The sequence below is a fragment of the Staurois parvus genome, unplaced genomic scaffold (genome assembly GCF_062004578.1).
Source record: "Staurois parvus isolate SC_StPar_1 unplaced genomic scaffold, SC_StPar_1.0 ptg000819l, whole genome shotgun sequence".
NCBI classification, from domain to species: domain Eukaryota; kingdom Metazoa; phylum Chordata; class Amphibia; order Anura; family Ranidae; genus Staurois; species Staurois parvus.
In genome coordinates this window covers 1,018,918-1,163,096 of record NW_028318615.1, presented here as the reverse complement: position 1 = coordinate 1,163,096, position 144,179 = coordinate 1,018,918, and the positions used below count along the sequence as shown (strand labels likewise).

Here is a 144,179-nt window from a genome sequence, read left to right as displayed (position 1 = left end):
GGGGGGAGTAGTTCTTCAATGTCCAGCAACCCTCCTATTCCCCCTCACATCCACATCCTATTATTGTGTGACCAATACCATCCAAATCATTCTTACTTTCATTTCCCAAAGTTATCCGTCTACAAGGAGACCTGTATAGATCACATGATGGCACCAATGAGGATGGAGGAGGACCGGAGTCACATGACTGAGAAGATACTAAACCTCACCCTGGAGATCATCTACCTGCTGACCGGAGAGGTGAGGAGGATTCTGGGAGGTCACATGACATCACTCTTATCTCTATTAATAATACACAAACCTGACCGGAGAGGTGAGGAGGATTCTGGGAGGTCACATGACATCACTCTCATCTCTGATAATAAAACACAGACCTGACCGGAGAGGTGAGGAGGATTCTGGGAGGTCACATGACATCACTCTCATCTCTGATAATAAAACACAGACCTGACCGGAGAGGTGAGGAGGATTCTGGGAGGTCACATGACATCACTCTTATCTCTATTAATAAAACACAGACCTGACCGGAGAGGTGAGGAGGATTCTGGGAGGTCACATGACATCACTCTTATCTCTATTAATAAAACACAGACCTGACCGGAGAGGTGAGGAGGATTCTGGGAGGTCACATGACATCACTCTCATCTCTATTAACCACTTGAGCACCTGAGGATTTACCCCCCTTAATGACCACGCCTCTTTTTGCTACTCGGCGCTGCACTAATTCAACTGATAATTGCGCGGTCATGCAATGCTGCACCCAAACGAAATTTACATCCTTTTTTTCACACAAATAGAGCTTTCTTTTGGTGGTATTTGATCATCTGTGCGCTTTTTATTTTTCACGCTATAAACAAAAAAAGGCCAAAAATTTTGAAGAAAAACAATATTTTTTACTTTCAGCTATTAAAAATATATAGTAAACTCAAAGTTGGTTATAAATTTAGGTCAAAATGTATTCTGCTCCATGTTTTTGGTAAAAAAATCCCAATAAGTGTATATTGATTGCTTTGTGTGAAGTTATAGCGTCTACAAACTATGGGATAGATACTGCAATTTACGCCATTTTTCTGCTATACAGCCCTGCGCTAGTTTAATGGACAATTGCGCGGTCATGCAATACGGCACATAAATGAAATTTACATCCTTTTTTTCCCCACAAATTGAGCTTTCTTTCGGTGGTATTTGATCGCCTGTGCGGTTTTTATTTTTTGCGCTATAAAAAAAAAAGGCTGACAATTTTGAGGAAAAAAAAAACAATATTTTGGACTTTTTGCTATAAAACATGTCCAGTAAAAAAAAAATGCAAAAATCAAATTTAGTTATAAATTTCTACCAAAATGCATTCTGCGACATGTCTTTGCTAAAAAAAACCCCAATACGTGTAAATTAATTGGTTTATGTGAAAGTTATAGCGTTTACAAATGGCGGGAAAGATACTGTGATTTTTAGGTTTTTTTTTATACTAATAGTGGCGGCGATCAGCGACTTATGGCGGCGATCAGCGACTTATGGCGGGACTGCGGCAGACATTCTGACATTGGGGGGTACTGACTTGGGGTCACTGACATCCCCAAAAACACTAATACAGTGATCAGTGCAAAAAAAAAAAACTGACACTGTACTAATGGCACTGGGGAGGAAGGGGTTAACTTTATTTAGCAGGGAAGGGTTATAGGAGTGAGGGGAGTGTTTTACTAGGGGGCGGGGTGTGTACTGGGCGGGACAAGGCTGATCGAGAAAGAGAAACTGTTCTTTCTCGATCAGCTCATCCTCGAGCTGACAGGGAAGTGACAGACAGCACAGCTACTGCAGCTGTGCTCTCTGTCACTGTTTACCGCCGATCGCCGGGACATAGCCGCTAAGGAGCGGCTGTGACCCGGCGACTGACATCTGCGGCGGTGATCCGTGGGACAAATAGGGCGGCAGCGCGCCTCGCGCGCGCCCCTTATTTGTTTACAAAACACACATTTTAAAACGTGGTTTTGCCTGTGAGTGCCGCCCTGCCACCTTATATGTACAGTGGTTGGGCGGCATGCGGTTAATAAAACACAGACCTGACCGGAGAGGTGAGGAGGATTCTGGGAGGTCACATGACATCACTCTCATCTCTATTAATAAAACACAGACCTGACCGGAGAGGTGAGGAGGATTCTGGGAGGTCACATGACATCACTCTTTTCTATTCAGGTCAATAGACCATTTTATTTTTGCACACATTTAGATGATGTCAGGTGGTTGATATTGTTTTATTTGTCTCCTGATCTGTAGGATTATGTTGTAAAGAAGAAGTCTAGTGGGGAGCCAATCTCAGGAGGATGGAGCAGAACCCAGAGCCTCACCATGGTGCCTCCATCTCATTCTCTGATACCTGAGAGGGAGAAAGAGCAGAAGATTCTGGAACTGACCACCATGATGGTCCATCAGCTGACAGGAGAGGTGAGCGGTGCCGGGAATTCTGGGACATTCTCCAGTAACAGACAAGGGATGTGTCTGGATGGTGACTGTATCATTGTGTGTGTCAGGTTCCTATAAGGTGTCAGGGTGTCACTGTCTATTTCTCCATGGAGGAGTGGGAGTATTTAGAAGGACACAAGGATCTCTACAAGGACGTCATGATGGACAATCAGCCGCCCCTCACATCACCGGGTAAGAGGAGACTTTATTGTAAAGGAGAGAGCAGTACGGAGGATCCACCTAGATCCCCCATCATCTGATAAACACATAGAAACAATGGATTCAGTCAGTGTGTGTGTTTCCTACAGATGGATCCAGTCATGGGAACCCACCAGAGAGATGTCCCCGTCCTCTGTATTCCCGGGATTCCACACAGGAAGGTCACACCATCCCTCACCATCATCAGGTAGATGATGACAATTATTGGTAGTTGTGATTTATACACAGCATGTTTGTTACAATGAATGTTTTATTATATCTTTCAGAGTGGAATCCTCGGGGATGATAATATTGATGTTAAAGAAGAGTATAAAGAGGAGGATGAGGAGTATGGAGTGATGGAGGAGTTTTCAGAAGGACACAAGGATATGATGGAGCCACCTAATACCAGGAACCCCCCAGAGGGATGTCCCCGTCCTCTGTATTCCCGGGATTCCACACAGGAAGGTCACACCATCCCTCACTATTACAAGGTTGGTGGGATGGAGAATCTAGAACATGGACTTGTAGAGACTATGGGCTCCAATCACAAAGCGGTATCTTCCCGTATCCCAGTATGTAGTAAGATGCTGCATTCTGTTTTTTAGTAGTGAATCCTGCGGGGAATTTACCACTGGTGTCCATAGCAACACTTGTAAGTAGCTTGTTGTTAAGGAGAGGGCAGCCGCCAGTGTCCCCAACAACCAGTAAACAAGGAGCAGACGGCCACCAAGTTCCCCGCTGACAGCTGTGACAGGTCTGGTATGGATTTTGAGGGGAACCCTGATGCCAAAATAATACAAAAAGTGTGGGTTCCCCTCCAAAATCAATACCAGACCCTTAGTGAGTGCCCACCTTCCTCCTGAACCATACCAGGCCACATACCCTCAACATTGGGTGGGTGCTTCAGGGTAGGGGCACTCTGCCCCCCCAAAAGCACCTTGCCGTCATGTTGATGGGGACAAGGGTCCCTTCTTCACAACCCTGGGCAGTGGTTGTGGGGGTCTGTGGGTGGGGGACTTATTGGAATCTAGAAGCCACCTTTAACAAGGAGGCCCCCAGATCCCACCCCCCCCCCCCCCCACAATGGTAATGAGTATAGAGTACATAGTACCCCTATTCATTCACCAAATAGTGTAGTGTAAAAAAACACTGGAAGATATTTTTGACAAAACAAAAATAAAGAACAATATCCCCCTGATGTAGATCCATCGATGATCCAATCACAATACTCGCTGTCATGAAGAAAAAACAAAGCTCCACTCCTGACATCTGACAGCTCCGCCGCCTCCCACTTCTAAATAAACTAAGGAACAATACCACCCTGTGACATCACTGGGTGGCCTTGCCCTCTTGTGACATCACCAATACAACATGCCCCGGTCAGTGATGTCACCAATACAACATGCCCCAGTCAGTGACATCACCAATACAACATGCCCCGGTCAGTGATGTCACCAATACAGCATGCCCCGATCAGTGACGTCACCGAGTGGCACCGTCCCTTAGTATATTTAGTGGCAGGAGGCAGCAGAGCTGTCAGACAGAGGGGAGTCTTCATTGGGAGCGGAGATTTTCTTTCCGAGTCAGCGGTGACAGCAATCATCGTGATTGGTGATGGATCTACACCGGGGGGGACACTTTGCTTTAGTTTTGTTTTTTTAATAAAGGATTTGTCAAAAACTGCCTGCTGTCTATTTAACAGAATACTTTTTTGGGGTGAATAATTAGGGGTACCATGTACCCCATACTCATTCACATGGGGTGAGAGATCTGAGGGCCCCCTTGTTACATTTTGTAAGTCCTCTGCCTGCAAACCCCCACAGCCACTAGCCTGGGTTGTGGGGAAGAGTCCCTTGTCCTCATCAACATGGACAAGGTGCTCTGGGGGAGCAAAGCCCCCCCTGCCCCAGAGCATCCACTCCATGTTAAGGGCATGTGACCTGGTATGTTTCAGGAGGGAGGTCACTTGCTTGACCCCCCTTTCCTGACCTGCTGAGCAGCATGCTCAGATAGGGGTCTGGTATGTATTTCTTTCATTTTGACAAGGGGTTCCCATCAAAATCCATACCAGACCCCAGGGGGGAACCCCACACCATTTTCTTAATATTTTGTTGCCGGTAAATCTTTTTTTTTTTTAGATTTATCGGTTGGTTAGGACACGGCGGCCGCTCGCTCCCTAACAACCATGTTGTTTACTGGTTGTTAAGGATGCCAGCGGCCGCCCACTCTTTACCAAGCAGTACACATTTCCTGAATGCCGCATGTCTCCACCACTAATTAATGACCGCATGCATTTCATTCTTTATTTCCTTCTGTGAATGTAACGCCTGTTCATGCGGTATTTACTGAGCGTGTTCAGTGTTTGTGGTCAATACCGCAACACGGGATAGGAAATGGACAGTTTCAGGATGGCATGCGGTATTTAGGGGAAATGTACCCACATATCACATGTGATCTGCTTCTGTGAAGGGAGACAATGTGTGGATTTTGTGTGTGATGTCACAATCATAAATCTTACATTTTACAGATGATATTTTCTCTCATTTCCTTGATTTAGAGTGGAGATCCAATCGATATAGAATTTGAGGTGAAAGCAGAAGAAGAAGAGGCGTATGTGAGGGATGATCAGCAGTCTATGGAGGAGGATGGAATAACGGGGACATTTATAGAGGAGGACACTCCTACAGAGATCAGCACAGGTGGGTCATGAACACTAAATCCATTCCTCCACCCATACTGCTCACTGATTGGTCCAGAGTAGGGCGGGGACTGGGTGATATCAGCCTGTAATCCCCTGGTCACTTTCCTGAGCTGTGTTCCCCGTCCTGTATTCCTGGATTTCTCTCGGATAATCTTCCTTCTCTGTGCTGCAGACACAATTTATGTCTCTAGACTGGATTTATGGAGGTTCTGGGGTTCAGCTGGCAGCAAAATGTTGATTTTTACTATAAGCATTGCATAATGTAGGCACCCAGGACAGGTGACTGGGGTCTCCTGCCTTGTGCCTGACTCTTCCAGGGGACCTTCTCTCATCTGCTGGCTGTGCCGGGTGGAGGGATATGTCTGTAGTGTCTCAGACCCAAGTCACTGAGTGCAGTCTCAGGAGATGGGAGGCAAGCAACACTTTAAGGACCTTTAATTACTGAATAACAATATTATCAGTCCTGACCATTACACTATATAATTTATATTGTACATTACATACACCTGACCCCTGCACTATATACACTCTATGTTGTACATTCCATACTCCTGACCCCTGCACTATATACTCTGTTGTACATTACATACTCCTGACCCCTGCACTATATACTCTATGTTGTACATTACATACTCCTGACCCCTGCACTATATACTCTATGTTGTACATTACATCCTCCTGACCCCTGCACTATATACTCTATGTTGTACATTACATACTCCTGACCCCTGCACTATATACTCTATTTTGTACATTACATACTCCTGACTTCTTTTCTCCCCCCTCCCCCCACTGCTATATGTACACATAATATGGATTCTCTTTTGTTCTCCCCATTTCCTCCCAGCTGGACATTTTATATCGGATGATGTGATTGGAGCACAGACTTTTACATGGTGATAATAATGTGATAACATCCTCCAACTTTGGACCCTTAAACAGAAAGTGATAATGAGGGAGGAGTCAATACCCCAATGATGGTGGTCTTCAGGATCAGTCCAGTCTTCATCTTGGTTGTTCTCCCCCCATCCTCACTCTCTGACCTCTGGTGGGGCTCAGCCCCGCTGTTCTTCATGACTAAATCATGGACTAAATAAGGAAGTGCAGTACTTCTTGTGTTGGGAAGATGGCGATGAGTGATAGAGGGGGTGGGGACCCTCGTCCTATAATCCCCTCATCACTGTCCCTCCTATAAAAGACAGTTCTGGTTGTTTCCTCACTCTCTGACTAAGGTCCATGAATAAAGAAATGACCTGGTAGGAGATCAGAGGAGCCATTTCCTAGTTCCCTTGAGGGTGGAATTGTAAGCTCCTCAGAGACCAAGCTGCCTGATGTGGGCGGAGTCCTGGTTTGGGGGGACCAATCAGCTCCTGTCTAGTAATCCTCTTTGTCTTTGTATTTTAGTCCATGGCCGGGAGATGAGGAAAACCTCCGAGGATTGTCTCACTTTGTCTCCAGACTGGAAAGTAGAAGATGAGGACATCACACAGTATAGTCCAGGAGAAAACCCGGCTCCCTCCAATGTCCATCCGGCACCACCCAGTGTAGATGGACCATCGGATTCCTCGTATCCTGAGGAACCTCAGACTGTGCGGGACCGGGCCGGCCTTCCAACAGGGAAGAGCTTCTCCTGTATTGAGTGCGGGAAATGTTTCAGTTATAAATCCCATCTTAATGTGCATAAAAGATCTCACAGGTGGGAGAAGCCATATTCTTGTCCTGAGTGCTGGAAATGTTTTACAAGGAAGTCCGATCTTTCCAGACATCAGAGAACTCACACAGGGGAGAAGCCGTATTCCTGTCCTGAGTGTGGGAAATGTTTTACAAGGAAGTCTGATCTTTACAAACATCAGATATCTCACACAGGGGAGAAGCCGTATTCCTGTCCTGAGTGCGGGAAATGTTTTTCACTGAAGTCTCAACTTTACAGACATCAGAGATCTCACATGGGGGAGAAGCCATATTCCTGTTCTGAGTGTGGGAAATGTTTTTTAATGAAGTCCGAACTTTACAGACATCAGAGATCTCACACAGGGGAGAAGGCATTTTCCTGTCCTGAGTGCGGGAAATGTTTTTCACAGAAGTCCAATCTTTACAAGCACCAGAGATCTCACACGGGGGAGAAGCCATATTTCTGTCCTGAGTGCAGGAAATGTTTTTCACAGAAGTCCCATCTTTACACACATCAGAGATCTCACACAGGGGAGAAGGCATATTCCTGTTCTGAGTGCGGGAAATTTTTTTCAGTGAAGTCCCATCTGTGCAGACATCAGAGATCTCACACGGGGAAGAAGCCAGTTTCCTGTTCTGAGTGTGGAAAATGTTTTTCAGAGCTGTCCGGTCTTCATAAACATCAGAGATCTCACACGGGGGAGAAGCCGTATTCCTGTCCTGAGTGCGGGAAATGTTTTACAAGGAAGTCCGTTCTTTCCAGACATCAGAGATCTCACATGAGGGAGAAGACATATTCCTGTCCTGAGTGCAGGAAATGTTTTTCGCAGAAGTCTCATCTTTCCACACATCAGAGATCTCACACGGGGAAGAATCCACCTTCCTGTCCTGAGTGAGGAAAATGTTCCTCACTGCAGTCGTCTTCCTGTACATCAGGGGTCCCACACATCCCTGGAGGTGTATTAGTGTCCTGAGTGCGGGAAATGTCTTCTAGATGAATGTTGCTGGACATCCCAGCTCTCATGTGGGGAAGAAGCACACCCTGATATACACCTCAGATATACTCCATGGCTGATCTTCATCATGGAAGAAACAGTTGATAAGGAGATGAGAGGCCCCCAAAGACATGGATGAAGTGCAGTAAATGTCGGGGTGCAGAGTGGTCAGTAGATCCTGGAAATGAAGGACACAACTTCAGCCCTTCTTGGGTGTCGGAGTTGCGTTTCCTGATAATGATATAGCGGGTTACAGAGCTAGAAGCCGGGAGAGCCCAGATCTCGTTATCGGGGAACTTTACACAGACAACAAGAACTTCTGAAGTTGATGTCCTTCATTTCAAGGCTCTACAGAACAGTGGTGACCCCGAAGCGTCTCTCTGTCTTCAGTCCATCCTTCTCTCATCCCCCAACAGGAGGGAAGGAGAACTCCGCCCCAAACTAGGGGGGAACTTTCCTCTCATTATTTCCCTTGGCTTCTGTGTGGGTTTGGGTGGTTGGAGGAGTGCGGCACGAGAGGGAACACAGCTTGTTGTTCTATGTCTACATATGGGGTCTGGGTAGAGGGGATCCACCGGAAAATATTTCTACTCTTTGATTTTGTGCAAATCGTTTCAGTTTGAAGGGCGATATTATGTGTGGTTTGTAAAAGGGATTGGCCCAATAGTTACCACCCCACTTAGAGAATAGATGAACTAAAATGACCAGCATTCATTCAGCCATGTCACAATGTGGGATCTTTTCATACAGTGATTTCCTATGATCATTGGCTCCATCTAGTGGCCATAATGTGGTATTGAATTGTTTTTCCTGATTGAGGCATTTTGGAACTAATACCTCCATTATGGCCACTAGAGGGAGCTGATGATTATAGGAAGTTACTGAGTTTAATACCGGAGATCACAACCCCCAACATATTATTAGTGTACTATGTGAGGGGCGGTGTCATACAAATACCGGAGATCACCCCCCCAACATATTAGTGTACTATGTGAGGGGCGGTGTCATACAAATACCGGAGATCACACTCCCCCCAACATATTATTAGTGTACTATGTGAGGGGCGGTGTCATACAAATACCGGAGATCACAGCCCCCAACATATTATTAGTGTACTATGTGAGGGGCGGTGTCATACAAATACCGGAGATCACACTCCCCCCAACATATTATTAGTGTACTATGTGAGGGGCGGTGTCATACAAATACCGGAGATCACACCCCCCCAACATATTATTAGTGTACTATGTGAGGGGCGGTGTCATACAAATACCGGAGATCACACCCCCCAACATATTATTAGTGTGCTATGTGAGGGGCGGTGTCATACAAACACCGGAGATCACACCCCCCAACGAGCTCGCTCCAGTTCATGGATGTCATCATTATGTTTGGAGGATCTCACCAGTCAGGAGCCTTTCCTGTCATCCTACATGTTCCCTTCTGAGGATTGTTCTATCCTTCCAAACAAATGTATGAAATCATGGATGAGTCCTCCTTCTATGTGATCTAGAAGATCTTCAATCACAATGTCTTTATGGATGAAGTGGATGGCCCAGTTTATATATTATTTATTGCTTTACAGCTTTATTCCCTCCAGGATTCATTCTTTATTTATAGAACCATTCAAGGAAGTGTTCTTACTGTGAGAGATCTCCACCACCATTCCTCTGTGACCATTACATCCTTGTCATTTATATCTAACATCTTCATTATGGGTGGATCAATATATATTTTTATACTTTAAAGTATAATTTTTACATTTTCTTCACCAAAAAGATTGATTTCAGAAGGAATCTGTTTTAATTTGTTTTCTATATGTAATAAAATATCTTTGTTAAAGTGTTGGTTCCATAAGAACTAGAATGATTTGTTCTTCCTTATCTTGTGTTATATTTGAATTTCCCTGGTAGCCGTGTAAGGCAGATATTTTACAGGAATGATTATTTGGGCTCCATTCACACCAACATGTATGTTAGTACTTTCTGTTTTTAGAAACACACAACAGTCCACTTAACATGGTTTCCTATGGGCCATGTTCACTTCTAGGCTTTTTTGAACTGCTGTGTTTTTGGAAAGGGTCAGGGACTTTTTAAAAAGCAAAATGCAATAGAATTCAATGGAGAATCTGCTGAAATGCATGGTAGTGTGTTTTTGCATTTTTCTACCCAGCAAAAAAAAAATTCCACTTTGAAAAAGACAAAAAAAAAAGAGCTGAACAAAACGCGGTAAAAACGCATCACAAACGTATCAACATGCAAGTGCACAATCCAAACGCACACGTTCCTATGTTACAAATGGCTGCAGCGACCGTCAGCTGGAACCAAATAGAATCAGCGAGGGAGAATGTCACCAGCACACCGAGGATCACCAAAATGGGTCCAAAAGTTTTAATGAACGATCACATAGTTACAGCAAGGCAATGTTTTGGAGACACGCAGGACCCTTTGTCACATGCCTGATGAAGGGATCCTATGAGACTCCGAAACGTTGCCTTGCTGTAACTATGTGATCGTTCATTAAAACTTTTGGCCCCGTATTGGTGATCCTCGGTGTGCTGGTGACATTCTCCCTTACAAACATATCAAAAACACAACAAAAACGCAAAATGAACTGCAAAAAGAACAAAAAGCAAACCGCAAAGGTGTGAACAGAGCCTTACAGATGTTTCTCTGGGCTGCAGTTCCTCTGAGCTCCACAAGGTGGGGATCTCACTTCTTCCCAGACAGGACTTCTCTATGGAAGACAGACAGGAAGTGATGTCAGGCAGGAAGTTTGAAGTGGCTTTGAAATAGAGAAGAGACGTTACCAGAAGTGACAGCAGAGGAGGTAATAAGATATTATTTCCTATTTACACCCAGTAACCCCTATCATGTCTGTCCTCTTCCTCCATAGTCATGTCTGTCCTCTTCCTCCATAGTCATGTCTGTCCTCTTCCTCCGTAGTCACGTCCGTCCTCTTCCTCCGTAGTCACGTCCGTCCTCTTCCTCCGTAGTCACGTCCGTCCTCTCCACATCCGTCCTCTCCCTCCATAGTCACGTCCGTCCTCTTCCTCCATAGTCACGTCCGTCCTCTTCCTCCATAGTCACGTCCGTCCTCTTCCTCCACAGTCACGTCCGTCCTCTCCCTCCATAGTCACGTCCGTCCTCTTCCTCCATGGTCACGTCCGTCCTCTCCCTCCATAGTCACGTCCGTCCTCTCCCTCCATAGTCACGTCCGTCCTCTCCCTCCATAGTCACGTCCGTCCTCTTCCTCCATAGTCACGTCCGTCCTCTTCCTCCATAGTCATGTCCGTCCTCTTCCTCCATAGTCACTGTGACGTCTTTTATCTCCAGCAGATGATGATACACACATATATAGTGTGGGAACCCAGATGAACCCCTTCAGGGGCAGAACATTCCCCCACTTCCGGGGCCGGAACATTCTCCTCATTGTGGAGATAAATTCTAGTAATATGGTCCTCTAAACAAACAGCACTGACAATAAATAGACAAGACAAGGACCATCCTGACCATACATGGCCTACAAAGGGCAATGATGACACTACACAGGCAGCCAATGGGCAATCATTACACTATGCAGCCAACACAATGATGGAGTGCCGGGGTCAGGAGTATGGAGCATAGAGCCCCTTACATTGCTGGGCAGGAGGAAGGAAACATTCCCCAGCCGGCCATGAAGAATATGTTCCATCATTGGTGTCAGAGGGAGGGAAATACTGAGGGGTCTGAGGGAAGTAGAGGAGCTGAGGGGTCTCTGAGGAGGTAGTGGGACTAAAGAACTCTGGATCCTCTGAGGGTTTCCTGCATCTGAAGGACTCTGGGACCTCTGAGGTGGAGGAGTAGCTGAAGAACTTTGGGATCCTGTTAGGAGGTAATAGAGCTGAACAACTCTGAGAGGTTAGTGGGGCTGAAGGACTGTGGGGCCTCTGAGGGGGTATTCAGGCTGCAAGGCTCTGAGGTAAGAGGGGGCTTTAGGGCTCATAGGAACTCTTGGTCTCTGATGGTCCTCCCACCCCACCTTCACTTACTTTTCTGACCTCCTTAAAGAACTCCTGCCAGCACGTGTAGGGAGTCTTCACCTCTCCATCTCACTGGTCAAGACACAAAATAGAACAAAGAAGGACACTTGGTCCTTGGGGAGGTCTGTTTGCATAGCATTGCTTAATGGGCGGACAGTCCAATACCTTCCCATACCACAGAATCTGGCAGTGCCCGGTGCTGGAATTCAGAGCCAGAAAAATCCACTGCCACTGTACAATGTCCTGGAAATCTCAGAATACTTGTCAACTAAGAGATCAAACCCTCCCCCTGCTGTCCTCCTCCTACCCACACATAGAAGAGATGAGAACAGTCTCCTCCCCCACAGCTCTTTGCTCCACCAGCACCATCCTCCTGCTACCCAATCCAATCTCTTCTCTTACTGCAGAGAGAGACAGTGACATCACTCCTGTCAGTCAGCAGGCTGCTGGAGATTGGAGCCTTGCAGCCGGAGTTCTGCCAATTATCCTGATTATCCAGCAACTCCGGCCAGAAAGTTCCCCTTCCTGGACCTCATGATGAGCCGACATTGACCTCACAGCACTGCCTCAGAGCAAACAAGTCATAGGAAGGATCAGATTTATCATTCCTTGTCTGCAGATCTAAAACTCATCAAAACCAGTTCAGAGACCAAACAAACCCAACAGAGAAAAGGGGATTTCTGATGCAGCAGGTCAAGAGGGTCCCGGGACCTTGAAAATTGTAGTAAACACTAAACAGTCCAAACAAAATGTCTTCCCATGGGGGGAGTAGTCCTTCAATGTCCAGCAACCCTCCTATTCCCCCCTCACATCCACATCCTATTATTGTGTGACCAATACCATCCAAATCATTCTTACTTTCATTTCCCAAAGTTATCCGTCTACAAGGAGACCTGTATAGATCACATGATGGCACCAATGAGGATGGAGGAGGACCGGAGTCACATGACTGAGAAGATACTAAACCTCACCCTGGAGATCATCTACCTGCTGACCGGAGAGGTGAGGAGGATTCTGGGAGGTCACATGACATCACTCTTATCTCTATTAATAAACACAGACCTGACCAGAGAGGTGAGGAGGATTCTGGGAGGTCACATGACATCACTCTTATCTCTATTAATAAAACACAGACCTGACCGGAGAGGTGAGGAGGATTCTGGGAGGTCACATGACATAACTCTTATCTCTATTAATAAACACAGACCTGACAGGAGAGGTGAGGAGGATTCTGGGAGGTCACATGACATCACTCTCATCTCTATTAATCAAACACAGACCTGACCGGAGAGGTGAGGAGGATTCTGGGAGGTCACATGACATCACTCTCATCTCTATTAATAAAACACAGACCTGACCGAAGAGGTGAGGAGGATTCTGGGAGTCTAACATGATATTCCTATTGGTTCCTCAATACAGAGATTTCCTCTTCTGAAGTCAGGTGATCATATGACCATCACAGTGCCTCCATGTGACTCCCTAAACCCTGAGAGACACAACATGCAGAAGATTCTAGAAGTCACCAAGAAGATGATGGAGCTGCTGACAGGAGAGGTGAGCGGTGCCGGGAATTCTGGGACATTCTCCAGTAACAGACAAGGGATGTGTCTGGATGGTGACTGTATCATTGTGTGTGTCAGGTTCCTATAAGGTGTCAGGGTGTCACTGTCTATTTCTCCATGGAGGAGTGGGAGTATTTAGAAGGACACAAGGACCTCTACAAGGACGTCATGATGGACAATCAGCCGCCCCTCACATCACCGGGTAAGAGGAGACTTTATTGTAAAGGAGAGAGCAGTACGGAGGATCCACCTAGATCCCCCATCATCTGATAAACACATAGAAACAATGGATTCAGTCAGTGTGTGTGTTTCCTACAGATGGATCCAGTCATGGGAACCCACCAGAGAGATGTCCCCGTCCTCTGTATTCCCGGGATTCCACACAGGAAGGTCACACCATCCCTCACCATCATCAGGTAGATGAGGAACAATCACTGATAGTATCATTAGGATCTGTACATTATCTGCATTGTTACCATTGATGGCATTTTATTATATATTCAGAGTGGAAACCTGAGAGATCCTAAAGTTGAGGTTAAAGAAGAGATAAAAGAGGAGGAGGAGGAGGATGGGGGGATGGAGGAGACAGAGCTTCTAAGAGAACACAAAGATCTGTACCAGGACACCATGGTGGAGTCATCCAGCTACAGGAACCCACCAGAGAGATGTCCCCGTCCTCTGTATTCCCGGGATTCCACACAGGAAGGTCACACCATCCCTCATTGTTACAAGGTTGGTGGGATGGAGAATCTAGAACATACATTTGAGGAGAAAATATGTGGATTTTTCATGTGAGCTTATATTTATATATTTTTGGTGAAATTTCTAATTTTCTTGGTTTAGGGTGAAGATCTGATAAATATAAAAGTTGAGGTGAAAGCAGAAGAAGAAGAGGCGTATGTGAGGGATGATCAGCAGTCTATGGAGGAGGATGGAATAACGGGGACATTTATAGAGGAGGACACTCCTACAGAGATCAGCACAGGTGGGTCATGAACACTAAATCCATTCCTCCACCCATACTGCTCACTGATTGGTCCAGAGTAGGGCGGGGACTGGGTGATATCAGCCTGTAATCCCCTGGTCACTTTCCTGAGCTGTGTTCCCCGTCCTGTATTCCTGGATTTCTCTCGGATAATCTTCCTTCTCTGTGCTGCAGACACAATTTATGTCTCTAGACTGGATTTATGGAGGTTCTGGGGTTCAGCTGGAAGCAAAATGTTCATTTTCACCATAGACATTACTAGACCTAGGCACCTGGACATGTGCTTTGGTTCTCCTTCCCCATGTCCGGGTCTAGCAGGATCTCTGTCAGAACATTTCTCCCAGGGTTCCTTGCTCTGTGGTCTGCTGGCTGTGCCGGGTGGAGGGATATGTCTGTATAGTGTCAGACCCAAGTCACTGAGTGCAGTCTCAGGAGATGGGAGGCAGCGGTGTGGGATCTCTGCAACTTGTCTACAGTAAACATTTAACCCCTTGCCCTCCTGAGGATTTACCCCCCTTAATGACCAGACCTCTTTTTGCTACTCCGCGCTGCACTAATTCAACTGATAATTGCGCGGTCATGCAATGCTGCACCCAAACAAAATTATGTCTTTTTTGACACAAATAGAGCTTTATTTTGGTGGTATTTTATCACCTGTGTGCTTTTTTTATGTGCAATATACAAAAAAAGACCAAACATTTTGAAGAAAAATAATATTTTTTACTTTCGGCTATAAAAAATATATAGTAAACTCAAAGTTAGTTATAGATTTAGGCCAAAATGTATTCTGCTCCATGTTTTTGTAAAAAAAATCCCAATAAGTGTATATTGATTGCTTTGTGTGAAAGTTATAGCGTCTAAAAACTATGCAATTTGCACCATTTTTTTGCTATACAGCACTGCACTAGTTTAACTGACAATTGCGCAGTCATGCAATAAGGTACATAGATGAAATTGATGTCCTTTTTTTCACACAAATAGAGCTTTTGGTGGTATTTGATCACCTGTGCACTTTTTATTTTTGACACTATAAACAAAGAAAGTTTTGAGAAAAAAAATTTTTTTTTAAAAAACCAATATTTTCTCATTTCTGTCATCAATATCCCAAAAAACTAACATTTCATCATAAATTTAGGCCAAAATGTATTCTGCTCCATGTTTTTGGTTAAAATAATCCCAATAAGTGTATATTGATTGCTTTGTGTGATAGTTATAGCGTCTACAAACTATGGGAGAGATAATGGAATTTACAGCTTTTACTTTCTGACTCCTCATCACATCTCTTGAGGTGCTAAAATACCAGGATAGTACAAACACCCCAAATGACCCCTTTTCAGAAAGTAGACACCCTAAGCTATCTGCTGAGAGGCATATTGAGTCCATGGAAGATTTTTTTTTTCCCACAAGTTTCTAGAAAATTACAAAAAGTTGTCATTTAAATTATATATTTCTTGCATAAGCCATGGGTATATGTGGAATTACACCCTAATATACATTCTGCTACTTCTACTGAGTATGGGGGTACCACATGTGTGAGACTTTTTGTGAGTCTAGCCACATACAGGAGCCTGAAATCCAATGACCACTTTGAAAGCCTGAAGGTGTGTAACTTCCTCATTACACTTCCTCACTACCTATCACAGTTTCGAAGGCCCAAACATGCCAGGATAGCACCAACCCCCCAAAGGACCCCTTTTTGGAAAGTAGACACCCCAAGAAATTTAAAAAGAGGCATGGTGAGTATTTTTTCTCACAAGCTTTTGAAATATAAAAAAAAGAAAAGAAAAAAAATGTTTTTGTTTTTTTTCTTCATTTTCCAAAAACTTGTGGCAACAAACGAGATCTGAAAAATACTCATCATGCTTCTTATCAAATTCCTTGGGGTGTCTACTTTCCATAAAGTGGTCATTTGAGGGGGGGGTGTTGCTATCCTGGCATTTCAGGTCCTCTGAATCTGTGATAGGTAGTCAGGAAGTGTAAGGTGGTCTTTGGATTTTGGGGTCCTGTACTTGGCTGGACTGCCAAAATGTCTCTCACATGTGGTACCCCCATACTCGGGAGAAGTAGCAGAATGTATTTTGGGGTGTAATTCCACATATACCCATGGCTTGTGTGAGCAATAAATCATTTAAGTGACAATTTTGTGTAAACTTTTTTTTTGTCATTTTCCAAAAACTTGTGGTAAAAAAATAAATTCTTCTATTGATTCAACATTCCTCTCAGCAAATAGTTTGGGGTGTCTACTTTCCAAAAAGGGGTCATTTTGGGGGGTGGGGGCATTCTATGCCCAGCATTAGAAGTTTATGCCACACATCACTCACTCTTCTAACCACCTGAAGACCAAGCCTTTTCTGACACTTTTTGTTCACATGAAAAAAAATCAATATTTTTTGCTAGGAAATTAATTTAAACCCCCAAACATTATATATTTTTTAAAGCAAACACCCTAGTGAATAAAATGGTGGGTGCTGTAATTTTTTTCTGTCACATAGTACTTGCGCAGCGATGTTTCAAACGCAATTTTTTATTTTTAAAAATACACTTTTTACTTTTAATGCACAAAAATACAATATATTCGCCAATTATTTGGTAAAATATAAAAGATGATGGTGTGCCGAGTAAATAGATACCAAACCTGACCTGCTTTAAAACTGCACATGCCCTGTGCAATGGCGACAAACTGCATATGTTTTTAATATCTATAGGTAACGTTTTAAAGCCTTTACAAGCTACCATTGTAGATTTACAGAGGAGGTCTAGTGTTAGAATTACTGCCCTTCATCTGACGTTCGTGGCGATACCTCACATGCATGGTGCAACCGCTGTTTACATACCGGCACAGGATCAACGCTCACAAACTCAGGTGTGTGTGTGCGCATGGGGGTGAGGGTACTTTTTTTTTCTTTTCTTTTTTTAAGTTATTTTGATTTTTTTTTATTATTTTTACACCGTTTTTTTTTTTTATCACTTTTAATGCTATCACAGGGAATGCAAATATCCCCTATAACTTCAATGTGCATTGTCATATATTCTTTTTTGAGAAATCTGGGGTCTATCAGACTCTGGATCTCTCCTCTGCCCTTACATTATCTAATCAAACCAACATCGGTGATCAGATGCTTTCCCAATTTACAAATGGCGCTGTTTATATTCTGCGAAACTGAAGTGATGAAATGCTCGTAGCTTCTGATTTCTTAGACTATAGAGATGATTGGCACCATTCTGGTCTCCAATCAGCTCTATGGTCAGCTGGCAGAAACACTGGCTACATTCTCAGGTTCCCCCAATGGCACGGGACTGCCCAAGAAAGCCTTGGAAGGCAGTGGGGGAGGGGGGCATCATATCCTGCTGCTTGTAAAAGCAATCCTGCAGCTAATTATCTACTAGGATTGCTTTTGCATAAAAGCCGATCACCAGCTGAAAAAAATTATACCAGGATGATGCCTGCAGCTGTAGGCATTATTCTGGTATAACCATTCAAAGTCCAGGGATGTAGCAGTACGTCTCTGGTCCTTGTTGGGTATATATGCTATGTTCTTTTTTTTGTATTCAGCCTGTGTACTGAATGAAAAAAAGAGAAGGAATCTCTGCCCCCCCATAAAAGTGTGGTATGCCCACCATTAGAATATACCACCCTGCATCCACCCACTTCTAATGGTGGGCACACATTAGGTCACACGGTGCCACATGCGCCAGTTCCAAGATTGTACAAATGTCTAAATAGTGGCACGCTTGAATAAAAATTGTCCTCGCATAAGTGGTACCCCATATGGAGAAATGATGACACCAAGTCCCAAACTATCTTGTCACTGCTCCCCATGTAGTCTGGGCATCCAGGGGGCTCCACGTGACTATCTTTTCCCTCGTAAATCTAAAACTTATAAGTATAGCCTGTTGCCCTCTCACAGGTCTTCTACATCTTGACCCCATATCTGGCACGCTTGCTGGGGAGAATTGTTTGAATGCAAGGCGGCCAGAAAAATGAATGAGGGATTCATCAACGCAGATGTTTTGCTGGGGAGTATAGACATCTGCAATTTTTTGGTTAAGTTGATTTTAGAGGGGCTGAATTTTGTGGAGCCGGTCAAATTCAGGGTCACCACAAGGACGACAGAGTGTATTGTCGCTGAAATGCATAAAACACATTATATTCTCATATCTATGCCTGGCCATGGCAGCAGAGAACACGGCATATGATGAATCGGGTCTGCGGACCAATACAACCGCAATTCATTTCTTTTAGTATTGCCCATGTTGAGGGTTAGGCCCCCAAAAAATATAAATTCAAAAACCGTAATGGGTTTCCATGCGAATGGTCTGGCAAGGTTTGAATTTGGGTTGGTGGCGATAAATTGTTGTGCATATAAATTGCTTTGATCCACAATCAATGCATACAGATATTCCGTGAAAAACAGCTCCAAAAAATCAAGGGGAGGAGTTAAATTTGCTATTTCCACCTGAATTCTGGGTTGGGCAGCTCTATGGGCCTGTGTGCGAATTCTTGGTGGTTGCGTGACAATACTTGTGCTGGCCACCTCACCAGCTTGTACTGCAATTATGGGACTCCCCACGTCACCAACTCATACTGCAGTGCTGGTATTATTATTATTATAGAGGATTTATGGCGCCAACAGTTTGCTCAGCACTTTACAATATAACGGGAGACAATACAGCAACAATACAGTCCAATACAAGATGGTTAGGAGGGCCTGATCCTGGGAGCTTACAATCTAAGAGAAATGTGAAAGGATGTACTAGGCCACTGGTGCTCGCCAGTTCACCAAAAGGTAGCGCGGCACTAGTACTGGCACTCTGCTGCATATGTGGGCGGCTTAGTGGTTATGTTATGATCCGCCAGGTGGTGCCTCAGGCTGCCAACTGACAGACCTACTCAGAGCGTGGGGTCTAAGCCCGGGCTGTGCTTTCACCAGAGCCCCTGATGGTGGGGATGGACTTGAAACAGTCCCGGGCCAGGTCACGACCTCCGAGCAGGCCCGCCAGTGGCTGAGGAGGCCCTTGGGGACAGGTACCGGGAGAGCCAGATATGAAGAGGATGGCGGCCCCAGCAGGGTAGTAACGGATTGTGGGCCCGTGGGGATAAGCGGGGTACAGAATCGGTAGGCGAGAGTAGTCGGGTCACACGCAGGGTCAGCAGGGAAGTCAAATCGTAGAATGGTCAGGGTAATCCGGGTCAAACGCAGGAGCAGGCAGAATAGTCAGGACAATCCGGGTCAAAACGCAGGAACAGGCAGAGTAGTCAGGACAATCCGGGTCAAACGCAGGAGCAGGCAGAATAGTCAGGGTCAATCAGGGTCACAGGATAGTTGCAGGAACTCAGGATCACAGAAGACCTTGCGGCAATCTGTGACAGTGCAGGGCATCTTTAAATAGTGCGCCCTGCACTGTCATTGGCCGACTAGGACGCGCCCCCGGCTGTCATTGGACGCCTGAGGCGCGCCCGCGGCTCCTACTGCGCATGCGCGGCGTCCTGTCATCTGCGGCTCGCCGGGACCTAGTGCCCGTGTCCCGGCGCGAGCCGCCGCCACTGCGCATGCGCGAGGGACGGAGCCGCGATCGCGGACCCTGGAGCCGTGGTCCCTGACAGGTTAGCACTTCTGCCTTGCAGTAAATGGGTCATGGGTTCGATTCCTGACCATGGCGCTCCTGCATGGAGTTTGCATGTTCTCCCTGTGCTTGCGTGGGTTTACTCCGGGTACTCCGGTTTCCTCCCATACTCCAAAGACATGCTGGTAGGTTAATTGGCTCCTGTATAAATTGTCCTAGTTTCTATGTGTATGTATGAATGTGAGTTAGGGACCTTAGATTTGTACACCCCATGAGGGTTAGGGACCTTAGATTTGTACACCCCATGAGGGTTAGGGACCTTAGATTTGTACACCCCATGAGGGTTAGGGACTGATGTGAATGTACAATATATATGTGTAAAGTGCTGTGTAAATTGACAGCGCTATATAAGTACCTGAAATAAATAAATATGAGAGTCATCAAAATTTACCAGCAAGTGCTAACAGAGATCAGGCCTGATTCTGCCAACACTGCGGTTTTGTGTGCAATGTATCAAGTGACAGTGACCTACTGACACTGCACTTGCTGGGGGAGAAGGGGGGTAAGTGTACGGGCTAAACACAGGTGCTGGCAGGTGCCGGGGCTGATCTTGCTAACGCTGCATTTTTGGGGACACTAATACTAATGTTTTAAAAAAAACAATATTGGTGAAGCGCTTCACATGAAAAACTAAATAAGTATTTACAATGATATAAAATACATATAAAGTGACCGCACTGTATTGAAAGGTATTGATAACTATTGCTAAATAATCCCCTCCAAAAAATGAATAAGTGCCAAGTGTTGAAAGTGCAAAACAGGTCATCCGTCTGCTGACTAAATCGTGCCAAAATACAATATATGCACAATAAACATAATACACAATAACATTGCACACTCTGACTGAAAGTGACAGGTGCTCAGTATGAGGATGAATATTGATTGAAAGTAAAATCCACAATAAAGTGCAAAACAAGTCATGTGTTTGTTGACTAGATCGCGCCAAAATCTAATATATGCACAGTATACATAATACACCATAACATTGCACGCTAACTGAAAGTGACAGGTGCTCAGTATGAGGATGAATATTCATTGAAAGTGACAGGTGCTCAGTATGAGGAGGAATATTCATTGAAAGTGACAGGTGCTCAGTATGAGGATGAATATTCATTGAAAGTGAAATCCACAATAAAGTGCAATAACAAAGTGCTTGACATTTCATGTGCAAACAAACACCGCAATGTCAGTGCTTCAATTCTTCACTCCAAACATGATGCGTGTTAGCATGCCACACCTGTATATCGTAATCCAAAAGTGGCTAAAGTGCCTCCTCACCTTAACCATGCGACCCCTAAGGGCCACAATGCTTTAGGTATTATAACTCCACCAGACTGGGGATCTCTGTAATAATACTCCTGTAGTAGCACTCCATCTCCTCTGCCAGGTCACTTATGCCCTCAGATGGTAGTACCCCCGGGATAATCACAAGGCTATAGAGAGGCAGACAAAGAGCCTCCATAGTGAGATGCCGTTTATTCCATATAGCAGATGAAGACAAACCAAAAGAGAACACTCCCAGTATAGCAGATCTCATCCAGCTGGTCTCCCATGTGCTGTGGGTGTACTGCAAGGTGCTGGGTGTCCAAAGATGGCGTCTGCTGGAAGTGCATAACCGGAAGTACGTCACCGCGCTCTACACGTTACTCCATGATGTCACGTGGCTTCATCAGGATCCTGACACCCACAGCACATGGGAGACCAGCTGGATGAGATCTGCTATACTGTGAGTGTTCTCTTTTGGTTTGTTATCATCTGCTATATGGAATAAACGGCATCTCACTATGGAGGCTCTTTGTCTACCTCTCTATAGCCTTGTGATTATCCCGGGGGTACTACCATCTGAGGGCATGAGTGACCTGGCAGAGGAGATGGAGTGCTACTACAGGAGTATTATTACAGAGATCCCCAGTCTGGTGGAGTTATAATACCTTAAACATTGTGGCCCTTAGGGGGTCTCATGGTTAAGGTGAGGAGGCACTTTAGCCACGTTTGGATTACGATATACAGGTGTGGCATGCTAACACGCATCATGTTTGGAGTGAAGAATTGAAGCACTGACATCGCGGTGTTTGTTTGCACATGAAATGTCAAGCACTTTGTTATTGCACTTTATTGTAGATTTCACTTTCAATGAATATTCATCCTCATACTGAGCACCTGTCACTTTCACTCAATATTCATCCTCATACTGAGCACCTGTCACTTTCAATGAATATTCCTCCTCATACTGAGCTCCTGTCACTTTCAATGAATATTCATCCTCATACTGAGCTCCTGTCACTTTCAATGAATATTCATCCTCATACTGAGCTCCTGTCACTTTCAATGAATATTCCTCCTCATACTGAGCACCTGTCACTTTCACTCAATATTCATCCTCATACTGAGCTCCTGTCACTTTCAATGAATATTCCTCCTCATACTGAGCACCTGTCACTTTCACTCAATATTCATCCTCATACTGAGCACCTGTCACTTTCAATGAATATTCCTCCTCATACTGAGCACCTGTCACTTTCACTCAATATTCATCCTCATACTGAGCACCTGTCACTTTCAATGAATATTCATCCTCATACTGAGCTCCTGTCACTTTCAATGAATATTCATCCTCATACTGAGCTCCTGTCACTTTCAATGAATATTCCTCCTCATACTGAGCTCCTGTCATTTTCACTCAATATTCATCCTCATACTGAGCACCTGTCACTTTCACTCAATATTCATCCTCATACTGAGCACCTGTCACTTTCACTCAATATTCATCCTCATACTGAGCACCTGTCACTTTCAATGAATATTCATCCTCATACTGAGCTCCTGTCACTTTCAATGAATATTCCTCCTCATACTGAGCTCCTGTCACTTTCAATGAATATTCCTCCTCATACTGAGCTCCTGTCACTTTCAATGAATATTCCTCCTCATACTGAGCTCCTGTCACTTTCAATGAATATTCATCCTCATACTGAGCTCCTGTCACTTTCAATGAATATTCCTCCTCATACTGAGCTCCTGTCATTTTCAATGAATATTCATCCTCATACTGAGCTCCTGTCACTTTCAATGAATATTCCTCCTCATACTGAGCTCCTGTCACTTTCAATGAATATTCCTCCTCATACTGAGCTCCTGTCACTTTCAATGAATATTCCTCCTCATACTGAGCTCCTGTCACTTTCAATGAATATTCATCCTCATACTGAGCTCCTGTCACTTTCAATGAATATTCCTCCTCATACTGAGCTCCTGTCACTTTCAATGAATATTCCTCCTCATACTGAGCTCCTGTCACTTTCAATGAATATTCCTCCTCATACTGAGCTCCTGTCACTTTCAATGAATATTCATCCTCATACTGAGCTCCTGTCACTTTCAATGAATATTCATCCTCATACTGAGCTCCTGTCACTTCCAGTTAGTGTGCAATGTTATGGTGTATTATGTATATTGTGCATATATTGTATTTTGTCACCATCTAGTCAGCAGACGGATGACCTGTTTTGCACTTTCAACACTTGGCACTTATATATTTTTTGGGGGGGATTATTTAGCACTAGTTATACCTTTCAATACAGTGCGGTCACTTTATATGTATTTTATATCATTGCACCGACTTATTTAGTTTTTCATGTGAAGCTCTTCACCAATATTGTTTTTTATGTCATCCATCCTGTGGTACTGGGAATAGGTGGTAGCAGCTGCATATATTTGGGGTTGTGTTTGTTCATACCAGTGGAGCGCAGGGGATTATTTGTTTATTTACTATACTAATGTGAACGCTGGTATAGTGCTGATCTGATCAAAGATATTGATCCGTTTAGACACCATACTAGCAATGGAGGTTTCTTGTGTATGAGAGTCTTCCTGGCAATCGAGGGGTTAAATGTGATGACTGGTGTACTGAGGGCAATCTGACACCATCTGGGAGGGGCGTGAAAACCACGGAGCGCCAATCACTTATATATATGTGATTTTGTGCACCCATGCCGCCCTGTAGCAGTATTTCTGCTATAGGGCGGTCAGGAAGCGGTTACAGAAGCTGTTTGTGATATGGCGATGTGTTACTTTACCTGACAATTGCGCGGTCATGCAACGCTGAACTAAAATTAAATTTACATATCTTTTTCTCCACGAATTGGGCTTTCTTTTGGTGGTATTTGATCGACTGTGCATTTTTTATTTTTTTGCGCTATAAAAACCGACTAACAATTTTGAGAAAAAAACAATATTTTGGACTTTTTGCTATAAAACATGTCCAGTAAAAAAAGTAAAAATCAAATTTAGTCATAAATTTTGTCCAAAATGTATTCTGCTCCGTGTCTTTGCTAAAAAAATCCCAATTTGTGTAAATTAATTGGTTTACATGACAGTTATAGCGTTTATAAATGGCGGTATATATACTGGATTTTTTAAAATATACTAATAATAGTGGAAATCAGCGATTTATAACGGCGATCAGCGATTTATGACGGCGATCAGCGACTCATGGCGGGACTGCGGGACTGAGGTGGACATTCTGACACTGGGGGGGAACTGACTTGGGGTCACTGACATCCACAATGACACTAATATAGTGATCAGAGCAAAAAAAAACACTGACACTGTACTAATAGCACTGGGGAGGAAGGGGTTAACCTCTGGAGACAAAGGGTTAACTGTGTGAGGGGAGTGTTTTACTAGGGGGCGGGGTGTGTGTACCTCTCTGTTACACACTATCCCAGAAGGCTGATCTCAGTGATCCTGGAACAGTGTGCTGAAAGCTGACAGGGAGGAGAGCATCATTGAATACAATACACCCTTCCTCTCTGGCAATCGCCAGGCTTCAGCGGGTAATCACCGGCCGGGACCCAGTGATTGACATCCGCAGTCATGATCAGTGCCGCGGGTACGGCGGTCACACACCTCACGCGCGCTCCCTACCCCGGAATGCAGGATTATGTATATACACATGATCCTGCACACAGGGGCCGCCTTGTAGCAGTATATTTACTGTGGGTGGTCCCCTAGTGGTTAAGCTTCCACTGATTACTGAATACCAATATTATGAGTCCTGACCCTTACACTGTATAATTTATATTGTACATTACATTCTCCTGACCCCTGCACTATATACTCTATTTTGTACATTACATACTCCTGACCCCTGCACTATATACTCTATGTTGTTCATTACATACTCCTGTCCCCTGCACTATATACTCTGTTGTACATTACATACTCCTGACCCCTGCACTATATACTCCATGTTGTACATTCCATACTCCTGTCCCCTGCACTACATACTCCATGTTGTACATTACATACTCCTGACCCCTGCACTATATACTCCATGTTGTACATTACGTACTCCTGACCCCTGCACTATATACTCTATGTTGTACATTACATCCTCCTGACCCCTGCATTATATACTCTATGTTGTACATTATATACTCCTGACCCCTGCAGTATATACTCTGTTGTATATTACATACTCCTGACCCTTGCACTATATACTCTATGTTGTACATTACATACTCCTGACCCCTGCACTATATACTCTTTTGTACATTACATAATCCTTACCCCTGCACTAAATACTCTATGCTGCACATTACATACTCCTGACCCCTGCACTATATACTCTATGTTGTACATTACATACTCCTGACCCCTGCACTATTTACTCTCTGTTGTACATTCCATACTCCTGACCCCTGCACTATATACTCTATGTTGTACATTACATACTCCTGACACCTGCACTATATATTCTCTGTTGTACATTACATACTCCTGACCCCTGCACTATATACTCTATGTTGTACATTACATCCTCCTGACCCCTGCACTATATACTCTGTAGTACATTACATACTCCTGACCCCTGCACTATATACTCCATGTTGTACATTCCATACTTCTGGCCCCTGCACCATATACTCTGTTGTACATTACAAACTCCTGACCCCTGCACTATATTTTTTTTGTACATTACATACACCTTACCCTTGCACTATATACTCTATGTTGTACATTACATACTCCTGACCCCTGCACTATATACTCTGTGTTGTACATAACATACTCCTGACCCCTGCAGTATATACTCTTTGTTGTTCATTACATACTACTAAATCCCTGCACTATATACTCTATGTTGTACATTACATACTCCTTACCCCTGCACTATATACTCTATGCTGTACATTACATACTCCTGACCCCTGCACTAGATACTCTATGTTGTACATTCCATACTCCTGACCCCTGCACTAGATACTCTATGTTGTACATTACATACTCTTGACCCCTGTACTATATACTCTGTAGTACATTACATACTCCTGACCCCTGCACTATATACTCGTTAGTACATTACATACTCCTGACCACTGCACTATATACTCTTTTGTACATTACATACTCCTGACCCCTGCACTATATACTCTGTTGTACATTACATACTCCTGACCACTGCACTATATACTCTGTGTTGTACATTACATATTCCTGACCCCATGCACTATGTACTCTATGTTGTACATTACATACTCCTGATCCCTGCACTATATACTCTATGTTGTACATTCCATAGTCCTGACCCCTTCACTATATACTCTATGTTGTACATTGCATACTCCTGACCCCTGCACTATATACTCTATTTTGTACATTACATACTCCTGTCCCTTGCACTATATACTTTATTTTGTACATTACATACTCCTGACCGCTGCACTTTATACTCTATGCTTTACATTACATACTCCTGACTCCTGCACTATATACTCTATGTTGTACATTACATACTCCTGACCCCTGCAATATAAACTCTATGCTGTACATTACATACTCCTGACCCCTGCACTATATACTCTATGTTATACATTACATACTCCTGACCCCTGCACTATATACTCTATGTTGTACATTACATCCTCCTGACCCCTGCACTATATACTCTGTTGTACATTACATACTCCTGACCCCTGCACTATATGCTCTATGTTGTACATTACATCCTCCTGATCCCTGCACTATATACTCTGTGTTGTACATTACATCCTCCTGACCCCTGCACTATATACTCTATGTTGTACATTACATACTCCTGACCCCTGCACTATATACTCTATGTTGTACATTACATACTCCTGACCCCTGCACTATATACTCTGTGTTGTACATTACATACTCCTGACCCCTGCACTATATACTCTGTAGTACATTACATACTCCTGACCCCTGCACTATATACTCTGTTGTACATTACATCCTCCTGATCCCTGCACTATATACTCTGTGTTGTACATTACATACTCCTGACCCCTGCACTATATTCTCTATGTTGTACATTACATACTCCTGACCCCTGCACTATATGCTCTATGTTGTACATTACATCCTCCTGATCCCTGCACTATATACTCTGTGTTGTACATTACATACTCCTGACCCCTGCACTATATACTCTATGTTGTACATTACATACTCCTGACCTCTGCACTATATACTCTATGTTGTACATTACATACTCCTGACCCCTGCACTATATACTCTATGTTGTACATTCCATAGTCCTGACTTCTGCTCTCCCCCCTCCCCCCACTGCTATATATTCACATAATATAGATTCTCTTTTATTCCCCCCATTTCCTCCCAGCTGGACATTTTATATCAGATGATGTGATTGGAGCACAGACTTTTACATGGTGATAATAATGTGATAACATCCTCCAACTTTGGACCCTTAAACAGAAAGTGATAATGAGGGAGGAGTCAATACCCGAATGATGGCGGTCTTCAGGATCAGTCCAGTCTTCATCTTGGTTGTTCTCCCCCCATCCTCACTCTCTGACCTCTGGTGGGGCTCAGCCCCGCTGTTCTTCATGACTAAATCATGGACTAAATAAGGAAGTGCAGTACTTCTTGTGTTGGGAAGATGGCGATGAGTGATAGAGGGGGTGGGGACCCTCGTCCTATAATCCCCTCATCACTGTCCCTCCTATAAAAGACAGTTCTGGTTGTTTCCTCACTCTCTGACTAAGGTCCATGAATAAAGAAATGACCTGGTAGGAGATCAGAGGAGCCATTTCCTAGTTCCCTTGAGGGTGGAATTGTAAGCTCCTCAGAGACCAAGCTGCCTGATGTGGGCGGAGTCCAGGTTTGGGGGAACCAATCAGCTCCTGTCTAGTAATCCTCTTTGTCTTTGTATTTTAGTCCATGGCCGGGAGATGAGGAAAACCTCCGAGGATTGTCTCACTTTGTCTCCAGACTGGAAAGTAGAAGATGAGGACATCACACAGTATAGTCCAGGAGAAAACCCGGCTCCCTCCAATGTCCATCCGGCACCACCCAGTGTAGATGGACCATCGGATTCCTTGTATCCTGAGGAACCTCAGACTGTGCGGGACCGGGCCGACCCTCCAACAGGGAAGAGCTTCTCCTGTACTGAGTGCGGGAAGGGTTTCAGTTCTAAATCCAAATTTAATGTGCATAAAAGATCTCACACGGGGGAGAAGCCATATTCCTGTCTTAAGTGCGGGAAATGTTTTTCAGTGAAGTCCAGTCTTTACACACATCAAAGATCTCACTCGGGGGAGAAGCCATATTCCTGTCCTGAGTGCGGGAAATTTTTTTCAGTGAAGTTCAATCTTTCCATTCATCAGAGATCTCACACAGGGGAGAAGCCATATTCCTGTCTTGAGTGTGGGAAATGTTTTTCAGTTAAGTCCAATTTTTATAGACATAATAGATCTCATACGAGGGAGAAGCCGTATTCCTGTCCTGAGTGCGGGAACTGCTTTTCAGAGAAGTCCATTCTTCATAAACATCAGAAATGTCACACGGGGGGGAAATCATTTTCCTGTCCTGAGTGTGGAAAATATTTTTCAGCTAAGGCCAATCTTTATAGACATAAGAGATCTCACACGGGGGAGAAGCCGTATTCCTGTCCTGAGTGCGGGAAATGTTTTTCACAGAAGTCCCATCTTTCTAAACATCAGAGATCTCACACGGGGGAAAAGCCACTTTCCTGTCCTGAGTGAGGGAAATGTTCCTCACTGAAGTCCTGTCTTCCTGTACATCAGGGGTCCCACACAACCCTGGAGGTGTATTAGTGCCTTGAGTGCGGGAAATGTCTTCTAGATGAATGTTGCTGGACATCCCAGCTCTCATGTGGGGAAGAAGCACACCCTGATATACACCTCAGATATACTCCATGGCTGATCTTCATCATGGAAGTAACAGTTCATAAGGAGATCAGAGGTCCCCAAAGACATGGATGAAGTGTGGGACCGGGTCAGCCATTGATGGCAGGAGAAGAATAACAATGGAGTCCTGACTTAGAGCACTGAATAAAAATGATGGTTTTTCTTTTACTATTTCCATATGTTTGGAATTTAATATTTTATTTTTTAATTGGCTCTGAATATTACACATTTTTATTGTCTTTTCTATACACACACTTCATCTTTTATATTTGTAATAATAAAGTATATATTTATCAGACATGTTTAATATTATAATGGCTCTGTAATCCAATAGTTTTGTTGTTATGACATTATGGCAGTTGAGGTCCTCCAGGTGAATGGCAATACGCTATATCTAGTTTGAGGACATCATGTTGTTATGTATACATTGTATATTATAATCCCAGTTGTCACACTCCCTATAATTGGCAGAGTATTATTATTCATTTTATACACAGTTGTGTTGAAAATACTAGCCATCAGACATCACTAACCGGATCAATCACTGTTTTTGGTGGAAATGATATTTCTACATGGCAAATAATTTCCTAGCAGGTGTAGTAGAGTCATAGAAATCCAACAGACTCGACAGTCATGACATGCATGCTGCTGATTCTGTGTCATTGAATCACTCATTGAAAGGGGCGTGTTCACAATAATAGCAGTGTGGAGTTCTATTAGTGAGGTCATTCATTCTTTGATATTCTCAGCTAAAATGATCGCAAATGCTTTAAAATGGCAACCAAAACCTGAAAGACGTGGAAGAAAGCAAAAAACTACCATTGGAATGGATAGAAGAATAGCCAAAATGGGGCGGACTCAGCCAACAATCAGCTCCAGGAAGATGAAAGAAGGTGTGACGTCCCCTGTGAGGACTCAGCCAACAATCAGCTCCAGGAAGATGAAAGAAGGTGTGACGTTCCCTGTGAGGACTGTTACAATTAGAAGACGCCGATGTGAAGCCAAGCTATCTGCAAGAAGTCCCCGCAAAGTCCCACTGTTGGGAAAAAGACATGTGCTGAAGAGGTTACAATCTGCCAAAGAGCACATTGACCGGCCTAAAGAGAAATGGCGCAACATTTTGTGGACGGATGGAAGTAAGATTGTTCTTTTTGGGTCTAGTGGGCGGAGACAGTTTGTCAGACGACCCCCAAACACTGAATTCAAGCCACAGTACACTGTGAAGACCGTGAAGCATGGTGGTGCAAGCATCATGATATGGGGTGTTTCTCATACTAGGGTGTTGGGCCTGATCACAGGGGCCAGAAGTTGGGTGACTCCATGCAACACAGATGTACAGCAGTTCTCAGAAACAGTGCGACTACAACCAAATATTCATGAAGTCATTCAAAGGAAAGCAAAATCTTCCAACATTTCTCAGTTTATATAGTGAATGTTTGAGTTTGTAAAGAAGAATACAAACACTGCAATTTTTTTTGAACCATCTAATATTCACTTTTCTTCCATTTTTTTAGAGGAACAACACAAATTTGATGTATTTTTCTTCATGTTGTGATTTGGAATAGAATGTGTCGTGTTCCCAATGCATTTGTGTGGATGGAAATAAAAGCTATTAGAAGGATTTTCAGCTTTAGTCACTTTTTTCAACACACTGCTATTATTTTGAACACAACTGTATAAATGCATCAGGATTCTTTTTGTCCTTTATGTACCTGTATAGGTACATCATGTGGTACTAATATGTTTCCTGCATATGGCACTATCTGGGATGATTTAAGGGCTTCATGTTCATCTATACATTTACATAGATCCCCTTTAATCTGGTCCACAATGTGGAATTCACCAGATCCGTGTGTATGGCAAAGCGATGCACTAGATCGTTGCCAATGTAAATCTGATACCGGGGCTCATTGATTACCAGGAATAAATGATTGGCCGTTTTACCCCCAACTGAAATGGATAACATGCATTTGGCAATAATATTCTGACTTTTGGAGTCATTATCCAGATCATGGATCCAGTTATCCTGAGGGTTGGGATACCTGACTACTTTAGGATTAGACATTTGTTTTAGTAGATCTCTACTAATGTAACTATTTCCCGGCGTAAAGCCAGTTTAGCCTTTTTAGGTCTTCCCAGGTCATTGACTTTGAAGGGAAAGAACACATCCTCATTCACCTTTCCAATCCTTGCTAGGAATTGTGTATGATTACTGAACCCAGTAGAGTCAGTATCTTCTCTATGGAGGTGAATAGAACGTCCCCTTCCAGGCAGACATCTCTGACTCTTTCAGGGGACACACATATGGTGTTCTCCTCCTGTCCACATAAGGTGGAGGTAGGTGTTGCCTGTAAGAAGGAAACATCTGGAATTTGGCTGTTCCTGAAATGGACCTCAATAGAGTCCGGTCTTTCCTCCATCACGTGGCAGTTACACGGATTGTGATAGGATTGGGAGTGCTCATAATTAATTGGCACATTGACCTGTGACCATATAACCTCCCTGATAAAATCAATGACAGGGTTTCATCTCTGAAGGAGATCTATACCAATAATTAGGGGTCATAGGGCAAACCAACTAGCAGTGTGGGATGGCAGATTCTTTTATTTCCCACTATGAAATGTAGCCAAGCCGTACCTGATACCTTCATGGCTGTACCGGATACACTCACAGGTTTTGCTGGGAAACTTTTCACCTTTATATTTCCCTGAAGAGAAGTCTTGGATTTGTTGGAAATCTTTCTGAGTTCTAATAGTTGCTTGGCTCCCCATGTCTAATAAAGCCGTGATCTTTGGTAAATGATGATGTCATTCCACTTCAATGGAATACCTTTTGTCAATGTCCTGTAATGGGCAGAGGTACCTTGGGTGAGAAGTGAAGGTGTCTTTATGCTTTGTCTCATCCGCTGACCCCCCCTTCTTCTTCACATGGAAGCTCCTTGGACGGCTTGTCACGTTTTCATTGTGGAGGATTCTGTGGGCTGTAATACAGAAACACAAACATTCTGCCCCCCCTTACCTTTTGGCATAGGACAGGTTCAATCCTTCTCAGACATACAGACACTTGGCTTCATTTGTGCTCTCTTGTTTATCGGGACATTACAGGCATTATCATTGTTTGATGCTTTAACCTGTTCATTCCTGCTTCCTACTGAGGACGATTTTCTGCAGGATTGGGATTCCCTAAAAAAGGATTCTTAGTGTTAGCAGTGAAGAAATTGGTTATTTCCCCCATTTGTTCTGCTAATACACTGAACTGACCTGCATCTGCTCCAGGCTTCATATAGATTACTTCTACTTTTCCAATGGACTTTTGGGTTTGGAGTTTTGGAATTGGATGTCTGGGATCTGACAGAGCGTTCTGTTTCAGAACCAGATTGGACCTTTTTCTGGTTGGACCTGTAATTCCGGTAATAACCTCCCTGATTTCTCCTGTCGCTTAGTAAATTGATGCTTTTTGTCTGAGTTGTCAGTGACGGGGACCTTCTTGAAATCCAGATTGGGTTTAGACTTCTTCTGACTGAGAGGTCTGGAGCTTCAACAACTTCAGCATAACTCCTTTTTGGGGATTCAAACTTTCTGGGATCCTTTTTAATCTGAGTCTCAGCTATGTTTTCTGTGGGCTTTGTAAATCTCCTGCCCTGAGACTCTTCCCCATGCTGTAATCCAGCGTAGAGGGCGGTCCTCTCTGTCAGCAGCCAATCCAGAGTTTTTCTGGGATTGTAATCCCGGGCCAAAATCATTTCTTTTTTATTTGGGAAAGCATCATAAAACAATTGGACACATTCAGGGCTGTCATAATCAGGATCTTTTTCAGCCAGGCTGTAGGCATTCTGGAGACCTGACAAAAACTCTCGGGGACTTTGATTTGGCCGACATTTTAAAGTCAAAATGTCTCTTTTATCAGCAGTAGCTGAGCGGTAGGGACCAAATTCTGCTTTTATTTCTGATACCACTTCAGACCATCTTATTACACCCGTGTCTCTGAGGAAGGTAAAGAAATTCCTGTGCTTTGGCTGAGACACCCATGGGACAAATTCAGTTTTCTGTTTGTCAGAATTCAAACTAATGCCGGCCATACATGGGTCGAAATTCGACCGATTTTTCAATCGAAGATTGGACCTAAGAATAATCGGCTGATTTGTGCTCTGTTATTGGGTCAATGGCACCAGCCAATTTTCTTGGTTCCTCCCCTTTTCGGTGATGTTGGAAAATTCATGAAAAACTACCAATTTTCGACTCAACAATGTTCAAATCGTATGATTGTTTTTCTGAAATGAATATGCACATAAGCTGTGACCTGGTAGGAACAGAGGTTTTACCTGTTATATGGGGTGAACTTTATGACTTGGTCGGCTGATGTTTGAAATCATTGATGGCACCATTGGATTACCGAGCAAACAACGTTTTCGATTTTCGGATGAAAAATCGTTCACAATTCGGCCCATGTTTGGCCTGCATTAGGGTCATCATTGCCTCCTCGTAGGTTTCTGTATGATCAGCTATAGAAGGTGATTCTTTCTTATGATCACTATACATGGGTTGAAATTCGACCAATTTTTCCTCCGAAAATCGGACCTAAGTATAATTGGCTGATTTTCACTCTGTTAGTGGGTCAATGGCACTGGCCGACTTTTGTGCTTCCTCTCCTTTTCGGTGAATGGGCATGTTGGAAAATTTGTGAAAAACGACCGATTTTTGACTCAATTATGGTCAAATTGTCAGATCGTTTTTCTGAAAAGAAAATGCGCATGAGCCATGACCTGGAAGGAACAGGAAGTTTCACCTGATATATGGGGTGAACTTTATGACTTGGTCGGCCAATTTTTGAAAGCATTGATGGCACCATTGGATTACTGAGCAAATGATGTTTTTGATTTTCAAATGAAAAATCATTCGGAATTCAAACCATGTATGGCCTGCATTAGGGTCATCATCGCCTCCTCGTAGGTTTCTGTGTGATCAATTATAGAAGGGATCCTTTCTTAGTAAAGAGGCCCACAGTTTCTGTTAGGAATGGTATCACTTTGGTGGTATCATACACAGGCCTCTGGGATTTTCTCTCACTTTTGGGGTGTTTATTACGTGAGATGGGTCTTAATTTAGGAAGATAATGTTCCCTACTGGAAGGCATTTCATCCTCATCTGGGGGGTCACTGTAGTTACTCTCAGATTCTGAAGCCTCTGATTTTAATGGGATTACAATTTTAGGCCTCATAGAATGGTCTGGGTGTGAGCTGCTAAAGGGTTCAATGACATTTGTAGTCTGCCAAGTAGAAGGTTTAACCCTTGTACTGCTGGCTTTTAGCTCCTGTGTCTCTGGTACCAATTGCTGATTTGTGCGGTTCTGGACATCTACCTCATGCTGGAGATGGGTATTCGCAATGCTCAGCTTTTCACATTCTCATTTCTAAAGTTGATTTTATCCCTTTACAATCAGACAACTCCTCAGAGATCTGATCTAGATTCTTAACCACCTCCCATCCGGCCGTTGTATATAAACAGCCAGATGGTGGCAGTGTCATGTTTCACATGACTGTCATATGCCTTTAAGTGTTTTCTGTATCTTGTCTCTGCTCCTCCCTTTCCTTTGGTTTAGTTAATGTTGTATAGATAGCCCTCCCCCTTTCCCAGGAATACATTGCAGCTCTAGCCTCATGTCATGGAGCAGGAAACATTATGATCTTTTGACCTATTGAATGTTCATTGTTGTAAGATTCTCTCAGTTTATGGAATAAACTTCACAAGATCTACAAGATGTCTTATCGATTGAGTCACTGACTATGGTATCCAACTGAGGTTGAAGTTATCACTATCTCATCACAACTGTAAGTTACAGAGATCACACTATCAATGCTTAGATTGGAGAGACAGAACAGGCAGTGTAGGGGCAGGTGGCTGTTTATAAACAGCCTCCCCGCCCCCTGCTTGTGCACGCTCCCTGGGAGTGCACAGCAATGCGATCCGGTGCCCTCTGTGTCCTCCAGACACAGTGGAACACCGATCGTCGTACGGGACCTCTGTGTGAGGTCCCAATCATGTGATCACTGATTGGCCAATCAGTGATCACATGCAGAGTAGTAAGCAAGATGTCACTTCTGACATCATTGCTTACTATGTGTGAAATCTGTGAATGATCACAGAGGTCACATAGTACAGGGCTATTCACAACAGCCTTGTACCATGTGACAACCTGTGACCAATCACAGCTTACACAGTATTTATCAATGGCTGCAAGAATGCAGCCAGAGTGAATGAGAAATTATTGCTTTTACAGCCTTTATGGGTGTAAAATAATCAGTGTAAAAAAAAAATCTTCATCACCCCCCACAAGTAGTACAGTGTCACCATGGTGACACTGTACTGCTAGGGTGACAGTATGTTAAAAAAACATAAATAATAATCTAAAAAACATTTTTTTAAAAATTATAATTTTTGGTTATACACTAATTTGGGCTTTTTCTACTAAAAAGATAACGGAATACATTTTGGCCAAGATTTATGATGAAATATTATTTATTTGCAAAATTGTATAAGAAAAAAACTTTTTTCAAAATTTTGGGACTTTTTAATTTATATAGCAAAAAAAAACAAAAACCCAGCAGTGAATAAATACCACCAAAATAAAGCTTTATCTGTCTCAAAAAAATGCTAAAAAATTCATATGGGTACAGTGTTGCATGACCGCGCAATTGTCATTCAAAGTGTAACAGTGTTGAAAGCTGAAAACTGGCCTGGACAGGAAGGAAAGTGTCCGGACTGGAAGTGGTTAAAGAAGTGATCAATTCTTTATTTTGCAAATAATGTTTCTTAAAATTGAACATTTTCTCTGACAATTGTTCCATCTCAGCAGAAATGTTTGTAGATTGAGTTTCTATCTCATGGAGTTTTCTCTGTAAGTGTTTAACGTTCTCAGCCTCTGGCCTGATATCCAATTTTACTTTATTTAATTGTTCTGCCAATTCAAAAATGATATCAAGAAATTCTGGCCGAGATTTATGCAGCCGTGTTTCTTTTTCTTTCTTTGTTTTATCCTCAGCTATTATATACAGATAGCCAGCAACACGTGAATCATCAGAGCAGATATCGTTTGTATACCCTGGAATCCTACTCCACATTTCAGTCACCCAATCATTCAAAACCTGCTTAATGTCCAACTTATCTTTCACAAAAGACATCCCCTGAAATGTCACCAATTCTCTGACATCTCTCTGACTCAGAATAGCTTCAGATTCGGCACCAGAATGGCTACATCTACTAGGAACACTTCTCACATCAGACATTTTCTGTATTTGTAACTGACAACAGCGCTTTCAGAACCAAGAAAATGACTATAAAATATCTGTACTTGCACCATTATATTTTTCTATCTGTTTCAAATGTAGGCAAATCTTGGTGGGATCTCCGAAATATGTCAGAACTTTATCTGTGAGGAAATAATCCGTATACAATTCATGGAAACAGGCAGGATCTGGAATGAAGGAGATTCCCTAATAATTCTCACAAAGTAACCGACATCCCAGTTCTGTATTTGTGATAATTGGAAGACAAAATAAAACACAATAATGTGCAAAAATATATATTTATTAATAATATAAATCAGTACAAAATGGGGATGAAATATAATAGGTGATGATAAATAATAAACAATACAAGATAACAGTACAATGATCTAATCCACAATAATGGGGAGAAATACAAGCCAGCAATTACTGCCAAATATTAATGAATTAGATCCAACTGTCTGGAAATGTCGTGTAAGAAATCAGTAACTCAGCAACATGTGACAACAGATATACAAATCCCCCCCGTGATCTCTCTACAGCCAGATATTCAACGCTCAACGTGTACCTTGCCATGACTTGATCTGGAATCCCATACACAGGCCAATCCAATCCGCTTACAATCTGAGATGAAGATGTAATGTTACATGAAGTAGTCTACCTTGTCATATATATACTGTATACATCCGGATAAACCATTGACTAGAAGCCAGAATCAGCTTCAGGGATATGTAAAATCAATCTTCCCCAGAGGAGGGAAATGATAATAATTTATACTGCAGGTAAAATGACGTCACATCCCCTCCTGTGCTCACCAGAACCGTTATCGGACTAAACAATGTATCTGGAGATATAAGGGGAGTACAAGTTATCTGAGGAAAATGAAAGTTCTAGTTCCCAATATGGACTGTATGGTGTCAGTGATGTCAGCTTTCAGTGCGCTCACTTCAGGGGGTGTCTGTGTCCGTCTGTTGTCCCTTGTCTCCTGTCTTGTGAGGTCTCTTTGGTGATGTGTGTCCTCTTCTCTGTCCGTCTCTTACTTTTATCCCCACATAAACCTAGGCGGACAAAGCTTATCTTCACCTAAAAGTGACCTCAGACTAGGTGTCATTTCTCTATATAAAGATTTCAATGACCTGAAGGGGGCAGTACAGGATTGGGAAGGATTTGGGTCTTCTGGAACATGACAAGGTCTGGTAGGAGGAGTAGAAGATTCCATTATTAGCTGAGGGCAGGATAGGCTTCCCTAAAGAGATCGGTTTTCAGAGATCACCTAAAAGTGAGCAGAGTAGGTGATAGTCTGATAAATTGTGGTAGAGAGTTTCAGAGGATGGGGGAAGCTCTGGAGAAGTCCTGCAGATGAGCATGGGAGGAGGAGACAAGGGAGCTAGAGAGCAGGAGGTCATATGTGGAGTGGAGAGTACGGTTTGGGTGATATATAGAGACAAGATCGGTGATGTAATTTGGGGCGGAGTTATAAATGGCTTTATATGTTATTGTTAATGTTTTTAATTTTATCTGTTGGGCAATGGGAAGCCAGTGGAGGGATTGGCAGAGAGGGGTGGAGGACACTGAGTGGAGGCCAGTGGAGGGATTGTCAGTGAAGGGTGGAGGATACTGCATGGAGGCCAGTGGAGGGATTGACAGAGAGGGGTGAAGGGCACTGACTGGAGGCCAGTGGAGGGATTGGTAGAGAGGGATGGAGGACACTGAGTGGGGGCCGGTAGAGGGATTGGCAGAGAGGGATGGAGGACACTGAGTGGAGGGATAGGCAGAGAGGAGTGGAGAACACTGAGTGGAGGTCAGTGGAGGGATTGTCAGTGAAGGGTGGAGGATACTGCATGGAGGCCAGTGGAGGGATTGACAGAGAGGGGTGAAGGGCACTCACTGGAGGCCAGTGGAGGGATTGGTAGAGAGGGATGGAGGACACTGAGTGGGGGCCGGTAGAGGGATTGGCAGAGAGGGATGGAGGACACTGAGTAGAGGCTGGTGGAGGGATTGGCAGAGAGGGGTGGAGGACACTGAGTGGAGGCCAGTGGAGGGATTGGCAGAGAGGGGTGGAGGACACTGAATGGAGGCCAGTGGAGGGATTGGCAGAAAGGATTGGCAGATACAGAACGGTTAGTAAGGTGGATGAGTCTGGCAGCAGCATTCATGATAGACTGAAGAGGGGATAGCCTGCGATGAGGTCGGCCAATGAGGAGGGAGTTACAATAGTCAAGGCGAGAGATAACCAGGGAGGGAATAAGTTGCTTAGTAGTTTCAAAGGTTAAGAACAGGCGTATCTTGGAGATGTTGCGGAGGTGAAGTCTACAAGATTAGGATATTTGGATTTGGGGGTGAAAGGACAGATGGGAGTCTAGGATTACACCTCGTACCCTGGCATGAGGGGAGGGACTGATGGTTGCATTATTGATCTTGATGGAGAAGTTAGTGGAGGGGCACGGGAGCTCAGTTTTGGGAAGATTGAGTTTGAGGAAGTGGAGTGACATCCATGCCGATATGTCACTTAGTAGGTTAGTAATGCGAGAGGAGACTGAAGGGGTGAGGTGAGGAGGAGACTGAGGGGGTGAGGTGAGGAGGAGACTGAAGGGGTGAGGTGAGGAGGAGACTGAAGGGGTGAGGTGAGGAGGAGACTGAGGGGGTGAGGTGAGGAGGAGACTGAGGGGGGGAGGAGGAGACTGAGGGGGTGAGGTGAGGAGGAGACTGAGGGGGAAAGGAGGAGACTGAAGGGGTGAGGTGAGGAGGAGACTGAAGGGGTGAGGTGAGGAGGAGACTGAAGGGGTGAGGTGAAGAGGAGACTGAAGGGGTGAGGTGAGGAGGAGACTGAGGGGGTGAGGTGAGGAGTAGAAAGATAGATTTGTGTGTCATCAGCATAGAGATGGTACTTAAAGCCATGGGAGGTTATCAATATCCCCAATACATCAATATGTATTCATTGTTAAACCATTTCATATAAATATATGTATGTGGAAATGGAATCTAGTAATATAAACCTGGATGACATAAGTAAGCAAGCATTCACTTCATGTAATACTAATAATAATACAATTGACATTTTTGGATCAGATATTCCTGTCACATAATAATAACACCATATACAATGTAAGGTATAATATGCACTCTTTCCAGAGGATCATGGGAAATAATCATTGTGACCAGTTCTTGTGTCCTTTGTCCAATCTAGACATGGACTCATCCATTTATCTTACCACTTGGTGTCATGTCTAGTCTTCATCTTGTAGCCGTCTGATCCCACCATACCTCCCCCCAGATTTATAACCAGGGAACATAAGCTGTAACCACCTTGGAAAGCTCTTAGAATCTGTGTTCAGAAACCATGAAATAGAATATACAGAACAAAATGGCTTCCAGCATGTCCATGTAGAGATGATAAGTTCAGCCTTCCTGTTTCATTCTGTGAGCCAGAACAGTTCTGACAACCTGGTGATCTATGATTGGCTCATATCCCTGTGGGGCGATAACCTGTAGGCACCTGCTGATCTATGATTGGCTTATAACCCTGTGGGGTGGTAACCTGTAGACACCTGCTGATCTATGATTGGCTCATAACCCTGTGGGGTGGTAACCTGTAGGCACCTGCTGATCTATGATTGGCTCATAACCCTGTGGGGTGGTAACCTGTAGGCACCTGCTGATCTATGGTTGGCTCATAACCCTGTGGGGTGGTAACCTGTAGGCACCTGCTGATCTATGATTGGCTCATACCCCTTTGTATCCTGATCAGATGATGATTGCAGCACTCCCAATGTTGTTCATGTAATGGAGTGCACAGTGTGTTCCATCCAAGAAGGGCAGCAAGGTAGAAGCCGGCAATTACAGGCCAGTGAGTCTAACATGGGTGGTAGACAAGTTAATGGAATCACTCCTGAAAGGAAGGATCATTGATCATCTAAAAACACACAACTTGCTGGATCCAAAGCAGCATGGCTTTGCTGGGGGCAGACCATGGCAGACTCATCTGATTGGACTTTTTGACTATATTACCAATGATTTGGACCAGGGTGGTGCTGTGGACATAGAATATCTTGATTTCAGCAAGGCATGTGATACAGTTCCACATAATGATCTAATACAGAAGTTGGACAAGCTAGGACTTAGCCCTTGGGGGGTTCAGTGGATGTGCAGTTGGCTAAAGGAGAGATACCAGAGTGTGGTTGTAAATGGGGTTCACACGGAACAGAGAGCAGTCACTAGTGGTGTACCCCAAGGTTCTGTACTGGGACCTGTTCTATATGTAATCTATATGTAAGTGATAGAACTAAAGGGTTGTTGGGTAAGGGGATGTCTCTTTGCTGATGACACAAATGTGTGTAATAGGGAGGATATCCCTGGAGGTGTCTGTAACATGGAACAGGATTTGGCATTGCAGGAAGATTGGTAAAAAAGTGGAAATTGCAGTTCAATATTTCAAATGTAAAATAATGCACCTAGGGAAAAAGAATCCCTTGAGAAAATACAACATTGGAGGTACAGTGTTGGCCAGCACTTCAGAAGAAAAGGATTTTGGGTATTTATTTCAGATGGTTGCAAAATGAACAAACAGCATGGCCAAGCAGTGGGGAAAGCGAATAGAATTCTAGGATGCATCACTAGAGGGGTCACAAGCGGGAGGAAGGTATGACAGAATGCGGCATCCGACCTCAGCCCTTCTCACCAACTCGTGACCGAAGGACCAGCCAATCTGCCACTTGCGTAACAATGCCACTCTCAGTTGCGCCCTGAACAAAGATTTTCCAGCTTGTGGGACTACAATCTATGTGCCAGCAGCCTGAGAGCGATTGTTACTGGTTAATTACGCAATTAACCCTTCACACTGCCACCACCACCTTTTTACAGAGAAGGAGGAAACTCACAAATCTTAGCAGTAACACTATGATATTAGTATAAGTGTCTGTAATACACACTGTCACCTCAGACAGGGATATCAGAGGATTATTACATACAGGAACACTCTTCCAGGGACAGGGAAATTCAGAGGATTATCACATACAGGAGCACTCTTCCAGGGTCAGAGATTCTTTAGTTTGCATTAAAAGCTTTAGAGACAGTTCAACACTTTTCAGAAAATAGGATTTATTACTAAAAAGGTCAAAATGGTGCAATAAAAATATTTACAAACAAAGTTGTAACAAAGATATAAAGAGAGCAATAAAACAACAGAGAAATAAAAGAAAGGAGTTCAGAAGGCAGAATATTTGCAATATCCTTGGTTTGAGCAGAGTCCAATTGTCCGAACAAAAAGATTGCCTTGGCTCTCAAGTCTGTTAGATGTTTTCTGATTTATGTTAAATGAGAGCTGTCTTCTCCAGGCTGTCAGTTTTTTTCTACCATATTAAAGGGGTGTCTCCTGAGAACAAATGACCAATCATCCAGTTTGGGGATGGGTGTTAGGCGGTAACCAAGGTTATGACCAAATCCCTTACAATTTTATACTAAGGTCAATAACCTTCAATAGGTACAGGTAGCATCCTTGCAACTGGCAGATTAATATTTAGAAATATATTCCGAACCAGGGGTGGACTGACCATTTGGAAACTCGGGCACTGCCCGAGGGCTCGGGGTGAGTAGGGGGCCCCATGAGATGCCCCTGGTACCTTTTTCATAGGCTTTTTTTAGTTTGGGCAAGGACACAGGGGCCCCATGATCCCCTATTGCCCAGGGGCCCCATGAGTTGTCAGTCCGCCCCTGTTCAGAACACAAAGATACAAAACATAGCGTACCCTTGTCACCCAGGAGGAAAGAGACTGCTTCTTCTCTCTTGTAGGCACTAACATAGTAATGTAAGGTCTTGTGTGACTCATATTAAAATGATCTATCTGTATATATACTTCATATTAATGTGCCCAGTTCCTGCTGAAGTTTATAAATTGTATGAAAAATGACTCTTGTGGAATGTACGTTTTATGGCACGCTCTGCCCTAATAGCCTAACAGGTCATGACTGACTGAGTTATTGTTTTACAACCGGGCAGAGGGAAGTGGTTTTCCAGCAAACCCCCTGGAACCAGACTAATTAGAGGTTTACAGCCCTGGAGCTGATCTATCTGTGTTTTATTTAGGATAATAGATCCTGTTGACATCCGTCAACTTGTAGCTATGCATTCCATGGACAAAGGGATGAGGGAGGACAGAAGGGAACATGGCTGAGACCTAACAAGATGGCTGTCATGTACAACGTCTATGCCTCTATTGCACACAATCATCACAGAAGGAGGTCCCGATTCCTCTATATAGATCTTTATATTGCTAGAGGGGTCACCGGCAGGAGGAAGGAGATCCTGATTCCTCTATATAGATCTTAATATCACTAGAGGGGTCACTGGCAGGAGGAAGGAGGTCCTCATTATTCTATATAGATCTTTATATCACTAGAGGGGTCACCGGCAGGAGGAAGGAGGTCCTGATTCCTCTATATAGATCTTAATATCACTAGAGGGGTCACCGGCAGGAGGAAGGAGATCATGATTCCTCTAGATAGATCTTTATATCACTTGAGGGGTCACCGGCAGGAGGAAGGAGGTCCTGATTCCTCTATATAGATCTTTATATCACTAGAGGGGTCACCGGCAGGAGGAAGGAGGTCCGATTCCTCTATATAGATCTTTATATCACTTGAGGGGTCACCGGCAGGAGGAAGGAGGTCCCGATTACTCTATATAGATCTTTATATCACTTGAGGGGTCACCGGCAGGAGGTCCCGATTACTCTAGATAGATCTTTATATCACTAGAGGGGTCACCGGCAGGAGGAAGGAGGTCCCGATTACTCTAGATAGATCTTTATATCACTAGAGGGGTCACCCACAGGAGGAAGGAGGTCCTGATTCCTCTATATAGATCTTTATATCACTAGAGGGGTCATGAATCATGCTGAGCATGATGGGTAGTTATGTCTGAGACTGCAGAAGGACCCATGGCTGTTGAGACATCTGAATTGGTTGGTAATTGGTTTTCCATGTGCTCAAGGATTCTTTTGCAACCTCTGCACCATGTAAGACAAGGCAGAGATTGATTGACAGATGTCCCCTATTGCAGAGGCCTCTGTCAGGGCTCCCGGGTATGACCAGAGGTGTGTGACTGACGCAGGGAAACGCAGACTTCAGATATGTTATAACCAATATAATTTATTAACACTAACAATACAAACATAAACGCAGTGCAATACTAAACATAATACAGTGCAAACAAACCCAACCAACTACCCACAGATAACAGTACATACAATGCAAGCGTCGTCAGGCAGGCCGGGTCAATATCAATCGGGCAGGTAGGTACAGGGGGAGCAAGCCGAGAATGGTCGGGGTCACAAGCCAGGGTCAGCAGGTAGCGGGCAGCATGGTACAGAGGGTCAGGCAGAGGGATGGTCAGGAACGAGCCGGGGTCAGAGCAGGAGAAGTCAGCAGAGGTACAGATCAGGCAGGGTCAGCGACAAGACAGGAACAGGAATAGGAACAGAAACAGGAAGCAGGAACAGGATACAGGGCCCAGGAAAAACACACACCAAGGCAGAGTCTGCAGGTCTGGCCATCCCTTAAATACACCAGTATAAGCAGTTTCAGGTGTTTGGCTGGCTGCAAGATTGAGTTTCTGATTGCTGGGAGCACCCGCTGGCCAGCCCTGGTACTGCAGTCCATAAGGCAGGTGAGTCCCACCATTGCTGGCCAGTCCATTCCTGACAGTACCCCCCCCTCAAGGAGCGGCCTCAGGACGCTCCAAACAGTCCTAGCTGGGCAAAATGTTCCACCGCCCGGGTCTGGTAACTGGCGGGATATCAAAGACTGGCACACCGGGCAGGACTCTGGGCAGCGGCACTCCGGGCAGAGGCACATCGGGCTGGACTCCAGGCAGAGGCACATCGAGTTGGACTCCGGGCAGAGGCACATCGAGCTGGACTCCGGGCAGAGGCACATCGAGCTGGACTCCGGGCAGAGGCACATCGAGCTGGACTCCGGGCAGAGGCACATCGAGCTGGACTCTGGGCAGAGGCACATCGGATCACCAGGCGAAGCAGCAGGCAGCGGGCCACCAGGCGGAGCAGCAGGCAGCGGGCCACCTGGCGGAGCAGCAGGCAGCGGGCCACCTGGTGGAGCAGCAGGCACCGGGCCACCTGGCGGAGCAGCAGGCACCGGGCCCCCGGGCGGAGCAGCAGGCACCGGGCCCCCGGGCGGAGCAGCAGGCACCGGGCCCCCGGGCGGAGCGATAGGCGCCGGCCCCCAGGCGGGGCAACAGGCATCGGGCCCCCAGGCGGAGCGGTGGGTGCCGGGCCCCCAGGAGAGGCGACAGGCATCGGGCCCCCAGGTGGGGCGACAGGCATCGGCCCCCAGGCGGGGCGACAGGCGCCGGGCCCCCAGGCAGAGTGACAGGTCTTGGGCCCTCAGGCGGAGCGGCAGGCGCCGGACCCCCAGGTGGAGTGACAGGTCTCGGGCCCTCAGGCGGAGTGGCGGGCGCCGGACCCCCAGGCGAAGCGACAGGTCTCAGGCCCCCAGGCGGAGCGGCGGGCGCCGGGCCCCCAGGCGGAGTGACAGGTCTCAGGCCCCCAGGCGGAGCAACAGGTACCAAGTCACCAGGCACGACAGTGGGCTCCGAGTCAACTGGCATGACCGCTGGCACTGGGTCAGACATTGGATCGTCTGGCTGGACAGCGGGCATCGGGTCACCAGGCATCAGGTCACTTGGCTCAACAGCGGGCACCGCATCATCTGGCAAGGCAGTGGGCACCAAGTCACCAGGCATGACAGTGGGCTCTGAGTCAATTGGCACGACAGCGGGCACCGGGTCATTAGGTACCGGATTGTCTGGCTCGACAGCGGGCATCGGGTCACCAAGTATGACAGCGGGCACTGGGTCACCAGGCATCAGGTCACTTGGCTCGACAGCGGGCACCACGTCATCTGGCAAGGCAGTGGGCTCCGAGTCAACTGGCATGACCGCGGGCACTGGGTCAGACATTGGATCGTCTGGCTGGACAGCGGGCATCGGGTCACCAGGCATCAGGTCATTCGGCTCAACAGCGGGCACTGCGTCATCTGGCAAGGCAGTGGGCACCAAGTCACCAGGCATGACAGTGGGCTCTGAGTCAATTGGCACGAGCGGGCACCGGGTCATTAGGTACCGGATTGTCTGGCTCGACAGCGGGCATCGGGTCACCTGGCCTAATAGGATCATCAGGCTGGATCAGTTCATCAGGCTGAGTAGAGGCATCCGGCTGAGTAGAGGCAACAGGCTGAGTAGAAGCAACAGGCTGAGTAGAGGCAACAGGCTGAATAGGGGCATCAGGCTGAATAGAGGCATCAGGCTGAATAGAGGCATCAGGCTGGGCACAGGCATCAGGCTGGGTACAAGCATCAGGCTGAAGTGCGGGTGCCGAGGCACCAGGCTGAACCACGGAAGGCAGGTTCACAGACGGCAGGCTCACTGGTTTGGATACTGGCAGGATGGTATTGGTTGGAAAGAATTTTCACTTTTTTCTGGTTTTAACTACTGGAGCACTGCAAGTAAACGCAGGTCTGCAAACGAATGGAGCAGCTGGAGACAGAGAAGAGCTGGAGGATGGAACAGGGGGGGGAACAGTTGCTACAGAGGGCTTCTTTACAGGGTTAAAGGCAGGATAGGTGCAGCGAGTGGGAACAGGGGACTGACATGCGGTAGATAGCAGGGCAGGAGGAGCTGTTGGGAATGCAGGAATAGAGCTTTGAGGAAATAGATTAGAAGCAGGACTGGGTCTTTGTAAGCTGACTGAGGCTGGGTGCAACAAATCTGTCCATGTCTGCAGTATGGGTTGAACAAAGCTGAGCTTACACAAAGCCTGTCTGACCAAAGACTGCACTGCGTTTATACAATCTCTTAGTATCTGTGGTGAACATGCAGAATAACGCTCCAGAAAGTAATCCACATCATCCTCTAATAACCACACCAGGGACTCTACCTGGTCGGCACTAAATGGCGGCAAAAATTCATCCCTGCATTCGGGGGTACCAGATGAAACCAACTCAGCACAAACCTCAATCAATGGCTGCACCTCAGAGAACTCTGTGCCCTGATCTACTAGAACATGAGCGATCCGTATACATTCTAGCAGTTGATCCCGGGGATACTCCTTCAGAGTCTGATAAGCATACTCCCTGTCATCAAACACTAGCAGATATAAATACACAACCTCATCCAGATCCATCCTTCCCAGCAACAAGCCAAGATGGCTTCCCTGTGCAGCCACTTCTGGTCAGGATTGGCCTTGGTGTAATGTCAGAGCTCCCGGGTATGACCAGAGGTGTGTGACTGACGCAGGGAAATGCAGACTTTAGATATGTTATAACTAGAGATGAGCGAATCGAAGTATCCGAAGTGGAATTCGAGTCGAATATCGGAAAAATTTCGATTCGTGCCGAATCCGAAAAATAGCCTAATTCGGACGCGCGAATCGAAATTTTTCAGAAAATGGCGGCTGACATGTGCGGCGACGGAGCGGGGATGTCTGGGAAGGCGCGCAGACAAGGCGCGCTGACCCATAATGCATTCCTCAACTACATGTGATCGCATCAGCCAATCAGCAGCCAGCCAGCCAGCACTGTGTAATGGTCGAGCTATAAATAGCGGCCATTTTGGAATTCTTCATTTGCCTGCAGTTATTGAACAGAGGCAGACCGCTCTGTACTAGGGACAGGGACAGAGTTAGGGCCACAGAAACGATAATTGGGGACAGAGAAAAGTTACTTAGGGACAGAGAACCATTACTCAGGGACACAGACTTGTTAATGAGGGCCACAGAATCGTTATTTAGGGACAAAGAAACGCTAGTTAGGGCCACAGAATTCATAATCAGGGACAGACAGAATTGTTACTCAGTGCCAGAGAATTGTTACTTAGGGCCACAGAAACGTTATTAGGGCCACAGAATTGTTACTCAGGGACAGACAGAATTGTTACTGAGTGCCAGAGAATTGTTACTCAGGGACAGACAGAATTGTTACTGAGTGCCAGAGAATTGTTACTTAGGGCCACAGAAACTTTAATTAGGGCCACAGAATTTTTACTCAGGGACAGACAGAATTGTTACTGAGTGCCAGAGAATTGTTACTCAGGGACAGACAGAATTGTTACTGAGTGCCAGAGAATTGTTACTTAGGGCCACAGAAACTTTACTTAGGGCCACAGAATTTTTACTCAGGGACAGACAGAATTGTTACTGAGTGCCAGAGAATTGTTACTCAGGGACAGACAGAATTGTTACTGAGTGCCAGAGAATTGTTACTTAGGGCCACAGAAACTTTACTTAGGGCCACAGAATTGTTACTCGCACAGACACAGAATTGTTACTCGCACAGACACAGAATTGTTACTGAAGGCCACAGAACTGTTACTTAGGGCCACAGAATTGTTACTCGCACAGACACAGAATTGTTACTCGCACAGACACAGAACTGTTACTGAGGGCCACAGAACTGTTACTTAGGGCCACAGAATTGTTACTCGCACAGACACAGAATTGTTACTCAGGGCCACAGAACTGTTACTTAGGGACAAAGAAATGCTAGTTAGGGCCACAGAATTCATACTCAGGGACAGACAGAATTGTTACGGAGTGCCAGAGAATTGTTACTCTGGGCCACAGAAACTTTACTTAGGGCCACAGAATTTTTACTCAGGGACAGACAGAATTGTTACTGAGTGCCAGAGAATTGTTACTCAGGGACAGACAGAATTGTTACGGAGTGCCAGAGAATTGTTACTCAGGGCCACAGAAACTTTACTTAGGGCCACAGAATTTTTACTCAGGGACAGACAGAATTGTTACTGAGTGCCAGAGAATTGTTACTCAGGGACAGACAGAATTGTTACGGAGTGCCAGAGAATTGTTACTTAGGGCCACAGAAACTTTACTTAGGGCCACAGAATTGTTACTCGCACAGACACAGAATTGTTACTCGCACAGACACAGAACTGTTACTGAGGGCCACAGAAACTTTACTTAGGGACAAAGAAACGCTAGTTAGGGCCACGGAATTCATACTCAGGGACAGACAGAATTGTTACGGAGTGCCAGAGAATTGTTACTCAGGGCCACAGAAACTTTACTTAGGGCCACAGAATTTTTACTCAGGGACAGACAGAATTGTTACTGAGTGCCAGAGAATTGTTACTCAGGGACAGACAGAATTGTTACGGAGTGTCAGAGAATTGTTACTCAGGGACAGACAGAATTGTTACTGAGTGCCAGAGAATTGTTACTTAGGGCCACAGAAACTTTAATTAGGGCCACAGAATTTTTACTCAGGGACAGACAGAATTGTTACTGAGTGCCAGAGAATTGTTACTCAGGGACAGACAGAATTGTTACTGAGTGCCAGAGAATTGTTACTTAGGGCCACAGAAACTTTACTTAGGGCCACAGAATTTTTACTCAGGGACAGACAGAATTGTTACTGAGTGCCAGAGAATTGTTACTCAGGGACAGACAGAATTGTTACTGAGTGCCAGAGAATTGTTACTCAGGGCCCCAGAAACTTTACTTAGGGCCACAGAATTTTTACTCAGGGACAGACAGAATTGTTACTGAGTGCCAGAGAATTGTTACTCAGGGACAGACAGAATTGTTACTGAGTGCCAGAGAATTGTTACTTAGGGCCACAGAAACTTTACTTAGGGCCACAGAATTGTTACTCGCACAGACACAGAATTGTTACTCGCACAGACACAGAATTGTTACTGAAGGCCACAGAACTGTTACTTAGGGCCACAGAATTGTTACTCGCACAGACACAGAATTGTTACTCGCACAGACACAGAACTGTTACTGAGGGCCACAGAACTGTTACTTAGGGCCACAGAATTGTTACTCGCACAGACACAGAATTGTTACTCAGCGCCACAGAACTGTTACTTAGGGACAAAGAAACGCTAGTTAGGGCCACAGAATTCATACTCAGGGACAGACAGAATTGTTACGGAGTGCCAGAGAATTGTTACTCTGGGCCACAGAAACTTTACTTAGGGTCACAGAATTTTTACTCAGGGACAGACAGAATTGTTACTGAGTGCCAGAGAATTGTTACTCAGGGACAGACAGAATTGTTACGGAGTGCCAGAGAATTGTTACTCAGGGCCACAGAAACTTTACTTAGGGCCACAGAATTTTTACTCAGGGACAGACAGAATTGTTACTGAGTGCCAGAGAATTGTTACTCAGGGACAGACAGAATTGTTACGGAGTGCCAGAGAATTGTTACTTAGGGCCACAGAAACTTTACTTAGGGCCACAGAATTGTTACTCGCACAGACACAGAATTGTTACTCGCACAGACACAGAACTGTTACTGAGGGCCACAGAAACTTTACTTAGGGACAAAGAAACGCTAGTTAGGGCCACGGAATTCATACTCAGGGACAGACAGAATTGTTACGGAGTGCCAGAGAATTGTTACTCAGGGCCACAGAAACTTTACTTAGGGCCACAGAATTTTTACTCAGGGACAGACAGAATTGTTACTGAGTGCCAGAGAATTGTTACTCAGGGACAGACAGAATTGTTACGGAGTGTCAGAGAATTGTTACTCAGGGACAGACAGAAATGTTACTGAGTGCCAGAGAATTGTTACTTAGGGCCACAGAAACTTTAATTAGGGCCACAGAATTTTTACTCAGGGACAGACAGAATTGTTACTGAGTGCCAGAGAATTGTTACTCAGGGACAGACAGAATTGTTACCGAGTGCCAGAGAATTGTTACTCAGGGACAGACAGAATTGTTACTGAGTGCCAGAGAATTGTTACTTAGGGCCACAGAAACTTTAATTAGGGCCACAGAATTTTTACTCAGGGACAGACAGAATTGTTACTGAGTGCCAGAGAATTGTTACTCAGGGACAGACAGAATTGTTACGGAGTGCCAGAGAATTGTTACTCAGGGCCACAGAAACTTTACTTAGGGCCAGAGAATTTTTACTCAGGGACAGACAGAATTGTTACTGAGTGCCAGAGAATTGTTACTCAGGGACAGACAGAATTGTTACTGAGTGCCAGATAATTGTTACTCAGGGCCCCAGAAACTTTACTTAGGGCCACAGAATTTTTACTCAGGGACAGACAGAATTGTTACTGAGTGCCAGAGAATTGTTACTCAGGGACAGACAGAATTGTTACCGAGTGCCAGAGAATTGTTACTCAGGGACAGACAGAATTGTTACTGAGTGCCAGATAATTGTTACTCAGGGCCCCAGAAACTTTACTTAGGGCCACAGAATTTTTACTCAGGGACAGACAGAATTGTTACTGAGTGCCAGAGAATTGTTACTCAGGGACAGACAGAATTGTTACTGAGTGCCAGAGAATTGTTACTTAGGGCCACAGAAACTTTACTTAGGGCCACAGAATTGTTACTCGCACAGACACAGAATTGTTACTCGCACAGACACAGAATTGTTACTGAGGGCCACAGAACTGTTACTTGGGGCCACAGAAACGTTAATCAGGGATACAGAATTGTTACTGAGGGCCACAGAACTGTTACTTAGGGCCACAGAATTGTTACTCGCACAGACACAGAATTGTTACTCAGGGACACAGAATTGTTACTCAGGGACACATAATCGTTTAATTAAAGAGTATGTCAGACAACACGCAGAGGAGTGGCAGAGGAGGCAATGTTTCAGGAGCGAGCAGACGTGGCAGCAGAGGAAGGGGTCGAGGCAGCACTATTCGCAGCCAGAGGCCAGTGCTCCCGGTGTCATCCAGCGGTCGTGTCTCCACCGACAACCCTGCCGTCGTCGATTGGTTGGCTCGGTCGTCTTCCTCTTCCCAGGTCACCTCTGACACCTACAGCCAACGGTCGGTGGGTACGTCAGACACAACCGTTAGTTGGCATAGCCCGGGACCTAGCCCACTGAAATCACGTGTCCTCTACCTGCCCCTGTCCTTTGGTGTTCCCTCACCAAGGGAAGTATCGCATGCTGTGGGCTCAGCCCCACTGTACAGTGAGGAAGAGCTAACAGAGGGCGGTCAGGAACGGGGGGAGACATCCGCCTTTTCAGCAGCTAGGCAAAGAAGTAGTGGCGAGGAGAGTGGCCCGGTAGCCGGTCTAGAGACAGGTCTGTCTCCTGACCCAGACGCAGCCGAGGGGGCTAGTAGTGAGGCGGAGACCCTACTTGATGATGAGGAGGTTGATCGCACTTGGCAGCCTCGTCGTCATCAGGCAATTTCTTCCGCATCATCAGGAGAAGAGGGTGGCAGCTTGGCAGTGAGCGAAACAGTCGGTGGGTTGCCCAGGAGACAGCAGCAGGGTCGCAGCAGTGTCAGTGGAAGCAGTGTCAGTGGAGCCAAACGGCCACGGAGTAGAGCACCAGCTCCACTGCAGCCTACCACCACGGCCAGTAGTGGTGCCGGTGTGCACGGAGGAAGCAGCAGTCAGCCAGTGAGGAGTATCGGGGGCAAAGTTTCCTACTCGGCGGTGTGGCAATTTTTCGTCAAGCCGCCCGAGGAAGTAAACGTAGCCGTATGTCGACTATGTGGCCAGAAAGTCAAGCGTGGCCAGGGGGCCCATGTTGGGACTATTTGGGCCATGTTGGGACAATGGGAGACCTCCCATTGCTGCTGTCTCCATCGCCACGCTCTGCCATGTGCCACTTTCAGGTCTCCTCACACACTGCTGGTGTGTTCAGTTTTTTGACATAGGGTGCTGGCAGATTACGGGCCTCCCATAGCTGCTGCCAGGCCCCTAATCTGCCATGGGCCCCTATATACCGCCTCCTCATGCTGCTGCCAGGTCCACAGTGTCTCATGCCATGTGCCACTTTCAGGTCTCCTCACACTGCTGGTGTGTTGAATTTTTTGACATAGGGTGCTGGCAGATTATGGGCCTCCTATAGCTGCTGCCAGGCCCCTAATCTGCCATAGGCCCCTATATACCGCCTCCTCATGCTGCTGCCAGGTCCAGAGTCTGTCATGGGTCCCTGTACGGCCTCCCATTGCTGCTGTCTCCATCGCCACACTCTGCCATGTGCCACTTTCAGGTCTCCTCACACACTGCTGGTGTGTAGAATTTTTTGACATAGGGTGCTGGCAGATTACGGGCCTCCCATAGCTGCTGCCAGGCCCCTAATCTGCCATGGGCCCCTATATACCGCCTCCTCATGCTGCTGCCAGGTCCAGAGTCTGTCATGGGTCCCTGTACGGCCTCCCATTGCTGCTGTCTCCATCGCCACACTCTGCCATGTGCCACTTTCAGGTCTCCTCACACACTGCTGGTGTGTTCAGTTTTTTGACATAGGGTGCTGGCAGATTACGGGCCTCCCATAGCTGCTGCCAGGCCCCTAATCTGCCATAGGCCCCTATATACCGCCTCCTCATGCTGCTGCCAGGTCCAGAGTCTCTCATGGGTCCCTGTACGGCCTCCCATTGCTGCTGTCTCCATCGCCACACTCTGCCATGTGCCACTTTCAGGTCTCCTCACACACTGCTGGTGTGTTCAGTTTTTTGACATAGGGTGCTGGCAGATTACGGGCCTCCCATAGCTGCTGCCAGGCCCCTAATCTGCCATAGGCCCCTATATACCGCCTCCTCATGCTGCTGCCAGGTCCAGAGTCTGTCATGGGTCCCTGTACGGCCTCCCATTGCTGCTGTCTCCATCGCCACACTCTGCCATGTGCCACTTTCAGGTCTCACACACTGCTGGTGTGTAGAATTTTTTGACATAGGGTGCTGGCAGATTACGGGCCTCCCATAGCTGCTGCCAGGCCCCTAATCTGCCATAGGCCCCTATATACCGCCTCCTCATGCTGCTGCCAGGTCCAGAGTCTGTCATGGGTCCCTGTACGGCCTCCCATTGCTGCTGTCTCCATCGCCACACTCTGCCATGTGCCACTTTCAGGTCTCCTCACACACTGCTGGTGTGTAGAATTTTTTGACATAGGGTGTTGGCAGATTACGGGCCTCCCATTGCTGCTGCCAGGCCCCTAATCTGCCATAGGCCCCTATATACCGCCTCCTCATGCTGCTGCCAGGTCCAGAGTCTGTCATGGGTCCCTGTACGGCCTCCCATTGCTGCTGTCTCCATCGCCACACTCTGCCATGTGCCACTTTCAGGTCTCACACACTGCTGGTGTGTAGAATTTTTTGACATAGGGTGCTGGCAGATTACGGGCCTCCCATAGCTGCTGCCAGGCCCCTAATCTGCCATAGGCCCCTATATACCGCCTCCTCATGCTGCTGCCAGGTCCAGAGTCTCTCATGGGTCCCTGTACGGCCTCCCATTGCTGCTGTCTCCATCGCCACACTCTGCCATGTGCCACTTTCAGGTCTCCTCACACACTGCTGGTGTGTTGAATTTTTTGACATAGGGTGCTGGCAGATTACGGGCCTCCCATAGCTGCTGCCAGGCCCCTAATCTGCCATGGGCCCCTATATACCGCCTCCTCATGCTGCTGCCAGGTCCACAGTGTCTCATGCCATGTGCCACTTTCAGGTCTCCTCACACTGCTGGTGTGTTGAATTTTTTGACATAGGGTGCTGGCAGATTATGGGCCTCCTATAGCTGCTGCCAGGCCCCTAATCTGCCATAGGCCCCTATATACCGCCTCCTCATGCTGCTGCCAGGTCCAGAGTCTCTCATGGGTCCCTGTACGGCCTCCCATTGCTGCTGTCTCCATCGCCACACTCTGCCATGTGCCACTTTCAGGTCTCACACACTGCTGGTGTGTAGAATTTTTTGACATAGGGTGCTGGCAGATTACGGGCCTCCCATAGCTGCTGCCAGGCCCCTAATCTGCCATAGGCCCCTATATACCGCCTCCTCATGCTGCTGCCAGGTCCAGAGTCTGTCATGGGTCCCTGTACGGCCTCCCATTGCTGCTGTCTCCATCGCCACACTCTGCCATGTGCCACTTTCAGGTCTCACACACTGCTGGTGTGTAGAATTTTTTGACATAGGGTGCTGGCAGATTACGGGCCTCCCATAGCTGCTGCCAGGCCCCTAATCTGCCATAGGCCCCTATATACCGCCTCCTCATGCTGCTGCCAGGTCCAGAGTCTGTCATGGGTCCCTGTACGGCCTCCCATTGCTGCTGTCTCCATCGCCACACTCTGCCATGTGCCACTTTCAGGTCTCCTCACACACTGCTGGTGTGTAGAATTTTTTGACATAGGGTGTTGGCAGATTACGGGCCTCCCATTGCTGCTGCCAGGCCCCTAATCTGCCATAGGCCCCTATATACCGCCTCCTCATGCTGCTGCCAGGTCCAGAGTCTGTCATGGGTCCCTGTACGGCCTCCCATTGCTGCTGTCTCCATCGCCACACTCTGCCATGTGCCACTTTCAGGTCTCACACACTGCTGGTGTGTAGAATTTTTTGACATAGGGTGCTGGCAGATTACGGGCCTCCCATAGCTGCTGCCAGGCCCCTAATCTGCCATAGGCCCCTATATACCGCCTCCTCATGCTGCTGCCAAGTCCAGAGTCTGTCATGGGTCCCTGTACGGCCTCCCATTGCTGCTGTCTCCATCGCCACACTCTGCCATGTGCCACTTTCAGGTCTCCTCACACACTGCTGGTGTGTTCAGTTTTTTGACATAGGGTGCTGGCAGATTACGGGCCTCCCATAGCTGCTGCCAGGCCCCTAATCTGCCATAGGCCCCTATATACCGCCTCCTCATGCTGCTGCCAGGTCCAGAGTCTGTCATGGGTCCCTGTACGGCCTCCCATTGCTGCTGTCTCCATCGCCACACTCTGCCATGTGCCACTTTCAGGTCTCACACACTGCTGGTGTGTAGAATTTTTTGACATAGGGTGCTGGCAGATTACGGGCCTCCCATAGCTGCTGCCAGGCCCCTAATCTGCCATAGGCCCCTATATACCGCCTCCTCATGCTGCTGCCAGGTCCAGAGTCTGTCATGGGTCCCTGTACGGCCTCCCATTGCTGCTGTCTCCATCGCCACACTCTGCCATGTGCCACTTTCAGGTCTCCTCACACACTGCTGGTGTGTAGAATTTTTTGACATAGGGTGTTGGCAGATTACGGGCCTCCCATTGCTGCTGCCAGGCCCCTAATCTGCAATAGGCCCCTATATACCGCCTCCTCATGCTGCTGCCAGGTCCAGAGTCTGTCATGGGTCCCTGTACGGCCTCCCATTGCTGCTGTCTCCATCGCCACACTCTGCCATGTGCCACTTTCAGGTCTCACACACTGCTGGTGTGTAGAATTTTTTGACATAGGGTGCTGGCAGATTACGGGCCTCCCATAGCTGCTGCCAGGCCCCTAATCTGCCATAGGCCCCTATATACCGCCTCCTCATGCTGCTGCCAAGTCCAGAGTCTGTCATGGGTCCCTGTACGGCCTCCCATTGCTGCTGTCTCCATCGCCACACTCTGCCATGTGCCACTTTCAGGTCTCCTCACACACTGCTGGTGTGTAGAATTTTTTGACATAGGGTGCTGGCAGATTACGGGCCTCCCATAGCTGCTGCCAGGCCCCTAATCTGCCATGGGCCCCTATATACCGCCTCCTCATGCTGCTGCCAGGTCCAGAGTCTGTCATGGGTCCCTGTACGGCCTCCCATTGCTGCTGTCTCCATCGCCACACTCTGCCATGTGCCACTTTCAGGTCTCCTCACACACTGCTGGTGTGTTCAGTTTTTTGACATAGGGTGCTGGCAGATTACGGGCCTCCCATAGCTGCTGCCAGGCCCCTAATCTGCCATAGGCCCCTATATACCGCCTCCTCATGCTGCTGCCAGGTCCAGAGTCTGTCATGGGTCCCTGTACGGCCTCCCATTGCTGCTGTCTCCATCGCCACACTCTGCCATGTGCCACTTTCAGGTCTCACACACTGCTGGTGTGTAGAATTTTTTGACATAGGGTGCTGGCAGATTACGGGCCTCCCATAGCTGCTGCCAGGCCCCTAATCTGCCATAGGCCCCTATATACCGCCTCCTCATGCTGCTGCCAGGTCCAGAGTCTGTCATGGGTCCCTGTACGGCCTCCCATTGCTGCTGTCTCCATCGCCACACTCTGCCATGTGCCACTTTCAGGTCTCCTCACACACTGCTGGTGTGTAGAATTTTTTGACATAGGGTGTTGGCAGATTACGGGCCTCCCATTGCTGCTGCCAGGCCCCTAATCTGCCATAGGCCCCTATATACCGCCTCCTCATGCTGCTGCCAGGTCCAGAGTCTGTCATGGGTCCCTGTACGGCCTCCCATTGCTGCTGTCTCCATCGCCACACTCTGCCATGTGCCACTTTCAGGTCTCACACACTGCTGGTGTGTAGAATTTTTTGACATAGGGTGTTGGCAGATTACGGGCCTCCCATTGCTGCTGCCAGGCCCCTAATCTGCCATGGGCCCCTATATACCGCCTCCTCATGCTGCTGCCAGGTCCAGAGTCTGTCATGGGTCCCTGTACGGCCTCCCATTGCTGCTGTCTCCATCGCCACACTCTGCCATGTGCCACTTTCAGGTCTCCTCCCACACTGCTGGTGTGTAGAATTTTTTGACATAGGGTGTTGGCAGATTACGGGCCTCCCATTGCTGCTGCCAGGCCCCTAATCTGCCATGGGCCCCTATATACCGCCTCCTCATGCTGCTGCCAGGTCCAGAGTCTGTCATGGGTCCCTGTACGGCCTCCCATTGCTGCTGTCTCCATCGCCACACTCTGCCATGTGCCACTTTCAGGTCTCCTCACACACTGCTGGTGTGTAGAATTTTTTGACATAGGGTGCTGGCAGATTACGGGCCTCCCATTGCTGCTGCCAGGCCCCTAATCTGCCATGGGCCCCTATATACCGCCTCCTCATGCTGCTGCCAGGTCCAGAGTCTGTCATGGGTCCCTGTACGGCCTCCCATTGCTGCTGTCTCCATCGCCACACTCTGCCATGTGCCACTTTCAGGTCTCCTCACACACTGCTGGTGTGTAGAATTTTTTGACATAGGGTGCTGGCAGATTATGGGCCTCCCATAGCTGCTGCCAGGCCCCTAATCTGCCATGGGCCCCTATATACCGCCTCCTCATGCTGCTGCCAGGTCCACAGTGACTCATGCCATGTGCCACTTTCAGGTCTCCTCACACTGCTGGTGTGTTGAATTTTTTGACATAGGGTGCTGGCAGATTATGGGCCTCCTATAGCTGCTGCCAGGCCCCTAATCTGCCATAGGCCCCTATATACCGCTTCCTCATGCTGCTGCCAGGTCCAGAGTCTCTCATGGGTCCCTGTACGGCCTCCCATTGCTGCTGTCTCCATCGCCACACTCTGCCATGTGCCACTTTCAGGTCTCCTCACACACTGCTTGTGTGTAGAATTTTTTGACATAGGGTGTTGGCAGATTACGGGCCTCCCATTGCTGCTGCCAGGCCCCTAATCTGCCATGGGCCCCTATATACCGCCTCCTCATGCTGCTGCCAGGTCCAGAGTCTGTCATGGGTCCCTGTACGGCCTCCCATTGCTGCTGTCTCCATCGCCACACTCTGCCATGTGCCACTTTCAGGTCTCCTCACACACTGCTGGTGTGTAGAATTTTTTGACATAGGGTGCTGGCAGATTATGGGCCTCCCATAGCTGCTGCCAGGCCCCTAATCTGCCATAGGCCCCTATACCGCCTCCTCATGCTGCTGCCAGGTCCAGAGTCTGTCATGGGTCCCTGTACGGCCTCCCATTGCTGCTGTCTCCATCGCCACACTCTGCCATGTGCCACTTTCAGGTCTCCTCACACTGCTGGTGTGTAGAATTTTTTGACATAGGGTGCTGGCAGATTACGGGCCTCCCATTGCTGCTGCCAGGCCCCTAATCTGCCATGGGCCCCTATACCGCCTCCTCATGCTGCTGCCAAGTCCAGAGTGTGTCATGGGTCCCTGTACGGCCTCCCATTGCTGCTGTCTCCATAGCCACACTCTGCCATGTGCCACTTTCAGGTCTCCTCACACTGCTGGTGTGTTGAATTTTTTGACATAGGGTGCTGGCAGATTACGGGCCTCCCATTGCTGCTGCCAGGCACGTAATCTGCCATGGGCCCCCGTACCGACTCCTCATGCTGTGACGTTGCAACAAGGTGGAATTCAACCCTACATATGTTAGACCGCCTTTACGAACAGCGAAAGGCCATCACCGATTTCCTGATGTTAAAAGCGGATAAAGGTACTCCCTGTGTAACTTAGATGTCAGCCATTGGCAGCTCATGCGTGACACCTGCGCTTGCTCAGGCCCTTTGAGGAGGCCACGCTATTCGTGAGTCGGCAGGACTATGGGATGAACGACGTCATTCCTCTGTTGCACGTCCTGGAACAAATGCTGTTAACAATGGCTGGTCAGGGTGCGGTAGACGTGGCGCACAGATCTCAACGCCACATGACCCCTGTGGGGGCAGGACAGGAAGAAGAGGAGGAGGTAGAGGAGGACATTGGTGCTCAGGAATTATTGAGTGAAATGGGTGGTTTTTCCACTCAGCGGACAGGAGTGGAGGAGCAGGAGCATCTGGTAGAGGAGGAGGAGGAGACAGAGGACCCAGACGCACCGTGGCAGTATGCTGTGGAGATGGAGGCAGGGAGTCCCTCGCATTCCTTGGCACAAATGGCCCATAGCATGCTCGCTTGCTTGCGTAGCGACAGCCGAATAATAACCATCAGACAGAGGGATGACTTTTGGCTGTCCACCTTGTTGGACCCTCGCTACCGTTCAAAAATGGTGGCCTTTTTCACACCTGCTGAGAGGGAGGCCAAAATAACGTACTATAAAAACCACCTATGTAGTCAGCTGGTCTCTGCCTGTCTGCGCCAACGTCCATCCTCAGACACTGTGGGCCCTGTGCGCTCGCGTTCCGCTGCCATGGCAGCAGGGGAGGGGTGGGGTGGTAGGAGCAGTGGCAGCTCCACCAGCAGCGGCTGCCTCAGTCTGCAGTCGATGATGAGTAGCTTTCTTCACCAGCGCAGTGAGGAAACTACTAACCAGCCGCAGCAGCAGCAGCAGCAGCAGCATCAGGTGGACCTGGAGCAGGACCTCAAACAACAGGCTTAGGCCTACTTGGACAGCACCCTGCCAACCGAGGTAGACAATCCCCTTGACTACTGGGCAACGAAACTTGACCTTTGGCCCCAACTAGCTGAATTTGCCCTTGAAAGGCTGTCATGCCCGGCCAGTAGCGTGGCATCGGAGCGCGTGTTTAGTGCGGCAGGAGGTATTGCAACTCCGCGGAGGACACGACTGTCCACCCAAAGTGTGGAGAGACTGACGTTTGTGAAAATGAATCAGGCGTGGATTAGTCTGGATTTCAAACCACCAGTTCCTGACACAACTGACTAAATCCGCCATGAATCATGCCCCAAACATGTGCCACTTTCAGGTCTCCTCACACTGCTGGTGTGTTCCATTTTTTGTCATAGGGTGCTGGCAGATTACGGGCCTCCCATAGCTGCTGCCAGGCCCCTAATCTGCCATGGGCCCCTATACCGCCTCCTCATGCTGCTGCCAAGTCCAGAGTCTCTCATGGGTCCCTGTACGGCCTCCCATTGCTGCTGTCTCCATCGCCACACTCTGCCATGTGCCACTTTCAGGTATCCTCACACTGCTGGTGTATTCCATTTTTTGTCATAGGGTGCTGGCAGATTACGGGCCTCCCATAGCTGCTGCCAGGCCCCTAATCTGCCATGGGCCCCTATACCGCCTCCTCATGCTGCTGCCAGGTCCAGAGTCTGTCATGGGTCCCTGTACGGCCTCCCATTGCTGCTGTCTCCATCGCCACACTCTGCCATGTGCCACTTTCAGGTCTCCTCACACTGCTGGTGGGTTCCATTTTTTGTCATAGGGTGCTGGCAGATTACGGGCCTCCCATAGCTGCTGCCAGGCCCCTAATCTGCCATGGGCCCCTGTTGTCGCTTGTTGGCATATTCCGCTCGTTCAGATGCTCCTTCTCCTGCTACTCCTCTTCACGGATTCCGTCAGCAGTCTTTCTTGGAATCCGTTTCCAAGAGACAACAGTTTGCGAGCACGCACCAGACGGTGCAGAAACTGAACGTCCTCCTGTCCAAGTTGCTGCTGCCAGGCTCGTAATCTGTCATGCGCCCTTGTACCGCCTCCTCATGCTGCTGCCAGGTCCAGAGTGTGTCATGGGCCCCCGTACCGACTCCAAATGCTGCTGCCAGGCCCGTAATCTGTCATGGGCCCCTGTACCGCCTCCCCATGCTGCTGCCAGGTCCAGATTGTGTCATGGGTCCCTGTACGGCCTCCCATTGCTGCTGCCAGGCCTGTAATCTGCCATGGGCCCCCGTACCGACTCCTCATGCTGCTGCCAGGCCCGTAATCTGCCATGGGCCCCTGTACCGCCTCCTCATGCTGCTGCCAGGTCCAGAGTGTGTCATGGGTCCCTGTACGGCCTCCCATTGCTGCTGTCTCTATCGCCACACTCTGCCATGTGCCACTTTCAGGTCTCCTCACACTGCTGGTGGTTTCCATTTTTGTCATAGGGTGCTGTATGGCCTCCCATTGCTGCTGCCTCCACCGCCACACTGTGGCTCCACACTCTGGTTTTGGCCCCGTGACTGGCCAAATGAGTGAAGTGTGCGGTGATTCTAAGATCGACGGCACTCATCTGCATGTCATACTGCCTGACAGTATTATTTCTCTTCCCCAGCAGACTCCAAGGGCATTTAAATTAAAGGTACAGTGTTCAGCACTAATATTAAGTCTCTCTGAAGCCTAGAAACACCCTTTTTTAAGTTAAATTCACAGCGAATATATTCGACTCGAATCGAAATTTTTCTACGAATTCGCCGAATCAGTCGAATCGAATTTTTGAATACTTCGCTCATCTCTAGTTATAACCAATATAATTTATTAACACTAACAATACAAACATAAACGCAGTGCAATACTAAACATAATACAGTGCAAACAAACCAAACCAACCACCCACAGATAACAGTACATACAACGCAAGCGTCGTCAGGCAGGCCGGGTCAATATCAATCGGGCAGGTAGGTACAGGGGGAGCAAGCGGAGAATGGTCGGGGTCACAAGCCAGGGTCAGCAGGTAGCGGGCAGCATGGTACAGAGGGTCAGGCAGAGGGATGGTCAGGAACGAGCCGGGGTCAGAGCAGGAGAAGTCAGCAGAGGTACAGATCAGGCAGGGTCAGCGACAAGACAGGAACAGGAATAGGAATAGGAACAGAAACAGGAAGCAGGAACAGGATACAGGGCCCAGGAAAAACACACACCAAGGCAGAGTCTGCAGGTCTGGCCATCCCTTAAATACACCAGTATAAGCAGTTTCAGGTGTTTGGCTGGCTGCAAGATTGAGTCTCTGATTGCTGGGAGCACCCGCTGGCCAGCCCTGGTACTGCAGTCCATAAGGCAGGTGAGTCCCACCATTGCTGGCCAGTCCATTCCTGACAGCCTCCCTTTCAGACTCCATCATTGGCTGACTGGTACTGTCATGTACCTGATGGGGGACTGAAATGATGAGGTCGGCCTTACTTGTGTCACTAGCCCTGACCCCACTGGAAGAGGAACAGAGGGTGTCTAGGGACCAGGGGGACAAGAGCGCCAGCAGGTGTTGTTTGCAGCTCTTGCAGTTGGAGACTTTGGAGGACTGATAAACCTCCGATTGAGGCACAGTAGTGATATGCAGAGCTGGTATGGTAGATTGCCAGGTGTGCACCAGAGCAAGGCAGGAAACAGGCATGGGAGACAGGAGCAGTGTCATAGGAATAGCCGGGGTCATTAATGGGCGGACAGCGAGGTACCAAATCATAAGCAAGCCAAAGTCAGGAGCAGAACCGAAGTCAGGAACCAGTATCAAGCAGGGGAGTAATCAGAGTCAGGTCAGGAACAAGCCGGGTCAGCAACAAGGAAATCACACACAGGAACGAGCAGGAAACAGGGAACAGCTGAAGACCAGTCAGCACTCAGCACAGGCAAAGGCACCTTTTAAATAGTCCACCTGGAGCAAATCTTCACCGTGCATGATCGTGCATTGCTGTGCACATGCGCAAGTCTAATCACCAGCCGTCTCACGGGAATTCCCTTACAGAGGGGTCACCGGCGAGAGGAAGGAGGTCCTGATTCCTCTATATAGATCTTTATATCACTAGAGGGGTCACCAGCAGGAGGAAGGAGGTCCCGATTCCTCTATATAGATCCTATCACTAGAGGGGTCACCAGCAACCTCATTTAGAATACTGTGTCCAGTTCTGGAGACCTCACTTACATAAAGGTATTGATAAGATAGAACGAGTCCAGAGACGGGGAATACAAATAGTGATATCAGGAGAGACTTCAGGAACGTAACATGTCCAGTCTGGAGGAGAGAAGGGAAAGGGGAGACATGACTGAAACCTTTACATACAACAAGGGAGTGAATAAGGTTCAGGAGGGCAGGATTTTCAATATGTAACCAAAATGAAGAACACGAGGACATGACCTCCAACTAACTGGAGGAAAGTTCACAACTAATCTCAGAAAGTATTATTTTACTGAAAGAGTAGTAGATGCTTGGAATAAACTTCCAGTAGAGGTAGTGAGCCAGTGACAAATCACAGAGATCATCACAATAGTACACAATGGATGGCTATGAATGAAAGCCATTCATTGTATACAACTGTCATATGATCACTGTGATTGGTCATAGCAATCACATGGTATTGGGCTGGCCTGGTACAATGATCTGTCATCTGGTGGATACAGTGGGTGACACATCAAGATATAGCAGAGCCACTAGACTTGGAGGACTTCATATGATGTCCTCCCAGGATGGGAGAGATCCCGCTCAGCTGTCATTCTGCTATAGGCCTGGGGGGAAGCAATTCATTACAGGGGACACTGTACAGGTTCTATACGTAGTCTGGGGGTCCCTGTGGAAGTCCATGTGTGGACATTCCTACCTATGATAAATGACAGGCTAAACCCACCTGGAGACTTTCTCCACACCTGGAGTGTGCTGAGTTCTTGGAGAACGTCTACACAGTGTTTCCAGATTGGCTTTATCACCCCAACGAGCTCGCTCCAGTTCATGGATGTCATCATTATGTTTGGAGGATCTCACCAGTCAGGAGCCTTTCCTGTCATCCTACATGTTCCCTTCTGAGGATTGTTCTATCCTTCCAAACAAATGTATGAAATCATGGATGAGTCCTCCTTCTATGTGATCTAGAAGATCTTCAATCACAATGTCTTTATGGATGAAGTGGATGGCCCAGTTTATATATTATTTATTGCTTTACAGCTTTATTCCCTCCAGGATTCATTCTTTATTTATAGAACCATTCAAGGAAGTGTTCTTACTGTGAGAGATCTCCACCACCATTCCTCTGTGACCATTACATCCTTGTCATTTATGTCTAACATCTTCATTATGAGTGGATTGATAGATATTCTTATACTTTACGATGTATTTTTGCATTTTTTTTACCCAAAAAGATCTGTTTTGGAGGTCTCTGTTTTATTATGTATTTTGGTTTTATCTTGTGTTCTGTGTCTTTAAGACTTTTCTATCTGTAGTAAAATATATTATTTAAACAGTTGGTTGCATAAGAGTTAGGTTTATTGTTTCTTACTTTTTTTAGTTCTTTTTGATCTTCCCTGGTATCTCTGTAAGGTAGATACAATGCTGGAATGGTTATTAGGGGATGTTTCTCGGGGCTGCAGTTCCTCTGAACTCCACAAGATGGTGATCTCATTTCTCCCCAGACAGGACTTCTCTATGGGATACAGATAGGAAGTGATGTCAGGTACAGACAGGAAGTGATGTCAGGTAGACAGGCCATTCCGAGAGGTGAGTGGGGAGGAAGCAGATCAGAGACATTGGTGGACGTGGCAGCAGAGGAGGTAATAAGATGTTATTTCCTATTTACACCCAGTAACCTCACCGTCACGTCCGTCCTCTTCCTCCTTAGTCACATCCGTCCTCTTCCTCCATAGTCACGTCTGTCCTCTTCCTCCATAGTCACGTCCGTCCTCTTCCTCCATAGTCGTGTCCGTCCTCTTCCTCCATAGTCGTGTCCGTCCTCTTCCTCCATAGTCGTGTCCGTCCTCTTCCTCCATAGTCGTGTCCGTCCTCTTCCTCCATAGTCGTGTCCGTCCTCTTCCTCCATAGTCGTGTCCGTCCTCTTCCTCCATAGTCGTGTCCGTCCTCTTCCTCCATAGTCACGTCCGTCCTCTTCCTCCATAGTCACATCCGTCCTCTTCCTCCATAGTCACATCCGTCCTCTTCCTCCATAGTCACTGTCAAGGCTCCGGGGTGTGACCAGTGGTATGTGACTGACGCAGGGAAACGCAGGCTTCAGATAAGTTATAAACAATATAATTTATTAAAGACTAACAATACAAACATAAACGCAGTGCAATACTAAAACATAACACAGTGCAAACGAACCAAACCACCCACAGATAACAGTACATACAATGCAAGCGTTGTCAGGCAGGCCGGGTCAATAACAATCGGGCAGGTAGGAATAGGGGGTCAGGCAGAGAATGGTCGGGGTCACAAGCCAGGGATGAAACAGGAGAAGTCAGCAGAGGTCCGGAATCAGGCAGGGTCAGCAACGAATCAGTCAGACAGGAACAGGGATGCAGGTAACAAGATACAGGGCCCAGGAAAAACACACACCAAGGCAGAGACTGCAGGTCTGGCCATCCCTTAAATACACCTCCGTAATCAGCTTCAGGTGTTTGGCTGGATGCAAGGTTGAGTCTCTGATTGCCGGGAGCACCCGCTGGCCAGCCCTGGTACTGCAGCCCACAAGGCAGGTGAGTCCCACCATTACTGGCAAGTCCATTCCTGACAGTCACTGTGATGTCTTTTATCTCCAGCAGATGATGATACACACATATATAGTGTGGGAACCCAGATGAACCCCTTCAGGGGCAGAACATTCCCCCACTTCCGGGGCCGGAACATTCTCCTCATTGTGGAGATAAATTCTAGTAATATGGTCCTCTAAACAAACAGCACTGACAATAAATAGACAAGACAAGGACCATCCTGACCATACATGGCCTACAAAGGGCAATGATGACACTACACAGGCAGCCAATGGGCAATCATTACACTATGCAGCCAACACAATGATGGAGTGCCGGGGTCAGGAGTATGGAGCATAGAGCCCCTTACATTGCTGCTCAGGAGGAAGGAAACATTCCTTTGTAACAGAAAATGTATATAAATCTGAGGCACTTTTAGGAATATCTGGGGTTTCAAAAATGAAAGGAGCTTTATAGGGACTAAAACATTTAATATGTGTAACATTGCGCTGTTTATCTCCTCCTCCCCTCCCCCGCCTGTCTCCAGCACCACACCCGGGGACTAGCAGGGAGGGGAGATTCCTTGCAGTGTAATGAGAACTGATTGGCTGCTCCTCAGGAAAGGGGAGTGTCCTGTTTATCCTTTCTCCCTTTCACTCCCAGAGCCATTTTGGCATTTTTTGCACATTTAAAAAATCATTTTATCCTGAAGATGACACAAAACCCCCAAAATATCAATTTTCTGAAAGTAGAGACTTTAGAGAATAAAATAGTGGCAGTTCTAATTTTTATGTCACAAAATATTATCACAAAGTCTATGAAATGCCAAAAGTCAGTAAAAAATACTCTTAAGCTGATTTCAGGGCATAAAAAGCAATAGATGACCCATTTATGTGTAAAAATATAAAAGCCGAGGTTGCAGCGAGTAAATAGATATCCAACATGTCAAACCTTAAGTTGTGTGTGCTGAAATGGTGACAACCTTTAGTCCCCGGTATTATCTATAGGTGACACATTTATAGCCCCTTCTAGGTCATCAGTATAGAGTACGGAGGAGGTCTGCTCCTAGAATTATCCTCTCATTCTGGTGTGACCGGCGATATGTAACGTGTATCACAATCAATGTTATCACGTGTAGGCGCTCCAGCGTGTGCTCTTAGGTTTGGGTGTGCATATATGTGGGGGAGGGGGGGGCCTTAAAATTTTTTAAAGGGAGGAGTTATGTACTTGGTTATAACTTTAATTCTTTGCATTTAAAAAAAACATTTTTACTTAAGGGGACAAAGTCCTCTATGAGATGACTTTTGATGACAGGTTCTCTTTATTGAGACATCCAGGGTCTAAAAGACCCCCAATGTCTTCCCTGTACTCCATTGGATGTAATGTAGAGCACATCACACCGCATTACATTCTTTGCCGGCCTCGATGGTCGGGAAATCTGTCATAACGTCACTTTTTGGTCAGGACAAGAAGGGAGTGAACATGTCCGCTCTCCTCCATCCCCTCTACCCTCCGACACCCGCTGACCCGGGCCCACAGATGGGCAAGCAGAGCCGGGGAAGCATAGCAGGTACAGGAGAGGATCACACACACGGGGTGGCAGAGGCTGGCACCTGAAAGGAGAGCCCTGCGGCTTGCCCTCAGCAGGGATAAAGATTAAACACAATACTTGTCCGGCCCCCAGAACTACATGTCCCGGGCGTCGGGTGATGTAAAGTGACCATCCCTGCATGATGAGCCGACATTGACCTCACAGCACTGCCTCAGAGCAAACTAGTCATAGGAAGGATCAGATTTATCATTCCTTGTCTGCAGATCTAAAACTCATCAAAACCAGTTCAGAGACCAAACAAACCCAACAGAGAAAAGGGGCCCCGGACCTCAAAATTGTAGTAAACAATAAACAGTCCAAACTAAATGTCTTCCCATGGGGGGAGTAGTCCTTCAATGTCCAGCAACCCTCCTATTCCCCCCTCACATCCACATCCTATTATTGTGTGACCAATACCATCCAAATCATTCTTACTTTCATTTCCCAAAGTTATCCGTCTACAAGGAGACCTGTATAGATCACATGATGGCACCAATGAGGATGGAGGAGGACCGGAGTCACATGACTGAGAAGATACTAAACCTCACCCTGGAGATCATCTACCTGCTGACCGGAGAGGTGAGGAGGATTCTGGGAGGTCACATGACATCACTCTTATCTCTATTAATAAAACACAGACCTGACCAGAGAGGTGAGGAGGATTCTGGGAGGTCACATGACATCACTCTTATCTCTATTAATAAAACACAGACTAGACCGGAGAGGTGAGGAGGATTCTGGGAGGTCACATGACATCACTCTTATCTCTATTAATAAAACACAGACCTGACCAGAGAGGTGAGGAGGATTCTGGGAGGTCACATGACATCACTCTTATCTCTATTAATAAAACACAGACTAGACCGGAGAGGTGAGGAGGATTCTGGGAGGTCACATGACGTCACTCTTATCTCTATTAATAAAACACAAACCTGACCGGAGAGGTGAGGAGGATTCTGGGAGGTCACATGACATCACTCTCATCTCTATTAATAAAACACAGACCTGACCGGAGAGGTGAGGAGGATTCTGGGAGGTCACATGACATCACTCTCATCTCTATTAATAAAACACAGACCTGACCGGAGAGGTGAGGAGGATTCTGGGAGGTCACATGACATCACTCTTGTCTATTCTGGTCAATAGACCATTTTATTTTTGCACACATTTAGATGATGTCAGGTGGTTGATATTGTTTTATTTTTCTCCTGATCTGTAGGATTATGTTGTAAAGAAGAAGTCTAGTGGGGAGCCAATCTCAGGAGGATGGAGCAGAACCCAGAGCCTCACCATGGTGCCTCCATCTCATTCTCTGATACCTGAGAGGGAGAAAGAGCAGAAGATTGTGGAACTGACCACCATGATGGTCCATCTGCTGACAGGAGAGGTGAGCGGTGCCGGGAATTCTGGGACATTCTCCAGTAACAGACAAGGGATGTGTCTGGATGGTGACTGTATCATTGTGTGTGTCAGGTTCCTATAAGGTGTCAGGGTGTCACTGTCTATTTCTCCATGGAGGAGTGGGAGTATTTAGAAGGACACAAGGACCTCTACAAGGACGTCATGATGGACAATCAGCAGACTTTGGGTTTTGTGAAGATTGCAAGGAAGGAATTTCCCCGGAATGAGACGATATTGAAGCTCACCCTGGAGATCCTCAGCCTGCTGACTGGAGAGGTGAGTGTAATGAAGGGGTTAAATCTGACTGGGCTGTACACTGGGAGGGATTCAGAGTCACTTGAAGTCTTCTGATGTTCTGTAATCAATAACGACATCCACACAAGTACTATGAATACATAAAGTGTCCGGACTCTATGAGATTTGGTTATAGCACAAGATGGCGGCATTGGTTATAGAAGAGAACAATCTCAGCTTTAGTCCAATCAGAGAGACCCATGATTACCAGCATGCCACACCCACTGACCACTAAATCCATGGGTGACATTTCCTGGTGGGTCAGTGAGCCTTACTAGTAAACCATTAGTGACTCTATTATATGACTTCTAGAAGGAGCTATAAATCTGACCCCATTGTCATCATATCATTGGATGGAGATGTCTGTCCTTTGCTGAGTCGGCACATTGTGGCCAATCCCTGGAGAATAAATCTAGAGCTGACCATAGAAGTGAGGGATTATGGGAGAGTGAGATTTATCTTTGTATCACACAGAACTGTACAGGAGTCATGAAGAAATCTACCGACAATGACACCAGAAGGAGATCTCATCGTATGACCACAAGATCCTCGAGAATCCAGAATCCCATCACCATCCCCCCACCTCCATCCCTGATCCCTACAAGACAGAAGACACAGAAGATTCTAGAAGTCACCAAGAAGATGATGGAGCTGCTGACAGGAGAGGTGAGCGGTGCCGGGAATTCTGGGACATTCTCCAGTAACAGACAAGGGATGTGTCTGGATGGTGACTGTATCATTGTGTGTGTCAGGTTCCTATAAGGTGTCAGGGTGTCACTGTCTATTTCTCCATGGAGGAGTGGGAGTATTTAGAAGGACACAAGGATCTCTACAAGGACGTCATGATGGACAATCAGCCGCCCCTCACATCACCGGGTAAGAGGAGACTTTATTGTAAAGGAGAGAGCAGTACGGAGGATCCACCTAGATCCCCCATCATCTGATAAACACATAGAAACAATGGATTGGGTCTCAGGAGATGGGAGACAGCGGTGTAGGACCTCTGCAGCTTGTCTCATGTGGACATCTAGGCACCACTGCTTGCTGAATACCAATATTATGAGGCCTGACCTTTACACTGTATAATTTATTTTGTACATTCCATACTCCTGACCCCTGCACTATATACTCTGTTATACATTACATACTCCTGACCCCTGCACTATATACTCTATTGTACATTTCATACTCCTGACCCCTGCACTATATACTCTATGTTGTACATTACATACTCCTGACCCCTGCACTATATACTCTCTGTTGTACATTACATACTCCTGACCCCTGCACTATATACTCTATGTTGTACATTACATACTCCTGACCCCTGCACTATATACTCTATGTTGTACATTACATACTCCTGACCCCTGCACTATATACTCTATGTTGTACATTACATACTCCTGACCCCTGCACTATATACTCTGTTGTACATTACATACTCCTGACCCCTGCACTATATACTCTATGTTGTACATTACATTCTTCTGACCCCTGCACTATATACTCTATGTTGTACATTACATACTCCTGACTTCTGCTCTCCCCCTCCCCCCACTGCTATATATACACATAATATGGATTCTCTTTTGTTCCCCCCATTTCCTCCCAGCTGGACATTTTATATCGGATGATGTGATTGGAGCACAGACTTTTACATGGTGATAATAATGTGATAACATCCTCCAACTTTGGACCCTTAAACAGAAAGTGATAATGAGGGAGGAGTCAATACCCCAATGATGGTGGTCTTCAGGATCAGTCCAGTCTTCATCTTGGTTGTTCTCCCCCCATCCTCACTCTCTGACCTCTGGTGGGGCTCAGCCCCGCTGTTCTTCATGACTAAATCATGGACTAAATAAGGAAGTGCAGTACTTCTTGTGCTGGGAAGATGGTGATGAGTGATAGAGGGGGTGGGGACCCTCGTCCTATAATCCCCTCATCACTGTCCCTCCTATAAAAGACAGTTCTGGTTGTTTCCTCACTCTCTGACTAAGGTCCATGAATAAGGAAATGACCTGGTAGGAGATCAGAGGAGCCATTTCCTAGTTCCCTTGAGGGTGGAATTGTAAGCTCCTCAGAGCCCAAGCTGCCTGATGTGTGTGGAGTCCTGGTTTGGGGGAACCAATCAGCTCCTGTCTAGTAATCCTCTTTGTCTTTGTATTTTAGTCCATGGCCGGGAGATGAGGAAAACCTCCGAGGATTGTCTCACTTTGTCTCCAGACTGGAAAGTAGAGGATGAGGACATCACACAGTATAGTCCAGGAGAAAACCCGGCTCCCTCCAATGTCCATCCGGCACCACCCAGTGTAGATGGACCATCGGATTCCTCGTATCCTGAGGAACCTCAGACTGTGCGGGACCGGGCCGGCCTTCCAACAGGGAAGAAGTTCTCCTGTACTGAGTGCGGGAAATGTTTCCGTTATAAATTTGGTCTTAATAGGCATCAGAGATCTCACACGGGGGAGAAGCCATATTCCTGTCCTGAGTGCGGGAAATGTTTTTCACAGAAATACGGTCTTCACACACATCAGAGATCTCACACGGGGGAGAAGCCGTATTCCTGTCCTGAGTGTGGGAAATGTTTTTCAACTAAGTACTATCTTTACGCACATCAGAGATCTCACACGGGGGAGAAACCATATTCCTGTCCTGAGTGCGGGAAATGTTTTTCACAGAAATACGGTCTTCACACACATCAGAGATCTCACACGGGGGAGAAGCCGTATTCCTGTCCTGAGTGCGGGAAATGTTTTTCAACTAAGTACTATCTTTACGCACATCAGAGATCTCACACGGGAGAGAAGCTGTATTCCTGTCCTGAGTGTGGGAAATGTTTCCGTTATAAATTTGGTCTTAATAGGCATCAGAGATCTCACACGGGGGAGAAGCCATATTCCTGTCCTCAGTGCGGGAAATGTTTTTCACAGAAATACGGTCTTCACACACATCAGAGATCTCACACGGGGGAGAAGCCGTATTCCTGTCCTGAGTGTGGGAAATGTTTTTCAACTAAGTACTATCTTTACGCACATCAGAGATCTCACACGGGAGAGAAGCTGTATTCCTGTCCTGAGTGCGGGAAATGTTTTTCAACTAAGTACTATCTTTACACACATCAGAGATCTCACACGGTGGAGAAGCCGTATTCCTGTTCTGAGTGCGGGAAATGTTTTTCATGCAAGTCCCGTCTTTCCATACATCAGAGGTCTCACACAGGGGAAAAGCCGTATTCCTGTCCTGAGTGCGGGGTATGTTTTTCAGCGAAGGCCAATCTTCAGAAACATCAGAGATGTCACATGGGGGAAATGCCATATTCGTGTCCTGAATGCGGGAAATGTTTTTCAGTGAAGTCCAGTCTTCAGAAACATCAGAAATCTCACACAGGGGAGAAGTCATATTCCTGTTCTGAGTGCAGGAAATGTTTTTCAGATAAGTCCAATCTGTACACACATCAGAGATCTCACACAGGGGAGAAGCCATATTTCTGTTCTGATTGTGGGAAATGTTTTTCACAGACATCTGATCTTTACAGACATCAAAGATCTCACATGGGGGAGAAGCCGTATTCCTGTTCTGAGTGCGGGAAATGTTTTTCACAGAAGTCCAGTCTTAACACACATCAAAGATATCACACAGGGGAGAAGCCGTATTCCTGCCCTGAGTGCGGGAAATGTTTTTCACAGAAGTCCAGTTTTTACTCACATCAGAGATCTCACACGGGGGAGAAGCCATATTCCTGTTCGGAGTGTGGGAAATGTTTTGCAGAAAAATCAAAACTTGTCAGACATCAGAAGTCTCATGTGGTTGAAAAGCCATTTTCCTGTCTTGATTGCAGGAAATGTTTTTTGAAGAAGTCCAGTCTTTACACACATCAGAGGTCTCACACGGGAAAGAAGCCACTTTCCTGTCCTGAGTGAGGGAAATGTTCCTGTTAGAAGCCTTCCATAACCTAATATCATTACTAACATATGTATGAATGTGTTGGATCTTAATAAAATAATTGATTTATTATATTTCAATTTTTCTAGATTTGGAAAAGTGAGATAAACAGACTATTGTTAGTCTATGTGAATACATATGTATATGGATATATATCTTGGGTTTGTTCTCTACATTCTAGTAACATGTGGTAGTAATTAGTCATGAATTGGTTAGCTGGCTTCCCTCCCCCATCTCTGTGGGGAGGAGCTAAAGTTTCACTAATAGGAGAATTGTAAGAATCTATTTCATACATGGTAAGCATACACATTTTATACTGTAATATTTCTTGATTAGTATATTTCTATATGATATAACTTTTATATTAAGATTACTTTTGGGAGAATATATATATATCTGTATAGTATATATGTGTAACACATCCCATCCCCCCTGACTGATGGAATGTCAGTGAAGGTTTGATTAGAGGTCCCAAGGATTCATTTTCAGACTCCCTCCTAGGGGAGGGGAGAAGACTGAAGGTTTGTTCTATACATCTGTCACCAGATATTATTGTGGGACTATAAGAACCAGAGAGGAAAACCAGCCAACTTTTAGGAGAAGGTGGGGGCTGAATTGCTCCTTTATAGAGCAGAACAAAGACTTTTTGGTGGCACACTTTTTAGAAGCTGGGCTGAGGAGACTACAGATTCACACAAACAATTTTACATACAATTTTTATCTCAAGAACATAACTATATTTTTTGGACATTATCTAAACATTTTGAATTCCAATATTTTATTTCTAATTGTATGCAATATTATTATTAAACACATTTTTGAGTTTATGTAAGAGTTGGAAGGACTTTCTATTTTGGAGTTTTCTCATCAATACAAGTTTTAAGGTCTTTTTTTTTTTTTAAATAATGTTATTGGGAAAGTTAAGGCTGATCAATGTACAGTGGGGATCGAAAGTTTGGGCACCCCAGCTAAAAATTTGTATTAATGTGCATAAAGAAGCCAAGGAAAGATGGAAAAATCTCCAAAAGGCATCAAATTACAGATTAGACATTCTTATAATATGTCAACAAAAGTTAGATTTTATTTCCATCATTTACACTTTCAAAATAACAGAAAACAAAGAAATGGCGTCAGCAAAAGTTTGGGCACCCTGCAGAGTTAATATCTTGTACTGCCCCCTTTGGCAAGTATCACAGCTTGTAAACGCTTTTTGTAGCCAGCCAAGAGTCTTTCAATTCTTGTTTGAGGTATCTTTGCCCATTCTTCCTTACAAAAGTCTTCCAGTTCTTTGAGATTTCTGGGCTGTCTGTCACGCACGGCTCTTTTAAGGTCTATCCATCGATTTTCAATGATGTTGAGGTCAGGAGATCGTGAAGGCCATGGCAAAATCTTCAGTTTACGCCTCTTGATGTAATCCCCCGTGGATTTCGAGGTGTGTTTAGGATCATTATCCATTTGTAGAAGCCATCCTCTCTTTAACTTCAGCTTTTTCACAGATGGCATCAAGTTACCATCCAAAATTTGCTGAAATTTTATTGAATCCATTTTTCTTTCTACTCGTGAGATGTTCCCTGTGCCACTGGCTGCAACACAACCCCAAAGCATGATTGATCCAACCCCATGCTTAACAGTTGGACAGAGGTTCTTTTCATTAAATTCTGTGCCCTTTCTTCTCCAAACGTACCTTTGCTCATTCCAACCAAAAAGTTCAATTTTAACCTCATCGGTCCACAGAACTTGTTTCCAAAATGCATCAGGCTTGTCTATATGTTCATTTGCAAAGTTCAAACAATGATTTTTGTGGTGAGGACGTAGAAGAGGTTTTCTCCTGATGACTCTTCCATGAAGACCATATTTGTACAAGTATCTCTTTATAGTGTACCACAACTCCAGTGTCTGCCAGATCTTTCTGGAGGGATCGTGCAGTCAAACATGGGTTTTGAATTGTTTTTCTCCCAATCCTGCGAGCTGTTCTGTCTGATATTTTTCTTGGTCTTCCAGATCTTGCTTTAACTTCCACTGTTCCTGATGACTGCCATTTCTTAATTACATTCCGAACAGAGGATATTGACATCTGAAAACGCTTTGCTATCTTCTTATAGCCTTCTCCAGCTTTGTGAGCGTCAACTATTTTCAGTTTCAGTTTTCTAGACAACCCATGGTGCTGATTGTTGGGGCAAGGTCAGATGAGTCTGGGCATTTAAAACCTTTGAGATTGACATCACCTGGTCTTCCCAGACGATGATTGAGAACAATCCATGACACTGGCAGGTCTCAGCTTGGCAAAGGGGGCAGTGCATGCTATAAATTCTGCAGGGTGCTCAAACTTTTGCAGACGCCATTTTTTTGTTTTCTGTTATTTTGAAAGTGTAAATGATGGAAATAAAATCTAACTTTTGTTGACATATTATAAGAATGTCTAATCTGTAATTTGATGCCTTTTGGAGATTTTTCCATCTTTCCTTGGCTTCTTTATGCACATTAATACAAATTTTTAGCTGGGGTGCCCAAACTTTCCATCCCCACTGTACATACAAATATGGATTACAGTCCGAACATAGACACAATATGCAGCATCCCGTTTTCAAGACGGGCTATGGGTTTGAATCAGGGTGGATTTGATTTAAATCACGATTTAAATCCTAGTTTTCTACATAAAGACTAATTCTTGCTGGTATAACTTTAATATGCAAGTAGATGAAGATTTTTAGAATAACAACTTTTCATATTAGTTTTTTTATCCCCAGTTTAATAGGTTCATCATTCTTATTTGGACAACTTTTCTGTTGTACTTAGGAAGGAGAAAAATAATCATTCCCTTAATAATAACAATGTAAATAGATTTATTCAACTGAAACAACAACATTCCAGCATATGTTATTCGCTTAAACATCCATTTTTGTTAACTAAATTGGCTAAACAAAATATATATATTTTAAGAAACTTAGACTGTCAGCCCCTCCCTCCTCACACTGTCGGCCCCTCCCTCCTCACACTGTCGGCCCCTTCCTCCTCACACTGTCGGCCCCTTCCTCCTCGAACTGTTGGCCCCTTCCTCCTCGCACTGTCGGCCCCTCCCTCCTCGCACTGTCGGCCCCTCCCCCCTCGCACTGTCGGCCCTTTCCCCCTCGCACTGTCGGCCCCTCCCTCCTCACACTGTCGGCCCCTCCCTCCTCACACTGTCGGCCCCTTCCTCCTCGCACTTAGTTTCACTTTCTTCTTGTGCAGATCTATTCCACTCCAAACAATCAGAAAAATATTGTTTCTATTCTATTCACTGAACTTCTTGCACCTTCGCACTGAAGGGGTTGATTCTGTATTCATCGGTTTGTAGAAGTTAGGATGAAGGTCTTTTTCTTAACTCTGTTCATGTTATAACATTTTTGCTGTGAAGAAGAGGCATGTGATCTCCGTTGAGTCAAATTCAGTTTTGAGAACTGCAAAAGTAAACCAACATCTGTGATAATATCTTGTAGGCAGAGAAACTGCCCAATAATCTTACAGAAACCTCTGGAGAGAGTGACATTGTGAATGGATTCATGGAATTTATGTACCAGAAACCTCTGGAGAGCGTGACATTGTGAATGGATTCATGGAATTTATGTACCAGAAACCTCTGGAGAGCGTGACATTGTGAATGGATTCATGGAATTTATGTACCAGAAACCTCTGGAGAGCGTGACATTGTGAATGGAGTCATGGGAATTTATGTACCAGAAACCTCTGGAAGAGCATGACATTGTGAATGGATTCATGGAATTTATGTACCAGAAACCTCTGGAGAGCGCGACATTGTGAATGGAGTCATGGAATTTATGTACCAGAAACCTCTGGAGAGCGCGACATTGTGAATGGAGTCATGGAATTTATGTACCAGAAACCTCTGGAGAGCGTGACATTGTGAATGGAGTCATGGAATTTATGTACCAGAAACCTCTGGAGAGCGTGACATTGTGAATGGAGTCATGGAATTTATGTACCAGAAACCTCTGGAGAGCGTGACATTGTGAATGGATTCATGGAATTTATGTACCAGAAACCTCTGGAGAGCGTGACATTGTGAATGGAGTCATGGAATTTATGTACCAGAAACCTCTGGAGAGCGTGACATTGTGAATGGAGTCATGGAATTTATGTACCAGAAACCTCTGGAGAGCGTGACATTGTGAATGGATTCATGGAATTTATGTACCAGAAACCTCTGGAGAGCGCGACATTGTGAATGGAGTCATGGAATTTATGTACCAGAAACCTCTGGAGAGCGCGACATTGTGAATGGATTCATGGAATTTATGTACCAGAAACCTCTGGAGAGCGTGACATTGTGAATGGATTCATGGGATTTATGTACCAGAAACCTCTGGAGAGCGCGACATTGTGAATGGATTCATGGGATTTATGTACCAGAAACCTCTGGAGAGCGCGACATTGTGAATGGATTCATGGAATTTATGTACCAGAAACCTCTGGAGAGCGTGACATTGTGAATGGATTCATGGAATTTATGTACCAGAAACCTCTGGAGAGCGCGACATTGTGAATGGAGTCATGGAATTTATGTACCAGAAACCTCTGGAGAGCGCGACATTGTGAATGGAGTCATGGAATTTATGTACCAGAAACCTCTGGAGAGCGCGACATTGTGAATGGAGTCATGGAATTTATGTACCAGAAACCTCTGGAGAGCGCGACATTGTGAATGGAGTCATGGGATTTATGTACCAGAAACCTCTGGAGAGCGCGACATTGTGAATGGATTCATGGAATTTATGTACCAGAAACCTCTGGAGAGCGTGACATTGTGAATGGATTCATGGAATTTATGTACCAGAAACCTCTGGAGAGCGTGACATTGTGAATGGAGTCATGGAATTTATGTACCAGAAACCTCTGGAGAGCGTGACATTGTGAATGGATTCATGGGATTTATGTACCAGAAACCTCTGGAGAGCGTGACATTGTGAATGGATTCATGGAATTTATGTACCAGAAACCTCTGGAGAGCGTGACATTGTGAATGGATTCATGGGATTTATTTACCAAAAAAATTAAACATATACAGCCTTATTCTACATAATTAAAAAACGAATCTTTATTTCATGATGGAATAACCTTTGGATGGTAATATATTTTTCTCAAAAAGCTTTTTATTTAAAAAAAATCTGATTTAAATTTAAAAAATCCACTTCCGGTTCCGGCGCCGCATGAGCTAGGGGACAGATCCCACGGCTGCGGACACACCGGCTTATAAATACCTCCCCCTGCACCGAGGGACCTACAGTTGTGTCCAAAATTATTCAACCCCCAATGCTGTAAAGGGGTTTAGGGACTATAGTGTACATTTGGAATTGTATTCAGAATCAAATCCTACAAGGACGTTGTAACTACCCAAATGCAACTAAAATGACATCAATTGTTTATGTAATACAGTAGTAAATGGTTCTTATGTGGTTTCTTCATTGCCACAATTATTCAACCCCTTAAAGACTACCACTCTGAAGAACAGAGGTTCATACAGGTGCTTTCCATCAGGTATTGAAAACACCTGTGGATGTCACCGAGCAGCAATCAAGCATAATAAGCACCAATTAGGCAGCTTTAAAATGACTGTGATACTCAGCTCCTTCTAGACATTTACTGGTGTGGTTACAAACATGGTGAAGGCAAGAGAATGGTCCAGGAAGACAAGAGAAGAGGTGATTTCTCTTCACAGGAAGGGCAATGGCTATAAGAAGATTGCAAAGATGTTAAACATACCAAGAGACACCTTAGGAAGCATCATTCGCAAATTCAAGGCAAAGGGCACTGTTGAAACGCTACCTGGTCGTGGCAGAAAGAAGATGCTGACTTCGACTGCTGTGCGCTACCTGAAGCGTAGAGTGGAGAGAAGTCCCCGTGTGACTGCTGAGGAACTGAGAAAAGATTTGTCAGATGTGGGTACAGAAGTTTCAGCCCAGACAATAAGACGCACACTGCGTAATGAAGGCCTCCGTGCCAGAACTCCCAGGCGTACCCCCTTGCTGTCTCCAAAGAATAAGAAGAGTCGACTGCAGTATGCCAAAAGCCATGTGGACAAACCACAAAAGTTGTGGGATAGTGTTCTGTGGACTGATGAAACAAAATTAGAACTGTTTGGGCCCATGGATCAACGCTATGTTTGGAGGAGGAAGAACAAGGCCTATGATGAAAAGAACACCTTGCCTACTGTGAAGCATGGTGGAGGGTCAATCATGCTTTGGGGCTGTTTTGCTTCTGCAGGTACAGGGAAGCTTCAGCGTGTGCAAGGTACCATGAATTCTCTTCAGTACCAGGAGATATTGGATGGAAACGTGATGCAGTCCGTCACACACCTGAGGCTTGGGAGACGTTGGACCTTTCAACAGGACAATGATCCCAAGCATACCTCCAAGTCCACTAGAGCATGGTTGCAGAGGAAAGGCTGGAACATTTTGGAGTGGCCATCGCAGTCACCAGACTTAAATCCGATTGAGAACCTCTGGTGGGACTTAAAGAAAGCAGTTGCAGTGCGCAAGCCTAAGAATGTGACTGAACTGGAGGCCTTTGCCCATGAAGAATGGGCGAAGATACCCGTAGATCGCTGCAAGACACTTGTGTCAAGCTATGCTTCACGTTTAAAAGCTGTTATAACTGTAAAAGGATGCTGTACTAAGTACTAAGATTGAATGTCACTTGGGGGTTGAATAAAACTGATAATGCTGTGAGCACAGAAAAGACATTTGTGGTTATTTCATTATAACTGTTATGTTATATTTGTCTGACCTACAAGTGCCTCTTTAATGTAAATGTAAGCAAGATGACTGAATGATCAAAAGCAATGTCAAACTGGCCAAAACACTCAATTTCAGTGGGGGTTGAATAATTTTGGACACAACTGTACCTGTCAGGCACGGGAGTGCCTCTAAGTCTCCCCCATCCGATCCCGGATGGATAGATATCTGCGGCCGGCGGCACCCGGCCCTGATCCCGCGGCTCAATCCCTGGGGAACATCTCTCCCCCTCTCGCAGCCAAAATGGCCGCCGCACATGATCAGTGCAGCAGCAGCATCAGCATTAGCTGCACCAGGGACGACAGCACGGATGCCAGACTGGCAGGCATGGAAACTGAGCCTGCAGCAGACCCAGGAGCAGGTAGGGGAGTCTCACAACTGTCACACACCTCTCCACCAGGGCAGGCTGATACCAGTGGTCCAATGGACCAATATGAAAAAATTGCACAGGCGGTGGCCTCATTATTGCTACCTACCATCACAGAGGCAGTAGACAGGGCCGTTACGCAGGGCATAGAACAACTGAGAAGGGACCTGGGAGAAAATGTTAAACGCATAACTGAAGCGGAGCAGCGCATCTCTGATCTGGAGGATGAGGTCCAAGCGATACAGGCGGGGGTCACACATTCAAAGCGGGCGCAACAAACCATAATGGACAAACTAGATGATCTAGAAAACCGCTCTCACAGGAACAACCTGCGTGTCATAGGCCTCCCAGAATCCTACAATTCAGATTCATTGTCTGATATCTGCTCTAAACGCATACTGGCAGCCTTAGGTATCACGACTCTATGCCAGGTTGAACGGGCACATCGTTTGGGCGCACCCTCCAACGACAGACGCACACCCCGTTCGACAATAGTCAAATATCTCAATTACGCTGACCGGTCGGCCATACTCAATTCCTTTCACAACTCAGATTATTATTGCAGATTATTCTCAAGAAGCATCTCGTAAGAGAAAATCGTTTCAACAGATTTGCGGCATATTATTCCAAAAAGGGATTAAATTTACCTTAGTGTATCCTGCTACACTCCGCTTCACCACACCTACAGGAGAGCCTAAATCATTTGCACATCCAGAGGAAGCCCTTCTATTCCTTCAACATGATAATTTATTGGATGTCGCCAGCCCTCCGCTATCACAGCGTTCACGAGATCCCACCCCGAGAGATCAGCGTAGCCCAAGAAAGGAACCGCCAAAACGCCAACGGGTCAATTTTACCTCAGCAAAACAAAGACCACCCTGAGATCTGATGCTCCCGTCACCTAGGCACCTGCTCACAATTTGTCCCCCAGGTTAATGTTCTCTTGAGCCTTCTTTTGCTCCTAATTTGAGGTTAAGCTAGGAAATAATTAGGCTTTGTTGCCATGTTTGCCTTTAGCCATTTCATGTTACTGTTGCGGCTGCGTCTTGGCGCATTTCCTTGCCTGCGATACTGAGGTTGAGGCCAGGACGAGCTGCCCCTCCTTCAAAGATGGTCCAGGCGATCATCGGGTTTATTCACTTGCCACTAATATTATTATTGTATTGGTTCATGCAGCCTCTTGGTGCAGAATGCACACCCTATCACTTCCGGTAACGTGGGCGAGGATAGGAGCTAACATGCGGAATAATGTGAAGTCCTTCATGCCTAGACAGTTTATTATATATATTGTATTTTTGCTGGACCCCTGTTGGGTCATAACGAGATGTGTATCTTTCCATCCTCTCCCTTCTCTTTCCTCCCTTCTTATCTTTATTTCTATTTTCTGCTTACCTGGGGACCTTCTGGAGCCTCCTTCATCTACAACACGAGAGATTAGGACATATAGCGATACCCTAAGAGAGTTGACACCAAGTAGCATTGCTTTTATTTCACCTCTGAACACTTACATACCCGAGCCTCCATGACCCGTATAATATCATGGAATGTTAAGGGCCTAAGATCCCCCCACAAGCGTATGGCCATTCTTCGCCATCTTAAACGATTGAAAACGGACATCGCATTTCTGCAAGAAACACATCTGACACAATCAGACTTTTCATGTCTCAATAAACTATGGGTGGGTCAAGTATTGGGATCTCCCTCACAGAGAGGTAAAGCGGCAGTAATCATTCTTATACATAAGCGTCTTACTGCAGACATTCTAACGCTAGCTGCGGATGATGAGGGACGATATGTGGCGGCGCATGTCAAGTTGGGAGCCTCCTCCTTAGCGTTCGTCAACATATATGCCCCGAACTCTTCACCTAAGCCCTTCTTTCAAGACATATCCTCTAGAATAGGGAATCTCTTGCACCTCCCGCTCGTGATGGGAGGTGACTTTAATCTATGTATGAATACACAGGAAGATCAACTCAAATCTTCCACCTCAATTCACCTATCTCCCCCCAACACCCTCCCAACACACGTTATTAAAAAACTTTACAGAGGCACTACAACTCACAGACGTATGGCGTCTGAGTCATCCAGAAGGAAGAGAATTTACTTTCTTTTCTCCTGTTCATCATACCTTGTCCAGAATTGACGATTTTTTTGTCAATCCCGTCTTATTAAACAACGTTACAGAATCTACTATACATGACATAGCAATCTCTGATCATTCCCCGATCTCTCTATCAGTCCAGACACTACAACCTCCACTCCATACATCCACATGGCGCTTCCCTTCATATTTAGCAAATGATCAGGATTTGCTTCGGGTACTGAATGCCGCCTGGAACGAGTATTGTGATACTAATGCAGAGCACCGAGATAACCCCAATCTATTCTGGGAGACGGGCAAGGCTGTGTTACGAGGCAGAATTATTGTGTTTGCCTCAACGTACAAGAAAAACCTGCTTCGAAATTATACAGAAGCAAGTGCTAGTCTAAGACAAGCTCAAAAGGATTTGGCAAGTCTCAACTCTCCTGATCGTAGGAAAGCTTGGACGGAGGCCAAACAACGCTTTGATACATGGGCAGCAGCTCAAGAAGCTACACGACAATCCTATAGTGACCTTCAATTCCATAAATTCAGCAATAAGCCAGGCAAGCTACTAGCAAGACTATGCAAAAAACCGTACACTCCCACCCTCTTTACATCTCTGAAAGACACACGGGCAATTAAAAAGTGACCCTTCAGATATTATTTCTATATTGGAAAAATTTTACCAAAATCTTTATGGCCCAGACCCTATAGATACTGCTAGAGCCACCTCCTTTCTGGATCAAATCTCGTTACCTCATTTAGACACAATGACACTTCAAACTCTAAATGCCCCCATTACTCAATCGGACATCTCTTTAGCCATTAAAACTCTCACAATTGGCAAAGCTCCCGGACCTGATGGCTACACAGCCGAATTTTATAATCTTATGGCCAAAACCCTTTCCCCCACCTTGCAATCGGTGTTTCAATCAATCCAGGGAGGGGAGGGCTATTTACCCTCCGGATCTCAAGCACACATAAAACTGATTGCCAAAAAAGACAAAGATCCATCGGACCCCGGATCATATCGACCGATTTCTCTACTGAACCTAGACGCAAAACTCCTGTCAAAAATAATTGCTTCACGACTTGCAACTATACTACCCAATCTTATACATTCCTCACAAGCGGGTTTTATACCGGGTCGATCGGCAACATCAAATATCCGTAAAGTGTTGTCGGTTCTAAACCAAGCCTCTAGTGTTACATCTCTGGATACAGCAATTGTCTCATTGGACGCTGAGAAGACATTTGACAATGTAAATTTCGAAATGGCTTTTCTTGACACTACAGAGGTTTGGATTTGAGGGCTCTATTATGCATCTGATCCAAGCAATGTATTCATCCCCAACAGCTCAGGTGGTAGCGGCTGGCCTCACATCTAACCCGATTCAGTTGCACAAGGGCACTAGACAGGGATGTCCTTTATCCCCCCTACTTTTCAACCTGGCCCTGGAACCATTAGCGTGCTTCCTATTATTTCAATCTGAACTTCATGGTATCACAATTAACCAACAGGAGCTGAGACTGGCTTTATTCACAAATGATATTTTAATCTTCACCTCTAACCCATCCTTGGACCTGGCATACATACAGCTTGTCTTCTCCTCCTTCCGGCTGTGTTCGGGACTCCAAATAAACTTTTCTAAAAGTGAGGTGCTTCCACTATGCCAATCACGCCCTCCGCTCTGCACTCAATACTCAGTCTTTAAAATTGCACATAAACATATCACATATCTAGGCATAAAAATAGGGAAATTAGCTTCCTCTCTATACACGCTAAATTATACGCCAATGATTGCTAGGATCACTGGGGAACTGGAAATGTGGAAGGACCTACCGCTCTCACTTTTGGGCAGATCGCATCTTTTTAAGATGGTGAGCTTCCCAAAACTTCTCTATCCACTACAGACCATTCCTCTCCTCCTCAAACACAGCGACATAACCAAATTACATCGGGCTCTCTCAAAATTTTTATGGAAGGCCAAATGTCCCTGTATAGCGCTTACCAAATTATTTGTACCCCGCAGTGAAGGAGGCTCAGGCCCCCCAAATATACGGGTCTACAATCTCTCATGCATCCTACGTGTTGGTTTAGACTGGCTCACTCATTCCTCCAATTACTCCGATTACCATATTGATTCTGCGATAGCTCATCCCTATGACCCTGCAGCCCTATTACACAGTAATGTCAACTCTCTTCCACCACACTTAAAACATAACTCACTCATCCGCGACACCCTTATTGCATGGAGGGAGGTAAGGCGAAAACTGGGGGTCTCATCGTGGCTGTCTCGCTTTCTCCCTATCCAGCATAACCCCTCTTTCTCTCCTCCGCAATCCTATGATGCTTACGAAATGTGGTCAAACAAAAATTTAACCCTGATACATCACCTATACGACACTTCTATGGGCTCTCCAAAACCTCTCATCGAAATTCTACAAACATATGAACTACCAGCTCATCACTTCTTCTATATCCTCCAAGGAAGGAACTATGTCAACTCCATTGCACCTATCCAATCTAATAGATTCTGTACGACATTTCTGGATGTAATGGCAAACTCTCGAAATTATAAAATTTCATCCATATATGGACCTCTGAACCTACTATATGCCAAACCCTTCCAGTCATACACTGCTGCAAAATCTTGGGTCAAAGATTTGAACAACTCTTTTACATCAGATCACTTGCTATCAGGCTTCAACTCCACATGTGCTTTCAACCACAACAAATTTTGTCAGGAACAACTCAAACTCCTGCACCGTGCCTACATGCCCTGTCAATACTCACGAAACGGTTAGGCTCAGTCTATCTGTCCTCTGTGTGGTCAGCAAAAACCTTCTCTACACCATAGGCTATGGCTCTGTCCTATGATTTCCACATTCTGGAAGCAAGTGGTCTCTTTCATATCAAGAATCACATCGTTTCAACTTCCAATCCACCCACTACCTCTTCTTTTTGGATACCTGGATCAACCAGTTATTGGTCTTTTCTCTTCCCAATCATCCACTTTCAAGAATAACAAACCCTGGATGTCCACATTCCTGCTAATAGCGAGACGAGATGTTCTTCGTAAATGGATCTCCAACTCCCCTCCGACTCTATCCGACATCAGAAAAGAGCTCAACTCTCTTTTAAATCTTGACAGACTCGATCTACTCATTTCTCCGACATCTTCAAAGGAGTCTCTCTATCTTCTCAAATGGAAAACATACATCATAGGATCCATGCCACCTGAGCAGTCCTTTTTTTTTTACAAACCTCCAACATCTTGAGTTGTACATCATAGTCTTCCTTGAGTCCTGGGTATTAGAGATAATGGGACTATTGAACACTTAATCGTGGATTTGATAGCTAGGACACTTATTAGACTTCCTTATCAGTACTGTTACTTTGATGCCGTATCACACCACCTTGTCAGTGTTATGTATATTCTGAAAAAATCAAATAAAAATATCTTTAAAAAAAAAAAAAAAAATGTGTCACACGATGTCAGGTTCTCCTTTCTCTCCTCCCTGAGTGTGTATTTAGAGGCGGAGCTCCTTCTGGAATGGCAGTTGGAGGCGGAGTCTAGGAGGGAGACTGACAGAACCCGCAGCAGACTTGCAGGAGTGAGCGAGGAGGATCCGGTTCCTTTACCATCGGAGATGAGGAGAGTGTGAAGGATGTTTGTGACTCTGGGAGCTGAAAAGCTGGGAGTCCTATTGGTGTGGTGAGGGGGAAGCACTACTAGGGGGCGCCCTCACCATCCCGTGTACAAGAGGTGGAAGAAGGCGTGGCTACACTACAGCCGCCATGTTTGGAGGGTGGAGCACTTTCACACCTTATCAACTTTTCACTGTTTGGTGGATTTTTGGAGTAAAATAAGTGGATTGAAGTAGATGCAAAGTGGAAGTGGTGGACTTGCAGAGAACACTATACTGAGCACACAATATTGTCTGTCTCCATGGATTTGCACAGGATTAGAGATGGTTTCCTATAGCAGCAAATCTGATGAGATGAATGAAGTGGGTGTAAAGTGGAAGCAGTAGATCTGCAGGGAGCAGCATCTTGAGCACAAAGCACTTTATGTTGTGGATGGATTTGCACACGGTTCAGTTTCCTTCATTTATTGATAAACCCCATAAGACCAATGAAGTGGGTGTAAAGTGGAAGCAGTGGATGTGCAGAGAATAGGATTTGGAGCCCCGAGCTCTTTATCTCTGAATGTCTCCACATATTTGTAGTGTATTTGTGATGATTTCTGTGCACACACAATAGGACAGCGCTGTGACACATAATGCTCTCATGGGGGTAGGAGTAAAGGTGAGGTCACAATGGGGAATCCAATGGTGGGAATGTTGCATGCTGGACTCTCAGCTTACAGTGATGGTAGAAGAGGCTCATTGAAAGGTTTAAGGGTCTTGCTAGGAAGGAGCAAATTACTGGAAGAGTCTCTCCACGGCTGAGACTTATCCTACGTATCTGGAGTCTGGGATATGAAGAAGAGGAGGAGAATCCAAAGGTCTGCTCTGAGATTAGGAAGGAGAGGAGGAGGAGGACAATCCAAAGGTCTGCTCTGAGGTTAGGAAGGAGAGGAGGAGGAGGACAATCCAAAGGTCTGCTCTGAGGTTAGGAAGGAGAGGGGGAGGAGGATAATCCAAAGGTCTGCTCTGAGGTTAGGAAGGAGAGGAGGACAATCCAAAGGTCTGCTCTGAGGCTAAGAAGGAAAGGGGGAGGAGGCCAATCCAAAAATCTGCTCTGAGGTTAGGAAGGAGAGGAGGAGGAGGACAATCCAAAGGTCTGCTCTGAGGTTAGGAAGGAGAGGAGGAGGAGGAGAATCCAAAGGTCTGCTCTGAGGTTAGGAAGGAGAGGAGGAGGAGGACAATCCAAAGGTCTGCTCTGAGGTTAAGAAGGAAAGGGGGAGGAGGCCAATCCAAAGGTCTGCTCTGAGGTTAGGAAGGAGAGGAGGAGGACAATCCAAAGGTCTGCTCTGAGGTTAGGAAGGAGAGGAGGAGGAGGACAATCCAAAGGTCTGCTCTGAGGTTAGGAAGGAAAGGAGGAGGACAATCCAAAGGTCTGCTCTGAGGTTAGGAAGAAGGAGAGGAGGAGGAGAAAAATCCAAAGGTCAGCTCTGTTGTTAGGAAGGAGAGGAGGACAATCCAAAGGTCTGCTCTGAGGTTAGGAAGATAAGGAGCAGGAGGACAATCCAAAGGTCTGCTCTGAGGTTAGGAAGAAGGAGAGGAGGAGGAGGACAATCCAAAGGTCTGCTCTGAGGTTAGGAAGAAGGAGAGGAGGAGAAGGACAATCCAAAGGTCTGCTCTGAGGTTAGGAAGGAGAGGAGGACAATCCAAAGGTCTGCTCTGAGGTTAGGAAGAAGGAGAGTATATATTTGTGAAAACCAGAAAAGGGAGTTCCAAGAGAAAGAAACCAAAGAAATGAAGCAGTTACTTGTTTGCAACATTTTATAACAGAAACTAAGAAAACATTATTTTAGTTTTATTTTAATGTTTGGTCTTTTATAGCATAAAAATAAAATCCCAGAAAGGAATAAATCCCACCAAAAGAAAGTGCAATTTGTGTGCAAAATGATACAAATGTCATATAGTACAGTGTTACATTCCTGAGTAATTGTCATTGGAAGTGTGAGAGCGCAGAAAGCTGAAAATTGTCCAGGGCTGGAAGGGGGGAAAGTACCCGGTACTGAGGAGGTTAAATGAAAATGACATTATGGCCACTAGATGGAGCCAATGATCATATGAAATAAGAACATGGCCAAAACTTGTCACAGCTGGATGAAGGCTCCTCACATTCCTTCAAATGATGTTTTTTTTAAATAGACCTCCAAGTGTTTGTGAAATCTCCCACCAGAAAATGTACTCATAGCTCAGGATTCCATTTTTATTCTTCTCCTGCCATCAATGGCCGACCCGGTCCCACACTTCATCCATGTCTTTGGGGGCCTCTGATCTCCTTATGAACTGTTTCTTCCATGATGAAGATCAGCCATGGAGTATATCTGAGGTGTATATCAGGGTGTGCTTCTTCCCCACATGAGAGCTGGGATGTCCAGCAACATTCATCTAGAAGACATTTCCCGCACTCAAGGCACTAATACACCTCAAGGGTTCTGTGCGACCTCTGATGTACAGGAAGACAGGACTCCAGTGAGGAACACTTCCCTCACTCAGGACAGGAAAGTGGCTTCTTCCCCATGTGAGATCTCTGATGTCTGGAAAGATTGCACTTCCATGAAAAACATTTCCCGCACTCAGAACAGGAATACGGCTTCTCCCCCGTGTGAGATCTCTGATGTGTGTGAAGATGGGGCTTATTTGAAAAACATTTACCGCACTCAGGACAGGAAAACGGCTTCTCCCCTGTGTGAGATCTCTGATGTGTGTAAAGATTGGACTTCCGTGAAAAACATTTCCCGCACTCAGGACAGGAATACGGCTTCTCCTTTGTGTGAGATCTCTGATGTGCTTGAAGATGAGACTTATTTGAAAAACATTTCCCACAATCAGGACAGGAATACGGCTTCTCCCCCGTGTGAGTTCTCAGATGTGTGTAAAGATTGGACTTCTGTGAAAAACATTTCCCGCACACAGAACAGGAATTAGGCTTCTTCCCCATGTGAGATTTCTGATGCCTGCAAAGAACGGACTTATATGAAAAACATTTCCCGCACTCAGCACAGGAATACAGCTTCTCCCCTGTGTGAGATCGCTGATGTGTGTACAGACTGGATTTACTTGAAAAACATTTCCTGCACTCAGGACAGGAATATGGCTTCTCCCCATGTGACATCTCTGATGTCTGTAAAGATTGGACTTCTGTGAAAAACATTTCCCGCACACAGAACAGGAATACGACTTCTTCCCCGTGTGAGATTTCTGATGTCTGCAAAGAACAGACTTGTATGAAAAATATTTCCCGCACTCAGGACAGGAATATGGCTTCTCCCCTGTGTGAGATCTATGATGTGTGTATAGACTGGACAAACTTGAAAAACATTTCCCACACTCAGAACAGGAATACAGCTTTTTCCCCGTATGATATTTCTGATGTCTGCAAAGACTGGATTTAAGTGAAAAACATTTCCCGCACTCAGAACAGGAATTCGGCTTCTCCCCCGTGTGAGATCTTTTATGTGTGTAAAGACTGGACTTATCTGAAAAACATTTCCCACACTCAGGACAGGAATATGGCTTCTCCTCCGTGTGAGATATTTTATGCACATTAAGATTGTATTTAGAACAAAAACCCTTCCCGCACTCAGTACAGGAGAAGCTCTTCCCTGTTGGAAGGCCGGCCCGGTCCCGCACAGTCTGAGGTTCCTCAGGATATAAGGAATCCGATGGTCCATCTACACTGGGTGGTGCCGGATGGACATTGGAGGGAGCCGGGTTTTCTCCTGGACTATACTGTGTGATGTCCTCATCTTCTACTTTCCAGTCTGGAGACAAAGTGAGACAATCCTCGGAGGTTTTCCTCATCTCCCGGCCATGGACTAAAATACAAAGAGGATTACTAGACAGGAGCTGATTGGTTCCCCCAAACCAGGACTGGCTGAGCATCACCAGAGGTCAGAGAGTGAGGATGGGGGAGAACAACTATGTCCAGCTGGGAGGAAATGGGTGTAACAAAAGAGAATATATAGCAGTGGGGGGAGGGGGGAGAGCAGAAGACAGGAGTATGGAATGTACAACATAGAGTATATAGTGCAGGGGTCAGGAGTATGTAATGTACAACATAGAGTATATAGTGCAGGGGTCAGGAGTATGTAATGTACAACATAGAGTATATAGTGCAGGGGTCAGGAGTATGTAATGTACAACATAGAGTATATAGTGCAGGGGTCAGAAGTATGTAATGTACAACATAGAGTATACAGTGCAGGGGTCAGGAGTTTGTAATGTACAACATAGAGTATATAGTGCAGGGGTCAGGAGTTTGTAATGTACAACAGAGAGTATATAGTGCAGGGGTCAGGAGTATGTAATGTATAACAGAGTATATAGTGCAGGGGTCAGGAGTATGAAATGTCCAATATAAATTATATAGAGTAATGGTCAGGACTCATAATATTGGTATTTAGCAATCAGTGGAAGTTAAAACATTTACTGTAGACAAGTTGCAGAGATCCCACACCGCTGCCTCCCATCTCCTGAGACTGCACTCAGTGACTTGGGTCTGAGACACTACAGACATATCCCTCCACCCGGCACAGCCAGCAGACCACAGAGCAAGGAACCCTGGGAGAAATGTTCTGTCAGAGATTTTTCTCAGGCATGAGGAAGAAAACACACAGAACAGGTCCCAGATAACTCAACACTTATGGTGAAAATGAACATTTTGCTGCCAGCTGAACCCCAGAACCTCCATAAATCCAGTCTAGAGACATAAATTGTGTCTGCAGCACAGAGAAGGAAGATTATCCGAGAGAAATCCAGGAATACAGGACGGGGAACACAGCTCAGGAAAGTGACCAGGGGATTACAGGCTGATATCACCCAGTCCCCGCCCTACTCTGGACCAATCAGTGAGCAGTATGGGTGGAGGAATGGATTTAGTGTTCATGACCCACCTGTGCTGATCTCTGTAGGAGTGTCCTCCTCTATAAATGTCCCCGTTATTCCATCCTCCTCCATAGACTGCTGATCATCCCTCACATATGCCTCTTCTTCTTCTGCTTTCACCTCAAATTCTATATCGATTGGATCTCCACTCTAAATCAAGGAAATGAGAGAAAATATCATCTGTAAAATGTAAGATTTATGATTGTGACATCACACACAAAATCCACACATTGTCTCCCTTCACAGAAGCAGATCACATGTGATATGTGGGTACATTTCCCCTAAATACCGCATGCCATCCTGAAACTGTCCATTTCCTATCCCGTGTTGCGGTATTGACCACAAACACTGAACACGCTCAGTAAATACCGCATGAACAGGCGTTACATTCACAGAAGGAAATAAAGAATGAAATGCATGCGGTCATTAATTAGTGGTGGAGACATGCGGCATTCAGGAAATGTGTACTGCTTGGTAAAGAGTGGGCGGCCGCTGGCATTATTATTATTATACAGTATTTATAAAGCGCCAATAGTTCGCTCAGCGCTGTACATTACAAAGGGGGACAGAACAATACCAATACAATGCAAAACATGAGGGGATCGAGGGCCCTGCTCTTTCGAGCTTACAATCTAGGAGGGAGGGGATGGTGGCACAGGAGGAGATAGCTGTGGGGGATGGAGGAAGAGTGGAGGTGGTCGGCAGATTATCAGGGGGTGGGGTAGGCTTCCCTGAAGAGATGAGTTTTCAGGGTGCACCAAAAGGAGAGGAGAGTAGGTGATAATCTGATGGGTTGGGGCAGGGAGTTCCAGAGGATGGGTGACACCCTGGAGAAGTCCTGGAGGCGGGCATGGGAGGAGGAGACCAGGGAACTAGAGAGAAGGAGGTCTTGTGAGGAGCGGAGTGTGCGTGTTGGGTGGTACTTGGATATTAGGTCAGTGATGTAGTACGGGGCAGTATGGTGGACAGCTTTGTATGTCAGCGTTAGGATTTTGAATTTGATCCGTTGGGCAATCGGAAGCCAGTGGAGGGATTGGCAGAGGGGGGTGGAGGAGATGGAGATGTTGGAAAGGTGAATGAGTCTGGCAGCCGTATTCAGGTTGGACTGAAGCGGGGATAGCCAGCGGCGAGGCAGGCCAGTGAGGAGGGAGTTGCAGTAGTCGAGTCGTGATATGATGAGGGAGTGGATGAGCTGTTTAGTAGTTTCTGGGGTTAGGAACGTGCGGATTTTGGCGATGTTGTGGAGGCGGAGTCTGCATGTTGCGGAGGTGGAGTCTGCATGTTGCGGAGGTGGAGTCTGCACGAGTTTGTTAAAGATTGGACTTGGGGCTGGAAGGATAGGTTGGAGTCCAGAATGACACCAAGTACTCTGGCCTACAGGGCGGGTTTGATGGTGGCGTTGTTGGATGTGACGGAGAAGTCAATGGGGGGTGGTGTCCGGGCTGGGGGGGAAGACAAGAAACTCGGTTTTGGAGAGGTTCAGTTTAAGGAAGTGGAGCGACATCCAATCTGATATGTCGCTCAGTAGGTGTGTGATTCGGGCGGAGACCAAGGGGGTGAGGTGGGGGGTTGAGAGATAGATTTGTGTGTCATCGGCATAGAGGTGGTAGTTGAAGCCGTGAGAGTGTATGAGTTGGCCAAGGGAGGAGGTGTAGATGGAGAAGAGAAGGGGCCCGAGGACGGAGCCTTGAGGGACCCCAACAGAGAGGGGGAGTGAGGCGGAGGTGGTAGCTTTATAGGTAACGCTGAAAGAGTGTTGTGACAGGTAGGATGAGAGCCAGGAGAGAACAGAATCTCTGAGGCCAAGGGAGTGTAGTTTTTAGAGGAGGAGGGGGTGGTCGACTGTGTCAAAGGCCGCAGAGAGGTCAAGGAGTAGGAGCACTGAATAATGGCCATTAGCACTGGCGGTTAGCAGGTCGTTGGAGAGATTGAGTAAGGAAGTTTCGGTGGAGTGTAGGGGACGGAAGCCGGACTGTAGGGGATCGAGGAGGCATCCTTAACAACCAGCAAACAACATGGTTGTTAGGGAGCGAGAAGCCGCCGCCATGTCCTAACCAATAAATCTTAAAAAAATAATTACTGGCAATGAAATATTAAGAAAATGGCGTGGAGTCCCCCCCGGGACTGGTATGGATTTTGAGGGGGACCCCATGCCAAAATAAAAGAAGTACATATCAGGGGGATATTTTTCTTTATTTTTGTTTTGTCAAAAATTTATTCCAGTGTTTTTTTTACTCTTTTTTGGTGAATGAATAGGGGTACTATGTACTCTATACTCATTCACATTGTGGGGGGGCCGGGATCTGGGGGCCTCCATGTTAAAGGTGGCTTCTAGATTCCAATAAGCCCCCCACCCACAGCCCAGGGATGTGGGGAAGGGACACTTTACCCCATCGACATGGAGACAAGGTGCTTTTGAGGGGTGGCAGAGTGCCCCTGACCTGAAGCACCCACCCCATGTTGAAGATATGTGGCCTACTATGGTTCAGAAGGAAGGTGGGCACTCACTAAGGGTCTGGTATTGATTTTGAAGGGGAACCCACAACATTTTTTTATTATTTTGGCATCGGGGTTTCACTCAAAATCCATACCAGACCTGTCACAGCTGTCAGCGGGGGACTTGGCGGCCGTCCGCTCCTTGTTTATTGGTTGTTGGGGACACTGGCGGCTGCCCTCTCCTTAACAACAAGCTATTTACAAGTGTTGCTATGGACACCAGTGGTAAATTCCCCGCAGGCTTCACTACTAAAAAACAGAATGCAGCATCTTACTACATACTGGGATACGGGAAGATACCGCTTTGTGATTGGAGCCCATAGTCTCTACAAGTCCATGTTCTAGATTCTCCATCCCACCAACCTTGTAATAGTGAGGGATGGTGTGACCTTCCTGTGTGGAATCCCGGGAATACAGAGGACGGGGACATCTCTCTGGGGGGTTCCTGGTATTAGGTGGTTCCATCATATCCTTGTGTCCTTCTGAAAACTCCTCCATCACTCCATACTCCTCATCCTCCTCTTTATACTCTTCTTTAACATCAATATTATCATCCCCGAGGATTCCACTCTGAAAGATATAATAAAACATTCATTGTAACAAACATGCTGTGTATAAATCACAACTACCAATAATTGTCATCATCTACCTGATGATGGTGAGGGATGGTGTGACCTTCCTGTGTGGAATCCCGGGAATACAGAGGACGGGGACATCTCTCTGGTGGGTTCCCATGACTGGATCCATCTGTAGGAAACACACACACTGACTGAATCCATTGTTTCTATGTGTTTATCAGATGATGGGGGATCTAGGTGGATCCTCCGTACTGCTCTCTCCTTTACAATAAAGTCTCCTCTTACCCGGTGATGTGAGGGGCGGCTGATTGTCCATCATGACGTCCTTGTAGAGATCCTTGTGTCCTTCTAAATACTCCCACTCCTCCATGGAGAAATAGACAGTGACACCCTGACACCTTATAGGAACCTGACACACACAATGATACAGTCACCATCCAGACACATCCCTTGTCTGTTACTGGAGAATGTCCCAGAATTCCCGGCACCGCTCACCTCTCCTGTCAGCAGCTCAGTGATCTCTCTGGTGACTTCTAGAATCTTCTTCTTCTTTCTCTCTTCTATCAGGGAGGGAGGTGGAGGCAATGTGATGTCATATGATCTCCAGACTTCACAGGAGGAAAACTCTACATCTGAACACAAAGAGTCCCATCAAATGATATTCCCAGAATCCTCCTCACCTCTCCATTCAGGTCTCCATTTTATTAAAGCCCCACTTCAGGCTGAGGTATAATTCCCCCCCACAGGACCCCCACACTACGCAGGGTATAGGCTTGTTGCAGCATTCTGATGTCATTACATACAACGCAGGACCAATATGTGCGTCCTACCTCTCGTAAACTGAAGAGTGAACTTTGACCTTTACCATCCAGAAATCTGTCCGGAATCTGTGGAAGTAAGCTGTCATGTGATCAGGTGACGTGCGGAGGAACGGAGTGTAAATAGCAGACAATTGTCTCCAGAGCCCCTAATGGTGGGGATGGATTTGGCGGCGTGCTGGTGCCAAGTTTCCTCCCCCCAGGGTCACTGCAGGTGTGGAGAAAAGCTGTGTAAGAGGATATGGAGGAGAGATGAGGAGGAGATCCAGGAATCAGGAGAAAGGTCAGGGCAAGCAACAGACGAGCGCATCCAAGAGACCAAGCCGGGGTCACTACACAGAAAATCAATCCAAGGAAACAACAGGCAGGACGAGGAATAGCAAGAAGGAGCTGAGAGACAAATGAGAATATTGCTCAGCCAATGGGAGATGATCTCAGCATGACTTCCATCATGAAGGAGATGAGGGGGAGGGGAGGAAGTCACTGAAGGTGACCATAGATCCATGGAAATTCAGCTGGTTCAGCAGGGATCGCTCACATTTCCATCCATGTGTGGCCACTGCCGGATAAAAGCCACTCCCCCAGCGGCTGCAGCCAATAGCTTCAGTGCTGATCCGTGTATTCTGAGAGCGGAGGAGTCCCCCCATTGTCAGAATACAAGAGTGCAGCGGGGAGGATTCCCCCATCCACCTCCAATGTGTGGATGGGGGAATCGCTTCAGTTTTTATGGCTGAACGATAAAACTGAACCATGTAGGCCAGCTTTGGGAGCAAATATATTATCATCAACTCCTCCCCCTGAAGGGGTTCATCTACGTATTACCTCCTCTGCTGCCAGATCCAGGAATGTCTCCTCTCTGCTTCCTCCTTATTCACATTTCCCCTAGAACATTCTGTCTGTACCTGACATCACTTCCTGTCTTTACCTGACATCACTTCCTGTCTGTACCTGATATCACTTCCTGTCTTTAGTCCACAGAGACTTCCTGTCTGGGTAGAAGTGAGATCCCCACCTTGTGGAGTTCAGAGGAACTGCAGCCCCGAGAAGCGTCTGGTAGTGTGACCCCGGCCTTGTGCTGGGTGTGTATGGACTGTAGATCCTTATAGAGGGGTCACCTCCACTCCCACCAAGGGGGACAGAAATATATGACTGCTCGGGGGAGGGGTTTTGGCCCCTGTGATTTTGCAGTAACATTGATTGCAGATTTAGTCCTGTAGAACATCTGGTATATGGATACAAAGCCCCCCAGCTGGGAGTAAAGGGTGGAAATGGCTGGTGACCCCCAGATTTGGGCAATGATGTCATCACTATAAATGGATAAAACCCGCGCTATGTGTAACAACTCCAAACCTACAAAAACCTTCTAGCGGACTGCTGCTGTAACAAAGGGAAGGATTCCCTGTCATCTAGAAGAGCATTATGTGTCACAGCGCTGTCCTATTGTGTGTGCACAGAAATCATCACAAATACACTACAAATATGTGGAGACATTCAGAGATAAAGAGCTCGGGGCTCCAAATCCTATTCTCTGCACATCCACTGCTTCCACTTTACACCCACTTCATTGGTCTTATGGGGTTTATCAATAAATGAAGGAAACTGAACCGTGTGCAAATCCATCCACAACATAAAGTGCTTTGTGCTCAAGATGCTGCTCCCTGCAGATCCACTGCTTCCACTTTACACCCACTTCATTGGTCTTATAGTGTTTATCAATAAATGAAGGAAACTAGTTTGCAGAGGAGGAGCCTGAACATGGCGCCAAGCGGCAGATCAATGTGAGATCTCCCAGCACCAGGCGTCTCCAATGTCCTGCTATAGCAGAGGAGGAAATCCCCTAGGAGCAGCTGCCATGACCTACCTGGGAGCAGGAGTGGTCCCCTGTGGAGGAGAGCGAGGAGTGCGGACCCTTCCAGGTTGGGCTGGCCGGCTGGTGATGGAGAGTGAGAGCGCGGCTGAGGCTGGAGGAGGAGGAGAGCAGAGATCCAGCGTGGATGCTGAGCGGTCACATGCAAAGGAGTCCTGGGAGTTGGGAGAAGCTGGCCGGTGTGAAGGAGTGCAGGAAGTGGTGGACCTCTCTCCCCTCTCCTTACCACCCCCCCTCCTGGATACCATCAGGCTGGAGCTGTCGGGTCCCCTGTAGGGGCACCAAGGGAGCCCCCCTGAAAGCTGTAACCAACAGCCAGGGAAGCAGACATCTCACTCATTCAGAAGACCCATCTGAAGACTGAATCATCTGGTGTGGAGGAAGAAGAGATCAGGATGGTGACTGAGATGAAATGAAGAAGGAAAATTTACATGAAATAACTTATTATAATTGATTGGAACTGTGAAGTAAGTCTGAGGGGGGGGGGGGGCAGGCACCCAGGGGACAGAACCTCGGGGGAAGGAGGATAAACTAAAATCAATAGGACCCAACAGGGGACTGGATACTAATAGAGGTCTATAGGAGGGGAGAGAAAGGAGAAAAGGAAAAAAATGTCAACAGTATGAAAAATAAAGGGATAAAAGGAGGAGGGCCAAAGGCCTCCCAGACAAGCTCAATTCAAAATTATATACCCCAACAAGAGAAACAGACCCCCGAGAGACAGCAAGGAAGAAGTGGAAGAACAGAGATGGAAGCACTGGAGAATGCTCTAGATCAGTGATGGCGAACCTATGGCACGCAGAGCCATCTCAGTGGGCACGCCAGGAGGAAGAGAGGAAGAGGAAGAGAACGAGCTCTCCTGCGCACCTCCGGGGGCGCGCACCGGGCGATCTCCGTGATCGCTGTGTCCTGCGGACACAGCTGATCACGTGACATGGTAAAAGGCCAATCACAGCGGCCTTTTACCACGTGATCAGCCGTGTCCAATGACACGCTGATCACCGGGAAATGCAAATGCCGGTTCTCGGCTGCACTTTCCTCACGCTGTCAGATCGTGAGGAAAGTACTGCCGAAAACCGGCAGTTGTCAGAACAGGGATCGGCACCGATCATCAGGGTCACTGATCATCAGTGCCCTGATGATCGGTGCCCACCTGTGCCACACACAAGTTCCGCCCACTTGTGCCCAGCAATGCGCCCACCTGTGCCCAGCAGTGCGCCCACCTGTGCCCAGCAATGCGCCCACCTATGCCCAGCAGTGCGCCCACCTGTGCCCAGCAATGCACCCACGTGTGCCCAGCAGTGCGCCCACCTGTGCCCAGCAATGCACCCACGTGTGCCCAGCAATGCACCCACGTGTGCCCAGCAGTGCGCCCACCTGTGCCCAGCAATGCACCCACCTGTGCCCAACAGTGCGCCCACCTGTGCCCAGCAATGCGCCCACCTGTGCCGCCCACCTGTGCCCACCAGTGCCCATCAGTGCAGCCCAGCAGTGCTGCCAGTCAGTGCCCAGTGGTTGTGCCAGTCAGTTCCCAGCAGTGATGTCAGTCAGTGCCACCTATCAGTGCTGTCTATCAGTGTCGCCTATCAGTGCCACCTATCTGTGACACCTCATTAGTGCTGCCCATCAGTGCCACCCATCAATGATGCCCAGCAGTGCCGCCGGTCAGTGCCGTCTGTCAGTGCCTCCAGTTGGTGCTGTCAGTGCCGCTTATCAGTGCCCATCATTTCCTGCATATCAGTGCATCATCAGAGCCTCCTCATCAATGCTCACCAGTGCCGCCTCATCAGTGCTACCTATCTGTGCCGCCTCATCAATGCCCATCAGTGCTGCCTATCAGTGCAGCCTCACCAACGCACATCAAAGAAGAAATATTACCTGTTTGCAAAATTTTAGAATAGAAGCAAAGGAAACCTTTTATGTTTTTAATTTTTTGCTCTTTTTTCATTTATAGTGCAAAAAATAAAACACCCAGTGGTGATTAAATACCACCAAAAAAAGCTCTATTTGTGTGAAAAAATGATAAAAATTGCATATGGTTACAGTGTTGCATGACCGCACAATTGTCTTTGTTAAGTGCAACAGCACTGAAAGCTGAAAATTGTCCTGGGCAGGAAGGGGGTAGAAGTGCCCGGTAGGCAAGTGATTCATTCCAGTGTTGGCACTTTGAAATAAAAAAGTTGGTTTTGTGTTGCAGTTTGGGCACTTGGGCTCAAAAAGGTTCGCCATCACTGTTCTAGATTGTCCTGGACATGACCAACGTTAGTCAGGATATAGAGGAAGGAGATACAGGAAAAACAGGATTTGGAGAACATAGAAGTACAAAAAAAGAACTCTCAATTACCCACTAAAACAGACATTGCAGAAATGTTTAAAGGGTTAGAAAAGTCAATAAAACTGGAGATGGCGAAACTGCACAAAGATTTGGGGCAGGTATTGCAGAGGGTAGAAGAGACGGAGGAAGAATTGGATAAACATGCCCAAGCCATAATAAATTTATAGAGACAGATGACGGAAATGAGAAAAGAACAGAGAAATCTGCTATATAAACTGCAAAATCAGGAGAACAGGGATAGAAGATGCAATTTAAGGATTCAAGGTTTCCCTGAGACTTCCCAAGGAGAAAATGTAATGGAAACAAGAGGGAAAATGCTTGTAATAGTAATGGACAGACCTGCAACAGAGCCACTTAAAACTGATAAAGTATATAGAATCAGAAGATTATGGCAAGAAGGTAGAAGAGAACATTTGAGAGATGTGATTGTACAATTACATTATTACCGGGATAAAGAGGAGCTTTGGAAGAAGATAAAAGGAAGGGCAGCAATCAAATATGGAGATATAAATTTGCAGATCTTTGCTGACCTAGCAGTGGAAACTTTAATAAGAAGGAGAATATTGAAACCATTACTTGAACAAATGAGAAAGCAGAACGTTAGAAATAGCTGGGGATTCCCAGAGTGTTTAATCGGTTGGAGAAACGGTCCCAACTTTGATAAGAGATCATTGATCTGTTATCATAAAATGAGATCCGATGATCAGGGTTTACGTGTTAAATCTTCTCTTTCCCTTCTTGTCGGCAGTAGTTGGAGTTCAGTGTTTTGTGGCTGCAGTTATCAGAGAAGTAAAAACGGTGAATTTTGATAAGATGGCCTATGATGATCCTATGGGTGAAGAACGTGTTGCTTTGGAACAGTTTATGAACTGTCATGACATTGTGATCATGCCTACTGACAAGGGGGAAACCTGGTCATCATGGAGCAACAAAGATATGTGTTGATGTGTCAACAGATCATAAAACATAAGGAAAGGTACACTAAGACAACAACCATCAACCTGGAGAATGGTCAGAAGGTCCTCTCTGGTGTGACTGAGGAAGCTTCTGAGAAGGGTAACATTGATAAAAAGACCACAACCTTCTTTAAGGTATTAAATCCAGATACCATTTTTAATAGACTTCCAAAAGTCCATAAATCAGTGGTTGACCCCTTCCTGGAAGAACTATTATCTCAGGGAGGGGGTCCCTCACAAGAAAGTCAATGAGTATATTGATGAATTGCTACAACCTTTTGTGGTGGCTTTACCCTCCTATGTGAGAGACACTTTGCACCTCCTAAAGTTGATAATGATGTGTCAGTACCTGATGATGTCATCTTACATTAGATGTAGAGGCATTATATCCTGTGATGGAAGCGTAGGCAGGACAGAACGCACACGGAGGATGATAAACACACAAAGTTTTATTGAAAGACACTCAAGGTAATAAGGTAGCATCGGGGTATCCAAAAAAGGGGAGAAGAAGGGGAGGAGTCAGAACAGCAATAATCCGGCCCACGATAGGGTGATTTGGGTAGCGAGGGCCCGAGCAATCAGTTGGGCAGTCCAGGTAGCTATGATAATCCAGGCATGCAATAGGACAGTCTGAGCAAGTAATAATCCAAATGCTCAATGGGGTAGTAGTCCAGGCAGGTAGAATGTGGGCATTCAATGGGGCAGTCCAGACAAGGGCAATAGGGAGATTCAATGAGGCAGTCCAGGCAGGGAGAATAGGGCATTCAATGGGGCAGTCCAGGCAGGGAAAAAATGGGCATTCAATGGGGCAGTCCAGACAAAAGCAATATGGAGATTCAATGGGGCAGTCCAGGCAAGGAAAATATCAGCATTCAATGGGGCAGTCCAGACAGGGCAATATAGAGATTCAATGGGGCAGTCCAGGCGGGGGAAATATGAACACTCACGGTTTTAGGCAGGGGTAACTCCTCAGGTACACAGCGGCAGCAGGCAGGGGTGCCTTCATAGAGACACAGTGGTCAGCAGGCAGGGGTAACTTCTCAGGCATAGCGGTCAGCAGGCAGGGGTAACTTCTCAGGCACAGAGGTCAGCAGGCAGGGGTAACTTCTCAGGCACAGAGGTCAGCAGGCAGGGGTAACTTCCTGGGCACACAGCGATCAGCAAAGCAGGCAGGAGTAACTCCCCAGAGACACAGCGGTCAGCAGGCAGGGGTAACTCCTCAGGCACACAGTGGCAGCAGGCAGGGGTAACTCCTCAGGCACACAGTGGCAGCAGGCAGGGGTAACTCCTCAGGCACTCAGCAGCAGCAGGCAGGGGTAACTCCTCAGGCACTCAGCAGCAGCAGACAGGGGTAACTCCTCAGGCACACAGCAGCAGCAGGCAGGGGTAACTCCTCAGGCACACAGTGGCAGCAGGCAGGGGTAACTCCTCAGGCACACAGTGGCAGCAGGCAGGGGTAACTCCTCAGGCACTCAGCAGCAGCAGACAGGGGTAACTCCTCAGGCACTCAGCAGCAGCAGACAGGGGTAACTCCTCAGGCACACAGCAGCAGCAGGCAGGGGTAACTCCTCAGGCACTCAACAGCAGCAGACAGGGGTAACTCCTCAGGCACACAGCAGCAGCAGGCAGGGGTAACTCCTCAGGCACACAGCAGCAGCAGGCAGGGGTAACTCCTCAGGCACACAGTGGCAGCAGGCAGGGGTAACTCCTCAGGCACACAGTGGCAGCAGGCAGGGGTAACTCCTCAGGCACTCAGCAGCAGCAGGCAGGGGTAACCCCTCAGGCACACAGCAGCAGCAGACAGGGTAACTCCTCAGGCACACAGCAGCAGCAGGCAGGGGTAACTCCTCAGGCACTCAGCAGCAGCAGGCAGGGGTAACTTCTAGGCACACAGTGACAGCATGCAGGGGTAACCCCCAGGGACACAACGATCAGCAGAGCACGCAGTGGGGTTTGGGCTGTGTGGTCTGGCCTTGGCTCAGACCTCACACAGCTGTTCTCTCTCTGAGCAGGGGACCAACAACCACCTGGGTCCTGCTCCTGTTCTCTTATCCCAGAGCAGGACACTTCCTGGTTGCCCCAGCAAAGGCCAGCCCTATGCCGGGTTGCCGGGGCAACGAGGCGAGCTACCCTCACTCCGGCCATGCCCAGGGAGCACGGCCTTTGTCTCTGGTGGGCGCAGAGCACAGGAAGCCTCGGGTCCACGCTGCACCCACCAGGACAAGGAGGGGGGCATGCAGAGACAATCTGGTGGCCTGCACGTGAAGAATCCACATGCAGGCACAGCGGGGTGTCAGACTCCTCTGTGGCATCACCAGGGAGAGGTGCTAACCACACCACAGGGGGCGGTTCCTGACATCCTGCACAGCCTTTGATGTAGGCTTGTGCCAGACCTTGGAACCTGTAAGGGGAAGGGAGGGGGAGGATGAAAGGGAGTGAGGGGAAAGCCATGACAGGAGGGGGGAGGAAGATGAGGGAGAGCGAGGGGGGACCATGACATATTCCTCTATCCCTCATAAGAAGGATTTAAATGTTATAGAAAATCACCCAACAGCAGACCTAGAATCATGTTTGCACATAGACATTTTGTTCTCGGGTTACTCAAGTTTTTGTTGGAAAATAATCCATTCCTGTTGGATATAAATGTTATTGCCAAGCACAAGGCACTACAATGGGGAATAATATGTGCACCGGCCTACACTAACCTTTATGTTGAAGAATGGGAGAAGTCAGTGCTTGGGGATGAGGCCTTGTCAGGGTACCTGAGCAACATTGCAGGTTGGTTCAGGTACATCGATGACGTCCTCATTCTCTGGCACGGTGAACCTCAGGAAGATGAGAGGTTTGTAGATTTATTGGGATAAAATGAGTTCAATTTGAAATCCACATATACCTACCATGCTAGGACCATTACACTTTTGGATTTGACTATCCAGAATATGGAGAATGGTACCTCTGTATTTGTGTTGATATTGGGTGGCTTTGGGGTGTTTTGTATGTTTAATGTAAAGTACACTCTTTGGGCACTAGTGTCTGGTGTTTATTGGCTCCCATGTTCCAGTTTGTTTGTCCTTTTGGGATACCAACCAAACCAGTCACATGTCAGTCTTTTCCCATCTGATCCTATGATGGTGCTCTCTATACCTCTCCATGATGGATACACTTTGGTTCTTACCTGGATCAAAGGTCCTTTGATCTGAAGCTCCATGACAGTGAATGGACTTTTATATATTTTTATGGTCATCTGCTTTATGGGCTCCTAGTAATCTGGGTGCTATCCAAGCCATGCATAGATGGTATCAGTGGTCCCTGTAGAAATCCATATATATGGACATTTGTGCATTATTAATTACAGACTAAATCCACCTGGAGACCTGGGGACACAGGTTCTATATGTAGTCTCGGGGTCCCTGTGGAAGTCCATGTGTGGACATTTCTACCTATGATAAATGACAGGCTAAACCCACCTGGAGACCCGGGGACACTGTACAAGTTCTATATGTAGTCTGGGGGTCCCTGTGGAAGTCCATGTGTGGACATTTCTACCTATGATAAATGACAGGCTAAACCCACCTGGAGACTTTCTCCACACCTGGAGTGTGCTGAGTTCTTGGAGAACGTCTACACAGTGTTTCCAGATTGGCTTTATCACCCCAACGAGCTCGCTCCAGTTCATGGATGTCATCATTATGTTTGGAGGATCTCACCAGTCAGGAGCCTTTCCTGTCATCCTACATGTTCCCTTCTGAGGATTGTTCTATCCTTCCAAACAAATGTATGAAATCATGGATGAGTCCTCCTTCTATGTGATCTAGAAGATCTTCAATCACAATGTCTTTATGGATGAAGTGGATGGCCCAGTTTATATATTATTTATTGCTTTACAGCTTTATTCCCTCCAGGATTCATTCTTTATTTATAGAACCATTCAAGGAAGTGTTCTTACTTTGAGAGATCTCCACCACCATTCCTCTGTGACCATTACATCCTTGTCATTTATGTCTAACATCTTCATTATCAGTGGATTGATATACAGTATATTTTTATACTTTAGGATGTAGTTTTGCATTTTCTTCAACAAAAAGATACATTTCGGAGGGATCTGTTTCACCTTTACCTTTTTTTCTAACTTGTATTCCGTGTCTTTAAGACTTTTATTTATGTAATAAAATATCTTTATTAAACAGTTGGCTGCAAATGATCTAGATTTATTTTTTCTTCTGTTCTTCTGATCTTCTGTGGTAGACCTGTAAGGTATATATTATACAGGAATTGTTATTATGAGACATTTTGGGGGGCTGCAGTTCTACTGAATTCCACAAGGTGGTGATCTCACTTAAACCCAGACAGGAAGTCTCTATGGAATACAGACAGGAAATGATGTCAGGTACAGACAGGAAGTGATGTCAGGTACAGACAGGAAGTGATCTGCAATAAAGACAGGAAGTTACATGTTGCAGAAATAAGAGGAGACGTTGGTGGAAGTGGCAGCAGAGGAGGTAATAAGATGTTATTTCATATTTACACCCAGTAATCCCCTCCCATTATGTCTGTCCTCTTCCTCCATAGTCACGTCCGTCCTGTTCCTCCATAGTCACATCCATCCTCTTCCTCCATAGTCACGTCCATCTTCTTCCTCCATAGTCACGTCCGTCCTCTTCCTCCATAGTCACGTCCGTCCTCTTCCTCCATAGTCATGTCCGTCCTCTTCCTCCATAGTCACTGTGACATCTTTTATGTCCAGCAGATGATGATACACACATATATAGTGTGGGAACCCAGATGAACCCCTTCAGGGGCAGAACATTCCCCCACTTCCGGGGCCGGAACATTCTCCTCATTGTGGAGATAAATTCTAGTAATATGGTCCTCTAAACAAACAGCACTGACAATAAATAGACAAGACAAGGACCATCCTGACCATACATGGCCTACAAAGGGCAATGATGACACTACACAGGCAGCCAATGGGCAATCATTACACTATGCAGCCAACACAATGATGGAGTGCCGGGGTCAGGAGTATGGAGCATAGAGCCCCTTACATTGCTGCTCAGGGGGAAGGAAACATTCCAAATGAATGAAGAGTAATCACCGCTGAAGTGCTATGTTCCCTCTTTTGTACATTGTGGAGGGTCTGGTTTGAATATGTCCAAATAAAGGTGATTTTATCAGATGTGCGGCCGGACTGATTTTTCTTCTCTACCAGGAAGAAAACATTCCCCAGCCTGCCATGAAGAATATATTCCATCATTGGTGTTAGAGGAAAAAAATGAGGGGTGTGAGGGATGAAGGGGAGTTGAGGGGCCTCCAAGGGGGTACTGAGGATGAGAGACTTTGGGACACCTGAGGGTGTAGAGTAGATGATGAAATTTGGGTGGATGGAGTTGGCATGTAGCATGTCTCTGAGGGAAGAGAAGGTTGTTGGGCTCAGGGGGACTCTGAGGTAGGGAGGGGGGCTCTTGGTCTCTGATTGTCCTCCCACCTGCACTTACTTTCCAGACCTCCTTACAAAACTCCTACCAGGAAAGGAAAGAAACCTTCACCTTCTTATCTCACTGGTCAAATAACATTTTCCAAGATACCAAGTGGAATGAAGAAGGGAAGTCTTTCACCCCTTGGTGGGAACTCGTTCTTAGAGGAGGTCTGTTGGTGAATTATCAACTAAAAGGTAGTCAGGGGTCAGTGCTGAACATCTTCAGGAGACACTCCAATACCTCCCATGACACAGGCTCTGGCAGTGCCCGGTGCTGGAATTCAGAGCCCCAGGAACCCACCACCACTCTGTACAATGTTCTGTGTACTACAGTATACTTGGCAATAAAAAAAAACAAGATCCTCCCCCCTGCCATCCTCCTACCTACGCTGCGCTGTCATTGGAGGGAAGAGAACAGACTCCTCCCCCACAGCTCTCTACTCCACCAGCACCATCTTCCTGCTATCCCATCCAATCCCTTCTCTTACTGCAGAGAGTGACAGTGACATCACTCCTGTCAGTCAGCAGGCTGCCAGAGATTGGAGCCTTGCAGCCGGAGTTCTGCCAATTGTCCTGATTATCCAGCAACTTCAGCCAATAGTCAGCAAGTTCCCCTTCCTGGACATCATGATGAGCCGACATTGACCTCACAGCACTGCCTCAGAGCAAACAAGTCATAGGAAGGATCGTATTTATCATTCCTTGTCTGCAGATCTAAAACTCATCAAAACCAGTTCAGAGACCAAACAAACCCAACAGATTAAAGGGGATTTCTGATCCTGCAGGTCAAGAGGGTCCCGGGACCTCCAAAATGTAGCAAATACTAAACAGTCCCAAATAAGCATCTTCCCATGGGGGGAGTAGTTCTTAAATGTCCAGCAACCCTCCTATTCCCCCCTCACATCCACATCCTATTATTGTGTGACCAATACCATCCAAATCATTCTTACTTTCATTTCCCAAAGTTATCCGTCTACAAGGAGACCTGTATAGATCACATGATGGCACCAATGAGGATGGAGGAGGACCGGAGTCACATGACTGAGAAGATACTAAACCTCACCCTGGAGATCATCTACCTGCTGACCGGAGAGGTGAGGAGGATTCTGGGAGGTCACATGACATCACTCTTATCTCTATTAATAAAACACAGACCTGACCGGAGAGGTGAGGAGGATTCTGGGATTCTAACATGATATTTCTATTGGTTCCTCAATACAGAGATTTCCTCTTCTGAAGTCAGGTGATCATATGACCATCACAGTGCCTCCATGTGACTCCCTAAACCCTGAGAGACACAACATGCAGAAGATTCTAGAAGTCACCAGAGAGATCACTGAGCTGCTGACAGGAGAGGTGAGCGGTGCCGGGAATTCTGGGACATTCTCCAGTAACAGACAAGGGATGTGTCTGGATGGTGACTGTATCATTGTGTGTGTCAGGTTCCTATAAGGTGTCAGGGTGTCACTGTCTATTTCTCCATGGAGGAGTGGGAGTATTTAGAAGGACACATCACCCCCCACCCTTCCCATCACCGATAAGAAGACACTTTAGAGGGACGGAGCTTCTAGAACATGGACTTGTGGACATAATGTGTGGATTTTTTATGTGATGCCACAATATTGAAGCTCATGTTTTACAGATGATATTTTCTCTCATTCTCTTGGTTTAGGGTGAAGATCTGATGTATATAAAAGTTGAGGTGAAAGCAGAAGAAGAAGAGGCGTATGTGAGGGATGATCAGCAGTCTATGGAGGAGGATGGAATAACGGGGACATTTATAGAGGAGGACACTCCTACAGAGATCAGCACAGGTGGGTCATGAACACTAAATCCATTCCTCCACCCATACTGCTCACTGATTGGTCCAGAGTAGGGCGGGGACTGGGTGATATCAGCCTGTAATCCCCTGGTCACTTTCCTGAGCTGTGTTCCCCGTCCTGTATTCCTGGATTTCTCTCGGATAATCTTCCTTCTCTGTGCTGCAGACACAATTTATGTCTCTAGACTGGATTTATGGAGATTCTGGGGTTCAGCTGGAAGCTAAATGTTGATATTCACTATAGACATTACTAGACCTAGGCACCTGGGGTATGAGTCTTGTATCTTTGTCCCCATGCCCGGGTCTAGTAAGATCTCTGACAGAACATTTCTCCCAGGGTTCCTTGCTCTGTGGTCTTCTGGCTGTGCCGGGTGGAGGGATATGTCTGTAGTGTCTCAGACCCAAGTCACTGAGTGCAGTCTCAGGAGATGGGAGGCAGCGGTGTGGGATCTCTGCAACTTGTCTACAGTAAACATTTCATCTTCCACTGATTACTGAATACCAATATTATGAGTCCTGACCCTTACACTGTATAATTTATACTGTACATTACATACTCCTGACCCCTGCACTATGTACTTCTTGTGTTGGGAAGATGGCGATGAGTGATAGAGGGGGTGGGGACCCTCGTCCTATAATCCCCTCATCACTGTCCCTCCTATAAAAGACAGTTCTGGTTGTTTCCTCACTCTCTGACTAAGATCCATGAATAAAGAAATGACCTGGTAGGAGATCAGAGGAGCCATTTCCTAGTTCCCTTGAGGGTGGAATTGTAAGCTCCTCAGAGACCAAGCTGCCTGATGTGGGCGGAGTCCTGGTTTGGGGGAACCAATCAGCTCCTGTCTAGTAATCCTCTGTCTTTGTATTTTAGTCCATGGCCGGGAGATGAGGAAAACCTCCGAGGATTGTCTCACTTTGTCTCCAGACTGGAAAGTAGAAGATGAGGACATCACACAGTATAGTCCAGGAGAAAACCCGGCTCCCTCCAATGTCCATCCGGCACCACTCAGTGTAGATGGACCATCGGATTCCTCGTATCCTGAGGAACCTCAGACTGTGCGGGACCGGGCCGGCCTTCCAACAGGGAAAAGCTTCTCCTGTACTGAGTGTGGGAAATGTTTCCATTCAAAATTCCTTGTTAATAGGCATAAAATGTCTCACACAGAGGAAAAGCCGTATTCCTGTCCTGAGTGCGGGAAATGTTTCCGTTTTAAATTCCATCTTAATGTGCATAAAAGATCTCACACAGGGGAGAAGCTGATTTCCTGTCCTGAGTGCGGGAAATGTTTTTCATGTAAGTCTCATCTTTCCATACATCAGAGGTCTCACACGGGGGAGAAGCCGTATTCCTGTCCTGAGTGCGGGAAATGTTTTTCACAGAAGTCCCATCTTTGCACACATCAGAGATTGCACATGGGGGAGAAGCCGTATTCCTGTCCTGAGTGCGGGAAATGTTTTTCAGAGAAGTCATATCTTTGCAAACATCAAAGATGTCACACGGGGGAGAAGCCATTTTCCTGTCCTGAGTGCGGGAAATGTTTTTCACAGAAGTCCAGTCTTTACACACATCAGAGATGTCACACGGGGGAGAAACCTTATTCTTGTTCTGAGTGCGGGAAATGTTTTTCACGGAAGTTCAATCTTTACACACATCAGAGATCTCACACAGGTGAGAAGCCGTATTCCTGTTCTGAGTGCGGGAAATGTTTTTCACAAAAGTCTGATCTTTACAGACATCAGAGATCTCATACAGAGAGAAGCCACTTTCCTGTCCTGAGTGAGGGAAATGTTCCTCACTGAAGTCCTGTCTTCCTGTACATCAGGGGTCCCACACAACCCTGGAGGTGTATTAGTGCCTTGAGTGCGGGAAATGTCTTCTAGATGAACATTGCTGGACATCCCAGCTCTCATGTGGGGAAGAAGCACACCCTGATATACACCTCAGATATACTCCATGGCTGATCTTCATCATGGAAGAAACAGTTGATAAGGAGATGAGAGGCCCCCAAAGACATGGATGAAGTGCAGTAAATGTCGGGGTGCAGAGTGGTCAGTAGATCCTGGAAATGAAGGACACAACTTCAGCCCTTCTTGGGTGTCGGAGTTGCGTTTCCTGATAATGATATAGCGGGTTACAGAGCTAGAAGCCGGGAGAGCCCAGATCTCGTTATCGGGGAACTTTACACAGACAACAAGAACTTCTGAAGTTGATGTCCTTCATTTCAAGGCTCTACAGAACAGTGGTGACCCCGAAGCGTCTCTCTGTCTTCAGTCCATCCTTCTCCCATCCCCCAACAGGAGGGAAGGAGAACTCCGCCCCAAACTAGGGGGAAACTTTCCTCTCATTATTTCCCTTTGCTCCTGTGTGGGTTTGGGTGGTTGGAGGAGTGCGGCACGAGAGGGAACACAGCTTGTTGTTCTATGTCTACATATGGGGTCTGGGTAGAGGGGATCCACCGGAAAATATTTCTACTCTTTGATTTTCTGCAAATCGTTTCTGTTTTCACTTTGAAGGGCGATATTATGTGTGGTTTGTAAAAGGGATTGGCCCAATAGATACCGCCCCACTTAGAGAATAGATGAACTAATATGACCAGCATTCATTCAGCCATGTCACATGTTGGGATCTTTTCTACAATACTTTGTTATAATAATGGAACACGTTGTGTATTGTATTGTACACCAATAATAATGACTCCGCCCCCACATTCCACACAAGGGATCTTCCTGACCAATCAGATTCCTTCCTTTGTTATTTCCTGATTCTATGATTACAATCTTGTTAGAAGTAAAACTATAATTAAGAATTTATTGAGTGAAAAGAATTGTGTGTGTCGGGGTCACGATGGGGATCTTTGGGGCCCAAATATTTCTCACAGGAGACACTTTACAAGCCTTTACAGGTCATCCAGTTTCTGGTTCACCATGAATAATGGCCCAGAGTGCAGGGGTCAGGAGACTACTTCATACAGCCCTGCAAACAACATGCAGTGCTCAGGAGTTACATCCCAGAGTACAGAGTGTAGCGGTCAGGAGTATGTGATTTACATCCCAGAGTACAGAGTGTAGTGGTCAGGAGTATGTGATTTCCATCCCAGAGTACAGAGTGTAGTGGTCATGAGTTTGTGATTTACATCACAGAGTGCAGTGGTCAGGAGTATGTGAGTTACATCCCAGAGTACAGAGTGCAGTGGTCAGGAGTATGTGATTTCCATTCCAGAGTACAGAGTGTAGTGGTCAGGAGTATGTGATTTACATCCCAGAGTACAGAGTGCAGTGGTCAGGAGTATGTGATTTACATCCCAGAGTACAGAGTGCAGTGGTCAGGAGTATGTGATTTACACCCCAGAGTACAGAGTGTAGTGGTCAGTAGTATGTGATTTACATCCCAGAGTACAGAGGGTAGGGGTCAGGAGTATGTGATTTACATCCCAGAGTGTAGTGGTCAGGGGTATGTGATTTCCATCCCAGAGTACAGAGTGTAGTGGTCAGGAGTATGTGATTTCCATCCCAGAGTACAGAGTGCAGTGGTCAGGAGTATGTGATTTACATCCCAGAGTACAGAGTGTAGTGGTCAGGAGTATGTGATTTACATCCCAGAGTGTAGTGGTCAGGGGTATGTGATTTCCATCCCAGAGTACAGAGTGTAGTGGTCAGGAGTATGTGATTTACATCCCAGAGTACAGAGTGTAGTGGTCAGGAGTATGTGATTTACATCCCAGAGTACAGAGTGTAGTGGTCAGGAGTATGTGATTTCCATCCCAGAGTACAGAGTGTAGTGGTCAGGAGTATGTGATTTACATCACAGAGTGCAGTGGTCAGGAGTATGTGATTTACATCCCAGAGTACAGAGTGTAGTGGTCAGGATTATGTGATTTACATCCCAGAGTGTAGTGGTCAGGAGTATGTGATATACAGTCCTCATACAGAGTGAAGTAGTTAGATATTAGTATGTCATGTACAGTGCACAGTGGGTAAGATCATGTCTTATACAGCCCAGCATTTAGAAGTGGTCATCGGTCAGGAACATGTCATACAAGGCTCAGCAAAAGGTGTGCAGTGGTTTGGCACATGTCATGTACAGCCCATCATACAGAGTGCAGTGGTCAGGTTTATATTTTAGGCCTCTGTACAGAGCGCAGTGGCCATGAATATATCACATACAGCCCCGTCTATACCTGACATCACTTCCCGTCTGTACCTGACATCACTTCCTGTCTGGGTAGAAGGAAGGTAATCACCTGGTGGAGCTCAGAGGAACTGCAGCTCCAAGAAATGTCTCATAGTTTGAACCTTGTTGTTGTTTCCAAATGTTCTCCAATGATCCTTTCCATGTCTGGCAGGTTCCAGGACACATCAGAGTGGCAGTGAGGTGATGACTCCGGAACACTCTCTGGGTTCCATCACCAGGCACTGCAATTATACCTGACTGCTGGGAGCCACCATCTCCTTTCCTACAGTGAAAGTATAATTGTGACATCAGCAGAGAGATAGTGGGAGGATGGGATCAGGTAAGTACCACCACTGACCACCAATGCTGGGATGGGGGTACACTTTATTCTCACTGACACCAACAATGGGGCTTATTTTATCTCACTGACACCAACAATGAAGCTTATTTTATCTCACTGACACCAACAATGGGGCTTATTTATCTCACTGACACCAACAATGGGGCTTATTTATCTCACTGACACCAACAATGGGGCTTATTTATCTCACTGACACCAACAATGGGGCTTATTTTATCTCACTGACACCAACAATGGGGATTATTTTATCTCACTGACACCAATGATGGATGTCAAAAAAATCAGGCCCACGGTGACTGGGTAACTGCAGATCCATGATTGGTGGAGAAGGAATGAGGGTGGGGCTTTCTCTGAATTCTCATCTGTTGACAATTGATGGACTGATCTGAATTCTGTGTGAAATATATCTGGTTGTTAATGATTGGCTGGAAATCAGGCGGTCACACCCCTAACCGATGACTCCTCAGCTGTCGGCAGGTTTCCCCACTGACAGCTGAATGTCCACAAAAGAATTGTCAGCAATTACAAATTGTGGAAACCCCTCAGAATGTCTCTGAGAAGAAATGATATTTTATCTTCTCTCCAACTCAGACTATATTTGTCTTAGACGTAAGAGGCCCAAAATCCCGAGTCCCTGTCAGGTCTGAGCTCCAGCCGGATACAATCACCTTCTCCACTCACATAGTTTGCTTTTGTAAATGAAGTGAGTACAGAATTGAGGAAAGCGAGGACACCCGGCAACAATGGGATTCTGTCCTATCTCCTGCACCCGGAGCAAATGAACAACATGTACCAGCCTTCCCAGCCCCATCAATGTACACTGTGGAGGCATCTTGTATGTAGACTCTGGATTCAACAAACCAGCAGCCTGGCCATTCAGGAACGTACCATTGTTCAGCTCTGGGGGGGGAACAAACATCTCTCATGGAAAGGAGCTCTGGGGAGTCAACAGACCAATCTTTCCTCTATACATATGTTTCCATCTCTCCACATCACTCCATTCTTTTTCTGGACAAAACCATTATAAATATCAGCGACAGATTTACAAATCTAGGATTTTACAATGAGAACACAATGTCACAAGGGATCTATAAAAGATTTTATCCGGACACAAGATCCCATTGTAAGAAAGGAATTCTGAATATGAACAGCGACTGTTATGTGGGATCCCATTATATTCAGGGCGGGGAAATGTATCTTTTATATTTTACTGAAACCTTAGATAATAAATTACATTTATGTCCCAGATATTAACTTTACTGTATTTTTAACTGAAATTGTACCTTTCATAAATCATTGCACTAATATTGTGTAAAATAATAAAAATCATAAAACATCAGAACTAATAACAATTTATCCTCTAGTGTGTCTGCTGTTGTGAAGAAATATATATAATATTTGGGGGTTTTAAGTAATTTTAAGGTATAAATGGTCTTTAAAACATGTAAACAAAAAAAATATAAATGTCTCCAGGACTCCATGGACCCCTTCATTCCACACAGTCTCCAGGAACCGGGAAACCACCGAGAAACCAAGTGTCCTCCGACTTCCTCTCCAGGCTGGGATGTCCCCCTGGTTGGGTGCCCCCTACAGTAGAAGAAGCAGACTGCACCTGCCTACATCTTCTTTATGCTTTGTCTGATCAGGATGGCGGTCATTTCTCCCTGAACACGGAGCGCCCTAAACACGAGGTAAACGTGGTGCAGCATTGAGCCCCGTCCAGCTGTAGTGTAGACTTTGACAGGCTGCAGGCAGCGGGGCTGGACGCTGTACCTGTGCCTACCAGGTGTATTATAATGCCAGCATTGCACCCACAGGGGCTGGACCCCCCATGTACAAGGGGCCTAAGAGATACCATCAGCTGGTGTCCCATTCCACCAGACCCCTATAACTGGAAGAGGACATGTTTGGGGGGATGTGTTGTAGAAGAACCCAGACCACGGTATTGTGTGATGAAATTATAATTCAACTTTATTAAATGTGACACTTTAACAACAGAAGAAAAGAGATAAATTGTTGATTTATTTATACCATTTATATAATCTATTCTAAAAAACTGATTAACATATGACACACCCCTCATTAACACAAGCCACGCCCACTTATGTATCCCTCTAAACATCCAAATCCCTGTAAATTCCCAGAAGACACTTTCATCTTTTATCCACAACAAGCTGATTGGGTACAAGAGAACCCCGAGCCCCTCCTACTCATTCCCACACAAGTCCATGTCACCATCTACAAGGTGAGAGGACCTGAAGGAGAACAAGACCATGACCACCAGGACCATCGCCTGACTGAAGCCATGCTCACATTTCTTTCTAATGCTGCTTCTATGGTCTCCTCAGATACAGATTTGGCAGATGGACATTAGTGGAACCCTTTCACTCCGGCCAACGTAAGGTTTCCATCAGCAGCAGCACGGCCTTATAGCTACAGCACCCGGGGGTTGTCTACATTTGTTAGGCCAACTGTCAGCTTTCTGGTGGAAGTGATTCAGCCGCACTGAAAGTCCTCCCCCACCAGGTATACCGGGCTCAGCTGTCCCTCCTGCAAGCCCAACACAGGCATGGTGGGTGTCAGCGGTGAGAGCAGGAGGAGATCATCAAACATTTGATCTCTGATCTCCCCTTCAGTGAATGGATGTGGGAGGTGGGAGATTATGTCATTTCTGGGTTCAGCGCTGTCATTCTCCAGTCACTATAGTTTGGGAAGGAGCTGATTAGGCATGATCTGTGCTTGACGATCTTTCTTGGGGTACAGAGGTGACATTGGGGGTCTAATAATGTTCTGATGTCTCTTTACAAAAGGACCTGTAACCAGAAATATGTATCACCTGTAAACTTGTACACAAAGGGCATTTACTCTGTCAAAGATCTGCTGAACAACACTTACATAAGAACATTTCAGGATCCCAGCCTCACTTATTTTCTGGACCAGAAAGACTTCTACAAATTCCTCAGAATTAGACATATGCTACCTCACCTGCACTGGTGTGAGAACACTCAGCCCATGGGCCTCATAACACTCTTCAACAGCTCTACACCTTCCAGCTCCCATCTCTCTACCTTCTACCACCTACTCCAAAAACAAACTCATACAACCAAACTCCCAATGATGGAATTCTGGAAATCAGAACTTTAATTCTCTATCTTTTATAAAAAACAATATTTTCTCATTTCTGTTATAAAAAATATCCAATAAACTCAAATTTTGTCATAAATTTAGGCCAACATGTTTTTTGCTATATGCCTTTGGTAAAAAAAAAATCTCAATAACTGCATATTGATTGCTTTGTGTGAAAGTTATATCATCTACAAACTATGGTATAGATAATGGAATTTACAGCTTTTACTTTCTGACTGCCATCACATTTCTTGAGGTGCTAAAATACCAGGATAGTACAAACACCCCCAAATGACCCCTTTTTGGAAAGTCGACACCCTAAGCTATCTGCTGAGAGGCATGTTGAGTCCATGAAAGATTTATTTTTTTTTTCACAAGTTTTTTTTTGTACACAAAATTTTCACTTAAATGACATATTGCTCACACAAGCCATGGGTATATGTGGAATTACACCCCAAAATACATTCTGCTACATCTACCAGGTATGGGGGTACCACATGTGAGAGACTTTTTGGGAGCCTAGCTACATACAGGGGTATGAAATCCAATGACCACTTTGAAAGGTGCATAATTTCCTCATTTCACTTCCTCACTACCTTTCACAGTTTCGGATGCCCTGAAATACCAGGATAGCACCAACCCCCCCTACCCAAATCACAGGTCTGATATACAGGTTTGACCCCATATCTGGCCAGCTTATTGGGGAGAAATAGTTTGAATGCAAGGTGGCCTAAAAAATTAATGAGGGACTCATCAACGCAGATTTTTTTGGTGGAGAGTATAGACATCTGCAGATTTTTGGTTAAGGTGATTTACAAGGGGATGAATTTTGTGGAGCCGCTCAAATTCAGGGTCACCCCGAGGATGACAGATTGTATTGTCATTGAAATGCATAAACACATTATACTCTCATATCTACGCCTGGCCATGGCAGCAGAGAACACGGCATATGATGAATCGGGTCTGTGGACCAATACAACCACAATTAATTTTCCTTAGTAATGCCCATGTTGAGGGTTAGGCCCAAAAAAACCTTAAATTCAGAAACTATAATAGGTTTCCATGCAAACAGTCTGGCAAGGTTTGAATTCGGGTTGGTGGTGATAAACTGTTGTGCATATAAAATGCTTTGATCCGCAATCAATTCATACAGATCTTCCGTGAAAAACAGCTCCAAAAAATCAAGGGGAGGAGTTAAATTTGCTGTTTCCACCTGAATTCTGGGTTGGGCAGTGAATGGGGGAAGTACGGGAGCTGCAGAATTTGTGGGCTGCCAATCGGCAAGCATACCCGGAAGGATACTAGGGGCTCTACGGGCCTGTGTGTGAAGTTTTGGTGGCTTCAGGACACTACTTGTACTCACCACTGCACCAGCTTGTACTGCACTTATGGGACTCACCATGTCACCAAGTGATACTGCAGTGCTGGTATGTGAAAGACCAGGATGTACTAGGCTGCTGGTGATCGCCATTCATGCGGCACTCTGCTGCATATGAGAGTCTTCATGCGATTGTAACACCTCAGCAGCCTGGGAATGGGGTTGGGTACACCTGACCTTAGCAGGGACCTCTTCTCCATCATCTGAGCGATCTGTCAGGGTGCCGCTGTTGTCTACAGGTTCATATTCTGAGGCTGATTGTGTCAGGGAGTCTTCCCCTTCACTCTCATCTGATATGCTCAGAATCCTGTAGGCCTCTTCACTGGAGTACCTTTCGTTGGACACTAAATTTATAGGTACCTAGTGCAATTCATAGGAAAAAGAGTGCCTGGCTGTCAGGGACTGCTGGAACCACTCAAAAAAATTTTGAGATCAGGCCTGATTCTGCGAACACTTCGATTTTGTGTGGGGAGTTAAGCGTAGGGGCTAAACGCAGGTGCTGGCAGGGTGCTCGGGCTGATCCCGCTAATGCTGCATTTTTGGGGACGCTATACTAATGTGAACGCTGGCATATTTCTGATCAAAGATATTGATCAGCTCAGACGCTATACTAGCAATAGAGGTTTATTGTGTATGAGCGTGTTCCTGACAATCAAGGGGTTAAATGTGATGACTGATGTAGTGACGGGCAATCTGACGCCATCTGGGAGGGATGCTAACTGACACTAATGCTATCTGAAGTCGCCGGCGACACTAATACAGTGATCAGCAAACAACCTGTACACTGTACTAATGACACTGGTGACAGGGCAGCAAAGGAGTTAACTGGGGGGGATCAAGGGGTTAAATGTGTCCTAAATGTGATTTTACTGTGTGTGTAGTGCTTTTACTCACATGGATCTGCTTTCTTCTCTCTCTGGGACGGAATGTGCTCAGAGAGAGAAGATGTCATCATTTCCTGTACCTGTGTAATGGAAACACATCTACAGGAAGATCTCTGATAGGGCAGGGATCGATCATCAGATCCGAACATCACTGGCCTGAACATGATGATTGATCGGTCAGGAACTGAATCACGGCAATGGCAGGTTGGCGTGTGCACATGTGCCCCCCTGGCAACTGCGGGAGCGTGAATCACATACATATATATACATATACACATGATTTTGTGCAGGGAGTCCGCCCTGTGGCAGTATTTCTATTATAGGGCAGACTTAAAGTGGTTAAGGAAAGCACAGCGCTGTATTTCTATTTGTTGACATTTTTGCACATTTATATGAGTATGTTTAGGTGTGGGCAAAGTTGTTTTAGTTGAATTCACTGTTAAGTTGGTTTATTGATTATTGATCACCTTTTTTTTGCTGCTTGTGGGAATACTTTGTATTATTTGTGCTCCTCTTCACTAGTGTACCTTTCCAGTTCCTGTGTTTATAAATATGGACAAAGGAAGATCTCTGATTCTGTACAGGTGATCAGCAGGTCCAGGTGATCAGCAGGTGCAGGTGATCAGCAGGTGCAGGTGATCAGCAGGTCCAGGTGATCAGCAGGTCCAGGTGATCAGCAGGTCCAGGTGATCAGCAGGTCCAGACCAGAAATCATTGTCCTGGACCTGATAATCGGCTTGTGTTGTACTGAATGACAGCACAGTCAGGGCGGTGGGCTCACACGTGTACATGTACTGTATGTGATCTGGAACAGAGGGGCTGCCCTGCCGCAGTATAAGTGTGGTGGTCGGTCCTGAACTGGGTAAAGTCAGATTGTTTGCTGATGATCTTTTACTTACTTTGGTCCAACCCAACACCTCCCTGCCAGTCCTATTCTCTGTACTCCATACATTTCCCTTTCCTCTGTAAAACAGAATGATAGTTTCCTTGGCCCACCTCCTACCTGGATTATTTGGGCATTCATCTCCCTCGCTCGTACAACACACTCCATGAGGCCAACTACATCCCCACTTTCAAATACTTGAGAGTCCTACTTCTGTCCTGGACTCATCTTCACCTCTCCTGGATAGGGAGGATCAGTGATGGAAAATTGGCAATTTTACCAAAACTCCTTTACTTGTTCTGTACTTTTCCCCATCCCCACCCCCACCGATCCCCATCTCCTCCTATACTCTGAAATCTTTTTAAATCAGGTCTTGTGATTCAACTGAGCAGACAAAGGGCCACGAATCCCAAGACATGCTATGTATATACATAAGGAACAAGGAGGTTTGGGTGTTCCAAATGTTACTAAATATTTCTTGGTGCCCAGATTACCCCACTAACCCCCCTTTACACCACAATACATGGCTCCTTATGGGCTGACTTAGAAGCATTGCTCTGTTCTCAAACTTCTCACCATTCACTCCCATGGAGTCCTCCTAAATCCAGACCTACGTCTATCAGCCTCTTGATGGGTCACACACTCTGCACCTGGAACTCTGATAACTATTCCAGCAACTTCATATCCCCTCACTTGCCTCTCTGTCCTCTTTTGGGTGATCCTAAAACGGTTACAAACGTTACTAATCTGCGCTCTCCCCGGAACCCTTGGTACTTCTTAATGCATTTGCAGCCCCCAGGCCTCACAAGTTCCCAATATAAATGGTCACACATTTCATACCCTGGACTTTGTCTGCCCTTGTACTACATAGCTGGGGGGAGATCTAGAGGAGATTGTCCAATCAGATTGTATAGGAAGGTATTATAATGAGGGAGGTGTGGTCCCGAGTGGTGAACACGCCCTGTCACACCCCCTTCTGTGATGCAACAAGGAAGTGAAGGCTTCTGGGAAGTGGCCTACAGGAAGTGAATGCTGAGATATCATGGACAGGAAATGATGCAATCTGAAAATCCGTTCCAACAATCCAATAAACTGACAGACAAGTGATGGTCCTGTGGATGAGGGGAGAGGAAAGCCCATGGGGACGGCCGGACCAGAGACGGCATCAGAGAACGCTTCTGTGTATTATGGGAGGGAAATTCTGCCCAAAAAGGGGAACTTCTCCTTCAAGTTTGGACCAAACTGGTCACGTCTGGGTGAATGACGGTCCATTCATTCAACAATTTATAGACTCAGCCAATCACAGGGCAGGACTCCATTGTTATTCTTCTCCTGCCATCAATGGCCATCCCGGTCCCACACTTCATCCATGTCTTTGGGGACCTCTGATCTCCTTATGAACTGTTTCTTCCATGATGAAGATCAGCCATGGAGTATATCTGAGGTGTATATCAGGGGGTGCTTCTTCCCCACATGAGAGCTGGGATGTCCAGCAACATTCATGTAGAAGACATTTCCCGCACTCAAGCACTAATACACCTCCAGGGTTGTGTGGGACCCCTGATGTACAGGAAGACAGGACTTCAGTGAGGAACATTTCCCTCACTCAGGACAGGAAAGTGGCTTCTCCGTGTGAGATTTCGTATGCCTGGAAAGATTGAAGCTCCTTGAAAAACATTTCCCAAACTCATGATAGGAATATGGCTTCTCCCCCGTGTGAGATCTCTGATGTTTGTAAAGACTAGACTTGCCTGAAAAACATTTCCCGCACTCAGGACAGGAATAAGGCTTCTCCCCTGTGTGAGATCTCTGATGTACATAAAGACTAGACTTCCATGTAAAAAAGTTCCCGCACTCAGGACAGGAAAATGGCTTTTCACCCGTGTGAGATCTCTGATGTCTGGAAAGAACGGACTTCTCTGAAAAGCATTTCCAGCACTGAGGACAGTAATACGGCTTCTCCCCCGTGTGATATCTCTGATGGCTGTAAAGACTGGATTTATGTGAAAAACATTTCCCACACTCAGGACAGGAATATGGCTTTTCCCCCGTGTGAGATCTCTGATGTGTGTAAAGATTGGACTTCTGTGAAAAACATTTTCCGCACTCATGACAGGAATATATTTTTTCTCCTGTGTGCAGCCTTTGATGTGTGACAAGATGTGATTTTGATACAAAACATTTCCTGCACTCAGCACAGGAATATGGCTTCTCACCTGTGTGACATCTTTTATGTCTATTAAGTCTGGATTTATAACGGAATCCTTTCCCACACTCTGTACAGGAGAAGCTCTTCCCTGTTGGAGGGCCGGCCCGGTCCCGCACAGTCTGAGGTTCCTCAGGATACGTGGAATCCGATGGTCCATCTACACTGGGTGGTGCCGGATGGACATTGGAGGGAGCCGGGTTTTCTCCTGGACTATACTGTGTGATGTCCTCATCTTCTACTTTCCAGTCTGGAGACAAAGTGAGACAATCCTCGGAGGTTTTCCTCATCTCCCGGCCATGGACTAAAATACAAAGACAAAGAGGATTACTAGACAGGAGCTGATTGGTTCCCCCAAACCAGGACTCCGCCCACATCAGGCAGCTTGCTCTCTGAGGAGCTTACAATTCCACCCTCAAGGGAACTAGGAAATGGCTCCTCTGATCTCCTACCAGGTCATTTCTTTATTCATGGACCTTAGTCAGAGAGTGAGGAAACAACCAGAACTGTCTTTTATAGGAGGGACAGTGATGAGGGGATTATAGGACGAGGGTCCCCACCCCCTCTATCACTCATCGCCATCTTCCCAACACAAGAAGTACTGCACTTCCTTATTTACTCCATGATTTAGTCATGAAGAACAGCGGGGCTGAGCCCCACCAGAGGTCAGAGAGTGAGGATGGGGGGAGAACAACCAAGATGAAGACTGGACTGATCCTGAAGACCACCATCATTGGGGTATTGACTCCTCCCTCATTATCACTTTCTGTTTAAGGGTCCAAAGTTGGAGGAAGTTATCACATTATTATCACCATGTAAGAGTCTGTGCTCCAATCACATCATCCGATATAAAATGTCCAGCTGGTAGGAAATGGGTGTAACAAAGGAGAATCTATATTATGTGTATATATAGCAGTGGGGGGAGGGGGGAGAGAAGAAGTCAGGAGTATGTAATGTACAACATAGAGTATATAGTGCAGGGGTCAGGAGTATGTAATGTACAACATAGAGTATATAGTGCAGGGGTCAGGAGTATGTAATGTACAACATAGAGTATATAGTGCAGGGGTCAGGAGTATGTAATGTACAACACAGAGTATATAGTGCAGGGGTCAGGAGGATGTAATGTACAACATGGAGTATATAGTGCAGGGGTCAGGAGTATGGAATATACAATATAAATTATACAGTGTAAGGGTGAGGACTCAATATTTTGGTATTCAGTAATCAGTGGAAGCCTAAATGTTTACTGTAGACAAGTTGCAGAGATCCCACACCGCTGCCTCCCATCGCCTGAGACTGCACTCAGTGACTTGGGTCTGAGACACTACAGACATATCCCTCCACCAGGCACAGCCAGCAGATAACAGAGAAGGTCCCCTGGAAGAGTCAGGCACAAGGCAGGAGACCCCAGTCACATGTCCTGGGTGACTACATTATGCAATGCTTATAGGAAAAATCAACATTTTTCTGCCAGCTGAACCCCAGAACCTCCATAAATCCAGTCTAGATACATAAATTGTGTCTGCAGCACAGAGAAGGAAGATTATCCGAGAGAAATCCAGGAATACAGGACGGGGAACACAGCTCAGGAAAGTGACCAGGGGATTACAGGCTGATATCACCCAGTCCCCGCCCTACTCTGGACCAATCAGTGAGCAGTATGGGTGGAGGAATGGATTTAGTGTTCATGACCCACCTGTGCTGATCTCTGTAGGAGTGTCCTCCTCTATAAATGTCCCCGTTATTCCATCCTCCTCCATAGACTGCTGATCATCCCTCACATACGCCTCTTCTTCTTCTGCTTTCACCTCAAATTCTATATCGATTGGATCTCCACTCTAAATCAAGGAAATGAGAGAAAATATCATCTGTAAAATGTAAGATTTATGATTGTGACATCACACACAAAATCCACACATTGTCTCCCTTCACAGAAGCAGATCACATGTGATATGTGGGTACATTTCCCCTAAATACCGCATGCCATCCTGAAACTGTCCATTTCCTATCCCGTGTTGCGGTATTGACCACAAACACTGAACACGCTCAGTAAATACCGCATGAACAGGCGTTACATTCACAGAAGGAAATAAAGAATGAAATGCATGCGGTCATTAATTAGTGGTGGAGACATGCGGCATTCAGGAAATGTGTACTGCTTGGTAAAGAGTGGGCGGCCGCTGGCATCCTTAACAACCAGTAAACAACATGGTTGTTAGGGAGCGAGCGGCCGCCGTGTCCTAACCAACCGATAAATAAAAAAAATTACCGGCAACAAAATATTAAGAAAATGTTGTAGGGTCCCCCCCTGGGGTCTGGTATGGATTTTGAGGTGGACCCCTTGCCAAAATGAAAGAAACACATACCAGACCCCTATCTGAGCATGCAGTCCAGCAGGTCAGGAAAGGGGGGGATGAGCAAGCGACCCACCATCCTGAAACATACCAAGCCATGTGCCCTTAACATGGAGTGGATGCTCTGAGGCAGGGGGGCTTTTCTCCCTCAGAGCACCTTGTCCATGTTGATGGAGATCAGGGACTCTTCCCCACAACCCAGGCTAGTGGCTGTGGGGGTTTGCAGGCAGAGGACTTACAAAATGTAGCAAGGGAGCCCTCAGATCCCTCACCCCATGTGAATGAGTATGGGGTACATGGTACCCCTAATTATTCACCCCCAAAAAAGTATTCTGTTATATAGACAGCAGACAGTTTATGACAAGTCCTTTATTAAAAAAGAAAACTAAAGCAAAATGTCCCCCCGGTGTAGATCCATCATCAATCACGATGCTCGCTGTCACCGCTGACTCGGAAAGAAACGCTCCGCTCCCAATGAAGACTCCCCTCTGTCTGACAGCTCTGCTGCCTCCTGCCACTAAATATACTAAGGGACGGTGCCACTCGGTGACGTCACTGACCGGGGCATGTTGTATTGGTGATGTCACTGACCGGGGCATGTTGTATTGGTGACGTCACTGACCGGGGCATGTTGTATTGGTGACGTCACTGACCGGGGCATGTTGTATTGGTGACATCACTGACCGGGGCATGTTGTATTGGTGACGTCACTGACCGGGGCATGTTGTATTGGTGACATCACTGACCAGGGCATGTTGTATTGGTGACGTCACTGACCGGGGCATGTTGTATTGGTGATGTCACAAGAAGGCAATGACAGCGAGTATCGTGATTGGATCATCGATGGATCTACATTAGGGGGATATTGTTCTTTATTTTTGATTTTTCAAAAATTACTTCCAGTGTTTTCTTAAACTACTTTATTTTGGTGAATGAATAGGGGTACTATGTACTCTATACTCATTCACATTGTGGGGGGCCGGGATCTGGGGGCCTCCTGGTTAAAGGTGACTTCTAGATTCCAATAAGGCCCCCACAACCACTGCCCAGGGTTGTGGGGAAGGACCCTTGTCCCCATCGCCATGGGGACAAGGTGCTTTTGGGAGGATAGAGCGTCTCTGCCCTGAAGCACCCACCCAATGTTGAGGATATGTGGCCTGGTATGGTTCAGGAGGAAGGTGGGCACTCACTAAGGGTCTGGTATTGATTTTGGAGGGGAACCCACGCCTTTATTTTTATTATTTTGGCATCAGGGTTCCCCTCAAAATCCATACCAGACCTGTCACAGCTGTCAGCGGGGAACTTGGCGGCCGTCCACTCCTTGTTTACTGGTTGTTGGGGACACTGGCGGCTGCCCTCTCCTTAACAACAAGCTATTTACAAGTGTTGCTAAGGACACCAGTGGTAAATTACCCGCAGGATTCACTACTAAAAAACAGAATGCAGCATCTTACTACATACTGGGATACGGGAAGATACCGCTTTGTGATTGGAGCCCATAGTCTCTACAAGTCCATGTTCTAGATTCTCCATCCCACCAACCTTGTAATAGTGAGGGATGGTGTGACCTTCCTGTGTGGAATCCCGGGAATACAGAGGATGGGGACATCTCTCTGGTGGGTTCCTGGTATTAGGTGGCTCCATCATCTCCTTGTGTCCTTCTGAAAACTCCTCCATCACTCCATACTCCTCATCCTCCTCTTTATACTCTTCTTTAACATCAATATTATCATCCCCGAGGATTCCACTCTGAAAGATATAATAAAACATTCATTGTAACAAACATGCTGTGTATAAATCACAACTACCAATAATTGTCATCATCTACCTGATGATGGTGAGGGATGGTGTGACCTTCCTGTGTGGAATCCCGGGAATACAGAGGACGGGGACATCTCTCTGGTGGGTTCCCATGACTGGATCCATCTGTAGGAAACACACACACTGACTGAATCCATTGTTTCTATGTGTTTATCAGATGATGGGGGATCTAGGTGGATCCTCCGTACTGCTCTCTCCTTTACAATAAAGTCTCCTCTTACCCGGTGATGTGAGGGGCGGCTGATTGTCCATCATGACGTCCTTGTAGAGATCCTTGTGTCCTTGTAAATACTCCCACTCCTCCATGGAGAAATAGACAGTGACACCCTGACACCTTATAGGAACCTGACACACACAATGATACAGTCACCATCCAGACACATCCCTTGTCTGTTACTGGAGAATGTCCCAGAATTCCCGGCACCGCTCACCTCTCCTGTCAGCAGCTCCATCATCTTCTTGGTGACTTCTAGAATCTTCTGTGTCTTCTGTCTTGTAGGGATCAGGGATGGAGGTGGGGGGATGGTGATGGGATTCTGGATTCTCGAGGATCTTGTGGTCATACGATGAGATCTCCTTCTGGTGTCATTGTCGGTAGATTTCTTCATGACTCCTGTACAGTTCTATGTGATACAAAGATAAATCTCACTCTCCCATAATCCCTCACTTCTATGGTCAGCTCTAGATTTATTCTCCAGGGATTGGCCACAATGTGCCGACTCAGCAAAGGACAGACATCTCCATCCAATGATATGATGACAATGGGGTCAGATTTATAGCTCCTTCTAGAAGTCATATAATAGAGTCACTAATGGTTTACTAGTAAGGCTCACTGACCCACCAGGAAATGTCACCCATGGATTTAGTGGTCAGTGGGCGTGGCATGCTGGTAATCATGGGTCTCCCTGATTGGACGAAGGCTGAGATTGTTCTCTTCTATAACCAATGCCGCCATCTTGTGCTATAACCAAATCTCATAGAGTCCGGACACTTTATGTATTCATAGTACTTGTGTGGATGTCGTTATTGATTACAGAACATCAGAAGACTTCAAGTGACTCTGAATACCTCCCAGTGTACAGCCGAGTCAGATTTAACCCCTTCATTACACTCACCTCTCCAGTCAGCAGGCTGAGGATCTCCAGGGTGAGCTTCAATATCGTCTCATTCCGGGGAAATTCCTTCCTTACAATCTTCACAAAACCCAAAGTCTGCTGATTGTCCATCATGACGTCCTTGTAGAGGTCCTTGTGTCCTTCTAAATACTCCCACTCCTCCATGGAGAAATAGACAGTGACACCCTGACACCTTATAGGAACCTGACACACACAATGATACAGTCACCATCCAGACACATCCCTTGTCTGTTACTGGAGAATGTCCCAGAATTCCCGGCACCGCTCACCTCTCCTGTCAGCTGATGGACCATCATGGTGGTCAGTTCCAGAATCTTCTGCTCTTTCTCCCTCTCAGGTATCAGAGAATGAGATGGAGGCACCATGGTGAGGCTCTGGGTTCTGCTCCATCCTCCTGAGATTGGCTCCCCACTAGACTTCTTCTTTACAACATAATCCTACAGATCAGGAGAAAAATAAAACAATATCAACCACCTGACATCATCTAAATGTGTGCAAAAATAAAATGGTCTATTGACCAGAATAGACAAGAGTGATGTCATGTGACCTCCCAGAATCCTCCTCACCTCTCCGGTCAGGTCTGTGTTTTATCAATAGAGATGAGAGTGACGTCATGTGACCTCCCAGAATCCTCACCTCTCCAGTCAGGTCTGTGTTTTATTAATAGAGATGAGAGTGATGTCATGTGACCTCCCAGAATCCTCCTCACCTCTCCGGTCAGGTCTGTGTTTTATTAATAGAGATAAGAGTGATGTCATGTGACCTCCCAGAATCCTCCTCACCTCTCCGGTCAGCAGGTAGATGATCTCCAGGGTGAGGTTTAGTATCTTCTCAGTCATGTGACTCCGGTCCTCCTCCATCCTCATTGGTGCCATCATGTGATCTATACAGGTCTCCTTGTAGACGGATAACTTTGGGAAATGAAAGTAAGAATGATTTGGATGGTATTGGTCACACAATAATAGGATGTGGATGTGAGGGGGGAATAGGAGGGTTGCTGGACATTGAAGAACTACTCCCCCCATGGGAAGACATTTTGTTTGGACTGTTTAGTGTTTACTACAATTTTGGGGTCCGGGGCCCCTTTTCTCTGTTGGGTTTGTTTGGTCTCTGAACTGGTTTTGATGAGTATTAGATCTGCAGACAAGGAATGATAAATCTGATCCTTCCTATGACTAGTTTGCTCTGAGGCAGTGCTGTGTGGTCAATGTCGGCTCATCATGCAGGGATGGTCACTTTACATCACCTGACGCCCGGGACATGTAGTTCTGGGGGCCGGGCAAGTATTGTTTTTATTCTTTATCCCTGCTGAGGGCAAGCCACAGGGCTCTCCTTTCAGGTGCCAGCCTCTGCCACCCCGTGTGTGTGATCCTCTCCTGTACCTACTATGCTTCCCCAGCTCTGCTTGCCCATCTGTGGGCCCGGGTCAGCGGGTGTCGGAGGGTAGAGGGGACGGAGGAGAGCGGACATGTTCACTCCCTTCTTGTCCTGACCCAGAAGTGACGTTATGATAGATTTCCCGACCATCGAGGCCGGCAAAGAATGTAATGCGGTGCGATGTGCACTACATTACATCCAATGGAGTACAGGGGAGACATTGGGGGTCTTTTAGACCCTGGATGTCTCAATAAAGAGAACCTCTCATCAAAAGTCATCTCATAGAGGACTTTGTCCCCTTAAGTAAATTTTTTTTTTAATTGTAAAGAATTAAAGTTACACCCAAGTACATAACTCCTCCCTTTAAAAAATGTTAAGGCCCCCCCACCCCCACATATATGCACACCTAAATGTAAGAGCACACGCTGGAGCTCCTACACGTGATAACATTGATTGTGATACACGTTACATATCTCCGGTCACACCAGAATGAGAGGATAATTCTAGGAGCAGACCTCCTCCGTACTCTATACTGATGACCTAGAAGGGGCTATAAATGTGTCACCTATAGATAATACCGGGACTAAAGGTTGTCACCATTTCAGCACACACAACTTAAGGTTTGACATGTTGGATATCTATTTACTCGCTGCAACCTCGGCTTTTATATTTTTACACATAAATGGGTCAGTTATTGCTTTTTTGTGCCCTGAAATTAACTTAAGTGTATTTTTTATTGAAATTTGGCATTTCCTAGACTTTGTGATAATATTTTGTGACATAAAACATTAGAACTGCCGCTATTTTATTCTCTAAAGTCTCTACTTTCAGAAAATCGATATTTTGGGGGTTTTGTGTCATCTTCAGGATAAAATGATTTTTTAAATGTGCAAAAAGTGCAAAAACAGCTCTGGGAGTGAAAGGGAGAAAGGATAAGCCGGACACTCCCCTTTCCTGAGGAGCAGCCAATCGGTTCTCATTACACTGCAAGGTCTCTCCCCTCCCTGCTAGTCCCCGGGTGCAGTGCTGGAGACAGGCGGGGGAGGGGAGGAGGAGATAAACAGCACAATGTTACACATATTACACATTTGAGTTGCTATAAAGCCCCTTTTATTTTTTTAAAGCCCCCAACATTCCTAAAAGAGCCTCAGATTTATATACATTTGTTGTAAATAGGAAATAACATCTTATTACCTCCTCTGCTGCCTCTTCCACCAACGTCTCTGATATACTTCTTCCCGCCTCACCTCTCAGCTGGAACTTCCTGTCTGTGCCTGACATCACTTCCTGTCTGCGCCTGACATCACTTCCTGTCTGTGCCTGACATCACTTCCTGTCTGCATTCCATAGAGGCTTCCTGTGTGAGTATAGGTGAGATCCCCACCTTGTGGAGTTCAGAGGAACTGCAGCCCCGAGATCCATCCCATAATCCCCCTTCCTGTATAATATGTACCTTACAGGGATACTACGGGAGATGAAACATTACTGAATAAAGGAAGAAGAAATAAATGTAACTCTTATGTAACCAACTGTTCAACAAACATCTCTTATTACATATAGAAAAGTCTTACAAACACAGAACACAAAATACAAATGTATAGCTAATGAGAGCGATCCCGCCAAACCTGATCCTTCTGGGGGGACAATGCAAAAATATATATCAATCCACTCATAATGACATCATCTTCTGGGAGTGTCTGCACATCCATCCATTTCACACACATTTCATTGTCTCAGCAGATCTCCTGCAGCCTATTAGCACCCATTTCCCTCTCTATGTCTCAGCGGATCTCCTGCAGCCTATTAGCTCCCATTTCCCTCTCTATGTCTCAGCGGATCTCCTGCAGCCTATTAGCTCCCTTTTCCCTCTCTATGTCTCAGCGGATCTCCTGCAGCCTATTAGCTCCCATTTCCATCTCTATGTCTCAGCGGATCTCCTGCAGCCTATTAGCTCCCATTTCCCTTTCAATGTCTCAGCGGATCTCCTTCAGCCTATTAGCGCTCATTTCCCTTTCTATGTCTCAGCGGATCTCCTGCAGCCTATTAGCGCTCATTTCCCTCTCTATGTCTCAGCGGATCTCCTGCAGCCTATTAGCGCCCATTTCCCTTTCTATGTCTCAGCAGATCTCCTGCAGCCTATTAGCACCCATTTCCCTCTCTATATCTCAGCAGATCTCCTGCAGCCTATTAGCACTCATTTCCCTTTCTACGTCTCAGCGGATCTCCTGCAGCCTATTAGCACCCATTTCCCTCTCTATGTCTCAGCAGATCTCCGGCAGCCTATTAGCACCCATTTCCCTCTCTATGTCTCAGCAGATCTCCTGCAGCCTATTAGCTCCCATTTCCCTCTGTCTCAGCGGATCTCCTGCAGCCTATTAGCTCCCATTTCCCTCTGTCTCAGCGGATCTCCTGCAGCCTATTAGCACCAATTTCCCTCTCTATGTCTCGGCAGATCTCCTGCAGCCTATTAGCTCCCATTTCCCTCTCTATCTCTCAGCGGATCTCCTACAACCTATTAGCTCCCATTTCCCTCTCTATGTCTCAGCAGATCTCCTGCAGCCTATTAGCACCCATTTCCCTCTCTATATCTCAGCAGATCTCCTGCAGCCTATTAGCACCCATTTCCCTTTCTATGTCTCAGCGGATCTCCTGCAGCCTATTAGCACCCATTTCCCTCTCTATATCTCAGCAGATCTCCTGCAGACTATTAGCACCCATTTCCCTCTCTATGTCACACATTACAACAAGCAGCCACAAAGGTAAATGTAAAATAAAAGCAGAGAGGGAGAGAAGGCTGATAAAGCAGCTCATCGATGAGAGGTACATAAGAACATACAATGTCAATACAAAACAGTGACATGGCCATCAATGACAAACGATCGGAGCAGACAGATCGGTGTCATAGGTGTCCCGTGGGTCCTGAACTGCCTCCAGCGCAGGGACAGTAGCAGGGTGTAAAGCAGGTAGGTACTCCAACTTTCTCATTTCTGCTCTGACCTTCATCAGTGCCGGTAACATGGGGGACATAGAAGACAGCCAATGCATGGGAATGGTTCTCCTGGCTGCCCTCATGTAGGTGGAAAGTTTCCTCGCACATTTAGAGAGACCCGAAAAGGTAGACCCAACAGAAAGTAAATGGGCTCAAAAGGGACAGGAGCCCGCAGAAGTAACCACAATGGGGTAAGGACCTCCTCCAAAAGGGCGCAATGGACCGGCAATCCCAAAAAATGTGGAAAAGAGTGTCAGTTTCCGTCCCACAACACCAGCAAACAGAAGAAACATTCAGGTTACTATCATGGAGAACCTCAGGGGTCCGATACCAAAACATGGGGGTCTTAGAAGGATTTTCTGTATACATTACACACACAGAAGATTTAGAAGAGGCCTCCCAAATCCTACTCCATTGATCCAACCCAATATCACATTGAAGGAAACGGGACCATTTACACATATAAAGGGGAGAACCAATAGAAAAAGGGCGACATCTACAAGCAATGTATACGTAGCGGAAATGATGTCCCGGTGGTGTGGGCCTTGGAGGCAGATATGATCTAAAGGGGTAGGTTGTTCAAGAGTCAGAGAAGAGGCTTTGGAGGCAAAAATGTGTTGTATCTGTAGATAAAATACTGATGGGGTGGAATGCGAGCAGCTTTTTGAATGTCAGGGAAGGATTTAAGGTTGTGAATTCCGGGATTGACCAAATGTGGCAATTGGAATAGATTAACCTCAGCCCAAGGAGGCACTCGACCAATGGCCAGACTATCTGGGAGACTTGGATTAAAAATGATGTTGGTCAAGGGGGAACACTTAGAGCCTAGGATGAATCTAACCCTACACCTCCTCCATATAGACAACATAAACTGCATGGGTCCTAATATGAGAGGAGAGGTAGTGCGGGCTGTGACAAAATAAGTCCCCCTCATTCCCTCTTTACACCAAGTCATGGCCAGACATGCATGCCTCGGTTAGCAAGTCGCTGTGGGCGTGTGCATGTGGGTGGGATCTGTGACAGCCTCTGATGACTCCTCTGTCATCCAATAAAGTTGATGGACCTCTGATGTCTCCCTTGTCCTACGATGAAGCTGATGGACCTCTGATGACTCCCCTGTCCTCCAATAAAGCTGATGGAACTCTGATGTCTCCCCTGTCCTCTGATGAAGCTGATAAACCTTTGATTTCTCCTCTGTCCTCTGATGAAGCTAATGGACCTCTGATGTCTCCCGTCTCCAATGAGGCTGATGGACCTCTGATGTCTGCCTATCCTTTGTTGAAGCTGATGGACCTCTGATGACTTCCCTGCCCTCTGATAAAGCTGATGGACCTCTGATGTCTCCCTTGTTCTACAATGAAGCTGATGGACATTTTGATGTCTCCCCTGTTCTCAGATGAAGCTGATAGACCTCTAATGTCTCTCCTGACATCTGATGAACCTCTGACGTCTCCCCATCCTCTGATATCCACCAGTCAATGTTCACTGAAGGAAGGGGGATCCAGGAGCGAATGCTCACTCCAGGAGGGAGAAATCCAGGAGTGAACGCTCACCATGGGAAGTGGAAATCCAGGAGTAAATGTTCAATGAAAGAAGGGGAGATCCAGGAGAGAATGTTTACTAATCTCCCACCCCTCTAACTGGCATCACCCCCTGTGCCGATCCCTCTCACCAGATCCTCGGACTAAGGCCCAAACCATGGTCCTGGAAATGACCGGCTCCTGTGGTCACCTCACGATGAGCCCTTCACACTGTCGGTGTAGGCACTGTACTGTAGGCCACATCTCTCAGGTTGGATGTTCCCTGACTGATGCAGATACCTAAACATGGAGTGAACTGACCCTGAGCACTTCTCTGCCAGGTCCAGACTGTCTCCTGCCACATGCAGACTGCCTCCCCTCAGGAAAAACAAGATGGAGTCCTTCACTCTGCTCTCACTAAGCATGCTGGTCTCTGTAGTTCCATCCCTCATATCAGCCTATCTGGCCATTTCTGTTCAGGACTGCATATTCCACAATGCTTTGCAGCTGCACCTCCTGCTTGAGAAAGTCCCTGTCATTGGCTCCTTTAATAGCTCTTCTGATTGGCTCTCTCTGTATTAAGGTCTGAGAGGAGAAGGGAGGGGCTGAAATCCCTGACTGCCTTGTGTGTATCCAGTGCAAGTGTCAGATTTCACAGGAGATGCCAGTCAGCAGGTTACAGCAGTCACAGATAGGAGTCATTTCCTCCCTACACAAGCATCTACAGTCCATACACACCCAGCACAAGGCCGGGGTCACACTACCAGACACTTCTCGGGGCTGCAGTTCCTCTGAGCTCTACAAGGTGGGGATCTCACTTCTACCCAGACAGGAAGTCTCTATGGAAGACAGGAAGTGATGTCAGGTACAGACAGGAAGTTCCGGGTGAGAGCTGAGTTGGGATGAAGCGAAGAGGAGACGTTGCTGGAAGTGGCAGCAGAGGAGGTAGTAAGATGTTATTTCCTATTTACACCCAGTAACCCCCATCATGTCCGTCCTCTTCCTCCATAGTCATGTCCGTCCTCTTCCTCCATAGTCATGTCCGTCCTCTTCCTCCATAGTCACTGTGACGTCTTTTATCTCCAGCAGATGATGATACACACACATATAGTGTGGGAACCCAGATTAACCCCTTCAGGGGCAGAACATTCCCCCACTTCCGGGGCCAGAACATTCTCCTCATTGTGGAGAGGTGTCACCTTCTCACCTCATCAGTCTATACTAATGGATTATACCACTATTATAAGTGGCGGGGGATGGAGAATCCTATGACATCACACTGACCTTGCAGCTCCTCCCCCAATGTCCTTCCAACCAGAGTCATATAATCCTATGACATCACACTGACCTCACAGCTCCTCCTCCCAATGTCCCTCCATCCAGAGTCAGAGAATCCTATGACATCACATTGACCTCACAGCTCCTCCTCCCAATGTCCCTCCATCCAGAGTCAGAGAATCCTATAACATCACTTTGACCTCACAGCTCCTCCTCCCAATGTCCCTCCATCCAGAGTCAGAGAATCCTATGACATCACACTGACCTCACAGCTCCTCCTCCCAATGTCCCTCCATCCAGAGTCAGATAATCCTATGACATCACACTGACCTCACAGCTCCTCCTCCCAATGTCCCTCCATCCAGAGTCAGATAATCCTATGACATCACACTGACCTCACAGCTCCTCCCCCAATGTCCCTCCATCTGACATTTCCCTGATGTTCTTAGGATGTGGGGTCCCTTGGTATCCTCACATGTAAAGTGGGACTGTTGGTCCTGCGTTGTATGTAATGACATCAGAATGCTGCAACAAGCCTATACCCTGCGTAGTGTGGGGGTCCTGTGGGGGGGGAATTATACCTCAGCCTGAAGTGGGGCTTTAATAAAATGGAGACCTGAATGGAGAGGTGAGGAGGATTCTGGGAACATCATTTGATGTGACTATTTGTGTTCAGATGTAGAGTTTTCCTCCTGTGAAGTCTGGAGATCATATGACATCACATTGCCTCCACCTCCCTCCCTGATAGAAGAGAGAAAGAAGAAGAAGATTCTAGAAGTCACCAGAGAGATCACTGAGCTGCTGACAAGAGAGGTGAGCGGTGCCGGGAATTCTGGGACATTCTCCAGTAACAGACAAGGGATGTGTCTGGATGGTGACTGTATCATTGTGTGTGTCAGGTTCCTATAAGGTGTCAGGGTGTCACTGTCTATTTCTCCATGGAGGAGTGGGAGTATTTAGAAGGACACAAGGATCTCTACAAGGACGTCATGATGGACAATCAGCCGCCCCTCACATCACCGGGTAAGAGGAGACTTTATTGTAAAGGAGAGAGCAGTACGGAGGATCCACCTAGATCCCCCATCATCTGATAAACACATAGAAACAATGGATTCAGTCAGTGTGTGTGTTTCCTACAGATGGATCCAGTCATGGGAACCCACCAGAGAGATGTCCCCGTCCTCTGTATTCCCGGGATTCCACACAGGAAGGTCACACCATCCCTCACCATCATCAGGTAGATGATGACAATTATTGGTAGTTGTGATTTATACACAGCATGTTTGTTACAATGAATGTTTTATTATATCTTTCAGAGTGGAATCCTCGGGGATGATAATATTGATGTTAAAGAAGAGTATAAAGAGGAGGATGAGGAGTATGGAGTGATGGAGGAGTTTTCAGAAGGACACAAGGATATGATGGAGCCACCTAATACCAGGAACCCACCAGAGAGATGTCCCCGTCCTCTGTATTCCCGGGATTCCACACAGGAAGGTCACACCATCCCTCACTATTACAAGGTTGGTGGGATGGAGCATCTAGAACATGGACTTGTAAAGACAATGTGTGGAGTTTTTATGTGACCTTACATTTTACAGATGATATTTTCTCTCATTTCCTTGATTTAGAGTGGAGATCCAATCGATATAGAATTTGAGGTGAAAGCAGAAGAAGAAGAGGCGTATGTGAGGGATGATCAGCAGTCTATGGAGGAGGATGGAATAACGGGGACATTTATAGAGGAGGACACTCCTACAGAGATCAGCACAGGTGGGTCATGAACACTAAATCCATTCCTCCACCCATACTGCTCACTGATTGGTCCAGAGTAGGGCGGGGACTGGGTGATATCAGCCTGTAATCCCCTGGTCACTTTCCTGAGCTGTGTTCCCCGTCCTGTATTCCTGGATTTCTCTCGGATAATCTTCCTTCTCTGTGCTGCAGACACAATTTATGTATCTAGACTGGATTTATGGAGATTCTGGGGATCAGCCGGCAGCAAAATGTTGATTGTTACTCTAAGCATTGCATAATGTAGGCACCCAGGACATGTTACTGGGGTCTTCTGCCTTCTTCTCCACCACTGTCCCTGTCAGACACCGCCTGGCGGTACCTCTAGAAGTCCACAGGACAGGATTCCCCAGAGCGTGGAATCTAAGTCTCAGTCTGCTTGTTCACTAGGACCCCTGATGGTGGGGATGGACTTGGAGCAGACAGTGACCAGGTCACGGCCCCTGAGTACACCCGCCCGTGGTAGAGGGATCTGCCAGAGGTATATGCAGGTAGAGAGCCTGATGTGAAGAGGCGGAAGGCTGGAGCCGTGATGACTGGATCTGTGCAGGATGGATGGATGGCAGAGTAGTGAGCGTGGTCAGATGGGCCGGATCGGTAACAGTGGGGTCAGCGTGGTACAAGGTAGCAGGCAAAGAGTAGTCGGGTCAGTCGCCGGGTTCAGTAACAGGAGGTCAGATCAAATAGGGATATCCAGGAGAGAAGTAAACAAGCCAGGGGTCAGAGCAGGAGAAGTCAGCAGAGGTCAGAGCAGGAGAAGTCAGCAGAGGTCAGGAGAAGTCAGCAGAGGTCAGAGCAGGAGAAGTCAGCAGAGATCAGAGCAGGAGAAGTCAGCAGAGGTCAGGATCAGGAGAAGTCAGCAGAGGTCAGGATCAGGAGAAGTCAGCAGAGGTCAGGATCAGGAGAAGTCAGCAGAGGTCAGGATCAGGAGAAGTCAGCAGAGGTCAGGATCAGCAGAGGTCAGGATCAGGAGAAGTCAGCAGAGGTCAGGATCAGGAGAAGTCAGCAGAGGTCAGGATCAGGAGAAGTCAGCAGAGGTCAGAGCAGGAGAAGTCAGCAGAGGTCAGAGCAGGAGAAGTCAGCAGAGGTCAGAGCAGAAGTAGTCAGCAGAGGTCAGAGCAGAAGTAGTCAGCAGAGGTCAGAGCAGAAGTAGTCAGCAGAGGTCAGGAGAAGTCAGCAGAGGTCAGGATCAGGAGAAGTCGGCAGAGGTCAGGATCAGGAGAAGTCGGCAGAGGTCAGGATCAGGAGAAGTCGGCAGAGGTCAGGATTAGGAGAAGTCGGCAGAGGTCAGGATCAGGAGAAGTCGGCAGAGGTCAGGATCAGGAGAAGTCGGCAGAGGTCAGGATCAGGAGAAGTCAGCAGAGGTCAGGATCAGGAGAAGTCAGCAGAGGTCAGGATCAGGAGAAGTCAGCAGAGGTCAGGATCAGGAGAAGTCAGCAGAGGTCAGGATCAGCAGAGGTCAGGATCAGGAGAAGTCAGCAGAGGTCAGGATCAGGAGAAGTCAGCAGAGGTCAGAGCAGGAGAAGTCAGCAGAGGTCAGAGCAGGAGAAGTCAGCAGAGGTCAGAGCAGAAGTAGTCAGCAGAGGTCAGAGCAGAAGTAGTCAGCAGAGGTCAGGAGAAGTCAGCAGAGGTCAGGATCAGAAGAAGTCAGCAGAGGTCAGGATCAGGAGAAGTCGGCAGAGGTCAGGATCAGGAGAAGTCGGCAGAGGTCAGGATCAGGAGAAGTCGGCAGAGGTCAGGATCAGGAGAAGTCAGCAGAGGTCAGGATCAGGAGAAGTCAGCAGAGGTCAGAGCAGGAGAAGTCAGCAGAGGTCAGAGCAGGAGAAGTCAGCAGAGGTCAGAGCAGAAGTAGTCAGCAGAGGTCAGAGCAGAAGTAGTCAGCAGAGGTCAGGAGAAGTCAGCAGAGGTCAGGATCAGAAGAAGTCGGCAGAGGTCAGGATCAGGAGAAGTCGGCAGAGGTCAGGATCAGGAGAAGTCGGCAGAGGTCAGGATCAGGAGAAGTCGGCAGAGGTCAGGATCAGGAGAAGTCGGCAGAGGTCAGGATCAGGAGAAGTCGGCAGAGGTCAGGATCAGGAGAAGTCAGCAGAGGTCAGGATCAGGCAGGGTCGGTAACAAATCAATCAGCAGATACACAGGAACAGGAACACAGGATACAAGACTATACGGCATTGAGAGTCTGTGTGGGGCAGGTTTAAATAGTGCGCCCTGCCCTGTCATTGGTGCCAGGCGAGCGTCCTCAATTGGGAGTGCACATGTGCGGCCACCCAGGTTCTAGTGCCCACCGGCTAGAATGAATCGGCATTCTGCGCTTGCGCAGACCCGCTTGCTGCCGCGATCCCTGACAGTCCCTCATATCCTTTTCCACCATTGACCCCCCCAGATCCTTCTCCACCATTGACTCCTCCAGATCCTTCTCCACCATTGACTCCTCCAGATCCTTCTCCCCCATTGACCCCCCCCACAGATCCTTCTCCACCATTGACTCCCACAGATCTTTCTCCACCCCTCTGTCCAAGTATACCACGTCCACAGCCACCCCTCTGTCCAAGTATACCACGTCCACCACCACCCCTCTGTCCAAGTATACCACGTCCACCGCCACCCCTCTGTCCAAGTATACCACGTCCACCGCCACCCCTCTGTCCAAGTATACCACATCCACCGCCACCCCTCTGTCCAAGTATACCACGTCCACCGCCACCCCTCTGTCCAAGTATACCACGTCCACCGCCACCCCTCTGTCCAAGTATACCACGTCCACCGCCACCCCTCTGTCCAAGTATACCACGTCCACCGCCACCCCTCTCTCCAAGTATACCACGTCCACCGCCACCCCTCTGTCCAAGTATACCACGTCCACCGCCACCCCTCTGTCCAAGTATACCACGTCCACCGCCACCCCTCTGTCCAAGTATACCACGTCCACCGCCACCCCTCTGTCCAAGTATACCACGTCCACCGCCACCCCTCTGTCCAAGTATACCACGTCCACCGCCACCCCTCTGTCCAAGTATACCACGTCCACTATCACCCCTCTGTCCTAGTATACAATCCCCACCGCTACCCCTCTGTCCAAGTATACCACGTCCACCGCCACCCCTCTGTCCAAGTATACCACGTCTACCGCCACCCCTTTGTCCAAGTATACCACGTCCACCGCCACCCCTCTGTCCAAGTATACCACGTCCACCGCCACCCCTCTGTCCAAGTATACCACGTCCACTATCACCCCTCTGTCCTAGTATACAATCCCCACCGCTACCCCTCTGTCCAAGTGTACCACATCCACCACCACCCCTCTGTCCAAGGATTTGCTCACCTCCAATCTAACCTGTTTCTTGATGGTTTAATCCCAGCTCACCTCTACATGTTGTCTACAGTAAACATTTAAGCTTCCACTGATTACAGAATACTAATACTGAGAGTCCTGACCCTTATACTATATAACTTGTACATTACATACTCCTGACCCCTGCACTATATACTCTATGTAGTACATTCCATACTCCTGACCCCTGCACTATATACTCTATGTTGTACATTACATCCTCCTGACCCCTGCACTATATACTCTATGTTGTACATTACATAGACCTGACCCCTGCACTATATACTCTATGTTGTACATTACATACTCCTGACCCCTGCACTATATACTCTATGTTGTACATTACATACCCCTGCACTATATACTCTATGTTGTACATTACATACCCCTGCACTATATACTGTATGTTGTACATTACATACTCCTGACCCCTGCACTATATACTCTATGTTGTACATTACATACTCCTGACCCCTGCACTATATACTCTATGTTGTACATTATATACTCCTGACCCCTGCACTATATACTCTATGTTGTACATTACATACTCCTGACCCCTGCACTATATACTCCATGTTGTACATTACATACTCCTGACCCCTGTACTATATACTGTATGTTGTACATTACATACTCCTGACCCCTGCACTATATACTCTGTTGTACATTACATCCTCCTGACCCCTGCACTATATACTCTATGTTGTACATTCCATACTCCTGACCCCTGCACTATATACTCTATGCTGTACATTCCATACTCCTGACCCCTGCACTATATACTCCATGTTGTACATTACATACTCCTGAGCCCTGCACTATATACTCTATGTTGTACATTACATACTCCTGACCCCTGCACTATATACTCTGTTGTACATTCCATACTCCTGACCCCTGCACTATATACTCTATGTTGTACATTACATACTCCTGACCCCTGCACTATATACTCTGTTGTACATTACATAATCCTGACCCCTGCACTATATACTCTATGTTGTACATTACATACTCCTGACCCCTGCACTATATACTCTGTTGTACATTCCATACTCCTGACCCCTGCACTATATACCCCATGTTGTACATTCCATACTCCTGACCCCTGCACTATACACTCTATGTTGTACATTATATACTCCTGACCCCTGCACTATATACTCTATGTTGTACATTACATCCTCCTGACCCCTGCACTATATACTCTATGTTGTACATTACATACTCCTGACCCCTGCACTATACACTCTGTTGTGCATTACATACTCCTGACCCCCTGCACTATACACTCTGTTGTACATTACATACTCCTGACCCCTGCACTATATACTCTATGTTGTGCATTACATACTCCTGGCCCCTGCACTATATTTTCTATGTTGTACATTACATACTCCTGACCCCTGCACTATATTCTCTATGTTGTGCATTACATACTCCTGACCCCTGCACTATATTCTCTATGTTGTACATGACATCCTCCTGACCCCTGCACTATATACAGTGGGGATCGAAAGTTTGGGCACCCCAGCTAAAAATTTGTATTAATGTGCATAAAGAAGCCAAGGAAAGATGGAAAAATCTCCAAAAGGCATCAAATTACAGATTAGACATTCTTATAATATGTCAACAAAAGTTAGATTTTATTTCCATCATTTACACTTTCAAAATAACAGAAAACAAAAAAATGGCGTCTGCAAAAGTTTGGGCACCCTGCAGAATTTATAGCATGCACTGCCCCCTTTGCCAAGCTGAGACCTGCCAGTGTCATGGATTGTTCTCAGTCATCGTCTGGGAAGACCAGGTGATGTCACTCTCAAAGGTTTTAAATGCCCAGACTCATCTGACCTTGCCCCAACAATCAGCACCATGGGTTCTTCTAAGCAGTTGTCTAGAAAACTGAAACTGAAAATAGTTGACGCTCACAAAGCTGGAGAAGGCTATAAGAAGATAGCAAAGCGTTTTCAGATGTCAATATCCTCTGTTCGGAATGTAATTAAGAAATGGCAGTCATCAGGAACAGTGGAAGTTAAAGCAAGATCTGGAAGACCAAGAAAAATATCAGACAGAACAGCTCGCAGGATTGTGAGAAAAACAATTCAAAACCCACGTTTGACTGCACAATCCCTCCAGAAAGATCTGGCAGACACTGGAGTTGTGGTACACTATTCCACTATAAAGAGATACTTGTACAAATATGGTCTTCATGGAAGAGTCATCAGAAGAAAACCTCTTCTACGTCCTCACCACAAAAATCATCGTTTGAACTTTGCAAATGAACATATAGACAAGCCTGATGCATTTTGGAAACAAGTTCTGTGGACCGATGAGGTTAAAATTGAACTTTTTGGCCGGAATGAGCAAAGGTACGTTTGGAGAAGAAGGGGCACAGAATTGAATGAAAAGAACCTCTGTCCAACTGTTAAGCATGGGGTTGGATCAATCATGCTTTGGGGTTGTGTTGCAGCCAGTGGCACAGGGAACATCTCACGAGTAGAAGGAAAAATGGATTCAATACAATTTCAGCAAATTTTGGATGGTAACTTGATGCCATCTGTGAAAAAGCTGAAGTTAAAGAGAGGATGGCTTCTACAAATGGATAATGATCCTAAACACACCTCGAAATCCACGGGGGATTACATCAAGAGGCGTAAACTGAAGGTTTTGCCATGGCCTTCACAATCTCCTGACCTCAACATCATTGAAAATCTATGGATAGACCTTAAAAGAGCCGTGCGTGACAGACAGCCCAGAAATCTCAAAGAACTGGAAGACTTTTGTAAGGAAGAATGGGCAAAGATACCTCAAACAAGAATTGAAAGACTCTTGGCTGGCTACAAAAAGTGTTTACAAGCTGTGATACTTGCCAAAGGGGGCAGTACAAGATATTAACTCTGCAGGGGGCCCAAACTTTTGCAGACGCCATTTTTTTGTTTTCTGTTATTTTGAAAGTGTAAATGATGGAAATAAAATCTAACTTTTGTTGACATATCATAAGAATGTCTAATCTGTAATTTGATGCCTTTTGGAGATTTTTCCATCTTTCCTTGGCTTCTTTATGCACAATAATACAAATTTTTAGCTGGGGTGCCCAAACTTTTGATCCCCACTGTACTCTGTTGTACATTCCATAGTCCTGACTTCTGCTCTCCCCCTCCCCCCATTGCTATATATACACATAATATGGATTCTCTCTTGTTCCCCCCATTTCCTCCCAGCTGGACATATCGGATGATGTGATTGGAGCACAGACTTTTACATGGTGATAATAATGTGATAACATCCTCCAACTTTGGACCCTTAAACAGAAAGTGATAATGAGGGAGGAGTCAATACCCCAATGATGGTGGTCTTCAGGATCAGTCCAGTCTTCATCTTGGTTTTTCTTCCCCCATCCTCACTCTCTGACCTCTGGGGGGGCTCAGCCCCGCTGTTCTTCATGACTAAATCATGGACTAAATAAGGAAGTGCAGTACTTCTTGTGTTGGGAAGATGGCGATGAGTGATAGAGGGGGTGGGGACCCTCGTCCTATAATCCCCTCATCACTGTCCCTCCTATAAAAGACAGTTCTGGTTGTTTCCTCACTCTCTGACTAAGGTCCATGAATAAAGAAATGACCTGGTAGGAGATCAGAGGAGCCATTTCCTAGTTCCCTTGAGGGTGGAATTGTGCACTCCTCAGAGACCAAGCTTCCTGATGTGGGCGGAATCCTGGTTTGGGGGAACCAATCAGCTTCTGTCTAGTAATCCTCTTTGTCTTTGTATTTTAGTCCATGGCCGTGAGATGAGGAAAACCTCAGAGGATTGTCTCACTTTGTCTCCAGACTGGAAAGTAGAAGATGAGGACATGACACAGTATAGTCCAGGAGAAAACCCGGCTCCCTCCAATGTCCATCCGGCACCACCCAGTGTAGATGGGCCATCGGATTCCTCGTATCCTGAGGAACCTCAGACTGTGCGGGACCGGGCCGGCCTTCCAACAGAGAAGAGGTTCTCCTGTACTGAGTGCGGGAAGGGGTTCCATTATAAATCCGGTCTTAATAGGCATAAAAGATCTCACACGGGGGAAAAACCATATTCCTGTCATGAGTGCGGGAAATGTTTTTCAACTAAGTACTATCTTTACACACATCAGAGCTCTCACACGGGAGAGAAGCCGTATTCCTGTCTCGAGTGCGGGAAATGTTTTTCAACTAAGTACTATCTTTACACACATCAGAGATTCCACACGGGGGAGAAGCCGTATTCCTGTCCTGAGTGTGGGAAATGTTTTTCACAGAAGTCCCATCTTTCTATACATCAGAGATCTCACACGGGGGAGAAGCCATATTCCTGTCCTGAGTGTGGGAACTGTTTTTCACAGAATTCCAGTCTTTACATACATCAGAGATCTCACACGGGAGAGAAGCCGTATTCCTGTCCTGAGTGTGGGAAATGTTTTTCAACTAATTACTATCTTTACACACATCAGAGATCTCACACGGGGGAGAAGCCATATTCCTGTCCTGAGTGTGGGAAATGTTTTTCAACTAAGTCCCATCTTTCCATACATCAGAGATCTCACACGGGGGAGAAGCCGTATTCTTGTCCTGAGTGTGGGAAATGTTTTTCAACAAAGGACTATCTTTACACACATCAGAGATCTCACACGGGGGAGAAGCCATATTCCTGTGTTGAGTGTGGGAAATGTTTTTCAGATAAGTCCAATCTTTACACACATCAGAGATCTCACACGGGGGAGAAGACATTTTCCTGTCCTGAGTGCCGGAAATGTTTTTCAACTAAGTCCTATCTTTCCATACATCAGAGATGTCACACGGGGGAGAAGCCGTATTCCTGTCCTGAGTGCGGGAAATGTTTTTCAGAGAAGTCCCATCTTTACGCACATCAGAGATCTCACACGGGGGAGAAGCCGTATTCCTGTCCTGAGTGCGGGAAATGTTTTTCAGATAAGTCCAGTCTTTACCCACATCAGAGATCTCACACAGGGGAGAAGCCGTATTCCTGTACTGAGTGCGGGAGATGTTTTTCATGGAAGTCCAGTCTTTACACACATCAGAAATCTCACAAGGGGGAGAAGCCATATTCCTGTCCTGAGTGCGGTAAATGTTTTTCACAGAAATCCCATCTTATTGCACATCAGAGATGCCACACGGGGGAGAAGCCGTATTCCTGTCCTGAGTGTGGGCAATGTTTTTCACAGAAGTCCAGTCTTTACAGACATCAGAGATCTCACACAGAGAAGCCACTTTCCTGTCCTGAGTGAGAGAAATGTTCTTCACTGAAGTCCTGTCTTCCCATACACTAGGGGTCCCACACAACCCTGGAGGTGTATTAGGGCCTTGAGTTCCTAGATTAATGTTGCTGGACATCCCAGCTCTCATGTGGGGAAGAAGCCCCCCCTGATATACACCTCAGATATACTCCATGGCTGATCTTCATCATGGAAGAAACAGTTGATAAGGAGATGAGAGGCCCCCAAAGACATGGATGAAGTGCAGTAAATGTCGGGGTGCAGAGTGGTCAGTAGATCCTGGAAATGAAGGACACAACTTCAGCCCTTCTTGGGTGTCGGAGTTGCGTTTCCTGATAATGATATAGCGGGTTACAGAGCTAGAAGCCGGGAGAGCCCAGATCTCGTTATCGGGGAACTTCACACAGACAACAAGAACTTCTGAAGTTGATGTCCTTCATTTCAAGGCTCTACAGAACAGTGGTGACCCCGAAGCGTCTCTTTGTCTTCAGTCCATCCTTCTCCCATCCCCCAACAGGAGGGAAGGAGAACTGGGTAGAGGGGATCCACCGGAAAATATTTCTACTCTTTGATTTTGTGCAAATCGTTTCTGTTTTCACTTTGAAGGGCGATATTATGTGTGGTTTGTAAAAGGGATTGGCCCAATAGATACCGCCCCACTTAGAGAATAGATGAACTAATATGACCAGCATTCATTCAGCCATGTCACATGTTGGAATCTTTTCATGCAGGGATTTCCTATGATCATTGACTCCATCTAATGGCCATAATGCGGTATTAAACTGTTTTTCCTGATTGAGGTATTTTGGAAGTAATACATCATTATGGCCACTAGAGGGAGCTGATGATTATAGGAAGTCACTGAGTTTATTAAAATATGGCCAGAATTTGTCACAGCTGGACACATGCTTGTCATCTCCCCCAATATATTTTTTGCATAGACCCCTTAGGTTACTATGTTAAGGGTGATTTCGTACAAATACCTGAGATCATACATTTTCAAACATTGACGATAAAAATTACATAAAACCACAGAATTAAACCAACCATTGATTTAAAACCAAAAATACCTCATTTGGCCTTTAGATGACACTACGTATCCTAGCAATTAGCACATCTAGTGTCCAAATTGTCAGGGAATACCTGAACAATTGATTTAGCTGACTAAATCAATTGTTCAGGTGTTCCCTGACACTTTGGACACTAGATGGTGCTAATTGATAGGATACTTAGCGTCATCTAAAGGCCAAATGAGGTATTTTTGGTTTTAATCACAGTGTCTCCAATACAAAAAATGATTTATAAAAATAAGTTAATCTGAAAAATTCTTTAGGAACTCAAACAAGATCTGTGTAGGTATAGACTGCAGAGTATGAAAATCAATATTTATTTACATAAGTCACCTACAAACACCATAAACAATAGTCAGATTGTGATTTACACTGACACTAAGATGTTTCTGTAAAAGCTCTAATATAGAGTGAATTAAATTCAATAAT

At 46.3% G+C, this 144,179-nt stretch overlaps 4 protein-coding genes and 1 long non-coding RNA gene across 5 annotated transcripts; 3 read left to right on the top strand and 2 right to left on the bottom strand.

Annotated features, from left to right (window-relative positions):
* The first annotated feature begins 3,010 nt into the window (after positions 1 to 3,010).
* On the top strand, positions 3,011 to 5,476 carry LOC149443987 (uncharacterized). Its single transcript, XR_016306582.1, has 2 exons — positions 3,011 to 3,149; positions 5,216 to 5,476. It is a non-coding gene; the product is annotated as an uncharacterized LOC149443987 (long non-coding RNA).
* Positions 5,477 to 67,478: 62,002 nt separating this feature from the next.
* LOC149443986 (uncharacterized) lies at positions 67,479 to 69,782 on the top strand. The gene is made up of 5 exons (XM_089655091.1): positions 67,479 to 67,596; positions 68,237 to 68,404; positions 68,491 to 68,694; positions 69,187 to 69,378; positions 69,744 to 69,782. The coding sequence occupies exons 1-5, from the start codon at positions 67,501 to 67,503 to the stop codon at positions 69,780 to 69,782; spliced, it is 699 nt and encodes a 232-aa protein (XP_089511217.1). The 5' UTR covers positions 67,479 to 67,500.
* Positions 69,783 to 70,522: 740 nt separating this feature from the next.
* On the top strand, positions 70,523 to 143,736 carry LOC149443983 (uncharacterized). The gene is made up of 3 exons (XM_089655112.1): positions 70,523 to 72,511; positions 108,134 to 108,546; positions 141,893 to 143,736. Exons 1-3 carry the CDS (start codon positions 70,812 to 70,814, stop codon positions 142,690 to 142,692), a joined length of 2,913 nt encoding a protein of 970 aa, XP_089511238.1. The 5' UTR covers positions 70,523 to 70,811; the 3' UTR covers positions 142,693 to 143,736.
* LOC149443985 (uncharacterized) lies at positions 87,365 to 88,868 on the bottom strand. The gene has a single exon (XM_089655108.1). The coding sequence runs from the start codon at positions 88,728 to 88,730 to the stop codon at positions 88,065 to 88,067; it is 666 nt and encodes a 221-aa protein (XP_089511234.1). The 5' UTR covers positions 88,731 to 88,868; the 3' UTR covers positions 87,365 to 88,064.
* On the bottom strand, positions 117,970 to 120,110 carry LOC149443984 (uncharacterized). The gene has a single exon (XM_089655090.1). It carries the CDS (start codon positions 120,108 to 120,110, stop codon positions 119,217 to 119,219), a length of 894 nt encoding a protein of 297 aa, XP_089511216.1. The 3' UTR covers positions 117,970 to 119,216.
* Positions 143,737 to 144,179: the final 443 nt, after the last annotated feature.

Bases quoted from the DNA above. Each gene is read 5' to 3' on its own strand.
- LOC149443984 (XM_089655090.1), bottom strand. From the start codon at position 120,110: ATGAGGAAAACCTCCGAGGATTGTCTCACTTTGTCTCCAGACTGGAAA.
- LOC149443986 (XM_089655091.1), top strand. From the start codon at position 67,501: ATGATGGCACCAATGAGGATGGAGGAGGACCGGAGTCACATGACTGAG. The intron at 67,597-68,236 runs GTGAGGAGGATT...CCTGATCTGTAG, and splicing joins TCTACCTGCTGACCGGAGAG to GATTATGTTGTAAAGAAGAA. The intron at 68,695-69,186 runs GTGAGTGTAATG...TGTATCACACAG, and splicing joins TCAGCCTGCTGACTGGAGAG to AACTGTACAGGAGTCATGAA.
- LOC149443985 (XM_089655108.1), bottom strand. From the start codon at position 88,730: ATGTTTTTCACAGAAGTCCAATCTTTACAGACATCAGAGATGTCACAT.
- LOC149443983 (XM_089655112.1), top strand. From the start codon at position 70,812: ATGTGTGTGGAGTCCTGGTTTGGGGGAACCAATCAGCTCCTGTCTAGT. The intron at 72,512-108,133 runs GTCTCATGTGGT...CATACATCAGAG, and splicing joins AAACTTGTCAGACATCAGAA to GTCTCACACGGGGGAGAAGC. The intron at 108,547-141,892 runs ATCAGAGATCTC...ATCTTTACACAC, and splicing joins AAAGTCTGATCTTTACAGAC to ATCAGAGATCTCACACGGGG.